Source organism: Platalea leucorodia, assembly GCF_965183815.1.
Source record: "Platalea leucorodia genome assembly, chromosome: 1".
Classification (NCBI taxonomy): domain Eukaryota; kingdom Metazoa; phylum Chordata; class Aves; order Pelecaniformes; family Threskiornithidae; genus Platalea; species Platalea leucorodia.
The window spans coordinates 52,677,757-52,789,184 of record NC_138823.1 but is presented as its reverse complement, the minus strand read 5'-3'; the positions used below and the strand labels follow the sequence as shown (position 1 = coordinate 52,789,184).

Here is a 111,428-nt window from a genome sequence, read left to right as displayed (position 1 = left end):
CGGCACAGCCCGGGCACTCCCGACCTGAAAGCCACTGCTACACGCGGTCCCTGTCTCACAGCAACTACGGGCTGAAAGGTGCGGTGTCAGTAAGGTGTGACTTCTGATAGTAGATGATATAGAAAATGTAATGGCAGGGTAAAGAAAAACAGCAATCCAGGAGATGTTTAAAGTAACCCGCTGTATTCCCCATTTCAGTGTTGGCTGTTCCATTTCAGTAGTTTTCAGGCTTTTTGCACTCTGGGTCACTATGAATGTACATCTGGGGAAGGAAAAAGAATAAAACTCTATTTGCGTTTTTTATGTTTGTAACTAGTACATGGATAATTCCCAGTGGAGTTCACCAGCTGAGGGGGAAGCTCAGCACCTGCTGCACGATTGCTGACTTGCTTCTGGCTCCAGCCTCCGTAGCTGCTGCTAATCCTGCTTGTGGGAGAGGCCGTATCCTTTCCTTATTACCCAGGCTGTTTTGCTACAGTTAGCTACTCTTATCACTTTCTTTTCCTGTTTCCTTCAGCAGGAATAGGGAGGCTTGAAGAGGGAATGAAAAAGAGCAGATTTGGCATTCTACTAATGTTAATGAGCTTTCAACCTAACACAGTAATAGAAAATTGAAAAAAGGTGGAGGCAAATCCACAAAAAACAATCAGGTAGGAATCTAGGCTTCCCCATTCCTCAAACTGTGTGTAAAACTACAGCTCCACTGACGGGAACGAAGCCAGGCCGATTTACGTTAGCTCTTCATAGCTTACACATTCACATCTCTTGATGACTCTGGCACTGTATTAGAGGAGTGCAGGCAAAATGTTCCTGTAAAAGGAATCATTAGTGACAAGGGTAAAAGCTAAGCAAAATAAGATGGCAGGAGCCAGAAAAAGTGGAGCTGTAGTGAACATAGTAGCACACTGATGATTTTTTTCTGGATGGTAAAGCTGATGCTTGCTAGAAGTTTAATAACATTTTTTTTTCCCCCCTGAAATGTCTGTTTGCACAGTTGAGATTGTAGGCGTTACTTTTCCTAGCAGGAGAAACCTTTGGCTGAATTTGTTATTCAAAGTACAGCCATTCCTGTAGATCGGCACCTTGCTTAGAGTAAACAAGTGCCAACATCAGTACACCGGAGCACACAAACTGTAATTTGCATGTCTAGACTTTATTATTACAGCATTTCAGTTGCAACTTACCCCGGACATACCAGTCAATGTAATTTTACACTTCATTATGTCTGCTGCTTCTTTCCCAAGCAAAATCAGCATTTAAAAAGAATTGCAGAATTTCAGCATTGCTAAAAAGCTATGGAGATGATAGTATGTGCCAATCTGTAGAGTAAACCCATTTTTTCCACAATCCTTCCCTCTTCCCACTAGTCATTATCTATTCATAACAGTTTTTATGCTATATTTCAGATTCATAAAATATGAACAAGATACAACTTTTTTTTTTTTATTAAGAAATTATTCAGGCAAGAGTTCTTGAGCCTGTAGAGGCAGCCAGTTACGGAAAGTGGAAAAGCAATCCAAAACCTAATCTGGGTCTGGAGAATGACCTGACCATAGGCCTTTTCTATGGCTCTATATTTCCTATAATAATGTATGCATTTAAGTAAGAAACATTTAATTGTTGTGCTCTATTATTTCCCCTCTCAGTATGTGATAGGAGATTAAAGCAGGTCATAATTATCCCTTGTATTGCTTTGCAAGCTAACAGTCAACGTGACTGGTGATCTGGAAGGTAGTCTTCAGCGCGCTCCATCCATTGCTGACATTTTAGTAGTTGGACTTGATGATCTTAAAGGTTTTTTCCAACCTAAACGATTCTATGATTCTGATGCAGCAAGCTCAACACAGAGGAATTTCCTGACATTACCAGATCACCTACTTCTATTTATCTGTTCTTCCCAGCTCTGGGACCTCGAAAGGACAACGATCATTCCCACGTAATTTGTCCTCACTACTCCATTGCTCCGCAGGCCTTGGTGGATTACCCAGGGAGATTTACAGACAGCTACCTTATGGGATACACAGGCTGTTCCCAAGAGGGGGAAAAAAAAAAACCAAAACAAAACCAAAAAATCCCACCAACAAAAAGCACCCCACATTTTTTGTCTTTTGAACAGGGTTCCCCCCCCCAGATAAGTGGGATTTCTGAAGGTCCAAACCTGCATCATGAAGGATGAAGCAATCACAAGGCAAGCTCAGAGTGGTGGTTGAATAATAAATATAAATTAGGCTACTACAGCAGGCCATGAGACTAAGGGAATGAAAAAAAATAAAATGCTATTTACTTATTCATGTAGAATAGTAAAAAAACGTTGCAGAGTCCCCTAGGCTTTATGTTGCAAATGCACCCTGTCCTAGAAGCTGTTGCAACATCTGAATGCTTAGAAAGATGTGTAAGCTGCAGTCAGGAGAAAACACCATGCCAGTCGTTTTCAAAAGGGTCTTTCCATAAATTACTTTATTTCTCATTAAATGAGCACAGAGTCATTACCATATTAATAACAGATATGTTTATTTTACATATCCATCAGTGCGGCTTTCAATACCACTTGAAACATGCAAACCGTCCTAAGGACGAATCAGTTTTCCAGTGCTTCTTATTTAATACACAACTGCAAAGCCATTATAAATTACTGAGGAGGTATTTGGTTAAGAAATAAAATAAAATAAAACCATACTGCCCATACCATGAATGTATTCCTGCTACAAAGCAAGAGTCTGACAGCATTCACTGAAATTCCTGAATTACCCGGAGCTTTTGTGGTACATGCTTTTTTTCTTTTTTTTTGCATTGCCTACACATCTCTTGGCTTATGAAGCAGAATCAGTCTTTCTTTGTAAGAGGAATTCTCATTCAAAGATTGTACTTAATTTAGAAAACGCATCTAGCATCTACAATACTTCAACCAATTAAAATTCAGTAAAAACCACTGATATGCAATAGTTTTTTAGAGGTTTCCTTTGTTTAGTTTTAGATTTCTACATTTATTGACATGGCAATAATACAATTATCTCAAATTAAGGCACTAAAAGGACAATGTAAAACCCAGTAAAAGTGTTCTAAGAATAATTTACGTTTCAAACAGTGCATATATTTCTTAAATGTTTGTTAACTTAATGTATGTTATCACTTAAAATCGTAAGGCAATACATTATACAGCTATAGAAATGATGTACCCCAAAATATGCTTCCAAACTTGGTGGTTCTTTTTACGGTTAGTTTCTAATGCCTCTAATAGTAAAATAATTCAGTATGGCTTGGCAAAAATGCATAGATTAAAGGCAATTACTTGTCTTCCCCTCTTTACAAACCTGCTGAATCAGTATTTTGTAAAGCATAACGCAAAATATTTAACACTTTGATCCATTCCATAGTGGGTGGTTAGCATTAAGGCTGTTAAGAACTCTGCAGTGAAGGCACTGAAGTTCAAGTGATAAGGCTTCATTTTTAAGCTAGTTCTGCAGTCTTCAAGAGCACAACTTTGAGTCTTGAAAGCAATCGCAGTCCTTCTCATTGAGAAACCTTCCTCCCCTACTCCGTTTCATATGCTCATCTTGACATAAATATCCCCTTCACAGGGTCAACAGTCCTTTTCTTTCACTGATACAAAGAAAGTTGGCTGCATTTCATCATGATTGACAGGCTTTTTTTTAAAAATCCAAAAAGGCAGCACCTTTTTTTATACACCTAGCTAAGCTTTATTTGCTTTAACTTGCATTACATAGTAATAATTAATCTAATCTACCTTTAGGCAAACCCGCAATTAAACACCCTCAGCGTGCTTTTGTGCCAAAGCAAGGAGGAGACAGTAATAGCAATCTTAACCCTGAAGCCTGTGATAGTTATGTTGAAAGGAACAACAGCCCGTCTGCACTGCTCTGTGTGGTTAAAAAAAGCCCTGTTTCTCAGACCGCATCCCATGAAATTCCATTAAGCACTGTACGTGTGGTTAGCTGGAACAAAGAAGAAAACAGACAATTAATAACAAATATAAAAATTAGCTTCATAACACTAGCACATGTTTGCCAAGAGCGTCAGTGAAGAAAATACTCGATTTTACATTAACAAAATATTTTTTCAATTGACATGGTACAATACTAAAACCATACCTACACAATCTTCCACAAACTGCTTTTCATTTCTAACAGCATTAAATGAACGCAGAGATCCGACAGATGATAATATAACTGCAGCTTTACAAGTAAACGATTAAGAGTAAATACTCATGGGTGTATTGATGGCAAATGCCATCATCAGAGGTGATGTCCTTTCACTTGCAGGACAAGAAAAGGCTTTCTATGGGGCTAAGAGCACGTGCATGCAGTTGCCAGAGCTCATCTGATGCACAGGAGTTTTGGTTGTTTGGGTTTTTTTTGTTGGTTGGTTTTTTTGTTTTTGTTTTTTTAAACATGCATTAACTTGATCAGGTGCCCAAGTCCAAATATATTAAAACAAAGCACCTCAACTGTGCTAAAACAATGTGTAGAAATTAGCATACTATAAACTGAAGTGTGGTTTCAGATCTAGAAGCAGTCCTGCAAATGGTAGCAAGTTCATCATGAAGTTCTCATTCATATTTACTAGTGCTAAGTTATTAAAATGAGGAACAGAACTTAAGATGAACTTATACATGAAGCTCCTTTTAATGGTCAGATACACCTCACCATGAAGTCAATGAAGTGCTGCCTACCAACTGCAAAGAACAGTGGATCAGATCATAAATGAAATGTACGAAAATGTCTTAAAGCATGTGCTAAAGTCTGTATCCATTCGACAAAACAGCAAATGCCTGCTTACATGTAGGACTCCATCACTGAGACCAAGCTCTGCTATACTGTCTGACAGGAGAACAATTTTCAGATACTTAGTAAAAGCTAAACACGCATCTCCCATAAAAATCATCACTGCTTCTCAGGATGAGAACCGCAGGGTGCAGTGTCTTGAGTTCAGAGAAGCTGATCTAACAACTCGCTGCCTCCTGAAAGGAAGAGGGCTGCTGTTACTCCACTGTATCACCTTCCTGACCCCAGGGGAGCACCCTCCTGCTTACCTGTCCTCAGATCTGGCAATCACCACGCTTCTCAGCGGGCTGATTCCACTCGCTAGCTCAGCAAAATAAGTCTGTATTTTTTTGACTGTCAGGTAACTGAATTGTGGACCTTCATGGAAGGGTCCAAAATGGATCATTTCAAGCATTGACCCAGGATCCAATAACAGAAGAGCAGGGAAGAAAGACAGAGAGGGAAAATCCTCCCCCTTAAGCAGCAACAGACTGTCAGATTAGCTCAGCTACTGCGCAATCACCAGTTAAGTGTTCAGTATATAAGATCCATTGTAGATTTATTTAATAATCTAAATCTAAACATCTGGTACATCAGAAGTGAATTTTCCTAAAATAAATGCCTCTTCCTTCTAAATATACAGGATGGAATAGGTAGTGAATATCAGGGCACAAGCTGGCCATACTACATCACAGCAGTGATTGTCTAGTTCATAGACACAACTAACATCAAATTTGTCTGAGAAAGTCACAAAAACAGCCACAGTAGAATAGCTTGAAAGAAAAGTTCCTATCTGACCTTTTTCTAATGCTTATTTGCTCAGTGTAACTCTGAATCTTTTCATTGTTCGCTCGTGCTGCTCTGCAGGTGCCACGCAAACCCCACTACATTCCAGTCAACCCAGTGGCAGCTGTCTGATGGGGACAGAGCGCGCCACAAAGCCGCCCGAGCAGCTCCTCAAGCATCAGCGAGGCGCAGGGGCTCCCTGCCTGCCCCCCGCACACGCCTCCACAGAGTTCGCTGTAAATTAATTATACATTCTAAGAAGCTATGTCAGTATTAAACATCATTAAGAAGCAAGATTTCTATGGTCAAATATCAATTATGTCATCAAACTCACTGACAGATTTGGGGTCAGTCTAGAACAGTAATATAAATATTAACTGTTTGATACACATCACAGTCTGTTAGAAAAATTCAAGAAGTGAAAGAGATAAGATACCACGTGAGTATTAACTTCTCAATTGCCAGAAAACTTAAGAGCTTTATTTCTTCCCAAGAACCAAAAGATCCCGTTGGGTGATGGAGAAAGGTGTGAACAGAGGCTGTACACTAGGGCGGATGGAGAAAATGCAAGGCTGCAGTATTCTGAACAGCTGATCTGACCCGATACGTCACTAGTGCAAGACAACCACCTTCACCCTTCCTCCTTCCATTCTTGAGACAGATCTGGTGCTTTCTGGACTCTTCCACAAACCATTGCAACTTCCTAACCCAACAGAAAACCACTCACTTTTCTTTTGTGGGGTTAGGGTTGGGGTTTTGCTGTTACGCTTTGGGTTTTTTGGCTTTTCTTTAGCGAAAACATTCCTGCATTAATTCTCTGCTGGAAAATAGACCGGCTCACTGTGGTAATCTGTGAAGCATGAGCTGACACAAGATAAAGCCCAGGAATGTGCAGCTCTCCTCCTTCTGGTGCTGGTGAGATATTAGGCTCATTGTATCTCTAGGATCTCAAAAAAAGAGTTCTAAAGATGATGTTTCTCTTTTTTAAAAAAAAGTTCCCCCTCACTACTTGCATATTTCTATGAGTCTCTAACACTCTCACACGACAAATGCCAATAGGATTAATAACAGAAATTGTTTGAAGAACTGATCTCCCCAGACCCATTCCTTTAAGAGCTACTGTAAATTTTCAAATATGTAAATCTCTTCATTCTATAAAGAGATTAGCTGCAAACTTGTCCTTGCTAAAGGCAACCCCAAACTAGCATTTCTATTAAGACAGAGTGAAAAAGAATCAATGAATTGATGTCAGAAAATGGATTTTCTCCTATAGAAGAGCATGGATGAAAGCTTCTGTGCTTTTCCAGTTAGCTCTAAAATGCCTGGAAAAAAGTTCTTAAAATGAAAAACTTGAGAAATCACATGGTTATGCTGGGGGGGGGGGGGGGGGGAATCTATTGAAAAGCTAACAGCTACGAGACATCTGAACACCAGAGCTGTTTTGCCTACAGTAGGTTTTTGATTTCCCCCCGCCTTTTTTTAATTCTGTGTGTGCATGCACATGCAAATTCAAATTCCCCCTTCACACCCTAGCATGAGGTATATTACAGTAACTGCAGTATAGCTCATCTGAAGACCCTCCTAAAAATTGGAGTCAAACATTGCAACAGAATTTTAAAAAAATCTGGTTATTACAGCTACCAGAGGACCTTGCAAGGACAAATGGAAAGGAAAGCATACTCAGAATAAAATTCAAACAGTCTTTTGGAAAAGAAGGTCTACAACTCTAAATAACTAAATGCGAAATAAAGAAGTATGCACTATCTTTACAAAGCGAACTCTACATAGGTAAGGTTTGGCAGGGGGGAGGGAAGAATCTGTATACTCCATAACAGAGGATGATTTCTAAAATGTACAATCAGGACTATGACCTTCCAAGTGTTGTTTTAGATTATTCCAATTAATAGAGCTTAAAGATGCATGCAAATGGTATGTTAAAATAATTCTTTCCAACTGTGTTGGCTGGTTGGTTTTGGGGGAGTTGGTTGCTTTGGTTTTTTTTTTACTGTCCAAGAATGCCACCTCATCAAAAGATTCTCAGTTAATTTGACATCTTTTTCGGTAAGCAACCTTGACTAGCATTATTTCAGTGTCACATTTTAAAATCTCTTTTAAAACTGTATTAATGAATTTTATGTTATCGGTTCTGGTTTTTTTTCCCCAGAATTTATGGTGGGATGACCATTCAGTATCAAAATCATTCCACCTAATCCTTTTAAGTGTCAACACAATACGCTTTTTCTTTCAGTCTTAGGTGGTTCAAGGCTCACTGAAAAATCTTACTAATCAGTAAGAGAGCTCTTTAACCAGTTCTAAGAACTTCTGTTATCTTTATCTGCCTGTTTAAAAGGCCTGCCTTTAGTAACTAGTTTCTAGAATCCTGACTATTGTTCAAATAAATGTATCATATGATACATAAAAGCACTTCATATTTTTCTCAACCACAGAACTGGAGTACTAAAAGCACTTCATATTTTTCTCAACCACAGAACTGGAGTACTTCTTCAACAGTCCTATTGTAAATAAAGTGATGTTAAACAGCAGCTATTAATGATGCATATTTTAAAATCAGCAGGTGTAATTTATATCCAAAAGTCTTAAAAGATCTGGCTAAAGCCTATGGAGTGGTCTAACATTTTTCAGTAAATCTTGGAAAATTGAGGACTGAAGGAAAAATAAGTTTGGAAACACCATGAAGCTTTATAAAAGCTTTTGGAGGTTGGGAGAAATGAACATTTTGTAGACAAGACAAACACGTTAACAAGATTCTGTTGTGCAAGTACACACCACGTAAGTACATAACAAATGTGACTGAAACCCCTTGAAATTAGCAATTACCGATTTGTCTTTATTTGGTACAATACTGAAGATGCTACTATTTAGTAAGCAAACTCCGATTTTACAGTCATTCTTATTAACTCAGGATTATCACTATGTGCTTTTCCACTGCACTCACCCTTGTTTTCAAGAGATTTTTACACTGAAGACTGTAACGAAAAACTGCCCACTTCCCAGGAAATCTCCCCACAAATCAGAAGTGTTTCTGTCTGTCACAACTTCGGCTTGCTTAAGCGCCAGTGTTGAAAAATGTAAAATCGCATCATGATTCAGTTATGTTCCTGCCATTTGAACTGTAACTGGCAAACCGAGACTTTGTTGAGCATCTGTGAATATGGCTTCTCCCCCAAATACTCTAGCACAGCAGCTACATGTTCTTAACTGCTGGTCACAGATTTCTTTTTATGTCTTTCTCCTCATGCTGTTGCATTGATTATTATCTCTAACACAATACTGCCGGCAACACCACTGTTTTTTATATTGACAGCTTTGTATTCAAGGCCTAAAGTAATTTTCCTGGATGAGATTATCTTGAGGGCCTTCACTGAATATACTAGTATCTCAAAACTATGATCGCTTATGTTTTAGTGTTAATTATGGGGACAAGAAAATCGGCATCCTTTGTATCTTTCAGATTTCTTCCCTACTTTCCTCTGCAGGAGGATGTTTCACAATATACCCAGTGTCTCTCTACATGCAAAAGTTTGCTTTTATTGCACTTGCATGCAAGGAATGTTTGCAGGACATTTATTTTGGTAGCACTGCCAATCTAGGAAGACTCTTTCCCTACTGAGACACTAGTTTCCACTTCATACTGTTGACCCAATTGGTTATTTTGGGGGAAGGAATGCGCATACTGTATGAAGAAGCTAACCCAGGTTGAAAATCAGCTTACAGTAACCTAACATTAAAAAAGTGCAGTTTAAATCTCGCCCCAGTCAAGACCCTGCCTTGCACATGGTCACAAATAGCTTACAAAAACAACTACTGGGATAGGAGAAGACAGGGAATAAGCAAGCAGGGAGAGAGAATGGAATTAATACTTAAGCTGCCTCACACCAAAAGAAATGGCATAACAACAGACTGAGAATCTGTAAGTTTCCCATTTCACCCCCATTTGCAGAAAACTTCTAGCTCACACAAGCTCGATGAGTCAATCCATGAATGACTATGCGGACCAACCTTGCAGGTAAATGGCATTACTGATGTACCTACTGAGCCTTGTCCTTAAACAGGAAAAAAACGCAACCCGCTCCCTCACATGCACTGGCAGGCCAGGCGCTGCCATCTCTACAGTACCCTTCCAAATCCAAAGAACTGATAAATTTACCACAACAGCAGGACAATTCTGTCCCTTCCTTCAGGATTTGAGCAAAGATTTAGATCAGCAGTTCAACAGTCACAACTATGGAATTATTTCACAATTTCACATTAAATAAGCTTTGTAAACAGAGATTTTTTTTTTTTTTTTTTTAGTTAAAAAGATCCGTAGCTTTTGTAGTTTCTCACCTAGTTTTTCCAGAAGTATTTTTAACAACTTTTCGGAATGACTGATTTGCTGAGGATCTTGTAGACATAGTTCTAGGAGAAGCACGAACGAAAGTAGATGGTGGTGTCTTAGGGATCTTCTTTACTAAATGAGTCACCCACTTCTTCTGTTCATCTTGACAGGATGCCAATAACAACATATCTCTTGCTGAAGTTACATCGTAACTCACTATAAGTAAAAGGAGGAAGATAATTCAGTGAAAACTAGGACTTGTTATCAGAAATAAGAATTATGACATACCAGCTGTGCCACTGGAAAGAACAATGGCACCTACACACATACTTGTACTGGAATTGTTTATATACTTTTGGAAGACAACAAGCAGTGGGGGAAATGATGAATATAGTTTCTTTCAATATTTGTCGCCCTGCATTAAGATTCTTGATTCTAGCATTGAATGTTCAAGAAATGAGAAAACTTACACTAATTGCAGTCTTAATAAGCTGGAAAGTTGTGTGGGTGCCTTATGGCTGATTTCCAGAGTACCCCAAATACTCCACTTCACAGGAGCACAGAGAGGAAACCTTTACTCCAATCCGTGAAGTGGTGGAAGAACCACTCTTCAAGGTCTTAGCACAGCCTGGTGATGCGGCCACTGCCTTGTCCCTAACGTGGGCCATGTATAAGAGAGAATGGTCTGGGAACCGAGGAGCTGCCCAGTACTTGGGCACAAACCTCTAGGGACTCTTGTGCTCTCAGGGCCCTCAGCAGAGCAACATCAGTTACACCACCAAAGGCCTCCATACAGAGACTCGCCACAGCTGCCTGTTCATAAGCAGTGTTAACAGCCTATTATTTTAATACCACCTTTCACATCTAAAATCATCAAACTAAAGAGCAGAAAACTTTTAAACTAAAGTGCTTTTATTTGTCTTCGATAGTTTAGCGGTCTGGCTGAACTCACAGAGAGAGCACACAGAACTCAAAAATCGACGAGTATACCTTTGCATGGTGCAATTAATTCCTCCTTTTTATCCAAGTGGTCTCTGTGGCACTTCACATGGCATCTTCGACATTCTAGGGCAGCAGGGGGTTTAAAGACATGCCAAAGGGGTTTGGCACAGGCCTCACAGTTGGCTGGGAAGTGGTATAACGTTGGAATAAATTCATGGCCTTTGTGATTTAGAAAATTTGTCTTCTCTGCTGGCTGTACTGGCTCTACCTCCAAATCCTTCCTGCATTCCCCCTCGTTAGCATAGAGAATCTGAAAAAGAATACTGCTGTGTTATTGTTGAAGCACTATGTATTTTTATATACTTTTCAAAGAAGCCACCAAACTTTTTCAGGAGAGTTAAATAGAAATGAGAATACACTGCTTTTTACCTGGAATATTTTAGGAATTTCTTCAGTTTCAGCTCTATATACATCTCCTTGAGTTACAGGCCGGACATGGAACAGCTTACTAGATTAGAAGAAACATGAATCAGAAAATGCTAAAAGGCTATGTCTATTTTTTCAACAGTTACCAAAGTGCCTTGAAGATCTTATAAATCTTGTTTATGCAAGCAATATGATATACTTCAAGGCCACAAACTGATTTTAGGAATTAATTCATAAACCATGTAGATCTTGTCTACCAAAGTAAGACCAAAACATTTCATAGCATGGAAAGAGGGTTATCTTACAATGGGTTCAAGATCCATCATGGCAAATCTACCTGTGAAAAAGGCTTTCAGATTCTTCCTCGGGACACTGGGAAGTCTAACTGATTATTGCTAGAAAAGCTTATTGATAACCCTGGATGGAAGTAACCATATGAAGTATAGTACTACTCACTAATTTTTTTTACTAAATCATGTTAGCAGTTGATAAACAATCAATGCCAGAACATCACAAAAGGCAATCTGGGGCACCAGCTGTTGAAAATGATATTAAAATTGGAACAAACATCATCTTATACTGGGTCAAGACTGTAAGTCCATAGATCCCAACATCCTGTTTTCAACAGTTGCCGTAACAGATGTTTATGAAAAGAGAATAAGAAACAGCTCAAAGAGAAAATAACTCTTTTCCTGGTTACGAGCAATTGGCAGCTTAAGCACTTCCTGAGTTTGAGATTCCTTCCAGACCACTGTATTTGTTAGTCACTGATAGACCTATTCATGAATTTTCAAACCTTTTTTCAATTACTGCTCTATAAGGTCCCATAATGTTGATCAGCTGTTCAAACATCACACTCATGTATCAGCGATGGGCTTCAGTGATATTTGACACAATTTTCCTCATGTAAAAGCAATGTAAAGGGATCACAATTCGTTTATTTTGTCACTCTAAACAGAAACCATCTGGAAAAGTTAGAAATGCTTTGGGCTTGATCAACACTCATCCTTTCTCAGACAGCAAGAAAAAGGTACAAAGCAAGGGGATGAGACCTAAAATCAGACAGCCAGTTCCCTATCAATCACACAAGCTGTTGAAGCAACTAGAAAAAACAGTCATTACACTGTATCATAAAGAGAGAAAGCATAGTATGTAGGTTCCACTGTCTCTGACCCTTCTCTGTCACAACGAGACGAGGCTCTTAATTTCTGTAAATTCAGACCAGTGACTACAGAGAGTGCCACACTATTGCGTATTTAACTTTTTCTCTAACTTTTAGCAATAGTATGACAAAGTACTATCTTCTGTTAACAGCACCCCAAAATACAGATAAACAGACATTTTCCAGCTAGTACAGGAAGTTAAAAATTATTTATGGAATCTTGATTCCAAGTGTCTAGATCTGTTGTCAGTTCTCTCACACACAATGCTCTTTTGCCAATTTGTATCCAAAACTAACAGTAACTTTACTTACTCTATATCTAGTACCATGGATGGATTAGACTGGTCCTTGTCCTTTTCATCATTGTAGAACAGTATCTTTTTACTGCTCACCACAACATACTGGGGAAAGAAAGGGAAAAAACAAGTTAAAATTGCATTTTAAAAAGCAACATTCATCCTACTGTACTCCCATATGCACACAAAAAGCCTGGGTAAATTAAGGTTTTTAAACTAATATCAGGAGATATTTAAATCATCGTGCAGGCAGCTATACTACTGACAGCTGTGCAATGCTACAAGCTGCAGCAACTGTGTATTGTCACTGCAGCACCCTAAAATTCTTGTGATGACTCTGGAAGTCTATCTGTAGACAAACTCACAAATTTCAGTTGCTACTGGCATGTTACTATGAAAATTACTGTATCACTGAGAAACTCCTGGAGTGCAGAATCTATCACTTACTGATAAAGTTATAAGCAACTTCTCTAGTTCTAGAGACCTGCAGGACTCACTGGTACTTCACACCAAACTACTGGTAGGCTAAAGGAGATTCTCACAGTTGCAGCTAACTATTTCTTACACTTTCAATTTAATGGACTGGTAAAATAAAGAGCCGAAATGAATCAGCAGAAACAGAGGTCTGGTTTACATTCCAAATCTAGGAATACACTGAGACAGTAAGCGAAAGGTTTGCAGAGGAGGAGAAAAGAAACGGACATTCTTTTGCTACGTGTCACTTTAAAGGTCAAACCACACACTTTTTTTCCAGAGTGGTAAAGATGTTAAAGAACAGAAACATTTGGCAATGTGTTGATAGTTTTTTTCCCCCGAGTGTTTTAAAAGTTCTTGCCCAAAATCTGCATATTAATTAATATGTTATACCTATGCCATGCCACTGAAAAAGTGGAGTACTCCAGAATGCATGGGATTATGGGGAATAAGCAAGAGCTATCAGGAAGGGTCTGTGAGTTTTAGAGCATGAATGGACTGCAGGCCTCACTTCCAAGAGAATTCCCAAATGCTGAGTATGCCTGCAGTGTCTGCCCCCCTGCCCCAAAAAGCCCAAGGATGTTGTCCTCAACTTAAAGTACACAGACACCTTTCCACTGCTGCTCACAATCACACAAAATTATAAACATTTGTTCATATGACAGGAAAAACAAAGTAAGCTGCTCAGAAAAAAGTTGTGTAACCCACAGGCCAGTTAAGATCAAACACCTCTGACTTAAGCACTTCCCAGTGAGTTCAAGCCTGTAGAATTCACTGCCTGCTGCTCTTCACTGGGAGCTGCCAGTCCAATGTCTGCTAAAACTGTCCATAAGCACAAGCTCAGTGACAGCTGTGGCAGTTCCCTCCCCTGCAGCTTCAAATGATTTAGAAACAACATATTAAAAGGTATGAGGTACTAAAGAAGATTCAAAAGAGGTAGACTGACTGCTCTGCCTATATTGAGCTCCAGATTCAGGTATAGTATGACCCAGGAGCAGGGGAAAGGACAGAAAAGCAAGAGCACGAATACACAAACAGTTCATCTTGAATTCCAATTATTAGTAGGTAATTGAATGGTTTTCTGCATGATGCAGATACTGACAGTTAAAGTAAATGCTGTTTACTGCTCCTACAAGAGGAGGTTGAACCCCCTCGTTACACAGGACTTTAAGTCTGACCTCAAAACCTGAATATGAAAGTTACAAGCTTATAGAACAGTGTTTCAAAAATGTGTTGCACAAGCTGCGTGCTAGTTGTACATCTCAATTACTGAAATGCATCTAAAAAAGCCACAAAGGCTGTCTTCTGCCCTGACTAAAAGGGCTTTCAGCCCCTCGGTCAGGATTCTTTAATAGAAAGCCTGATCAACTTGAATAGGTACTAAGTTGTAAGGGTGTGAGCCTCTTGTGATTTTCCCCGCTGAAGAGAGCCTGTGCTTGAATTCTTTTGATCTCCTTCAACAGGAAGCTAATGCTGTCTTTGAAGTATGCACCTCTGCCTATCACAGGCAAGAGCAAGGCCTTAAGATGACTACTGTAACAAATGCAAATTCTGACTGCAATGGAATTCAGTTATCACACTGTATACAATTCTTGATGAAAGAACAATTTAACCTCACAAAAGAGAAGTTACGTACAACAGCCTCAATATCCTGCTGTGAAAGTACAAAAAAAAAAAAAAAAATCTTCTGACAGTAGTGCTGTTCTACAGTGGTTTTTGAAAGATATTTTTATCGTCTCCACTTGGAATGAAATGAAGTTCCAGATAAAAATAGAGCTAACCCGTTTTAGTGTTAGCTTGAGGTATAACTCCACTGTTTCTTCTCAAATGAGTTTTCCATACTCACCCCTTTCTCACTTAAGCTAAATGACTTGGAGGGCATGGGGCAAAACCATCAGCACTACTGACATTTGAGTCAGAAATGCAGAAGCTCCAGTTATAACTCTGGCATCGATCCAATTGCACTGCTAATGCAACTTTGCTTTCCGTTTAATGCAAGTTAATCTGGGCATGCCTATATTTGAGGTTGCATACCTCCCACCAACCTCAAAACTGAAAGTGCAGGAGAATTTGGAACAGAAGCACCTGAGGAAGCTGACTACAAGCCAGTTTGTTTCAGATGCAGTACAGTTCAGCCAACAGAATACACATCTAAGTCAACATGGCCCCTCACTACTGTGTCTCGCTGGTTTGAACCTCAGCTCGTTTAAGGAATCTTATCAGCATGACTCATTTTATGACAAAGGCATCCATCCGTAGCTCAAATTCCTTCAAAGTGCAAGAATTATTATTCAAACTAGGAAAGCATGAATGGAGTAACCGCCTAAAATATCTTGAGGGAACTAAGTATGCCTATACTGGGCATGCCTAAAGAAGGTCAGATGCAGTCTTTCACTGGAGAAGCTGCATTTATCAGAAGTTTAAAATTTTAATCATCAGAGGATGCAAGGATAATCTCCATTTCTAGCAGACAACAAGAAAAGGCTGCTGGAGGTATTCTGACAGGAAAATGATGCAGTATTTTAGATAATCCGGAGCAGAATAAAGCTACATGACTTGTGCCTAGGCACAGTCACTTCTGTTCATGGATACTGCCAGAAGTCTGACAGCAACCTGGAGAATCAGTTCTGGAACGATGAGAGTCAAGCAGCCTTAGCTATCAAACAGAACGAGTTGTGGAATACATTTACAAATAGGTGTGTTCCGTGAGACACCTGAAGAACATCCAAACACTATCGGTGTTTGACTCAAATATGGCACCAAGAACATTCTTGACCTTGCCCTGTAGATTTCCTGCAGTTCTGCTAATAGGGAGACAAAGTGAAATGCAAAGAGACCAGAAACCAACTGAAAAGCACTTGAGATATCTGTAGCAAACCCCAGGTTCCAAACTGTGGTGAGCAAGCATTTTCAGTATGGCACTTGTTCGCATTGCCTCTCAGCCGAGGGTCTGGGAGAACACTCCACGCAGCCATTAGTTGAAATAGGGCAGAGCTTAACGCTCGCTCTCTGCAAGCTAGAATAGGTAGCACTTTTAACTTACAGACACATCACCAAGAAGGTCTGACGTTGATGTAAAAATAGGCAGGTCTGGAACTCAAAACACTTTGATTGTATAAAGAAGGTCATGTTAGCCAACTGAAAAATGGAGTACTTCAAAGAAGGAGTTCAGCAGCTAAAGGCCCAATACAAACACACAACCTCTGCAGAGGCAAAACAATACTGCTTTGTTTAGAGTGGGAATTCCAGCAGAGAGGTCCAGTTTCTGAGAGTAAACCAGTTCTTTTCAAGAGAGACGGACCGTTTTAAAAGTAAGAGAGACGGAAAGGTCCTTGGAAATCATGTGTGGCAAGTTATAGTATGATGCACTCTTCCATGGCCTTCAGAACATGTGTGGTATTCCCTACTCTCTGCTGTGAAGTTGCACAAAGAGCTTATTTTTCAGTAACAGGATTCTAAAGAAGCTTACTCCAAGGAGAAATGGGATTTTTAATGGTTCCAAGGAGCCCATTTCCTCACCCACCTGTCATAAATTTGCACAATGTTATTACTACAGGTTTCATACTGAACTTGAATTTTCTTATTGGATTTTTTTCTCTTCAATAAAGTAATGTATTCACACTAAATTACTCTGATTATTTTGTTTGTTTCTTAAATGTGAGCTGTAAAACCAATTCACTGTATGCCTAAAAAACTTTCCAAGGCAGCTGAGGAAGAAAAAAAAAACAACATTGGTACCTGTTTCTTCCAGCCATGCCGCTTTATATTTCCTTTGTTTGGTATTGAAAGCCAACCTTCAAGTCTTGATTCTGGTTTAAAAAAAAAGCATATTAAATAATTTTATGTATTTATAATAATAAAGCAGAATAGCACAAAAGCAAACTATTTCTAGAAAGGAAGATGTACTACATGCAGTAATAGGCAATTACCTACTCAGCAAAGCAGAATAAAAAGCACAGCTAAATAAAATGAAGATATAAGCATTTACTTCATGCTTCATCACAAGCTAACACTTGATGATACAGTTACTGCAAAATAAAGTGAAGCTGTTTTCCTTTATGCCAACATCTATCACCGTATGTAAATAGTTTGCAAAGAGCCAGGCAGGAAAGACTTTGCTTTGAAAACGTGTTACAGCTTAAATGGAGGACGATTAAGAGATTTTCAATATAAATATAATTTAACATTCAGAGGGGCTATATGAAAATACTCAGCAGGAAAATGCAGCAAGTAAAACAAACCAGATCCATATTTTCCAAAGGAAACAAAAAAAGGAGAGCGCACAAGAGCAAGCAAAGCTACACGGGTGTCCCATTACTCACAGAAGATAAGCATAGGAGATAAATAAATAAGGAATGCAGGAAGAATCAGCTAGATATAAAGAATAAGAGACAAGTGTTTTATTCAAAATTTCAGTGGACAATTTTCCAAAGAGTAGTGTAATAACATCGTTTCTTACCACAAAACTACTGACATAATTTAACAATGATACAAAGAAGCATCACAAGAAAATTAGCATTCTGCCTAATGTGAATCATAGATTTTAAAAACCCCTCCAGCTAACTGATACTGTTTTTTGATAGGTATTTTTTAAACTATGAAGCCAGGTAATAGCGGTGAGAAGATATTGTGATTCCATTAATCTGAAATGACACAGTAAAAAGTCTCACAATTTTGTAAATATGAGAATGAAGTAATCAAAATTTCACTCCATAATAATAAATCTATTTCACAATTGAGAAAAATTTTGTAAATATTTTTTAATGATCGTAAAAATGTGATTTGTAAAAAAAGTGTCAGAGTACAGAAATATAGCCGATAGCTAATGTATGCATTCTTTACAATAAACTTAACTGGCAGCACTGAAAACTTTGAAAACATTAAGTTAAAATTTGCTGTAACATTCTCCACAAATATTTCTATAAGAAGGAGCTACTGGTCCCTTTTATCCTTCAGGGATAACTCTGTGAGGTGTAGCCCAGCAAGCTCTGAAAATATATCCAAATACATAAAAGATACTGTCCATAGACTTTGTTATGTAAAATTACAATGAGACTGGCAGCCTAGCCTTCTACAAGGCATTAAAATTAGGCATAAAAAACCCTTTCCCACGTTAGCCTTACAGCATACAATATTTAGAAGTGGACTACGCTTAAAAATATAGAATCATTTCCTAACATTTCTCCACACAGAATAACTTCAAAATACTGGGGGGCCACTGAACTATTGAAATTCTAATTCGAAGACAGGCATGTTAGCAGAACTCATTCCAGTAAGAAACCTTCCTGGAAAAATGAAGGAAATTTGTATCTCCCTGCCTCTCATATCTCCATAAGAATGGGGGGGGTTGTCCCCCCAAACCCCTCCCCAATTATTGATATTCAGTAAGTTTGGAAAAGGAAACCTATTTCCTTCACATCTGCAGGCATCACAGATAATGCTTACCCTATTTTGAACACTTTGATTAATTTTTACATCAAGAGAAGATTCTTCCATTTCTAGAAATTTTGGAAATATCCTAAAACTCAAGTCCTCCATTGCAAAATAAAGTGATTAACTGCTAATAAACATAGTATGGATGACTGCGATTCAAAGGGAATATAGTATGGACAACTCTGATTCAAAAGAAGTACGCATGCATCTGTGGAAACTGTGGCATATGAAAATCTGGAAAGATCCAATAATGATAAATTTTAAAAGATGCACCACATACTATGCTGCTTATAGGGACAGTGTGAGTAGGAGTTTTTCTAAGTTCACTTCTATTTCAGCATGTTCTGAAAGAAATTTCAAAGGAAGTAGAAAGTGGACAAAAAAATGAATCGGTTGACATTCTTTTCTGTCTACTACAAATCTATTTTAGTAAGCAAATTCTATTTGCATGAGAGATGATTTCTGAGCTGTGAATAATGTCTTGCAGTTGAAAATAACAGTTTCTGAATGTACTCCTTTTCAACAAACCTAACATTCGTCTGGAACCAAATGTACTCTTGAAAGGGTAGATGAGCCCTTTCATTCCAACCTTGCCACAAAGGTTTGCCTCAAGTAATATTTATAGTGCATTTTAATTTCCCTTGACAGAGTTAGCTAGCACAACTGCAAATGGTCATCTGGCCATTTCACAAATATTTGATCCAGAAGAATAATATTTACAAGTGTTCTGATTAAGTAATTAAGAAAATATGGGCTATCTAGACTATGAAAAAGACTCTTCCATTCCTGTCTTTAAAAATAGGCTCAAAACTATTGCCTAACAACTTCCCTGTATTTTGGAAAGAATCCCAGAATTGATACTTCATATTTCCAATCCAGAAAATCCAAGACAGGCCCCAAAAATATCTGATGGCTAGCTGGACCTGAATAGAATATGAAGAAAGAATTCCATGAAGGCTACAGATCTTATAATTATCTCTGAATATATATTAAAATGCAGATTTGCATTCTGAACATGTTGACGGTTTGTATTCAAATTGCCAGGATTCATTGTGATTCAGTGTGATAAATGTAAGTTCTAACAATAAGTCTTCAATAAAATCACACAAGACAACCACGACTGTACTGATTTATGAGACTTTTTGTTGTTTTGGAGCAAGTAATACAGGCGCCTTCATGAGCAGTAGACCATCTCTTTCCAATGTTCAGGAATTCCTACTCCTCAGACTCTTCCATAGTAACAAAAAACCTGGAGATACTACCTTGCTGATTCTTTCCAGTCCACCCTTCCCATTTGATTCCTTCCTTCCTCAGACTGTCTTACTATAACTTCATGTGGGTCTCACCAAGGATTGCTGGCTGGGTCTTGCTTTGAGGCTTATTCAGGTGAAGGCTACTTGCAGGTATTTCAGAAAGTTGTATCTGTGTTTCATATTCCAAAAAAACTGTTGGCTTAAATGCTCCACATGTATTATTCCATCCTATCTTTTTATAAAACATGATTTATAACATACACTGTAAAATATTATGTGCTGCAGTTAAACTTGTAGGACAGCCCAATTGCTTAAATTATCTTGCCAATCAGATGAAAAGAATTAATTCACAACAGGTTAAGTGCCCTATAACAATTAGGAAAAAAACCCTTAAGTTCCTGATTATGTTTTGTCTTGACAAAGAAGAATTCTGTTTACAATCATGTAAGTATTAAGGCTTCCTAAGTCCAGCCAGGAGGAAGAGGCATTCCAAAGGCATCCTTAAAAAGCAAATATTTCAGCTGTTTCAGCAAGGACTCTATTAACATTGGAGACATCAACCGAGACGTGAGCTGCTATCTGAATCAATAATCAGGAGTGAGAGTTACAAAAAATGCCTAGAACTGAATACAAGGAAGACCTTCCTCCAAGTCATGATCTTTCCCATCTGGTGAAGCAAAAGCCTGAGAACAGCCTGGATTGTCTAAATGAGCCAAATCCTACCTTGGGAGCAGCGTAAGTTGCCCCTGGAGCTACGAGAACTTGAGGGGGTATTTATCTCAACGACAGACAGAAACCACCTCCAAGTAAGATGCAGCTGTAAGGTGTGTTACCATGTGATTTCTCTGTATCTACCTCCAAATACAGAAAATTTTTCCTTAAATTTTTCTGAGTATTAGGAATTCATTTTAGTATTACCTTGAGTTTATTCAATGAGTGCAAAGCCTTCTGACTCCAAAATTTTACAAGATGCTCCTCCTGTAAATTATGAATTCTACTCTTGTAAGCCTCTCTGGTGGCTGGTAACCTAAGCTCCCTGAGTAGACAAGACACTACCCCATAGCCTCAACCTCTCTGCCATGCAGGAGGACAGCGGAAAATGCCTGAGAGTCAGGGGTCTCTCTGGAATTCCGCCAACATTACTATCACACCGTGTCATACCAAGTTTTTTCTCAATTAAACCAGAGACTGCCCATCGCCAGAACTGAGACCATGGAATCATTTTCATATATGTTTACATTATTTTGTGTTTTCATTTCGCGGTGATGTTTTTACTGTGGCAGGAAACTGAATAAATCGTACTATAGTTACTTATTTAGTAATTCTACCGTTTATTTGCCTTAAATATTTTTTAAGGAATGTCTTTGCCTTAAGAACAGATGGATCAGCTAGAGAATCCTATTGACTACTAATCAGATCCACCTCTTAAACAAGAAGCTATTCAAGATGCTCTGAAGGAATGTCTGTGTTTGGGCTATAGAAGTGACAGGAACTTAGCACGCAGTTGAAGACAAACAACTTCATACAACTAAATTGTAGCAAATGAACTGCTGTGGTGTGCCACCTTCTGTTTTCAAGACTAATTACTTGGTTTGCAGAAAAATAACTATGCACTGGATAATTTCCTCCTTCTGTGGCTTGGAGTATTTCTACTTTGAAGACTGGCTTTTTTTTTTTTTTTCCTTCTTATAATGGTAGGGCACTCCTCCTCTGCCCTCTACTTGGCTCTTTGACAAATGTGTGAAATCTGACTATACTAATGTCACTTAATCTCTTTTCATTACCTAAATTGCTTCTTATTCAGATCCTGATCAACTCAGAGCCTCATTCAAAAAAAAAAAAAAAAAAAAAAAAAAAGGCAGCATGATCGAAATCTAGAGAAGTCCTAATAATAATTAGAGGTCCTACCTGTATGACACAGTAACACCAGCAGCACAACTGCAGTAAAAAAAAATCAAAGGCATGTGTAGAGAAAAGGGCAAAAAAGAAGACAAGAGAAATTAAAGGCTAGAAGAAAAAAATAGTTAGAGGGGTTATGAGTATGGAAGACGAAGACCACAAGAACTTCCAGTAATTGTGATGTTCTAATTAACAATGGAAAAGTTACAGCTGACTTGAAAAGATCTTGCACATACTGAAATTTCTGCCCCAAAACTGAAGTGGCAGGTCATACAGCCAGAAGCCTGACTACACATGTCTCCAGAAGTAAAATTGAAAATAACATACCTTAATGAGGCAGAAAAAGAAAGAGCTTACTCCTACAGTCTTTCCAAGATCTAAGAGACAACAGGGCCATAATGATGTGCTATTGCACTTAAAAAGAAAACAGGAAAGATGCCTATGCCCACATGGAGACACTGGGTGTTTCCAGTGTAATACACAACAGCCATTATGCTGAAAATGGCTGAGAAGGAAAGCGAGGAAGTTCAAAACTACCCTTTTATGTAGAATAAATCTAGTCTGTTTTCTTGTAGAAAAATTTAAGCTCTCAATTTACAGGAGTTCAGAAATTTTCAATAAAAAATTACAGACTACAGTGTTCTTCATTTAGCAGACACCTATCAAACATAAGGCTTGATTCCAAATAGTAATTTGAGGGGAGAAAAAAATACTTTAATAAGTAAAACCCCTCTGATTTTTTTTACCCCAATTAAATGGAATACACTGAGAATTAGTATCTAAGAGAAAAAGGCCTGAGAAGTACTGACAGTTCAGAAATACCAGAGTGAGTTCCTAGCAGGTGACAGCTAAGAAAGAAAAAAAAAAAAAAAAAAAAATCTTCCTTCACCAATCTAATAGCTCTAAGAATTCCCAATACTGAGTTTTGATGGAAATCTGGCCCAGAAGATGTTTTTAAAAGAAGTAAAATAGACATTTACTTTACAAGATGGCAATTGCTTGAGGGTTTTACAGATCAGAGTGCAAAAGGCTTCTTGGACAGAATGGAAGTTGTGAAGAAAACACTGTATCATTATCTAAATTAAAATCCATTCTAGAACAGAATTCATTTAAATACTAACTAAAAATGAGAATCTAAAAGTATACTAGGGGAAGACAGGCCACAAAAATACACACAGAAAGGAATAGCTACATAAAAACATATACTAAGTCTCATAACCTACCTGAAATTTCATTAACTATAAGAAAACTCTAGAATGTGGCAATCTGAGCATCATGAAGTGCATTAAGAGGAAAAGAGACACCTAAAATGATCCTGTTTACTTTTATCTGATGACTCATCCACTGAGGTCTTAAAATACCCAAAACAGTATTCTGTTTGAATATATTTTTCTATAATAAAAATCAGACTGTAAATCTGTAAGACAAGCATTTATTAATAATTTCATGATGAATTATAAAAATTACTTAACTATACAAAAAAATAAACCTAGCACCAAAATACGGAAATTGTTAAGCACAGCTTATTACCACTAAACGTTTTCTCCTGTATCTAGAGATACAGAAGTGGATCACGTGAAAGTACTAACTCATTACACTTTTCAAACGCTAGGGAGGGGGAGGTGGGAATCACTAACCAGTGTAACAGTGGGTCTCAAAATACAGTGCCTGGAACTGACACGACATGTTAATGGCTAACTACACTGTATTATTTGTTCTTATTTTAATCTGCTAAATCAGAGTACCATACAACCATAAATGCATTATGGGAATTCCTATGATTATTTTTCACATTGGCAATTACTGCCACTTGTCACAAAGGTGCTACATGACTGTGAGTAAGAACAGACAAGATCAAGGCAATTTTGCATTCAAGATATAAAATACAATCATGGTGTTATGGAAGTGCTGGCCCTGTATTCTATTCACTGGACACTGCACATTGTTTTCACTATATTCAAACAGCAGCAGATGTAAAGATACTCTTTCCACAAAAGTGGATAAAAATTATGCTAATGCCAAGCCATACAGTAGGAGGAGTGACATGAGAAGAAATTAAGACTTAAATATAAGCAGTTAAGCTATGAAATAAAAACTAAAAAAAAAAAAGGAAGTGGAGATGTGATATAGAAAGAGACAGCCAGAAGATCTTAAAAGGTAGTAACTTGTTTGAAACAAGACTTTCCAAAACTATGTGTATGCACAAAATCAAGTAGTTCAAATATGCTTTTCTGTTACCTGAAAGATTTCCATCTATTTCATCTGGCTGGAGACTAGCAACGCTGGTAGAATCCATTCCCTGCTGGAGGTCCAAAATTTTCCTTCGTAGTTGTTCTATGTCACTCTCTTTACTATCCAGCTGCATCTGGAGCTCATTCCTGTATGTAGATTCTTCTGCTAGTTGCTGTATTTATATACACATGCAGAGTTACTGTGATACCAAAAATATGGCAACAAAGTATTCTGAAAACAAAACTTATTACTATTTTTTTCAATATCTCTAGATACTTTTGATAGCATGAGCGTAAGTTATTATAGTAGAAATGTTCATTCAACCTGGGAAAAAAGTTAAATATCAAAGATCCAGCAATGCATTCAAGTACAAAACAGTTTGATTAATCTATTAAATTACCATTTGTTTTGAAAAGGATACCACCTACCAGTGAAATAAACTGCATAAATAGTATCCTACACAGTATTCAGTTTTTTAGTCTTTATAATATATCAGTAACTTCCACAGTTAAGAATTTAGAAAGAGGAAATGAATGAGGACAAGCACAGCTGCACACTTGTCAAGTTCTCTGCCTCACTAAAATTCTGTAGCCTAGAACATCTGAAACAGAACTAGTTATTTTTTCAAGTAGACTAAGAGCTACACATTTTTCCTGAGGAGAAAATTCCACAATGTGACAAAAAAATTAAGATTATTTTACCGCTTGCATTTCATTGACCTCCTTTTGGTATTTCACTACCATCTGATTGAATTTCTCTTTTTCTTGATTAAGCTCTAATTGGAGCTTTCGGTTTTCCTTCTCTTTCTTCCTCAAATCTTGCATGTTAGCTTTCTTTCTGTCTATTTTAAAATCTTTCCGATTCATTATCTCAGCCAGTTTGTTGACAGCCTGTTAAGAAAAAGGAAAACCAGTAAGAAAAATTTCTTATGCAAGCATGTTTCATATAAAACTTTTAAGTTCCTCTAGTTAGAGGATTCAATCAAAAAAAAAAAAAAATCTTCACCCGTGTAAATGGCCCTTACTAACGATAGAAGTAATACTGAAAAGTACACAGCATCAAAACTTACTCTTTCAGCTGTAAATATCAACAATGCATATTATACATCATGGTTAATATAAACTTAATCTCAAAGGAACTAAGAGTTAGTTGCACATAAAATCATAAACTGAAAATATATCTGATCTGCAAAGTAATCATTGTTATTAAATTGCATAAAAAGTTATACCTGTGTCTTCAGAGTTCTTTCAGTGTTAAGGCTCTTCTCATAATGCATTCTAACATTATTGATTTCCTCCTCTTTTTTCATTTTGTATTCTGTTAAAATAATATCCGAGTTTGAGATATTTTAGAAGGTAAATATTTCTAAGCTTAGTCACTTCTACAGTTGCATAATTTTTTTTCCTCCATCTTCCCATTGTGTCACTTAATGAGCAAAATACAGTTTGCAACAATAAAGGTTACCAGTTTAATGCTACTGTAAGGATATAACATTACCAGAAGGATATATCAGAAAGGCACCAAGATGAAATACTAAAAGCAACATAAGTATTTTTGTTTCCTGGGGATGACTAAGTTTGTTGCCCCACTTCCTTTGTGTTCGCACTAGCAAAAGTGTTTCTGCAGCACCAAAAATGATTAAGTCAGTACCCACACAGAGTAAGACTGATATGACTGGACTCACATTCAGTACAGATTCTCAAATCAGGCATAAAGAGAATACAGGGAAAAAGGCTTTCTTTAAACGAGGAATGATTCTGTTACATTCCTCCCACCCCTCTCACACACCAGTTACTGAATTTTACCAATCTTTCTATCACACCTCCAGTCTGCTGATTTGTTCCCAAAGTTTCTACAAGTATGCATTTCACTGATACGGATTTCTCCACCAAAACTACAAACAGTTAAAGAACATTTTTTCAAGTACTTAAAAGTAACAAACTCCATAAACTAAAAAATACTGAAAACTGCTTGCTCACCCAATCCCTGCTATTACAGAAATGCAGAACTAAGGGAAAATATTTTTGTATGCCTTCCTGCCTACATAGTGTTTGCAACAACACTGGCAACACAACCGATAAGGCCTTTGCTCTCATCGTCAACAGATATTAAAGCATGCATTCTGATTTTATAATGCCTGCTCAAATGCAAGTGCATGGGAGTAAACTGAATAACAAAGTAACTTCCCATATAGTCAGAATGCATGTCAATAGAATGCCAATCCACTCATATGCGTGAGATCACAACTTAGATTCTGAATCTAAGTTGAAATACTGATACTGCTTTACTGTAAATACTGGAGATAGAAGCAAAAACTTTAATAAATAAATAGTGTGCAATATGAAATGAGTAAAAGACCTTTCCTTAATAACTTCCATGGACACAAGGGCATGGCTGGCAGAAGGGGGTTAGACAGGCAATATTTGGATGAGCTGTACTGGACAGGCATTCCTGACTATGCCTACAGGAACTTAGTGCTAACTTGTTTTAAAGAGTGAGGATGGACTGTGAGCAGAGACTCCCTTTTTCCTACCTGCTACAGCTGAGGTTTTAATCAATTTCACCAATAAAGGCGGTGCATGGAAATAGAAGAAATACAGTAGAAAGAGTGGCAATTTACATGGAAGATGTATTTTCAAGATGAAAACAATGACATATTATTTTTTATCAAGCCCAAAATAATAGGGAAGATAAACAGCAATGTCTTCTCCCATTTCCCACTTCCATTTTGCCACATATGCTTCAGATTCAATTCTGCTTCATAACAGATGAATTAAAGCTCCGAACATGACATACCTTCCTCCTGTTTCTTAATTTTTTCGCTGATCTCTGAATTTTCCTTTGTTATTAAATCAACATCTTTGGTTAATGTGTTATTAGTTTCTTCCAGCTAAATGAAAACAAACACATTTTAAAATAAAGAACATGCCATAAATTCTAAAAATATTTATAATACTATTATTTTAAATACCCTTAAATCTATAACAGCCATTTACTTGGAATGCCTTCCTCAGATTATATTAAAAAATAATCTGTTTACTTTTCAAACCTAAATTTTTAAAAAATGATACTTTTCTTCTAAGCTGTCTTGATTTACCAGAAGGGTCAAAATATACCTGTCCCAGAAAGAACTCTTTTTTTTTTTTTTTTTTTTTTTTTTTTAAATTATCTTTGCAGAACTGACAACACTGTAGTATATAATTAAAAACTCAAGCAAAATCAGATTGTCAGGTATTGAATGTGGCAATTTTCAATTAATTTGTGGTACTTCAGAAGAAGTAGTACCTAGAGGCCTGATCCCCTGAATCCAGACAGAAAAGCAGCTGACAGATGATACAACTCCAACAGTCAAGGCTAGAGTAGATTCACGGCATCTGTTGCTAAATAATTGTCATATATCATGAAAACCAGGTATAAATCAGCATGAAAATAAAACTAACTTTGGTCTAAGTAAAAGCATACATAGGTAAATATGTACATAGGTTTGCAAAGAAAAATGGAAAGGAAAACCATTACACTTTGAATATGTTAGCTGCCAGAAGACACAGTCAGGATCACTTTGCTAACCAGTTAACAAATACATATTAAAAACCAGACATAATTGCATTTCTGAAAAAAGGTTTTGTTTGAAGCCTATAGAAATGACTGTGTATCGAACTGTCTGACAAAATTATCAGAATATTTGAAGCCAACAAACATATTGGCAAGAAGGTATTCATTTGATGCCATAGACAGACAGTCTTCTAAATGCTTCTTAAGAAATGGTGACATTCTGGAGATTTCAAGCTTATAAAAGAAAACGTGTAACAAACACTACTTCTGCTATCTTTACACAGAGATGCAATATCCATGGTTGGTAGCGTTAACAGAAAGCTTTGAGCAATTGATCCAAGTTCAGTTACGCCTAGAGTTTTGCTAAAGTTTTACACCCCCAGGATTCTTAAGAAAATCTGCATAGCTGATGCTAAATGGGAAAAACAATAATGATAAAATAACTATGCTGTATATGGCTTGCTATTTGAAACTCCTCAGTTAAGACATTCATCAACCTGATACTAATACTCAAGAGCTACACCATAAAGTATCTTCAAAAATTACAGTTTGGGGGTTGGGTTGTTTGTTTTTATTTTTTTTAAATAGTTTACCAGAGGGAAGAAACTCAAGACTTCCAAGGTTGTTTTTTTTTTAAAAGACTACGTAATTTTGCAATAAGAGTCTCTAATACACAGCTCCACAAATTTACAAGATTTTAAAAATACATTGGACCATGACAAGAAGTAATTACAAAAGGCTTAATAACTGAATTATAGACATTTTCTGGATTTTCAATCTGACTTCACTTCAGATTCATCAAGTATATGTTTCTTTGGGAGTTCACACGATGGGATTTAAATATTTAAGGTTCCAACTGAGTCCAAAACTCAGATACTTAAACAATTATCACTTATGACCACAACAAGACTTTCTAAGTTAAAATAAAAAGATAAATTTCTGTTTCCAGCTGCAGGATATATATAGGTATTAATTACAGTGGAATAATTTACCCTTCTTATGATGCTGTCCTTATCAGTCATTTCTTGCCTGTGTCTTGATGCTGCTTTTTTGCTTTCCTGACTCAGTTCAAAATACTGTTCTTCAAGGAGTGCTCGTGCCAACCGTTCTGACTCAGCTTTGGTTTCAGCTAAATCCAACTGGGTAGTGAGCGTTTCTCTGTAAAAAGAACATCAAGATTTTGTTCTCCTATGCAAAACATTCCAAATTTTCAGGAAGACTAACAAACCCTAATTATACCATTCAGCTAATTGTCATTATCTTAGTTTCTTAAGAAAAACAAGATTTACAAAACCACACTCTGTACACTTGCATCTTTTGATGGACCACACAAGCTACAGCAGCAAGCTTACTATAATTCAATTAAAATTTCACTCATCCATGAAACATCAACCCTTTGGAAACCAGGTATCAAATTCTCCTGCCTTTGAGGACTAAAATACAAAATTAAATTGCATGTACAGTGTGGTCCATCAAAAGATACTTAACCCTATCAGTATTAGCTACTTTTTCACACAAGATTACTGCTCATGAACATGTGTGCTCCCGATTCTTTGAATAATAAGGAAAATTGCATAAAGTTTCTGAAAACACACAGTGGTTCTATGCCTATGCAACCTTTTGCAGAAAGGCTTGCAAATTCTGTCTACAGCTTGAGAGGCAGCGGGCAGTAACTCAGGTACAATATCTCATTAACGTATACACAACTTCTAATTAGTTCAGCATACAAGCCGAACTTTCTTGCTCTTGCTTGGAGTATAGGCAGAGCTCCTATATATCTGCCTGCAAAGAAAGCCACATAAAGCACGGCAGCCAGTCTAGCACCCGCGAGCCAGATGTACCCCGCAACATGTGACAGAGCCCATGGCATGCTGAGATAGAAGTGGAAAGACATTACTGCAGTATGGGATCATGACAGATGCCCTCCCTGCACTGCAAAATAAAAAGAGATTTATGCAATGAAATACGTATTGCTATGGAGTCCACTGATTTGATACACCTGTAGTAGATACAGGCCTCGACTGTAAAAAGGTAACTGTTGAAGCATACTCAGAGTTTATCACAATTCCCATAGCTGTATACAGGTGAAAAGTGTTTATGATCAACACAAGATTGTGGAGAGCCATGAGGGAACAGAGTAAAAGGAAGCTATAAAAATAAGTAAGAAAAAAGACAAAAAAAACACAAGAGGACTAAACAAAGTCTCTCCTTCCTTCTCCTTCCCCTCCCCCTCCTCCCTTTTTTCTTCTTAAGTTGGATACTACTCCTGAACAACTCTGGATAGACAGGTATTTTCCTTCTACAACATATTCATTAGTCCAAAATCTTTTCTTTCTCTCTTTCTTAGCCCACCAAAACGCATCATGAACACTGTACATAACCTCCTCCATTTAGATTGTTTTACAATGCTGATGCTCAAGTAGAACAAGAGACTTAGACTTTAGAAGAGAGAAACTCTGCTTCATGCACAAGGCTACAGTCTCCTTCTCCAGAATAAATATATATTAAATAAACTAATAAATTGGAAAAAGAAGCTTAAAAAACTTCTTTCCTTATTTGCTAATTTAGAAAATAATACATCACAATTAATGGCTGTTGGATTGACTGGTTTTGCTGTAATCAGAAGTAAACTAAACTTAGAATCCAAAGTACCTTCATTATCTTTTTCTCAAATTATTTTATTGCCTATAAAAATATACCAAGTAATTATCAGGATAATATAATCAAATAAAAAAAGCTGTTACACAAGCAAGATGATTACCACAAATTGTAATGTTAGGGTTTTTTTGTTTGGTTGGGTTTTTTTCTTCAAAATTTTGCTGCTTCTTCAATTCTCAGAAGTCATCATTCTTCTTCCAGACATTACAAACAGAGTCCAAAGCAAATATGAATAACCATATTTGGCTTTGTGAGTCAGCATAGGTAACATCCTATGTATTTGCCATCTTACAAGGTGTTATGGAACACTTTTGAGACCTGTCTTTTTCTGAAGGAGTTAAACATTTTAAATCTGATTCAAAATCTTCAGGAGTGAGACCATACTATGCGGAAACAATTATGTCTATTTGAGAAACACAATAGGCATACTTTTCGTTTTGCAATTCCTGCATTTTTCTTTGAGTTTCTTTATTCTTTTCATCAATTTCCTCTTTCAGTTCCTTAACCTGAGTTTTGTAAAGTGTCTGTAAAAGAAAGCATAAAAAAAAGAATCATTATTCAAATTCCATAGTGAAATTCTTCATTGTTTTGGTACTGGTTGCTTTGAATCTGTCAAAGCCCAACACATGCCAATACCGTCTTTAATGGAATTTCCTCCTTCCTGCCTGTCCGAGATGCTTCAGTTTCCCTTTCCAGTGCAGGAAACCGATGTGACCAGGTTAGTTTTCAATTTTCTAGTCTAGTTTCCTACATAGTTGTACAAACGTACCTGCTGACAAAAGGGAAGGAAGGCACTAGGACACAGCTGAGCAGGTCTCTTGGAGACAACAGGACAAAACTGGGTCCACTTGTAGCATCACTATCTCAAAATGTTTGTTAGTCAAACAAGCCTAATACTGTCCTACGCTTCCACCTGTTGTATTGTTTGCATCCATGTATCTTTTCTCTTAGACTGGAAGTTTTTGTGTGCAGGCTGACTTTGTCTTAATAACTGATTCAACAGAGGTCTGATTTATGTGAATGACTTCTGTTCTTAATTACTATATTGTTATTAACACCACCAGTAATTCTGAAAGTTAAAATTTGATCTTCAACAGTAAAGTACTTTTGCTAAATATTCAAACTGAATTATGAATGTCTCATTTAAACTACATGCTAGTGAAAAAAGAGAAAACTGAGAATGAAACACAATACTCTGGATCTTCTTATTAGCAGTATGTTATGGAGAAATGCACAAAAATCCGTAACAAATAATGAAATTACAATCATATGCAGTTTAGTAAACACAAAAATTTTTATTGCCCCTCCAAGGAAGAACCGAATTTAAAAAGTACTTCCCAAAGTGAAATGAAATTGTCCACATTCACAAATATATTTGAAGTTCAGGCATTATAGAGCATCTCATGCTGTTGTTTCTTTTCACAGAAATGAAACAGATCAAACTAAATCTATGACATACACATTTTGGCTACCTGGAGTACCAAATAAGGCTCTTCAAGGACTCAGGTGCAGAGAGGGTATCTTTTTAGAAGGATGAGGAATATGTGCAGAATGCTACTGGATCTATGGTTCTTAAATATACTCATGGTAGATCAATAGCATGGAATATCTTCCAGTAAGTATGGAGATTTTGAACTCTCTACAAAGTTTGCAATTATGTCAGAAAAATACCTCTTTTCCAACCTCAAGAGAGGAACTACTCTGATGAATAATTCAGATAAGAGTTACTCAATGTAATATATAAGATTTGACAAACAACTACAAAGCAACATATTAGATAGACTATCTAATGTTCTCTAATTTTTTGTTGATTGTTTGTATTTCAAGTGGGATTTTGTGAATTGCTGATTTATGCCAGGTTGTTATTTACATTTAAAAAATTTTAGTATGTCAGACTATTCACTGTTCAATGATTTCATGTCAAAATGTAGCACTCAAAATTCTTTGCAAGTCTTACCGAAAAATACTGCTCAGCTTCAAGCTGATCCTGAAGCTCACGCATTTGACCTTCATTTCCTCTGTACTGTCTTTGAAGGAATAAAAAAGGAAAACATGTGAAAAGTCAGCTGCTAACAAATGACAAAGACTATTTCTAACAAGAACAGCATCCTATGAAGATCTCACATTTGCACACATACTGTTTCACAAAGACCAACAGTTTGCTGTATCCTAAAATTCTGATTTAATTACATTCCTTATCCTACCCTGATGATCATTGCAGTTTGTAATTTAGTAAACAAGAAGTACTCTAAATGGAGAAATGTTAAGTCAGCTGAAGGAAGATACGATAGAAGCCTAACTAATGAAATATGTCTTCAGTCAGCTTAAGAAATGTTAAGAAAAAGAATCAGGTAGTTAAAGCGGAAAAAAAGCTATTGGCTACCCATGTAGTAAAACTAAAAGTCCCATATGATTTAATAGGTAGTATCACAGTCAATCCATACAGAAGTCACTCAAATAAAATTAGCATATAGCATATTAGCCTTGACATAGAATGATGAGCCAAGAATTGTTCTGCATCATAGCTCATAACAAAAATTCCAACACTGAAGGCTACATGCAGAAATCATAACATGCAGCTAAAAATATTCTTTTAGTTTAGGAAAAAATGCCTATGCACCAGAGAACTTTTTTCACTAATAGGAACAGGCAAAATAGTACATGTATAATTAAGTAACTTTTTCCATTTTACTTCAGATTTTTACTTACTTAGCAAGCTGAGCCAACTCAAATTCCAGTAATCTCTTTGCTTCCAACAACGTATTGATTTCCTGTTTCAGCTGCTTCTCAGAACCCTTCAAGTTATCTGCTTCAAAAGCTTGCGCCTTTAATTCATTCTGTGCCATTATTCGCTTATTTGTCTCTTGCTCTAGCTGAAGTGTTAGATTCTTTACCTAAATGAAAAATATTTCAATTTAGGAGCGTTTGCTGAATAGCCAATTGCATGTGGTTGGAAGTCTTTCATATATGGATTATTTTATGTCAAACACCATTGCCTAGATGCTACACATTGTACAATACGTAAAAATATTCCTAAATTTCCAAACACTTCAGTGCAATCATCTTAGAGAAAGCTGCTGCCCTTACAGAACATACTGATATGACACTGCATGATGATAAAGCTTCCCCATACTTAGCTTATTTCAAAGTCCCAAATGTGTTTTATCTTATCTTAAAGGTAACAATGGAAGAAACCCAAATTGTCTGCTGAAAGGTCCTGCAAACCTCTCTGTGGATTTCAGATCTTAAAAACTTGCCACCCTAGAAAAAACTGCAGCCTACCAGCTATATAAAAACTAATTTACACAAGTCATGACCCCTAAGAAAGGTGTTATAACCTTCATTCCCAATGTCCTGCAACAAAAAAGTGAAGATGAAACTATTATTCTTAGTACCTAGTCTTCACACTCAGTATTCTAATTGCATTTCCTTGAACAAATACTTCTCTGGAGAATGCAAACTCAGAACTGCAACCATCCAAACCAATCAGACCACACAGTCAAATTCACAAGCAAGTTTTTCCTTTTAAAAAAGAAAACGAAACACAAAAATTTGCATTATATTAAATTAAGGGCTCAAATATGTAAGGCATCCAAGAGTTAAGAAACAAGCGGAAATTACCTTACACTATTTAGGCCAACAGCTGTCTTCAGTTCTACTGAGAGGTGTATTATACAAGGAATTCAGTGTAAGTGAATTTAATTTTCTACTTGTCAATGCAACTAGAATTTCTTATTTATACAGAAAATTGTTAGTGATGAACATTTTACTTACTTCATCTTCCAGTCTTTCCTTTTGCTCAAGAAGGTGTTCCAGTTTCTGCTGAGATTGCTTCAGGTCAAAGTCCAGCATGGAACACTGTTTTTCAGCTTGTACTATTCGATTTTCTGCCTTTTCTCTTGCTGCCCTTTCTTCTTTTACTTTTTTTTCCATTTCTAAACAAGATTAAGGAAAGAAAAAAGAATATGTAGCATCTGCAAGAATGCTTTTGTAAACACAGTCTTAAATATCCCGATATTTTTCAGACCCTTTTGTTCAGCTATTTAAGCTCTTCTGCTGTTAGATAAGGACTGATTCCTGAGTAAAAACTTCCTGGCATTATTACAAGAAACACTAAAAAAGAAATATAATTCTGATTTGCATTCAAAGCACTGGAATATTAATTATCATGACAACTGAAAGATAAATAGTGAAAGAAATAAAAAACACAGATTCTTGAAGTAATCATTATGAAATAAAGGCAAAGTTTCATTTCCATGAATGGATAGTAGAGGGAAAAAAAAGAAATGCTACCATTTGTGTCCGCTTTCTGAAAAGTTACAAACTACACATGCAGATACCGATGATCTTCACAAAGAAAACCTGATGGATTCAATTAAGATACCAAGCCGCATCTTTGATTCATGGATATGTATCTATAAAAGAAACTTCACCACTTCAGACAAGCCTAATACAACACTGGTATTTTTAATGCAGTTACACAGGAACGAATGCTCCAAGACATCTGTCTTGATAATGCATTCTTTCAATTCCGTTTAGCATTAGCCAGAATTTCAAGATTAAACAGCATTTTAGAAGCGAAAGAAGGCTTTGAATTGCAAATGCAGTAAGATATTTAAAACGTTAAGAAACAATGCAACTTTTATGGTACAAGTACCATGTTAGAGAAAATAATTTAAAACGTGTCGTTTTCATTACGTATGTTTTAGGATTTTGATATGCATTTTATTATACAAGGGATTAAACACTTGTATAAGTGTACTACATTATAAGACAATGTGTTTTAAGATATCATAATCAAAATACCTTTTATTATGTATTTACCTGAAACTTGCAAGAAACACTTACCACACATTGCAACTGATCTTGCCTCCTCTATTGACTGATATTTGTCAGTTAACCGAGCTTTAGTCACTTTGTGTTCATTTACTTCCTGTTCTAACCGGTCTTGTAATGATTTGAGTTTGTAGTTCAAATCTATCTCTAAATTATTCTTCTCCTAAAGATAAGAAAAAAAAGTTACCAGAGTTCTATAATATTTCTCTAATATCTGAGGGTATCGCATTTCCTTTCTATCCCTTTTGTAGTGTTAACTTTTTGTTATGAAGAAATTATCAATGTTATTTTCCATGCTTAATAAAGAATGGTAACAGACAAAAACCATACTCAGTGCTCAGGAGGAAACTTCATTAACCTTTTTAAGTAGTCTATAAATTCGTAAGATAATGGAAACTTCTCATTTTGAATAATTCCAATTCCTAAACTGGAAACATACAACTAAACCACCGACAACACTTGAGCACAGAGGAATTTGAATTATTGTTATCTGGATGCAATTCTGTTACTTCATTTTTGGGATTGCCAGCCATTAACAGTAACTGATGAAACAAGCACTGGAGATGAGCTTTGAGAGGCAGGGACTTGCCCTTGGATCACTGCTTCACATAACACCAAATAAGAACAGTAACTGCTTGCACCCTCCCTCCTAGGTAGTCATATCTCTCTGGTTTATTTGGATAAACCACATCACACGGCACGTCTTTACCTGACCTCAAAATATAGACCTAACTACGCAGCCTATCTGGAAAAAGGGTGCAGGATTTCCTTTTACTCTTCTTTACTTGTTTCTCCATCTTGGGGCAGGGATCAGAGATGTTAGGGGAACATGCTGCTACCATTCTTTAGGAAGGAAGGAAAGAAAAAAATTGAAATGGTTCAGCTCCAAAGTTGATCAAAAGGTCTGGCACTGATCGAGCCAAATTAAAATCCACTAAGAGCAGCAGAAATTTAATTTTCAGGTTTTTAAAAAGTTCAATTCGTAGATTTTCAGGAGGCAAGTCTCTGCAGCGATAGTTAGGCAGGCAGAACAAAAACTACTTGCTACTGGCAGAAGAGTTGGATCCTTGAATCAGTGACAATGAATAACAAACATGAATTTTATGCTCAAAGCTACAATAAGAACTACCTGAGGACTTGTGAGACTTACCATCCGGATGAGATTGTAAATTAGCACTATTTAGTTAATCATTTTAACACAAGACCGATTTAGAGCAAGCACACAGGACTTAGCAAAATCAATAAACACTATTCGAAAATATAGTCAAAAGCTGGCAAAGAACATTAAGCCTCAACATCATTTTACCGTACCTTTTCTGAATGATTAAGCATATCCTGTGCTTGTTTTCTTTCTGCTTCCACTCTTTCGAGATTGTTTTTAATGTGTTTTACTTCTTCTTGTAAAGTTGTAATCCGAACTGCCATAAGAAATGAAATATCATTCAATATTAGTTACTCGACTTAGATCGATAGGCTTTTCAACATTTATTGATTTCTGGGCCCCTAAACTCTTTACACCTTCAAAGTTTTCAGATATACAAAGGCTGTACATTATAAAGGAAACGGATCTTTTCAGCCACTCCTTATGCATGTCATTAGTAACAACTCACAAAAAACAATCACATGCAAAACTTGGTACCTGCCTTCCATCACTCCTAATATCTAATGTGCAAAATTTCTTCCATTAATCCAAGTTCTGCTGTGCTATGCAACAAGCACTTTTTCTGATGTTAACTCCACTAATATGTGGAGGTACATTACACAGAAAGTCAGTCTCAAATGGATCTACAGGTACTAACACAATATGTATTCACCTAACTGTGACTCAAGTGCTCTGCCATGGATAGAGGAACTATTCCCTGTCCCCCACAGCATCTACCACAAGACCCTGTGTGGCACTGGAAGTTTATACTAAATACTAAGTAGAATCACAGAATGGTTTGGGTTGGAAGGGACCTTTAAAGACCATCTAGTCCACTCCCCATCCAGCCTGACTTTGAACTCTTCCAGTGATGGGGGAACCACAATTTCTCTGGGCAACCTCTTCCAGTGTCTCACCACCCTCATCGTAAAAAATTTCTTCCTTGTATCTAATTTAAGTCTACTCTCTTTCAGCTTAAAACCGTTACGCCTTGTCCTGTCACTACAGGCCCTGGTAAAAAGTCTCTCTCCATCTTTCTTATAAGCCGCCTTTAAGTGTTGAAAAGCCACAATAAGGTATCCCCCAAAGCCGTAGTAGAGTGAGAGTGTGTGTGTGTGTGTGTGTGTGTACATATATGCACATGCCAAAGTAGTAGTGTGTGTGTATATATATATATATATATAAGCTGAAATAGTAGTATATATTTCTAGACTGAAGAATTTGCATTAGCTCCTTTAAAATAAATACATTAAAAATATTTTGGATTACTCTATATTACACTTAATACCTTAAATACAGTATACAAAAATATACCTATCAATTCAAATACATCTGTCTACAGTACAGTCCGCTTCGCTTAATTTTTAAGTATAAAGAGACATCCTGGCAATATGTAACAAACTATGAGATGGAAGAAGAGAAAGTCTTCCTAAATCTTATAATTTCCTCATTAATTTTAAATGTGCTTTTAAAAACAGCTGTATGAGTATTTGAATTACATAAAGGTACTTGGGTATATACCAGCAAAGCACCTTAACCCTACACCCTTCAGAAAAAGATCCTGTTCCTGCAAGCTGCTGAGTTGGATGTGGTCAAAAACACATTTTGAAGTGCACAGAATAGTCTTCTCATGCCATCTGCACCCAACGCTTGCAATTAACAACAGACTGGATCAAACTACACTCAGTCATTTCAGAGGAACTTTACAATCATTCAACTTAAACTGATCTACTATATTTGAAGCACAGAAAACAGGCAACTTGATTCTTGATAGTTCTTTCTTTGTGCTAGCAAAGTTTATCTTAAAAAAACAAAACCAAAACCACCCAAAAGTCCTCAACAAAAGATTGTGCCTCATAGAATTTTCAATACTGCAGACAGATGGTTTAAAATGACAAGTTAAGAGGCAGGACCCATGAGCACAGGCACGGTCACAACCTAATGTATCTAAATAGTTTCTACTATGAACAATCAGAAGTACAAAAGGTAAAAAATTCCAAGCATTCTCAAAAAAGAGATTCCACATCTGCACCCCTCACTACGCTCTCCATCTTGCTTATAAAGTAGAGTAGAAGCATCATAAAAGAAAATAAACGCAAACAACAAAATAGATTTCTCCACAAATGAAATAAGACAAAGTGCAGGGTACAACAACTTGGCTAGTGCACCAAGGCAGTAAGACAAGACTGTTGTGTCTTCTCTAGCATTGTATCAGCTTTTCGTATTTTTGTACCACTGGACTCCGACTTTTAGTCAGGGCAGCCCCATAGACTTACAATCAGTGGTTTCCCATTCTTTGATTTTGATACTCTCCCTCCCAAGAGCTGCTCAGACATGATCAGGAAGCAAGACGCAATCTTCAGAAATTGTTCCATTAAGTCACACTCGGTTTGCAGGTTGGCTTTCCTCCCTTTATGTAACTGTACTTTATTTAATAATGTCGGGTTATCACAACTTTTTTGGTAAAGTATAAATACAGAAGAATTACCCTGTAGTTCTCCAATCATTTCAGATCCATGACTTCTGTCCCTTCGTTCCGACTCCAAAGCTGCTTGCAGTTGGTAATAATCTTTCTCCACCTGCAGTTTCGTGCTTTCTAGAACTCTGCACCTTTCCTGCAGTTCTCTATTCAGTGATTCTACCTGACTTAATGACTTGCTCATTTCTGTGTTACCCTTTCTCAGTCTTGCTGCTGTATCCGATTCTGTCCTCAGCAAATCATTTGCTTCTTCTAGCTGTTAAAATAAAACAGACAAGATTCTCAAATATAAAAATGAATGGGACCAGTTTTGTTATATCTGAACACTCAATACTGCTTCTCAAATCTAAGAAATAATGAAGACAATAAACAGAAGAAACATACTTGTTTTTGTAATTGTGTTATCTTCTCATTTGTAATTTGTGAATGCTGGCTGATTTTTTTCAGGTCTTCCATCTGATCTTTTAGTGTGGACACTACAGAGAAATTACACCATTAATACATCAGATTAAAAAAATCCTTAGTGTTTTTTTTTTTTTACACAAACACACTCAAATAACTTCTTGGCATATAATAGGTCTTTCATTGACTTTTTTCTTCTTATATACATTTTTAGGTCAAATTCTGTGCTTGCAGAACAACAATGCACACTATAGAGAAGAGAATTTGAAATAAGACAAAAATATTGTTTTCCCGTTAAAACTCAAATAAACTCAAAATTTGTGTTCATTATTTGAAAAGATCCCTTTAAAGTTGCATAGCGCTTAAGATGCTAAAGTAGCAAATTATTCTCCAAAACACTTTATACACCTCATCGGTGTCAATATTTGGACAACATAGCATACCTTCATTTTCCACATTCCGTCTTTTTTCATTCTCTTGTTCAATTTTTCTTTGGTAGTCATTTATCTTATGTTGCAATACCATCTTTTCCTTCTCAATCTGAGACACTGTTGATTCCAAGTTCTTTCTTTGATTTCCCTAAAATTAAAAGCATTGATATTTTCTATTTACATTTTAAGGAATGATCCCTAAACCAGTATCTCTGCAACTAATTAATCAAGGAAACTGATGCATCATTTCCAGTGAATGAGTTTCTGGCTTCCTTGAAAAGGTTTTCAGAAAAGATGGCTTTTTTAACTTCTACATGATAAATTTATGGAATTACTAGAAAAGTTATCGTTAATGTGACTATATGTAAGTAGCTATTAGAATTATTATTAAAAGACAAGGACTCAATAGAAAATAACCTGTATATTAATTTTTAGACTCACTGATTTTGATAAACTCCAGAGAAATTGTGATGAGCAAGACTAAGCAAAACATTTAGCAGAGGAAACAGAATTCAGCGTGACTTGCAGAAAGAAAAAGTTTTTGAAAATGCATACAAATAAAAAGATATCTCCCAATGCTATGTGTTGAAATGTGATCGTTTGGTCTCAAGTTTAAACTCAGAACAATTTTTTTAGTCACAGAAGCAATATCTTAAATCATGAAAGTACTATCCACATTCTTTACCCAACTAAGAAGGCTTCAGTGAGGAAAAAAATTACCTCTTCATCCAGTTCTTTCATTATCTTGTCTAGCTTTATGTTTGAAGATCTGAAAATTAAAAAAAAATCATTTAAGGAATATTTGAGAAGGATATATTATACATCGTGTTTTTCTAGTGAAATAATTTGGGACCGTTACTAAAGTGAATATTTGAATTTTGGCTAATGCTATTTTGTAATAAACATTTGAAACTGAAGAAAACAATCAATCACTGGCAATAAATTGTAAAATATATTATTAAGTATTTATCAACTTTGCTGCAGATTATATATGCAAAACTTTAGGTGCTACATTTTCTTCCTTATTCTGCAAATGTAAAAACACTGTATGTACACGACAAGCTATCATTAAAGTTAGAATACCCTGGTGAACTGCTAAAACTTCCTCTTGTTGTGAAGTTTCCAAACACCTAAAATGGTTCATTAATTCAACAGCAGACAGCTCCCTACTATGGATAAAGATATTTGAATAATATTATTTAAAAGTCTCTCTGTTGAAGCAATGTATTAAAACATAGTACTATACAGAGAGTGAGGTTAAGTGCATAGTAAAACCTCAGTTAACTGGCAATAACATTGCATCTTTGTAGCTAGCTATCCTTTGTAGCTAGCTATTCTTTGAAGAGATAACAAAAAGGACCCAGACGATGTTACCTGGCCGGTACAATAAGGAGCAGTTACAGCAATGTATCCTATCTACTGACTCTGCAGTAAACAGTATGACGTATCAGAAGACACACCATTGTGCTCTGACAACTCGAGTAGTACTGCAGGAAGACAGTTACTGAATATCTTTCAAGCAACGTACGTCCTGCTTGTGGAAAGCAATCAGAACACGTAAACAGTGAAGTTGTGTGTAAGTAAGCAACAGCGTCACACAGTCTAAATTCCCACCGGACCATTTTGGCTACCAGCTCCCACGTAAGTAGCTTGTACAGCTACACACTATGGTCCTAATTCACAAGCCTAAATTCTTCCTATATCCTATACCTAGTGTTGCCTTCTGGCTTTATACAGGCCTTCAGGACAAGACTTCAAAAGGAGCAGCTAACTGAAGGGGAATTTAGTTTGCATGGATCTGAGTAAAAATTTCTGACTATCAGAAAAGAAGAATCCCAACTGTTTGTTCATGAGTGCAGCTGCAAGAAATAGGGAAATTCTCATGTAGCTACTTCTTCAACATGGTAGAAGCAAGACTTTAGAAGCAAATAGATGTTCTTATCTATCAGTAACAGGAAAAAAAAAAGGAATGTGGTTTTCCAACAAGTACCAGACAGTTAATTTTAATAATCCAATATATGTCATATACACAGCATTTCACGTTTTTTAAAAAATCAGCATGATCATTGTGAACCTCAGTCCAATAAAACATCTGAATTCACAGATATGGGGTAAACTCAAACACTCAAATGTTCAGAAAGAATGTGTGTTACACGGGCGCCAATGAAAACAATACATTTTCTTCATACTATGTTCAAGAAAACCATTTAAATATTGTTTTAGAATGACTTAAACCTGTGCCTGGAACTCCCTTGGAGAACTACAGTACCATTCTTAATGTTATTCTGGTAATCCCTAAAGCAGTAATACAGAAACGAAGTGTTAGATGTATTTAAATTATGTAAACAATTAAAGTTCAAAGTCTCACCTGCACTTTTGCTCCATTTCATCTTTCAACTGCATTTCATTATGTAGTTGTTCTTCCAACTCATAGATCATCTTCTGCATATTTTCCAGCTTTAAATATATATTTGTACATGAAAGAACATGCATTAAATTTAAAAACTTCAAAAAAGTTTTTCAGAATATTCAGTACTGCTTATGTTGCATCACAGCTTACTCACTTCTCTCTAAACACTAGATTTCTACCTTATTAAAATGTGATCCCCCCCCCCAAAATTCTAAAAAAGTTAATTACAAGAAACAACTTTAATATTACGCAGTTTTATCATTTGAACACACATAAAATTTTAGGGTTCTGAATAGTTCCATCAAAATTCATGGGGCTAAGCTAAGTCAAATCCTCCTTGTTTTAAGCATCTTCAGAATCAGACTAAAGATATTACTGCAAAGATGTAAGAAAGCATTTTAATTATTCTCAAAATTTCTTTTTCTAGCATGAACAACCACATGTATTTTGCAACACATCTTTAAGCTCTCAACAAGTTCAGGAAGCAGAGCCAGGCCTGTCAGTTATTAGCAAGGGGGGGGGGGAAATGCTCTATTTAGTCAGAGATAATTTTTATAGCTAGCACTGTAATAAGGTTTGAAAATAGTAACACACTTCAGATGTTAATACAGAACATTACTGTATAGCATGTACTGTTTGCCAGCAAGATAAATTCAGAAATTCACTCTTTTCATGTAGTCTCAAAATATCTACCTTCTACTGCATCTCTGGGCACGCTAATCCCACTTCAATGTCAGTAAAATCCTCAATTAACAAGATGGTGTCAACTTTGAGGAAGCTCATTAAGTCAAGCCCATGCTGATTCACTCTTTTAAGCCTTTTCGCTGCTCTTGTCAGGATTTCAGCCTTATTTAGGTTTCCCACATTTCCCTCAACACTCTTGGAACTGCATAGAGAACTACACTCCTAACCTAGACTCTCTTCAAAGCAACATATTCAAGTGGTTCTGACCCTTTGCTTTCTCGTTCCTTGTTCTGACGTCAAAAACTCTTGACAATTGCCTGACTCCTTTTGCACAGTCATCCCAGGAAAAGGAGCAACAGAACAGTTCCTCCTACGTCTGTCTCTTCCTTTTTTCCTTTTTGCACAAAATATGCTTAGAGAAACTAGAACTGCTCACTGAGATCATGAAAAGGAGACAAATTACATTTGTCTCCATTCTTTCTTGACAGCAACAGTAAGTGTTCTCAACAAGGACTGCCCTCTGTACAGTCCTGAACTCAGATTTCAGTTTAGAGACGTATTATAGCAAGCTTTATCCATATTAAATGACAAAGTTACAGGTGAGATTATTTTAATTCCAGCCAGGTGTTTTTCTTACTTCCTACTTTCAATCTGTTCTCCTTCCCATTGTAGTAGGAAATAAAGCATGGAGCACTCAGGTGCTCTCAAGAACTGGAGATTGTTTCTCGTTTCCTCCTTTTGCTTTCTTCCATGTACTTAAGCTGCTCTGAAGTTTTCAGAGGAAGAACACAGACATGGCGACTGAGGACTAAGCAGAAACTATGTATTTTATATATTCATCACTCTATTCTATATATTTACTGCTACCTATCACAAAGCCTTGAGAGAGCAAGGAAACACTGGAAGAAATAGACTTCTCAGCACTTACAGACCAGCTCTGGAAAACCAATTACTGGTGTGACACAGAACATAACACCATGTGGATGAGACAATACTTGTAGTCAAAAACCACAGAGATGGCCTCTAAATCTGAACTTTGAGGAAAAAGGAAGGAGGACCAGTACACAACACATCAATCTCCTTGGTATGAACCACTGAGAAATCAAGAAGCAAGACTATTTAAAAGCTTGCTCTCACTTTAGTAAAAAGGGACCACAACTAATGCACAAAAATAAAGGATAAAGAAGTTTCAACATAATTGCTCTTCCATTTCTTGGTTACTCATTTTACAGCCCTTCCAGACAGGCTGCATAACAGAACTAAATGGGATGGATGAGGAACAGGTCCAAAAAGACATTTGGCAACTGAGGCATTTCTGTACTGACTCTTACTAGTTTGGACCTCTGTTGCATCCTCTTGCTTCTTTCTGCTGTGGATGCTTTATAGTGCTGTACCCCAAGGGGCCTAAGCTTGCTGAGTAGCCTAATTACATTAGTACAAGACAACAGGCTTCCAGAGAAGTTTTGCACAATCTGATATCAATAGACTAAATAATACCTTAAGAAAATCCTGAGTTACAATGAACTCAGTATAAATGCATTCCTTTATGTTTTAGTTTGTTCTCAGTTTCCATTTTGAGTAGGAGGTGAGGGAGGAAAGGAATATGGAAAAGCCTGCCTACAGCAGAAAAGCAATGAAAAATCCGTCTGGAACTGCCATACTTTTTTTTTTTTTTTTTTAAATCACCACGGCATAGTGTGTCTGGTTTTGCACCCTGAACCATGAAGAAAACCAAAGATCCAGTGCAAAAGAATCTGTTAATCTCCTCTTTCTTAATATATGAATTGTTTACAGGTGGTTATGGTAGCACTAAACCAAAGTAAATAATCAGATCTTCAAAGAGGTTTGAAATTCAGCTAAAGGACATTGAATTCCATTTTTCTCCAACTTCATGGCCTTCTGTGAAGTTTTACACACTTGCTAAATGCAATGAATTTCTTGGAAATTTCTGGCACTCAGTCCCTCACAGAAAACACTCAATACCATGCCAAAATGCAGACAGACCAGGTAACATCTTGTGTTCTATTTCCAGAACTAATTAATTTGCTAACCATGTGTCAACATTACCGTTTTCATTGCAGCATGTAATGAAAGAAAAACAGCTGAGAAAGAACTGTGGGGTAAAAATACCTTGTAGTAAAGACTAACATTTATTTAAACCTCTCTATATCACTCATATCCTTCCAGAGCTTCACCTCCCAAAACTGTTAAAATCACAAGACATTCAAATACACCTGACAATATGGACAGGACTCTTGAGGGATCTTTGACTACATGCAGGTGCCTGTATCCCACTAATTATGCCAAGTCCATTCAGTAACTCTCTTCAGAGTCAACCAAAGGCCAGCACACAGCTTTAAGTGTCTGCAAATATTTGAAAGTCTGGCTCTGTTTTTAATTTTACCTTATCAACAGCCAAATGTTTATGAGGAAAACACAATTTATGGAACACATCAACATACATAAAGAAATCAAGACACTTCAATGGTTAATAAATTCAGTTAGCCCAATAAAGTACATAATCAGTTCTCCTGCCCTTTACAAATTTTCTCTGGGTAATACCATATATCATTAAAACCTTTATATTGAAAGTTTAAGAGAAAAGGGAACACGCATCGATACCTGCTTCTCTTATACTTTAAATAGAAAACAGAACAAAATACTAACAACATAAATCATAGTCAAAGCCAAGAAGATTTCTTTCAGAGTTACTTATCATCTTTTTGACAGTGTTTTCTGCTGGAAAGAATGTAATTTGTAAAATATCAGACCATTCTACGGGAATACTTTGAGTTACACCAGAACTTACACAGAATCCAAGCAGGCCTTGTTTCCAACACCTCAGCATACCTTCCTGGAAACCTGACTGCCAAGAAGCTTGAGAAGCAGTAACTGAATTCCCAAACATTTCTTGCTAGGTGAACTACTCTATAAATGCAGATCCTCCATGCCCCGATTCCCAATAGCTTGTGGGACACCCTTCGGAAGGAGCAGAATGCCCAAGCTTGGTACCTTATCTGCCACCTTCCACTTAGTTCACAGGTAGCCCAGCTCCAGAGTTAAACTGGCGGGTTGCTGGAAAGCCCAAGCTTCCCGTCACACTCATGTCCACACTCCATGATTGCCACAAAGCCAGCATACACCTGGGATCAATAAAGCACTCTAAAAATTCGTTTTTTCCAATAACTTTAATAGGCAGGCCTTACTAAACAGTTAAAATTTATGTGTTGGTTTCCCATATTTCAAGCACTAAAATAATTTGAGACATTTAGTTCTCTAAACTCTAGTTTATTCCATATATGCAACAGATTCTTTGCTAGGATCTAACAAAGCTGAAAATCAGTGAGACATACCACACTTTTATCCACACTGGAGCCTGTTCTGTTATCATTGGAATTTTCTGCAGAGACCGCTAAATACCTGTAACAAGATTTACAAAGTTTTATTTTAAGAATCGTTCAAAAGCAAGGTTATGAAAAAACAGAATACCATCATCCTAAAACATAACAGTCAGATTTTTTGCTCCAAAATGTGGAAAAACAAATAGTAACATAATCAGATTTTTCATTTCCATATTTATTATAAGATTTAAGCACATTTAATTGAAAACCTCACATAATTTATTGTAAAGGGTAAAGCAGAAAACTGTAGTTGAAGACCTCCAGAAAAAAAGGATTTCTGCCAAATACTAATGCAACCACTTTTCTTTTTTTTTTACTAACCATTAAAAAAAAAAAAAATCTTTGCTTTCCATGGTTACAACAGTCTCATTGGCTTCCATCCCATAAATATTTACTCAGGCACTTACACAGCAAGTAGCAGCAATGAAGCAAACTCTGCAGAGATTGTGTAACTTCCAACAAAGTTACTAAGAGTTCCATACACAAAAAGTTTGCCCTGAAGCCAGTATTCTTATTTTACGTAAGTGTTTTCTAAAAATACCACAAATTTCTATTTGTCATGATTCTGAAAAGTCAGGTAAATAAATACAAATTGTTATCTTCAAATTCCTTTGCTATTTGATGTGATATTCTTGGCCTGATAACTGATCTAGAGAGACATAAAACACTTCTAACTGCATCAGATTATGTGAGGAAAAACTCTCCAACACGTGAACTGAGGAAGATGGACACATCTTTTTTGTTTCACATGCATATTTTCACATATACAAAAACCTCTTCAAGAGATCAAGGAGGGTAAAACCAAAGACCTCTCCAAAGCCAAAGTCAAATTAAACATCAAGACTACTTTCAGACAAATCAAATGACAAAGAGGAAATGGAAGAGTTCCCTACAGAAAAGGACTTGCTGTCTTGAGTACAAGAAGCCACCATATTTTGCACACCAGGGCTGTTGAGCAGTAAGAATGTGATATTTAAACAGGCACAGCACCAGCTCCATCCGCATCCAGAAGGGAACACCACAAAGTGTTCTCAGCTAGTATTCCAAAATCTCTGTTATAGGTGAAGTTCAATAATAAACAACCATATTTCCCAGTTTACAAGCAATGAGATTGCAGCTGTAGGAAGTATTCCAATACTAAAAGACTACTACTTCCTTTAAGGACAGAAGTCACATCATTTTCCTAGATTTCCGTTTCTTTAAACTCTCCAGTGTACATGAATAAGATGAAATCGAAGGAGGGCGGAGATAAATGTGCAACTGTTTTCTAAATATGCAATTTTTTTAATGTTTGAACTATTTTTGATACGAAAAGGGAATAAAAATTAGGATTACAGATTTAGCAAGTATGAATGGTTGCTTCAGAATTTTCAAGGCTATCACATCAGCAGAGTATTATGGGACAAAATTCAATTCTAGGACAGCATTTTAGTTCTAGTAAGCCTACAAAGTTATGATAGTATTTAGTAGCAGAGTTCTTCAATGACAGCAAAACACAGCCACTTAGTTCTCTAAATTCCTGATACTGTCCCCCAAGAAGGAAGAGGGGGAGAGAAGAAATTTTGTTATTAACAAGCTTCTGTATGCTACTTCACCTTCTTGATAATATAATTCAAAAATCTTCCTGCAAGGCAAAAATTAAGACCTCTAAAATTCTAGACTAAAATCAGAACAGTAGGTGAAATTCCTGAATTGCTGAACTCACACAAACCCTATGCAAAGCTTGCAAGTCCTTCTACGCCTTACTATGCAAAAAGCAACAACAAATCCAACTCTTTGCAGAGATGGAAAGAATTTCACCACAGGCTTGGAAAAGTGGTTCCTCTTCCATCCAAGGACGAAAACCAGATTTATTTCCTTTAAGGCTTTCCTATCCAGAAATGCTATTAAAATGAATAGTCTCTCTCTGACATGGTCTACTAGAAGTTTCAGCCCATTTTAAGCCTGACTGACACCCACTACAACTAAAAGCAGCTTTCAAAGTAAGAAAAAGTTATCGATATTTTTGAATGTAGATATAGCTGTCCATAGTGCCTACAATAATAACGACTGTTGGAAGTATGAATTAATATAATTTTAACTGATGTAATTTAAAGTCTTCTAAGCAACAGTGAAAATTGTAAGACATCACAATCTTACTCTGCAGTGGATGAGTACTTCAGAAAAAAGAAAAAGAAAAATAAGTAGAAAATATTTTATTTCTCGTAAGCCAGGGTTTAATTTACCACATGCTAAAACACTGATGTAAAACTATGGAATCCTCATATACAGCTCAGGAACAGTAATTCGCAGTGAAACAAAGTGACATTCATATCCCTGATTCATGACTCTACATATATAATTCAGTGCTCTGCAGGCAGCTCTGCCTAGTAGCGGCAACAGTGGATTTTTCTTGCTTAGCTTCTGCCATACCACTATATAATATTCTTAATGCACAATAAGACATTCACAAATTCGATGTGATATTTTAAGATACTGATGACTAGCAGTACTGGTTATCATTACCAAAATATCAAAAGAGTATCATTTATTAGGATTCTGAATCATTAATAAGATTCTGAAAAGGCTTGTACCTAAATACTAGTTAAGAGTCAGAAACAGTGTTGACAAAAGAACACACCATTAGCTTGCTTCCTGCATACATACCGACGGTTGCTGTAGTACGTAAATCCTACAAAAGGAAGTTGGTTGCCCACAAATGCTTTTGGTATGGGAAATGTTTCTTCCTCTCCTTTGTCTTCTTCCAGGTCATCAAAATTACTAGTGTCAATGTCACTACTTAAGTCAGGCACAACTGGTGCGACAGCTAGAAAAAAAAGCAGGATAGTATGATAACGATCATTGTATTACTCAAGTGACAAATCAAGAATTTTTGGGAGGAATTTCTCTTTGATGTCTAAGAAAATCTCTTTCCCTGGTACAGAATAAATAAAACTTTAAATTCCATTAAAAAGAAATATGGCAGTCCTTTTGCTAACATAATACATAAGTAAGTCAGATCACTGTCTCTGAGAAAAGCATTATACTCACTGTCTCTGAGAGTTTCCCAAGCCCACTGATCGTTTTTGAAGAAAAGGTGCCGTTTAATTTCTTCTACGCCATTTCGTCCTAGCCTCACTTCCCTGTTAAAGAGTATCTTGGTTAAGCATGGAAGATTACATAAATTATTCTGAAGGAAAGACTCATTCTAAGGCATAATCTAACAACAAAGACAAAAAATTACCTCTCAAACTAAGGTAAGAAATAGACATTTCTCAAAGTTTTCATATGAAGATATCTATAACAGCACATCAGCTACATTTCAGAACACAGTCTGGTTTTAAGTCTGCTCCATAAGAAGTCCTCCTGCTGCTGTTTCCACCATCATGGACTGGCTAGGCAGCTGCCAAGCAGCAGCAAGGTTCCGCTCTTTCTAGTTCATGCTGTTGTTTGAATCCCATTGCAGCTCAGCAAATGCGGTAGCCCCCCTCCTTCGTAGCAACAGTTCTCAAGCAAAGCTTACGCTTATGTTAATAAGTAGCGTGGCCACATCAGGAGTGTACTCAACAAAGTGAAACAGACCTAACACCCACATTTCAGATGGGCTTCCTTTGGGCTGACTCCACCCTGATCCTGAATGTCCACTAAAAGCTAGGGGCATTCCTGAAATGCACCTTTTGCTTTAGCTTTATCCAAAAGGAATCTGTTTTGCATGCCCCTCAACACCGTGCAACACAGACCAAGGTAACAGTAGCTGTTGCTAAGAAGTAACACTTCATATTCAAACTAAATTTATAAGGTAGACATAGCCATAGTAGCAGCACTTCCCTTCCCCCAGTATACGTGCTACTACCATAAAGAGCAGCAACAACCATTGGTGACTCCTCTCCCAAATGCTCACTTTCGTTGAGCAGTTTAGAAACCCACACAAAACAAATACAGATATATGTGTTTTTTCAATATGAGAAGAAATTCTCTTAACGAAGGCTTACTTTCATTTTGACTAAAGTTTAAACCTTACCTATCAGTTAGAAAGGCACAAATAAGGTTTTTTGCTTCTTTAGAAATCTCATTGTCATCAGGGAAAGTAAGGGAGTTCTTATGGTTCATAATCTTACTGTATGTTCCAACCAAAGAATCTGCATAAAAAGGCGTATCACCTGAAAAAGCAATGACAAAATTAAAAAGCAGATCAAAAGTGTTGTAGATTCGATTTATAATATTTGAACTACATATGCAACAATGGAAGGAACTAAGTGAACAAGAGGCAAGGACAAATGTTTGAGAACTGTGCCAGAATATTTATAAAACATATTCTATAAGTACCATGATCAGTAAACCATAGCTTGTGTCAGAAGAGTAATAAATTAAACAGTTAAAAACAACAGTGATTTTAACATGGACTCTAGTTAAGTAGTGTAGTCAATTCTGATTATCCTACTACTCACCTACAAGCATCTCATACAAAAAGACTCCAACTGACCACCAGTCACATTCTCGCCCATAGTAACCATCACCGCCCTGGGACTTCAATACTTCAGGAGAGATATAGTCTGGTGTTCCCACAGCCGTATCGCATCGTACCATGCCTTCCTACGAAGAGGAGGAAAACAGTCACGCCCGAATATAAGATCCAAAATTGCAAGCCATTTCCAAGCATTTACGCAGTCTAAGCAACATCAACAGATCAACTTTTGTCAACAACTGTTCTTTTTTGAATGGGCATTTTAACATTTTTAAATTCTAAGCTACTAAATCCAGAACAAAGCACCAGATTTGTCAAATACACTGAAAGTTACTTTAAAAAACTCAGTTAATATCCAAGAAGTAATCAGAATTGCATCTAGGCCCTGTAAACACTGCATAGCCTCTCCTGCTCATGCCAGTATAAATGTGTCATATAGTGACGGGATGTACCGTAAACAGGGAAAGCTCCTCTGTTAGCACGAATGGGTCAACATCAGGGATTTTGCTGACATGATCAGCTAAAGTGCAAGTTTTTCCACATCCAACCAAATATACTTAATGCCAGGAAGACTAAATGTAGACAGGGCCTTGAAACACTAAGCAGACAGACTTCAAAACAGGTAACAGGTGAGAAGAACGTTTGACATTCCTCACCCCCCTGAGAAAGGGCTGGCAGAACAGAGATCAGTCACACTGGAGCTGGCACGTAGAATGCTGAAGCTGCAACCACATGCCCCTTTTTCCAGTGCCATTCAGGCACTTCTGAAATAATCCTATGCCATTTCTAGAAATGAATCAGTAGAAACACTTGCATAAAAATATATAACTAAGCAAAATATAACAAATATAAATCCAGTGTTGCACATGCAGCAAATCCAGAATGCACCTAAATTAAGCTCCAATGCTGAGCAGTTTCTCTCCCATAGAGTAACCTTTCTCTTTCAAAAGACTAGAGGAACCCAAGACTAGGCTCAAGACTACCCAGCTAGCTTTGTTTAGAACAGCACAAATGTAATGTGTTGTTGACACAAGTTTACTTCTGTAATGCTAATATACAGCAAAGTTTCGTAACATTTTTTCTTTTCTTTTTTGGCACTTACAGCTTAAACACTAGGATAATGTTTTTCTGTATGTCAAAATTCCTCATTGTTAAGAACACAATCAATCAAGGATAAATCTGTATTAAGTCAAAATAAAGCCAAATTTTGTGTCAGCTATTCCACTGAAGTGGACTGTTAGTGACTTGAGGCAACTCCTTGAATTTGTACACATGACCTGCACTTGGTTTTCACTGGTGCTTTTTACTTATGGCAAGGCAGCTAAATACAGTGATTTATTCAAAGCTCCTGGAATATGTTGAGAACACAATGTACATATTACACAGACTCTATTAAGTACCCCACGTATTTCAGACTGTTTTCCTCATATATACATGCAGGCTGACACAAACCAATCAGTTTTGTGTAGGGAAGAACAGTGCTTCACAGTATGTGAAATACTGTTGTAAATTTTTTTTTTTTAGTGACCTCAGGATATATTTTAAAATATAAATAATTCTGTGACATTCTTTAACCTGTTTCCTTCAGATTTGCCCTTTTGCTACATCACCATATGGCTAATAAGTACAATTGGGATTCAGTGACTTGTACATCAGTTTTGATTCTTTCATTACTGACACACTATATAAAAATAATCTCACTTCTTTGCATTAGCTTTTGATAACCAAAGACTTACATAATCCAGAGGATCTAGAGACAATCAAAGACTTGACTTCAGAAAGTTTCTCTAGGGAACAGTACAGAAGTTGATACAGTCTCTACTTCACGAACCATTTCCACATTGTACATTGTCATTGAATAGGATGTATAAAGAATAGTAATGGGAACAGAGTGGAACTTCCGACTCTTCTCAACTAGCTAAAAAGTTTTCAGTATATTTTCTTTTCACTGTTAAATATGTTTTCCTTTCACAAACAGAAAAGCTTAATTAAAAACATGTTTACCTTGTTCATCTTCATACAAGTACCAAAATCTGCTAGTTTTAAATGACCAGCTTTATCTAGCAGCATATTATCAGGCTTCACATCTCTGAAAGGAGAAAGATATTTGTTTAGAAGTACGTAAATCAATTTAATTTATGAAAACAATAATAGTCAACTATTTTTCAGATGCAATATTGCAAGGAAAAACACCAACATGAAAGCGCCACTATTTCCTCCATTTTTTTCTGCTTTCTCTAAGTATCTTGTCCAACACATAGACTGCTGAACTGCAACATTTAAAAAAATTATAATGGATGTAGGAATACAGTCTTAAGTCACCATATTTAACAAATCTGGACATTAATGTTGAACCTCAAGTTCCTAAAAAACACTCACTGGTTGAAGTACCTCTCCGCTAGGATCCAGCTACAGAAAAAAAAAAATCAATTCTGGTTCTGAGTTAGCTATCTCAAACAGACCTTGAAAACACAGCTTCTTCTCTGTACCACTTCTATTTTAAGGGAACAAATGGATGTCATTTTCAGAATTATATTAATGTGAACAAGTATTTTTCCATGGCTCAAAAGGGGTATTGCCTTACGCCCTTTTCCACAAAGTACCTCCATTATAGAAAAAGTTTTCATAAAGTAACTCATAATTATTATTAAATATACTGAGGCAGAATAATAGCAGGAAATAATTATCAAGAAAGCACTAACATGAATTTCAGGAGAAAATATATGTCTGGGACCTCAAAGGAGAACTCTGCCCATAACTGTGAAATGAACTTGCAGTGGAAATGTATCAGTATAATCACAGAATAATTTTGGTTGGGAGGGATTTAGTAAGACCCCTAGTTCAACTGCCTGATCAAATTACAGCTAATGAAGTTAGATTCAACTTCAAAGTTATATTAGGCTCCTCAGGGTCAAATCCAGTCAAGTTTTGAATTTTTTTCAAGGATGGAGATTCCACAATCTCTCTAGGACTCTCTTCCACTGTTTGACCACCCTCAGAGTGAAAAAATATTTCCTAATGAATAGCTAGATATTCCCTTGCTGCAACTTGTGTTATCCATGGCCTTTCATCTTTTCGGTGTGCAACTTCAAGTCTGGCTCCACCTTTTCATAAAGTCTTGCTGGGCAGCTGATGACCGATGCTTTCTGTCTCACCTGAACACTGTTCATGTTGTTAATGAAAACATAGTGCTGACCCCAGTATCAGCCCTCTGAGGAATTGCTGGTAGCTGACTGTTGGCTGGGCATTGTATTACTGAGCACAACCCTTCGTTCTACCTATTCAAACCGTATCTTTCAAACGTGGCTACATCAAAAACCTTGCTAAAGCCAAGAAAAACAACACACGCCAATCTCCCCTCATCAGTGGAGCCCATCATCTCATCACAGAAAGCAATTGGGTTGGTAAGGCATGCTTTACCCTTGGTAAATCCATGCAGGCTGTTCCCAATCACCTTCCCATTCACGCGCTTGGAAATGGTGTCCTTAGAATTTACTCCATAAGATTCCCAAAGACTGCCCTTAGGCTGATCAGCCTGCAGTTCCCCTGATCCTCCCCTCCTTGCCCTTCTCAGGGCAAGACGGGTGTGCCATTTGCTTCTTTCCAGTCATCAGGAATCTCTCAATTGCCACAACCTTTCAAAGGTAACAGACAGCAGTATCATAAGGATACTGGTCAGCTCCCTCACGACCCTTGATACATCCCACCTGGTGCCTTGGACATGTGTACGTCCAGTTTGTATAACTGGGCCTCAGCTTTATCTTCCTCTGCCACAGTAATGCTTCACTCTCCCAAGCTCTGCCACTAGGCACAGGGACCTGAGAGGCCTGAAAGCAGACCTTATCAACGAAGGCTGAGGCAAAGGCAGCAGCCTCAGCCTTTTCCATGTCCTTTGTCACTAGGTCTCCGATCCATTAAGCAGTAGGCCCACATTTTCATCAGTTTCCTTTCATACCTCAGATTTGAACAGACTCACTCCGGGGGAAAGCAAATTCCAAAAAATCTGCTGGTGTCAAAATAATCTAAATTTTCAGGAAAAAAATTTGCTGTGCTGCTGGCAGCTTCTAATGCCTGCTTTCTAAAGCTTGCAAGACACATATACAAATAGTCCATTCAGCCAGACAATTTATCCATTAGATGCAGCATAGCTACCTAATTAATGATGCTCTAGCTCCTACTCAAGCAACGGATTTTTTTTTGCTTTGCTTTTGCTTTTTTGCAAAAGCTTACGCATTAACACTCATCTTTTGGCCAAATTACAAATTGAGAATTTATATACTATGTCTTTCTCAAACTCTTCCTGTATTTTCTGTCGAAAAAATTATTCTTCTGCTCCTAGTTAACACAATTGAAAGCTAACAACAGATAAAAGTTCAAATATCAAAAAGAAAACTTCTCAACCTATCTGAGCAGTGACTATGTTTCACTTTAGGGCAAGCACATAATATGAAACTAAGCCAAGTCCCTTTGCTCTGCACCTCAATTTTCCATCTTGCCCCTTACAAGAAAACATGTGGCTGGGAGATTTTCCTCACATTGTTCACAGGTTCTTGTTTAATGGGTCACTGATGCTTCAGCTGAGGCTTCAAATGCAGAGCAGAGAATTAATACTACCTAACAGTGGATACTACTACTATCAAATTCCCAAAACAGATTTTTCTAATCCAAAGAAAAGAAACATTTTGGGGTCAACATGTTCATACCACTTAAGTTCTTGTACCTTTTGGTAAAGTGGGACAATTTTATTACTCCCAAACTGAGGAACATCAGCCTGCTGAAAACCTTTACTTTGACTGTATCACTTTAGATGTGTAGTTTCTGATGGCAATAACCTTTGAAGTTGTAAGATGGAATAATTATGTAATGATAATGAAGTAGTACCATCATAAATTTTAAAAGTGCCTAAACAATTACTGAAGTCATTCTGGCAGCACCAGAAATAAAACAACACTATGTAACAACACTTTTTTCTTTTTCACCTGTGTATAAAACCCATTGAGTGAATTGCATCTAATGCAAGTACAACTTCAGCAGTATAAAATCTTGCCCATTTCTCTGGAACATCATAGTTGCTCATTAAATTCACAAGGTCCCCACCAGGCATGTATTCCATCACCATGTAAAGGTAACGGTCATCTTGGAATGCGTAAAATAACTGTAAAAAGCAAATAAACAAAAAACAAGTCAGTGAACGTTGCAGTTATCTTTAATCTTTTGCCAGTTGGAAATCAAAGGAATTTCTGCACAAACTGATTTACAGAGTAACAGAATTGCTACAGCTACTGCAGTAACTTTGCATCATCCAGCACACCTCCTAAAAAGGAATTAATCTCTAGAGTAAATTTCAGCCAGATCTTCTGTCTCTTTATATTACAATGGAAGGAATAGGGTCCTGGTTACAAATTAAGAGTAGTTAATTTGGTGGAATAAATTTTGAGATCATTTCAAAGAATGGTCATTGCATAAGGGGACAAAATGCTTCCTTATTCACTGGAATGCCAGTTGACAAATATGTAAACATGAAACTACTGTATTACAAACATCTGCCCTATTCTCTTTGTGTTGTCACTAAATATTTATTATTCTATTGTCAATGTATTTATTATTTAGAAAGTGAGCCTAAATTTTAAACAATTCAGTAAAAATATTTCCCTTACAGTTGTCAATGCTCTGCTCAACATGAGTAGTGCAAGTAGATTTAAGTTTCCTAACTTAAAACTTTTTGAAAATTAGTAAAGTACTATTCTGGACAATCACTCCCAGACAGATAGTAATGTAGTTACCTATTTGATCTAGGTGAATCGTGAATGATTTTGTTTAATTCTAACCTAAGACAAGAATTTACATGCTTAAGGGTAAGAACAGTTTAAATGAACAAGTTAACATGTGCACACACAATGCATGATGATTGCTTCAGGCATGCTCCTTATAAACTTCAAAGGCAGCAATGCCTCCAAAAAAATTGTCAGTGATAACACTGAAATGAGGAAAAAATAACTAGAGCGGGCATAATTTGCAGTCAAATATACACACAGAAATCAGAATATACAGAAGCTGCGTCTTAAGTGTATCTTTCTGGTATGCTGGATGCCTCAAAGAAATACTACAGAGCAGGCTCACCAATATATATCTGGCTAAGAATTTTAATAACAAACAGAATAGCTTATCTCGTAAATGTTATGACAAAATACAGTTTTGAAGCAAGTGCAGTATCCGCTATCCTAATGTTAATAATGAATTTCCCTAACAGAGTGATACAACCAAAAAGGGAATTTGAAAAGCTAAAAATGAAAACATGTAATTCCAAGTCATGCAGTTGTAACAAAACTATTCTATAATGACAATATTTTAAAAAGAATATCACTATACCTGAACAACCCAGGGACTGTTGGCAAAAGCCATAATATCCCTTTCTTCCCAGAAGAATGCAGAATCTGATCTTTTTATCATCTCAAATTTGCTCAGAAGCTTCATAGCATACACTCTCCTTGAGGATTTATGCCTTACCTATGAAGACAAATGTAACATACAGAACACAGTAGTTTGCCACATTAACACATGAAGAACGCCACTGAATATATTACTTTTCCTGCTTCACTATTTAACAAGTTTTATAAGACTCTTCACATTTTTATAAAGAATTATGTACTGTAGGTCTACAGAATAATTACATTCTATTATCTGACATTATATGCATTGCTTTTAAAATACTTGCTAGAACTATTCAGCATAGAAGTCCACAGGCATAACAGTTGCTTTGTAATTTGTCGGTACGTGTCTTTAAAAGGACAAAGACTGGCACCTATTGAATACTATAAAGTTAAAACTATAAGCATTTTCCAGAGTTCATTAGCAGAAACGTATACTTGCTGCCATACTTCCAGTTTCTCCCACCAGTTCTCAATTCATTAAAGCAGGATGAACAAGCCTGGTTGCTAATCTATCACAAACAACACACATCATCTCTCATCTGTGAGAACTATGTCCACAAAAATCCGGTGTTGGTCCTGAGCTGGGAGAAATTCTTCTAGTCCTGAAGGTTTGTTCAAGTGTCCATGTATATAGTGGCAAAAGCTAATTTTCTTGATTATGAGGAATACACATTCCATTTTATTTTAAGCACGACTACAATGCAGAACAAGTACTTGTGTACTTTGAGAGTACTGAAATAGGAGTTTCTCCAAAAAATTTCCATGGAATAAAAAGAAATAAAATTTCACTGAGCTAAAGGCTATAATGTTATAAGACTGCATCTTCTGAACACTATTCAGAAGTAGACGCATGAGCAAATACTACAGGATACATTCAAATGTACAAATAGAAACACAACTTACCAACTGAACCTCCCCAAATGCCCCTCTACCGATCACCTTCACCACTTCATAATCTTCAGCTTTCATGCGCAGATCTCTCATTTTATTTACTGTGTCTTTATCTACGTAAAAGAAAATTCACATTTCATATATAATCTATTTAACTAAACCCATTCATCTCTTTTCAATTTTTCATAGTTATTAGAAGATGTGCTGCTTAAAGAGGGGTCTTCCTTTTGAACCTACCTTCTTATTGGAAACCTCTCTGCAGAATGCATGACCTCATTCTCATTACCATAGTAACCAAAACCTGACATAAACATAATGCAATGACTGTCCTGTACAATCAAATTAGTGGAGATCTTAATTTGGGAATTTCTTTTAAAATAGTTACCTGCAAAAAAAGCTATGAAAAAATTTCATATCCAGCATGATCTTGCTTGTAAGCTGATCAGTATAAAAAGATTATTTCTGGATAAAGATGTAACACATCTGAGAAAATATCATAAAATACACATACGAGACACTTGAAGAAACTATTTAAAAAAAAAAAGCTTTCACTTTTCTGCACTTTTATTATTTCTAATATTCAAAAAGTAGATTTTAATTTAAAACATGCAATGGGAATCATTGCAATTATTTATATAAACCTGTCATTCTATAAACTACAATAATTTACAAACTCCCAGTGGGCAGATATTCTAATTCCAAATTTGGTCAAAGATTAAAACAGTCTATTTTAATCCATGTGGGTCAACACAGGCATGAGATTACATGGAAAAGCTTCATGCTTCAGTATTTCTAAAAGCAAGGAACATCTACTAAAACAGATATGCTTCTAATAATTTATTCAATTATATTTGATTTTCAGAAATAATATTCTGGACCTAAAAGCAAAGTTTAGAAAGAAGTAAGGACAGGGGAAGAGAAAGGAAGAGAAATGTCTTTTTTTAAGTTCCTATTTTTAAAAAATTATTAGGCAGGCAACAGAAAATTACTATTAGATTTCTACCTACACTGACCATTATCTAAAACAAAAGCAGCATATGTACAATTAGAATTCAGTAAGATTTTATTACTGCAACAGGAACAAACATAGCTTTGTTTGAATAAATACTCCATGGCATTACTGTCTAATGTAAAGCCATCCCTTTACAATGCTGCATACCACTAGCTGATTTCAATAAATTATATTAAAATTGTAAATTCTGACAAATTATTTCACACAAGGATCAAAATATTCAGTAATTTAAAAAAATAATGCATTGCCTCATTTGCCCTGGTGAAAACTGATGCACAGTGGAGGATGAGTAAGACTGCACAGAAGTAAAATGCAGCAATTCTCATGGCAATTATTTTCTAGTTATTGTTAACTTACTGCTTAGTAATCTCGCAACAGGAAACCTCGCAAAAGAAAACTAGGCACAGTATGAATGCTTTAAATGGTTTTCAATCACAAGCCTCGCCTATGGCCAAAACAGAATTAAGGAAAATAGATCTGAAGAGCAATCTAAACTAAAGATTTTTAAATAATGTAAACTGGGTTTGAGCAGTTGCAAATTGCAATTTACTGCTTGAGAGACATACTAACACTCGATTATCTTCAGACAATATGTTACAGTAACAACAGTACTGGAAGTTTGACCTCCATATACCAAGATCTGTTAAACAAGGTTTATCAGGCTGCAACATATTTAAATAGGCAGTTTCTTTCTCTCACTAACAGTGGAGGACGCGGCCAGCTTACACTGTACGAACAGGTGGGGTAGCTCCCATGACAAAAGACCATGTTCTCCAACCTGCCCTGAAGTTTGATTATAATCTTAGATGCTGTCTTGAAACAAGCTGAGTCCCTGCTGCAAAGTAGGGCTCTCAACCATCTTTAATATTGATTTCTTTATTCTTTTAATTCTATATGGTAGAACATAAATAAGGTTCTACATTTGCAAAAATAACCCTCACAGCCTTAGGCAGTAGAAGCAGATTTTGGAGGCTCCACAAATATACAATATAAGCCAGAGAAAAATAAGAGGGATAAAGACTGGCTTATAGGGCAATCACTTTACAAAATGAAGAAAGCAAACTCCCACTTTATTTGCAATCTAGAAATTCTTTTTAAAGTTCTAGAATAATGGTGCAAACTGTTTGGACAGCTAATAATGCAAAAAGATATTTTAAACAGCTTTCTATTAGAACTAAAATAAACATGAAAATATTCCTATATGTCTATTTTTTTTAAATAGAAATTCGAGACAAACTAGACTTCACAGTTGCCTCTAAGGCCACTACTCGCACATCCACAGCTTGCCTTCATATTTCAGCAAACACAGCAAGATTAGTGTTCTAAAGGCAGTTTGCAATGTAATAATACGGTCTCTTCTCCACCTTCATATTACTTCAGGTCACATCTTACACAGTATAAAATTTATACCTACAAGATGTTCATTATCAGACTGTAAACGTAAGTTTTCTTTTCCTTCACTCAGCCCCAATTGCAAAAGTGAAGCTCTTTGAGACTCGCTAATGATTTCACTATTCATAAAAATTACATTCAAATTATCTGCTGCAACGAGTATTTCCTTTGCCTAACACAACTTCTCTTTTCTCCAAGAATTTCACCACACCTTCTCTGTAAATAACTGAGTATACAAAATGTGCATGTAACACTGTGTACGGTATCAAATATAATTTGAACTGTGAAAAGTTAAACAGAAGATTTGAACTTAGGCCTTTCAGCAACCAGCTTACGTGCACGTGAGCCATCAACTAGATCTAGTGGATTCATATATTCCCATAAATGGGGAATAATATAAAATAGAACCCACAAATTCACTATCACTGCTTACAGTTGCACCACGTAAACTATTTGAAAACACCTTGGAAACAGAAATGAAAACATAAATTTCTATGAAGCAAAGACAAAAATTTTTTTAATCAAATTACTTTACATTTGCCACAAAAGCCATTTATTACAACATTTAATTGAGATGCTTACGCCTGTAAAAATCTAATAACATTAGTTTAATTTTAAGGTTTGCTCATTCAGTCCACAGGCAGAAGCAAGTCTCGAATCAGCAAACGTGTCTGCCATGATTTCCAGAATTTGTCAGTTTGGCAGCCCTTAGAAAAGGCTTAACTCTTAAATGCATTTTTTTTTTTTTTAATAATTATGAAAATTATGAACTATGACTGCTACCAAAAAAAATCAACTTTATTCATTTAAAATGTTATTACAGAGTAGAATGTGCAGGAAATCTGGTAGCGGAAAAATCTAGTGTAAATACAGAGAAGAACTGCAGACACATCAGCTGCACGCACAAGTAAATACAGCAGCTATGCACTATAAGAATTTCATGGGATAATGAAAAGAGACCTTTTATAGCAAAAAAAAAGTCTACAAAACACATGCTCCAGTCTGTCAGTGAACAAATTTTTAATATGATTTCTTGACACTGTATACATGTCATGTCATTTTACTGTTAATTGCTTATGATATATTAGTACATGAAATTACAAAGCAAGTTATAGGAATCCAGAGGGTTATCAAGAACAAAGATAACAAGCCTTCCATTTAAAAGGCTTTGTGCCACTGAAAACAATGCCATTTACAGTGGCCACAAACTTGGACATTCAATTGCTGGGGATTAGATTTGTATAGGGGATATAAATAAATAACCAGACTCTTAAAACAACCTGCACCTAAAAACTGAACGCACCTCAAATCCCTAGATGCCTTTCAAAAAGCTAGAACCACTTTTATTTTTTATTTTTGCTGGTATTTATTATCTTTTGTTATTTAGTAACTGAAACATTAAATACTTACACCTGTTTAAGAAGTTATCAATGTTTTTGTTTTTTCTTAAGGCAGGAAAATCCAAGTCATATACCAAAGCATCTAATCCATCCTGGGGGAAGAAAAAAAAAAAAAAAAAAACAACACACAAGCAAAATTAAGTGTTTGGAAAAATAATTACACATTCTGCTAATTGAAGAGACAAGATAAAAACAGTTGTCCCTATCAATTTTCCATACAAAGGAAATCATTTGCATTTATTCAATGATTCAGTTAGCAGTTACATGAAACAGCTGTAACTCCTACACTTCCATTGGACTCTTCAAAACTTAATTTCCATCCATCCCTAAACAAATATAGTTCTATGAATTATTAATTATCTTAATTAGCACCACATTTACATGAAAAAAATTATTTTTTCCAAATATGAAAAGAACTTATAGCAGTTCTAATGAAGTTCAATAATGCTAAAAAGTCACAACATATCACACAGTAGGCACTTGAACATTAAGTGGCAAGTGGCAAATAGGATAGTAATGATAGTAATTTAATTCCAAGAGTCAACCCCCACATTTTATTCATTGAATTCAGAGGGAATTTTCAGGAACAAGATATTGGCTTTACACATTCTAACTTAAATCTAGGAATGAACAGCCACAAGCCCACCTGGCATTACTACCACAGAATACATCCCTATGAACAAAAACAAAACAAAACCCACAAAAAAAAAAACTACAGAAAAATACAACAACAACAACAACAACAAAGAAGATAGTTTTAAGGTCTTGTTAAGTGTCATAAACTTCCCAACTTAAAGTTTTAGTCTAACTTTTACAACAGGTATACATGATTCTTCAGTGGATTGTATCTTCTCAGAGAAAAACTGAACGAGATATTTTGGTTTAAAATCACAGATATGGTATCTAATGAAAAATGATCAAGTATTCTAGGGAATTATATAACAAAGAATCAAATAGCATTAGGGAGTCTTCTTTTTCAACTAGGTAGTGTTTAAGTGACAACTGCAAAAATAGAGAGGAAGGTCACAAAATACAAATTGATGGATGTTAACAAGCATGCCAGGGAAAAGTACTTCATTTACTTGTCCAATTCGTACCTATGTGTCTATGCTATCTGTTATTGACCTGTTGGGAGTGAGATATTAGACCAGACATATCTTTGATCTGATCAGTTCAGATCTGATTAGGCCTAATTTGACTGTTCTCAGCTTTTATAAAATTATGCAATACAGCATTGAAAGCTGATCTATCAGTCTTTGACCGCTACATCCATCAAGTAACTATGCCTGAAGAAAAGCTAGAGTACAAGCTTTTTGAAAGCTTATTTTCCAGGAATATATTTTAGAGAACACATCTGATCTAAATTAAAAAATTATTCTTTGATCCCTCACTTCAAATTCAAACCTATTTTCCCCCTCAGTCTATAGGAGACTTTAAGCTATAAAAAAAATCAAATGCTATCCAAATGAAAATTATTTATAGGCTTGCAGTCCTCACTTTTAAAGTATGCGAGATAGAAATTATTTACTTCAGATATAATGAGAATAAGCAGTAAAATCATGCTACAATTTGAAAACCAGGGTAGGGAAATAAAACTACAAGGATATTCAGAATCACTTTAAAGGCTGGATGTTTTTAAATTTGTTCATTTCATAAAAACATTCCTGTTTTAAGTTACCTCTCCATACAGTGGCTTAGTTTGCACGAAGAAATATTACAATGAAAATGGTAAGAATCAAGAAAATCATCACAATATTTTCACAGCATTTCAATAGTCAGGTTTTGCATCTTGAGTGTATTAAAGGATCATCTTTTTGGACTTACACTGATGACAAAAAAGGAAAGCAAACGGCAATGAAAAACATAATGGACTACCTACTTAATGGGTCAGTAATATAAAGAAGAGAGTAAGAGGCCAAGAACAACTTGGACTCAAGGCAGATGTAGGAATAAAGCTATGTAGGGTAAGTGCAACTTAGCGAGAAATACTTTGTAACCTACTAAAAGACACCTTTTCCAAAGATACATAGTAAATATCCAGGAAATCCACTAAAGAATTTAAATTCTTTGGTGAATTCAACAGAGAAACCATAACTGCTTGTACGGCAGCACAAAGTGCACTGGTAGCTCTATGCATTGGGCCCCATGCTGTGAGAAGCAGTAGGCAAAGAACATCTACGAGGCTGCTAGCTCACATCCAGGGATTTTTAAAAGCAGATGAGTGATGGTGATGAATTGCCAAAGTTCGGGGTCCACTCTGCCCTTAAGCCTTCCAATCTGTTGAGTCAATCAATTTGTCCAGGGTCACAGCTAACACAGAAAGCTTTTCCACACATCAAGCAGAAGCACAACAAAATTCTCAGAATCCTGGTTTGCTCTGGGGCAGTGCAATTACCTGGTTCATTTCAGGGTTTGCTTCGAAAGCTAAAATTCAGTCTTTTTGTTTAGAGGAGCAGAGATTTTAAACACTGAATACAACGATCTAGGACAAATGGGAATATTTACAAAATTTTAACATCAATCTTACTTTTGTATAATACTTTTTCTTTCAGAATATTAAAATACAAGCCTATGCAGAAAAAGGCAAGAAGTACAGAAAGTGTCATGGTTTCATTGGTCTGTCAGGCATGTTGGGTATTTTGTTGTGTTTCTTTTTAAAAGCCCTAAAATAAAGATGAAAAATAGTACACAAATTCAGTTTTAACAGGCAAAAGCAAATTTCAATATTGTTTAATTCAGAATTCACCCTGAAAACATCGCCTTTCAGATCTTAGATATGAACTCTTTCAAGTAAAACACTTAAGAAAAAACTTTGAAATACAGATTCAAGCTATCGATCTTGCATTCATTTCAAATCACACTTCAAAATCTGGGAAACAACATCTAAGGAAGCTGCATGACAAGAGTTTCTTATTTAAAAGGCTCTTCAATAATCAGCTCCCCTTTGCTACAGTATCCACAGAAGAAACTACCCTGGTTCAAAACTTACATTTAAAAAAAGGTAGGGGTGGGGTGGTGTCCCTACAGTAATTAAAACACTTGTAAATCCTTAACTCTCAAAATCGTTAATTTCTTCAACTGAAGTATGTTACTGAAGAAAAAATAGCATGGTACTATTTTAATGGTGCACTGCAAATAGAAGACTACGCTTAAGGTTATTTTAGAGAACTGTGAATAATGGAAGTTAAATATTTGGGATACCTAGCGTGTAACATAAAACATGGAACAGCCTTTTTATTTCACTTACATTAGCTAAACCAGAAGAACTTGCAAATGCTACAAGCTGCCCCAGTAAAAAGGGAAACATGGAAGCATGGCTATTTTAAGTGGTATCACTGGTGACCAAACAGGGAGGAGGAGCACACAATTCAACAGCGAGAAGGCAATGCTGGCTGAAAGTGGTGCAGGTCACAGAGATGGGAATATACTACAGAGTTTTAGCAACAATGGTGAGGAGAAAAAGGGTGAAGGCCAAATGAAAGGAGACATGATCATTATTGTTGATGGCTGCAGAGATAACTCATCTTTCGGCTTTCTTGTTACCATCTTGCTCAATCTGTCAATATGCCATCTGACTTGCTTCCTAGTACAGAAAGGAACATCTTTCCTTCAAGACCTATAGTAGCCATACCCTCCTCCTCTTAAAGAAAAAATATACTAAGACATCTTTATAATAGGCAACCATATATCCAATAGTTTAACATGCTTTATTAAAATAAGAAGTCCTCATTTTTATGATTGATTTTTACCCACTCGGATGGGTTCAATATATGTTTAGTATGTATCTTCTTTAAATACAGCACATCCTGTACTTCTTAGAAACATGTATTGTAGCTTAGAGGTATTTTCAGCTAACACTAAGTTCTACCCTATTCTGTCATTACAGAGCAATTTTCCTGTTTAGCTTTGAGGTCTACACAGACAGTTTCCTTTTATGTTAATAGTTAAATTAGATTACTAAAATAAATTGGTTTATAAAAGCAAACATACGACTTCCACTTACATCTTATATGGTAACAGTATTTCAGAGGTGATTAAAAAAGAATAGGGGAAAAAACTTCCTTTCTAGTATCTTTCACTCAAAGAGTTTCATGGTCTGATATAGTCTTTTCTATATCACATTCGTTTAATGAAATCATCAATAGTTTCATAATCTATTTAAAATACCTCATTTGTTCTGAAATTAAAGAGAGGCATACTAGGGAGCCATTACAATGTGCAGAGAGTTCTTCCATATGAAACCAATATTTCCACGTGTTCTGTTGGTTTTGTTTCATTCATTACTACACCACATTTACAAGTTTCAAAAGAATAGATATATGGAGTAAAATCAAAGGTCAGTCTGGACGTATATACTGCCTCTGGAGATGACAGTAAGGGTGTCTAGGAAAGAGGATATGAACAAGTCCAGCATATGGCAGTACTGCTCTGGTGTAATTGTGAGCCAGAAACGGCACTGTCACAGTTAACGGCTCTAGCCAGAATTTTCTTCAGTGATTTTGTCTAAACGTTTTCTGTATCTGTTTTAGTCTCTTGCATTTACAGCACCATACAGATATGAATTCCACCACCTACAGGCTGTGTGAAAGTGTACCTCATGCTGAGCCTGCCACTTTTCAGTCACAAAAGGAACAATGACTCGTTACCCACCTGCCCCAAGATACAGCTTTACACACTTCCATCATTTCTCCCTTGGTCATCTCTCTTCCGATTACCCTTGTATGAAAGCTATTCCAATTCCCACCACCACCACCATCCACTGCTTTTTTATTTCTACCATATACTTTTTGAATTGGGGAGGAAACTGCAAATAGTATTTAAGTTGTGAGCACACCGTAAGTACACAATGCAGTACAATGTTTCCTGTTCTGTTCTTCATTAAATTTTAAGTTATTAACTGAAATATCTGGTTAATTTTTATAGTCACTGTGTACTAAATTGATTCTTTCAGAAAAAATTGTACTATAAATCGAAGTTAGTTCAACATTCAACAACACAAGTACATAAAGATGAGAGTTTTTTCTCCCATGCACTCACTCCACATTCATCAGTGCTGAATTTCACCTACCACTTTTAATCACCCAGGCACCAACAAATATTAATTTCTTCTGTGATTTGCTATAGCTTTCATTTTTACTACTCTATCATCATTAATTAATCATTATTCACCATTTTAGATCACTTATGACTGTGAAATAGCACAGATCTGTTAAGACTCCATTACTGATCTCTCTGTTTTGAATAAACTGATCACCAGCTCTCCATTCATTCATTCATCCCTCCACAAAACAAGCCCAGCCCAAAGCAGTTTAGTTCTGATAAAAAGCTTAAATGAAGAGCCTCATCAAAAGCTTTTTGTTATCCTCACGCTCAGCAATTACTTCAAGGAACTCCACTGGGTTTGCAAGGCATGACTTTCTTCGACAATACATGCGTTAGCTCTTCCCCGTGATAACACCTGTGGGCTCACTTGTTCTGCTACTGCGCTGGGGGCTCCTGCGTTATCCAGAAGATATTTTTCTTCAATAGAAAAAATAATAAAAAAGCTATATATTCACCATCTTTCTTACCACTGTTGTCAAAACAGTTTTAAGCACCAATGTAGATAAACACTAAGGTTATACGTACACTTACATGCCTTAATGAGACACAATCAGGTACAAAAATGATGGATAAATATCAAGCAGTCTCAGTGTCTCACCAAAAACTTTTCTAGTACCGCTTTAGTTTGAGACAGATCCTCCAGCATGAACACTGTAAAGAAGGATTCCTATATGGAAACTCCTCTAAGCTTCTTCATGAAGAAATGTGCAGAAAGATTTCTGCAATAGCCTTTTCCTGCACTTTCCCTTCAGTTTTTCTAAAAACATAGAATGCAATAACATAAAAGTTACCATTAACATACACATTAACTACACAATCTATTAGCATTGAATTTCTCAGGCTGTTACGCTAACTTCTTTTCATTAGACTCCACTAAAATGCACTGGTTTTCTTTAGTTTGACTTAAGCAGTCCCATATTAATTGGATTTTTCCCCACGTTTTGGTCTATACCTACCTCCAAAGTTTTAATGCATCAAACTGGCAGTCCTACCATGACTATACTGGACTGCCTCACTCTGTAACTACATTCCTTAATCTCAAAACTCACTACAATTATGTAATGCTGGGTTTATTCAGATGCACGAATTAATATTAATGCAATTTTATAGCGAAATTTACTGTTAGGATATTTCAAAATATACTCCATCAAGCAACTTCAATCCAGCAAAACATCATCTCAGGATTCATAAGTGATACAAAGTAAAAAATAAAGTATATAATCTACATTATCAGGGTACAGTTATAGCATCTTTGTATTTTGAATTTTTTACTTCATACACATTTCATTATCACATAGTATTATCTAGTGGAAGCATATGATAAACAAAAGTGTATTAAATTCAGTCAAAACTTTGTTACTGAGACACTTTTTTATTTTACTATTTATCTAGCATTCAAAGAACTAAAAGAAAACTTAATGGGTATTACCAGCATACAAAATTTGCATTCCTTGGACCGACTGGCAGTTACCCAAGTTTAAAGTCTTTGCTACTTTTCCTTTTTTGGAGAGACCAAAGTAAGTCTTAAGATCTACAACTCTTAACTACCCATATTTTAGTTCCTTGTATTGTAGCCATTTTCCTCATTATTTCTATAGCACTAAAGCTTCCCTCTATACTACACATCAACAAACCCGACTGATCTTGATTTTCATGTGTTCGTCATAATTTGTCCTAATGCCCTGTTATACATAAGTGATCCCTGCAGTCAACTATCGGTACTGAGAGAGACTATTTAAGTGCTATAAGTGAGAAGCTAATCTTTATATCCTATTTTCAAACATGAATGAAAAGTAATATCTCAACTCAATCATAAAAAAAAAAAATAATAGAAGTTTCTTTGAATTTTTTGAATTATCAGATCATAGAATTGTCAGAGGGACCCGGAGAGGCTGGAGAAACTGGCAGAGAAGAATCTCCTGAAGTTCAACAAAAGGAAATACCAAGTCCTGCACCTGGGGAGGAACAGCCCCAGGCACCAGTAGATGCTGGGGGGGTGCTGACCAGCTGGAAAGCAGCTCTGCCAAGAAAGACCTTGGGTCCTGGTAGACAACAAAGCGACCGTGAGCCAGCAATGTGCCCTCACGGGAAAGACAGGCAACAGCATCTTGGGCTGCACTAGGCAGAGTATTGCCAGCAGGTCGAGGGAGGCGATCCTTCTCCTCTACTCAGCACTGGTGGGGCCACATCTGCAGTGCTGTGTCCAGTTCTGGGCTCTCCAGTACAAGATAGACATGGGCATACTGGAGCAAGTTCAGCAAAGGTCCACAAAGATGATTAAGGGACTAGAGCATCTCTCATACTACGAGGCTGAGGGAGCTGGGACTGTTCAGCCTGGGGAAGAGAAAGCTCAAGGGGGGAACCTTATTCATGTGCATAAAATGGGAGGGAATAAAGATGGAGCCAGATTCTTCTCAGTGGTGTCTACTGACAGGACAAGAGGCAGTGGGCACAAATTAAAAACAGGAGATTCCATCTGAACACAAGAAAACACTTAATTTACTGTGAAGGTGATCAAATATAGGTTGCCCAGAGAGGTTGTGGAGTCTCCACCTGTGGAGATATTCAAAACCTGACTGGACATGGTCCTGGGCAACCTGCTCTAGCTGACCCTGCTTGAGCAAAGGTGTTGGACTAGGCGATCTTAAGAGGTCACTTGCAATCTAAACAGTTCCATTTTGTCTACAACACCAAGCTATGCTTTTGGTTTGCATAAAGGTAGTTCCTGCAATGAATTATCCTATCAAAAATATCTTTTGGGGGAAGTGATAAACAAGACAACCTCATTACAAGGCTCAGCTTTGCATGATTCACGTTTTTCAGCCCTCCAAGTAAGTCCACAGCAGCCATTGCTCCTTTGTGACAAGGACAGACTTTTTCTGATGCTACTGACTGAATCAAGATAAAACCTTGAACCCCTCTTCAATACTTACTGTTTTGGGGAATACCCTACTGCCACTTCATTGGCAAGGAAAAACACACACACAGGACTTTCCTCTGGTGCCCAACATTAATACTTTTTTTTTTTTTTTTTAAATGAAATAAGCAAGTGTTAAGTTTACCTGAGAAACAAGTACTAAATAGATCCATACGACTCACTAGTTTCAGGCAAGAACCCTGTTTGAAAGCCAACTTTCAGGCCAATGCCGATAGTGCTACCTTTATCTATCTCTAATCAAGTACTCGAAAGAACGCTCTACCTAGTTTTAAGTTAATCACATTCATTTATTTTGCTGTCCAGAGTACAGAAAACTGCAATTTAGTACTTCATCTTTAAAGCAGACAAGTCAATGTAGACAGAGTTAAGACACTTCACATAAGAATTTTCATTACATTGTTAGGCTAGGCAAAGTATACAAACTGACATATGAGCCTGAGTACAAGGCACTTGATTCATCGCCTGTTCTTGTTGCCAGCATGATACAATTCTACAGAGCTCGTTACTGCTTTGTATCTTGCAGTACTCATAAAGAGCTTTTGCAAATTTGGGTTAAATACGTAGCCTTTCACAAAGAAATTTTTTTAACTCAGTAAAGAGCTAAGAGTTTAACCCAGTAAAGATTTAAAATCTCAGTAAGGAGATCTTGAAACCTCAGGGCAGGATTATTGAAAGCAGTACAGATTATTGCTTTCATTTCAGCCTTCTTAAAGAGTTACTCCATGTCGAGTTGCAAACTTCACCCATATCACATTCTGTGTAGTTACATATATAAGTACATGTACTTGCATTCTGTTCAAACATCAACTGTTCAACACTTTTAGTGACAAATTCCTAGAGTGTACACTTACTACATGACTCAGTAAACTATGAATTAATATGCTATCTCAATATATATTGAAATACACACACATATACATCAAAATACGCACTGTCACTAACACCAAAGCCCACAGACCTCTCAATATTGTTAACATCCATATTAGCACTGAAGGAAGCCTCAGGTGCAAGTCTACAGACAGGAATACATGCAAGTAGTAACGCTTTTTCACAGGCACATATTTTTTCTGGGTGTTGCTGTTTTTCCACTGCAGCAATGAATCTTACCACCTGAAACATCTCCTAAAATAAACTAAAATAAAATGCAGTGCAAATCTGTGAAATCAACTTATATACAGTAAGCATGCAAGAGTACTGTCAGTATCCAGTACACATATAATTCAGAGAACCTACAAGCCTCAGGCTTCTGCTAAAACTAAGGGCAAGTCATAGTTCCTTCACACGAGAGCCCCTGTCTGTCAACTGACTAGATGCAGGAACCTTGGATCCATAGATCTGTTCTGAATGACACCTATTCAAGGCACTATTTTATGCCTAAAATTAGGGAAAGTTCACATTGTCTGAAGATGCATTCCAGACAATGTATTTCAGTGGAGTTTTTCTTCCCCTCCAAACTCAAACTTCTAACACTATATTACAACACTAATTTCACTACACCGGGATATTTTATTGTGGTTAATAGTCTTTACATCCAAACTTCAATTTATGACATTAGTGTTTTATTATTTCAATTTAGCATCAGAATTAATTCCATTTAATATTACATCTTTAAGAACAACTATCAGATAAGAGAGCAGTGTCTTCAAGGAAGATGAAGAATATAGACCAAAATATCACCAAGAATATACTTCAGTAAAATTTATGCAGAAACAGGTACGATATATATTGTTTGAAAATAGTTCAGGCAGATGTGTAACAGCAGCAAAAGCTGATTGCTATTAAGTCAAATTATATTTCATTTCTCAGCAAGTGAGATCTCCAGATATTTGCAGCTTATTTTCCTTAAAAAAGGTTCACTTGCATGGGCTGATATGCTCTGTGGGCAAGTTTTATGAACTATAAAGCTGCTATACCAGATGCGGCACATTCTGCCATAAACAGAATACCTTATATAAAAAGACTAAAACAGTTGTATAACTATCTGGAGGGCTACATAGATTCTTGATATTTTAATGTGTAGAAAATAAGAAAATAGATGGTGTACTTTAGGTTTAAATATATTTGTAAATAAAGCATAAGCACAGCTTCTTAAAATTGCCCTTTTCAACAAAACTGTATTAAATATGTTGAACGCAAGTACATTTAAAGCATATATATTTAAATAGCATTAAAAAAGAGGAAGTACTGCTAGTTAAAGACCTAACTGATGTTTATCACCATGGAAGCAGCATTCCGCAGCGACTTCAGCACTTGGCATTAGGAAGCGCCTCATAGGTCTAGAGATCCCAGCTACTCTAACAACTGCAACTGGGGATGAGCAGCCAACCTGACACACAGCAGGGTAACGCTATCCACAGAAATACCTCGTGGGGGGCAAAAGTGACCTCACATCCTTTCAAATTCTCAAAGTTATCATATTTACCAAAAATACAAGGCAAGCTCTGTTCCCCCACCTAAAATGTGAAGTAACTACTTAAATTTTTTTTAAAAAGCACCAAATCTCACTTGTAAACTACATCAGCAAAAGTCCTTTGAGGTACCCACAGCTTTCTCGGTGATCCTGGGAGGACGGATTCTTCCACAGGCAGCACATATAGATCTACCACTTCTGGTTTAGAGGTCCTAACATTTTCAGATTAAACACACACACTTATAACTACCGATTTAGACCAACAGGAGTCAACACTCTAAGGAACACTCACTAGAAAGCAAAAGTAAGATGGATAAAAACTAACACTATGCATGCAAGTACTGGTACATAACTTCCCTTCAATAAAATGGTATAGAAGACAGACAGATCAGAGATATGAAAGAATAAAGAAAAACTGTTCCAGTCCCAGCTCAAAAGTCTTATGCTTCTTTGGGTAGCAGCCTGCAAGGAATCAGGTGAAGACTTCAATGAAAGGAAAGCAACTGCACAACTCCATTAAGAAATAGTGGTATTCAGCAAAGGAAACAGAAGCCCCTCCACATCTGTTGCTTGGGAAATTGCTGTCTGCCTCTCAGACTTTTTCCAGGCAGGTATCCACGAAGCCAGACTTCAGGAAGTAAGCTTTAGTCAGTTGGACAAGATGGGAATTAGCAAGATACCAACGTGTTCATAAGAAGAAACATAACACATTACTGCAAACAGCATAAATAAAAGTGCATTAGCTCTTGTAAAAGCTGTTTAATATGCAAAGCAACTTTAGATCTCTTAGCTTAACACATTATGGTAAAAGTAGAGTAAGTTCTCCCATCAATAGCTTAAATTGCTGCCTCTAGCTGCCCCACTATACCTTTGTCTGAAAAGTGTTATCTCTACTATGGAAAAAAACCAACCAAACAAACAAAACAAAACCAACAACAACAACAACACCCAAACCAACAAAAAAACATTACCAGCAAAGTTTGCAATATAATAAGTCAGTGGAAAGGTAAAATTTTTTATAAAGCAACAATACCTCATCAGCCATATAGTACCTGTTGTCACCTGACCTGGATTACGTTTGCTGCAAACAAAGCTGTGTGTTAGCTATAGATAGGAACAATAAGCTATAAAACAATAAAAAGGCAAGTTCTACCTTTAGTCTTGATAACTCGGTCTCTGAAGATTATATTAGTTCAATAACTGTGTTTTAGAAAAGACTCTCCAAAAAGCTGTATCAAAGGAAAAAACCCTCTATTACTAGTAATACCATCTAGCCCACAAAACAAGATGACAGTGACTGGAGACAGAGGCTAGACAAACTGAGAGAAAGACAAAAAAGGACTTAATTTTTTAAACAGAGGGCAGACAATTAATTGAATAACTTTCCAAGAAAGAGTGAGAACATCATAATTTTTCCAGCAGTCTGGAAACACTGCACAAAATCTCCCCTACTCCCCCACCAAAAGGGAAATTCTTCCCTAAAACTCTAGAACAAGTCAAAACACTTTTTCAATTAGACGTGAGTAGCCATGACAGAAGTCCAAAAATCATAGACTCATAGAATCATTAAGGTTGGAAAAGACCTCTGAGATCATCGAGTCCAACCGTTAACCTAACTGCCAGGTCTACCTCTAAACCATGTCACTAAGCACCACATCTGCACAGAATTATACTAAAAACACTTTGTAGAAACTAAAATAGTAATTTGTAAAGCTATACGCCTTTCTTTAGTGTCACATGCAACCCATAGTCCGCACAAAAAAATATGGGAAGTTGAGCACAACTCAAGCAGAGTATCAACTCTGAGAAGCTTCTCTGATTGTGCAATCTCCTGTCAGAGCTCTAGCTACATTTCTGCAATAAACATTCCATCACAAGCAATCACACGTCAAACAGATATTTGAAATATGCAACTAAACAAGAACTTAACGCTGCTTAAGAATTTGTGCATCATTATGCAGTTTCATAATGCAAACCCTAGCAAAGCCCATGGACTTCTTTTTCATGTGTTGATTAAAAGAAAGCCTTCACTTTCAATAAAACAGAAGATTTATGTATACATAAAACCGATGTTTTTCTATATTTATTCTTTTTTCCATAATGAATATACCCACAAGAATGATTTTAAAGTAATGTTTTTTGAAAAAGGTAATAAAAATTCCATTAGAATTCTTTTAGATATAGACAAGTTACTTCTACCACCAAGTACTAAGATTCTTCAGGACTGACAGAATTTTGTTACTAACAGGAACAAAATAGCAAGTTTTTCACATTTTGGGGGGATTTGCACTGCTAATATAGAACAAGGCACTTCTGCTAACAAATGTTTTCCAGATTCCAGAATCCAAAGCATTAAATTTATAAATTGACCTACAACAACATGCTTTTACCCACTACCTTTAAGCAATTAAAAAAACGGTGCGATCAAGAGACATGGTCTCTTTTTCAAAATCCACCTGAAGAAGAAATGGTAACATGTACAGACAATGCCATTAGTAACACAATTTTTAATTAATACTGGATGTTTAAGTGTATTTTCAAGCCACTAACAGTGACTACTTTCAGGTCAAGAAATACTTCAACAGTATTTAAAACCAATCTCTTCTAAGCACTCTTTTTACCCTTTCTGACACCATAGCACCGTCATGACTAAAATCTTGAATGCTTTGCACTGCATGTAAAAAAATAGAGGTGTAAATACAAAATCAAAAACCTACAACATGGTTCCATATTCAAGTACTGAAATGACAGAACAGAACCAAAGCCATCCATGGAAACTTAGGGTGGCTTTTTCCAATTGCAAGTTTCTCACATGATAATCAGTAAGGATTTTATCATATGTAACACTGCAACAATACCAGTCAGTTTACCTGGGCTTTTCAAGTACAGTATTTCAAGACTAGAGGAAGAGAGGAAGCATTATAAATCCATTAGTAGGATTCAACACTTTTAATTTTGAAAAGGCCCAGAGATGATGTGATTTATTAGGTTTGCAAGTTCATTTAGGGACATGCAAATAAGTCTGTCTGTGTTCCTTTCAAGCCTTGAGACTCGAGCTTGAGGAAAACTAAAGCCATTTACTTCATATACCAAGAAACAACGTATGTCCCAACATTTCCAATGCAGTTGCTCAAGTGTGAGACGCACATTTCTAATACAGTTGCTCAAGCATTAGACACAGACAGCAGAACTTCGTTAAACAGTAGTATTCAACTTTTAGAACGCTCCGTATTTTCACCAAGCTTATATACTGCTATCATAGGGATGAAAATACTAAAATGCTAAGAAACAGCTGAAAAACAACTCTTCCAGCAACTTTTCCAGCTACATTGATATGAAAGAATAAGTCAACTCTTCCCTCATACTATTTGTACATAACACTTCAGAACTTGGAAAAACATCCCCCTACCCCCCACCCAGAGAGGACGCAGTAGATTGATATATATCCTCCAAAGGCATGATTTTCTTTTGGATTCAGAAGAGGGGAGAAAACAAGTCTTAGCCCAAGAGGAAAGAGAGCCAGGGCTGTCTGGACCATTGCCACTGCCATGGAATCTTGTCAAAGTCTCTCCTGCCTGTCCTTACAAGGGAGCAAGGCTGAGCTTGGGCTGATTAACTTAATCTCTACAGGAGATGAGGGTGAGCAGTATTTTTGTCACACCATAAAAGCCTGCCATGAAACAAATCAGAGCACAGTAACATTACATTTTCTGTTCCTCTGTCCCACAGACCATTTTGAGGAGCTGTCATTTAGTTTCTCACTAAGCAGAGAGCAAAACTGATGAAAACATGTTTTCTAAAAAATAAAACAAAAGCTAATGAAAGGCTATGTTTGACTTGCATCCAACCTCTACATGATTTTTTCCCCAGCATTTGTTTTATGAAAGCATTTTTCCAGCATCCAATTAAAAAAAGGCACAGGAAAAGCACTACTTTCTTGGAAATCTACATGAACTAAGGGACTAGTGATACCTAGTATGTGTGTATTTATATATATATATATAAAAATATATATATATATAAAAATATATATATAAATATATATATAAAAATATATATATATAAAAATATATATATAAATATATATATATATAAAATATATATATTTATATATATATATATATATATAAAACCAGTGGTTCAAAAGCCATGTCCAGTCAGGTCAGGTAGTAGCTGCTACTCCCCATTAATATAAACTCTGTGTTTGTAAAACACCTAGTAAAGCAGGTTCCTAATTCCTAAATACCACAAAATATCAACAAGTGATATTCCAGAACATCATTAAAGAGCAGTAGTATCATCTCAAGAATTCAGAGTTATACGTTTGTCAGACATCCTGCACTTCACTTTTCTGAAGACCCTGCTGGACCACAGAGCCAATTCTGAAGGACTACATAAATACATGCATGTAAACAGTCATTTTGGAAACAGATGCTTGTGACCAACCATGGTCATTCTATAAATGAACATAGTTACCTAGCCTCAGAGACTTAAGAGGAAATTAAGAAAACAGTTACATCTTTTGTGGTATTCAAACAAAATGCACTGGCACTGAAGTAAATTCTGTTATTAAAGTTAACTAGACTCTGAATTACAGATAAGCAATTTGATTTAGAAAAGGAAAAAAACAACCACTTGGCATTAGGAAAGGTCTAACAGCAGGAAGAAGTGTGAGTGTGTGTGTACATTCTGTACACAGACATTGACACATCCCAAACAACCAACCCTTAAAAATAATCAAAAAAACCTGACCTATCACTTTCATTTTGATTCACATTTTAAAAATTGTTTACTTGGCAGGAGAAATAAGAAGGACCAAAAACTGCAAGAGAGACACACTCTTTTGCACTTGAAAAATTAAAAGTAGCTCATGATGCAAAGCTCCACACTTAAGACAAAGTCTTTGGAGAAGACAAGCAATGCAGCATTTCATCTAATACTGTAATGTAAAACACACTCAAAAGCCCCCTTACTTGCTTCAGTCAAGATACCACACTGTATGGCTTGGAGCAAATAAAAAAGAACTGAATTTCCTCTCTTCTTGAATCACTGTAGATAAACTTTAAGACCATATCACAGTCAAACATTTAGAGCTAGCTTTCTTGCTCCTTCCAATTTGCATTTAAGGGACAAGCACGTGAACTGGTCCTTTCTTAATAATTTTGTCCCTTTCTCTACCTATCGAACTATGACATGACAAATCTCAACTCTTATATAATCTTGCCTCATTCAAAAACTCCTAATCCATTTATTCTCTGGAAGTTAAGATAACACTTAGTCCAGTTCAACAGATGCATTTAAAAGCCAATTTTTATAAATGAGAATGCAGGTTGAAAGATGACTATATCATTTATGATATCATTGATTATACCTCTTTTTTGTACATATTGCTGTAAGGAAATAAGAACAGAGTAGAAGATTAACATTGAGTGAAACCAAACCCATTATGAATAGACACATTATTCCTTCTGAAAACCAAGAGAAGAGTTCATGGCTGTCCAGAAGACAAGAGCAAGAAAATTCAGAAAGAGAGCTGAGTAGAGTAGTTCTAAATTCTCACATGCTGTTTCTATATAAAAGTTAATCTTAACAACTGAAAATCTTCTGAAGATCCTACAACCTGACTCTCTGATTCCAAACACTGTTCAATATATATCGTGAGCATGTCAAAAACATTTTTTTGATTTTTAGTTACCAAAATGCCAAATCCATCAATAAGTATGGCAGAGCCAGTAGTAAGATCTTAAGAATGGCACAGCCAATAATAAGGTATTATACCTTACATTTCTTATCCCATCCTCAGAATAAATTTGCTGCTTTCTGTAAAAGAGGAAAGGCATATCTTTAAGTGTCTTAAAAGATAAATGTGGCTTACATCTTCAGTTCTGTCAAGAGTCAACTACCAACACACTGTATTCTGGACTAGATTAAATATAAACAGAAAGCTGATGGTAAAAGGATGACTAAAAGATATCCTGATTTAACCTCTTTTCCTTGCCACACCACAGTAACAGAGCTTGAATTTGCCCGTTTGGCACAGCAGATGTTGGAGCAGCTGCTTTCTTCAAAAGTGAATGGAGGATGCCAATAGCCTTACGTAACTGCAACTGAGAAAAGACCAAAAGCACTAGCTGGAATTTGATTTGTTCTTTCCACTGAGTTTTTCTGATGCATTTTTATTTCATCTAACACATCTCCTGCTATTAATCATGGTAGCTGCCCCCTCCCCGGCCCCAAAAAACCCGAAACATAAAAGGAAGGTAAATTTTAAAAGGCACATGTCTAAGTACTACAGCTACTGCAGGCAGCACAAGGGCAGTAGCTGTAGTAGATGCTGATTCACAAAATAGAGACAAGATGCTGTTGCAGCAAGACCGGGGCCTCGTTCTTGATGGACACTGACCTGGGGATTGTTGCTATAGATCACCCTAACACCTGTCTGATTGTAAAAGTGAAATTCTAAAATTAATCTCTGGTACTTTTTTATTACAGCTTTTATTATTATATATTATTTATTTAGCTTATATACTATTTATTTATATTTATTATTGTGTTGTTTATTATAGATACAGTTATTTATTAAAGTTTTATTACAGAATAATAATCTATTAAGAAAAAATACACTAGAAATTATAGTCTGGGCATTTTTTTTATTAATTCTTAGGGCTCCATCAGAAAGACACCAGATTCAACCAACTACTTCAGTTATGTTTTGAAAGCATATTGATATGCGTACTTGAAGTCATGATTTTATGCGCAAATAAACTGCATATCTTCATGTAGTAAAACTTAACTGTTCTTTGGCCACAGTTGACTGTATATGGTAACAATCTTTCATAATCCCAATTATCTGTATTACTGCCATGCTCATGAAAAAGAATTACATCCCATTTACTGAAAACTTTATTCTATGCTAATTCTTAATTTGGAGAGCTATATACTAATTGAGCAACTTCTCACCTGAAGCCTTCATGAGACAAAACCTGCTGAGTGTGTAAGAACTCCTACTAGCTCCTGATCATTTTGCAAGTTTCTCTTAGCTTAGTATAGATCTTTTCCCAACCTAGGCTGATAATTTGAACTTGCTGGTTTAAATCTTGGGAATATTTTTTTCCTCCTTCCAGACACGGTTCATCTTCACTTGAAAGGTATTAAATGTCACAAAGAGAAAAAATTAACTCTACAGAAGCTGCTTTCCCTATTGTTTTTCTTTTTTAAATTCAGATGCAATTGCAATTTATAGTTGCAATTTAGGATGAAAAAAATCTTTAAGAAAATATCTAACAGCCATTTATCTTTTGTCCATGTAGAAACTAGATTTCTTTTGCATGCATTCTGTGGTTGAGTTTCCTCCATCTCTTCATGCCACTAGATTTAAAGATTTTTCTCCTTAAGTCTGTTTCTTTTTTTTTTTTATTCTGACCAGATCTGATGTTACAAGACAAATGACACAAACATTGTGCTGCTCAGCACAGATATCATATCCTGTATAGTGTCACCTCAGAAAATGGGACCTTGATAGCTACGGCTGAGAAAGTAATTTGCACATATAGTATATACAATTACTGTGTGCTTAACTAGCCCTGCTGCAAACATATTGTTGCACCAATTCAAGAACTTCACTGATGCTTTGAAATCAAAGCTAGAAAAAGACAAAGGGAAAACCAACCAGTGAAACACTGTACAGGTATTTTCTCAAAAGCTTGAGAATCACAGAACCATAGAACAGCCCACATTGGAAGAGACCTCAAAAGGTCATCTGGTCCAACCTTTCATGGAAAAGGGAGCCTCAACGAGATTATCTAGCACCCTGTCCAGCCACATCTTGAAAACCTCCAATGATGGGGACTCTACCACATCCCTGCGGACGTTGTTACAGCAATTGATTGTTCTCACTGTAAAACATTTCTTTCTTATAGAGATATGAAACTTCTCCCAGTACAACTTGTACTCATTGCCCCTTGTCTTCTCCATGTGGCTCCTTGTGAAGAGAGAGCCTCCATCCTCTTTGTAGCTGCCCTTTAAGTACTGGAATACTGTGATGAGGTCCCCCCAAACCTTCTCCAAGGAGACTCCTTCAGTCTTCCCTTACAAGGCAGGTTTTCCAGCCCTTAGATCATCTTTGCAACCCTCCATTAGACCCTCTCCAGTCTGTCTGTGTCTTTCTTGAATTGTGGGAACCAGAACTGGACACAGCACTCCAGGTGGGGCCTGAGCAGCATGGAGTAGAATGATCACATCTCCACCTCTGCTAGTAAGGCACCTGGGGTTGCAGCCCAGGATCCAGTTTGTCTTTGTTGCTGCAACGGTGCTCTGCTGACTCATGTTCAGCTTGTTGTCCACCAGGACCCCCAGGTCAGCAAGGCTGCTCCCCAGCCACACAGATTCAAGCCTGTACTGGGCTCTTTGGTTATGTCGCCCCACATGCAAGACTTTGCACTTGCCTTTGTTAAACTTCATACTGTTCTTACTCGCCCACTGTTCCAGCCTGTCCATGTCTCCCTGTAAGATGGCTCTCCCTTCTGAAGTGTCCACCTCACCTCCCAGTTTAGTGTCATCAGGAAACCTTGTGAGGGCGCTTTCAATCCCATCATCCAGATCATTTATGAAGATGTTAAACAGCGTGAGGCCCAGTATCCATCCTTGGAAGACCCCGCTTGTGACAGGCTGCCAGCCTGAGTAAAAACCACTGACCACCAAGAGATCTTTTGAGATATTTTTAGAATACTATATTTGATGTCTCACCAAAATTAACTTTAATTCAACTACATATTAGCAAACTTTATGCAGATAATTCCTTGTGCCATTTTGGTGTCATCATACAGGATATAAAAATACTCTCATCATAGTTCCTTCTAACAAAATCTAGAGTAGGAAATTGTAATTTCACAGTATTGAAAACAAAAACTGCTATCCAATTATTCTGAAGCTTAGAGTGCTTCAGCTGAATTTGGAGGGGTTTTTATTTTAAAGCAAAACACATGTCAGGACTTTGTATTTTTCATCATATATGTGCACGTGTACATATACATATATATAAAAGTACCATGAATGTACTAAACATAAATCTTTTCTTCCTAGCCAACTCATTTATTTAATGATCTCAAGTGACTGATGAAGCTTTTCACAGAAAGGCTTTCCTGGAAACTTGTGAAGCACACCTTCAGAAGTAAAGTAAGAGGCAAGCAACAATTGCACATTAATTCATTAAGGTAGAAAAACACTACCTACTCAATATGTAAGGCTAACAAGAAGCAGAATTATTTCAGAGAACTAATGAACTTTATTTATTACAACCCTCAAACTATTTAGGTCAATGGAATATTTTCATGATCCTTCCCCCTTTCCTCCAGTGTTTACACTACTGGAAACTATGGCAAACAGGAACAGCCTCCCGTTATACAACTGAGCATTTTCAGCTGAGCATTGGACACTTGGTAGTTTAGAAGTTTAACTGCAGTTTAAAATGCATACATCTTCATCTTAACAGCTTCATATACATGTACAACAGAGCTCAAACAGTCAGGCAGTACTGAACTTTTTCCATAAAAAGCATCAATTTTCATGAAGCTCTTCTTAATTTGTCTCCAATCTTCCCCCTAGAAAATGTAATACCCTACTACACAGTTTATGCAAAGTTTGAGACCAACAAATGTTATGAATATTAAAGTTCCCATGCTACTAAAAAAGTTAAGGCATTGTAAAGATTTACCTATTATATTGAAGCAAAATAATATTTAGGCTCATGTACTAATATACACTAATACACAGAGAAACTAATTTTCTTTACTTAAAAACAGTATCTTGCAGTCATAAGCCTATGTTCAGATAAACTAGTTTCCCCTATTTATCATCTGTAAACTGATGATAAATTAGTTTCCCCTATTTAACATCTGCAACTAAAGAAAATACAACTCTAACTCAAAATACTTAAGAATCTGAAAGCAATGACTTGTATCAAAATAGCACAGTTTAACACCACATCTTCATTGGTATGTTATAAGCAGACTCACACTTTCCTTTTGACTTAGTTTAAAAAGTCTTCTTGCGGAGTTTTTTTTGGTCACTGATACTTGCCACATGCGTGTTTGAAGCTTGATGCCTTTTTCAAACACGCTATGGTAGTACCAGTGAAATTTCCCTACCTCTTAAAAAGAGTACAGACAGTAGCTTGCCACCACACCATCAAACCCACAAATCGGGGGCGGGGAAGCGCTTCCTTATTTTAGATGCAGGAAACAGAAATTCAAAACAGTCTCACCAAAAACCTGAAGAAATCAGGAAGCCCTGACTTAAGTCACCATAGGCCAAACAAACAATTCCAACCCCAAAATCATCTTTAATTATAATCTTCCTAATTTCTCTGCTTGTTTTCCAAACCTTGTATTTGTATTTATATCTTATGGATAGACAAGACTTCCTTCTATACAAAGAGCTTTTTTTTTGTTCTTGTCCCCTACCACCATCCTGTAAGTGAAATCTGTTTTGTGTTCTACAGTTAGAAATATTCAAAAGTATGAAATCACAGTCTGATATTGCACTGATGCCCCCTATTTGTTGATATTTCATTTACTGAGTAGGAGGAGAAAAGAAGATAATATGACACACCAACTTGGATTTCAACTTCTCTGTCTTTTCAGGTGAGATTTGATTGGTACTCAAACAAGAGAGAGTATTTCAACGGAATGATTGTCTTTCCACAATCTCAAAGTCTCAGATGGATAAACAGTTAATTTTTAAAATTGTTAAGTATTAAGTAATTTATGGTAGGCAAATATCCACTGCAGGAGTTTAAGAATTAACTCAAGAGGTTATGAATAGGCAGGATTGGCATTACTGACAAAACTATTTCTTTTGTCATCTGCCCAACTAGTTGCTCCTCCTCTTCCTATCAGAACTTGATTACTTCTTTACTGCTTCTGCAGTAGAAGTGAAACAGAGATTCACTGATCCGAACGGTGAAGAACATGAGACCTTGATAACAGACATCCCCCTTCTGTATTAAAAAATTAAGTGATTCTTGTGTTTTGTAGAGCTGAGGACAGAGGTATCTTGCTCAACTACTTAAGCATGAGCTCTTTTGCTTAACACTGCTTCCACTTTCTTCTAGATGAAGAAAGGAGGGTTAACAAATAAAACAGCTCATTTCTATAGCTCTAGGATGGATAAGCTACACTTCATTATACCTGAAAACCATTTGTTTATCTTGATGCAATTCCAAGGCAAGCAAGATCTACAGGAGACTGTTTAATCTTAAGTATGAGCTTTAGCTCAAATTTGCAAGTTACTTGTTAAAAAAAAAAAAGAAAAAAGATTATTGTGTCTTTTTCCATTGTTATGAAAAAGGTTAATTCCAACATTTTGTGAATACATCAGATTACTTCTGAAAGTAATTCTTCAAAAACTCAGCCATATTTCATTTTCTTCCACTTTTGCTAATCCATCACTTCCTAAGACAATTTTTTTCAGTTAAATATAAAGACTTGACTAATAACTCTTCTTGCAGAAGAAAGTTTACCATTTCATCAAATTGTTTCTAAAATACACCTTTGCTGGATACTGTTATTTCCTCCCACAAAATGTGAGTAATGCAACACCACTGGAAGGTAAGTTTGCTGATGTTGAAACGCACAAGAAAGATGGAAAATGAAAGATGTTCTGCTTTGGTACAGTTAGTCAATCTCTCACAAGACAGCCTGATTTGAAGGAAAATCTTCAGCTCCCTGTTCTGGTTGAATCTTAAATTGAAAAATTAAGTTTCTACTCCCAGGGCATTAGAAACTTGGGAAGAAACTTCCCAGCCTGCAAATACATGGTTTTAATCAATCTTTTCTGTTATTCCTGACCATGTCTATGAATTTGTCAAACTGCAAGGAAAAACAGTATATCAAAAAATTTCTTTTTTCCTTCCCCCAGAATTTGTGGTTCTTAGGTCCTTCTTTCCCATGAACTTACCAAGAACTATGATAGAAACAATTCTTTATACGAAGGTGAAGTTGATCTGACTCCTCTCTTTGCCACGAGTTCAAAGAGGATGTTGTCATGACCAAAAGAAAAGGTAAAGTCAAGAACAATGCACCCATCCCGACTCTTCCCTGATGCTAGCCAAAATCAATTACACTGTACAGAAGGCAGAAAGTTGCATAGGAGTCATTTACAGTTGCAGTTCCAGAACCGAAGCAGCTCCAGCATCATAACACTCCAATTTTTCCTCTAAATGGCATCTTTGATTACATCTCAAGTCCAAACTACTGATGAAAATAGTGTTATGTATACATCACATCAAGAAGGATAAAAGCGTTGTTATGAAAGCCTGAAGGCATTTTAGAACAGAAAAGAAATAATAGGAGAAAACTTCGAAGACTTCTCTGACCTTAACTCATCAAGAATTAAAAGCAAGAGAGACTTGTAGTCCTTTCCTTACTCCAATCTGCCAAGTGTAATCAATGAACAGCTCTGAGTGTACAAGTTACTTGGTACAAGACCTTCTTTGTGTTACAACTCTATTCTTTAGATAAATAACCCAGAATTTTCCTGAATATGGTCTTCCTAGCAAGAGTCTTCACAGCTTGTTTCAGAACCACAGTGTGATTAGTTCCAAAAATTTCTCCACCCATCTGATTTTATAAGCCAAAATTATCTCCAAACACTTTAAGGTCATGCTACATCCAGAAACCATATGCACAAACCAGTTTGTGGGGTATAAGAAAGGCTGAAAATAGCCATGAGCATTTTAGTAAAAGACAGAAGACAAAAGCTCTTCCAGGAAGCACACTAATCTATTCTCTATAGAGAGCGCCTAGCTTCTTAATGACATCTCCAATTCCAAATTCAGTGTACTTTAAAAACAAAAACAAAACCCAAAAAACCAACCCAACAAAACACACAATCACATCAATAGTTCAGCTTTCACTCCGTAGCCCTTAATGGGCATTTTGTTATTTCTGTCACTGTCTTTGCTCTGCTAGTGTTGGCAACAATAGCCCCTGTTTCAAAAGCCATGACAATTGTTGCCAATGCTAGCAGAGCAAAAACTTCAAGTCCTAATAAGTCTGCCATTTGGCTGGCACTATTTTTGGCCTTGTATTCCTACGAAAGACGATATATAGCATGTAATAGCAGGTTTGAATGGTCCCAAGACCACCACAAACCATATCATTGGTATGTTGGCAGTTGTTTAATTGCCAAAGAACTTAGTTGTAACTGGAGTTTAAGGAGGAGGACAGCAGCTCACAGAAGATGTCTTGGAGCCATAAACGAACTGCTAGGTAGATTGAAATGGCAGAACTTTTCCTCTTTGCAAGGAGAGAGTAAATTCTCTCAGCTTAAAACCGACAGGATTCTTCCCATGCCTACAGCTGCAGCTGCTTTCTAAGAAGAGATTAGTATAATAATATATTGGTATAACAAGATTTCATAACAAAGAAGGGCTCATGACGAAATTCTATAATTCCACCTCTAACACTGACAGCAGTGCATAGTATCAAGACAAAGTTGTGAGGCACCAGTATTACCTCTGTTTTCAACTACAGCTTCATGTCGTGCCTGGTACTGTTCTGTGCAACCTGGCATCTGTGAAAAGGCACAGGGCAAGTATAACCAGCACAAACTCACTGTCCCACCTTCAGTCTTGCTCCTCCCTGAAGGATCTTCCCCATCCACTCCTAGTCTATCAGTCTCCTGGCTGAAGAGGCTTCCTCCCCTCCCAAGTACCTAACAGAGTCACTCCACACTTGTAGTCAAAGGTGCTCCTAGATCTCCATGGTGGAATTAATATGCTGGACTCTGTCATCCATACTTCAGGAAGATGGTGCTTGTTGTACTGACACCTTGCACTTCAGCTTCTACCACAGGCAGTCTCTCCTCCCTCTTCACCCGTCTCCCAGGGACAGGTTCCTGCCCCATCAGTATCAAAAAGTCTTCCACGTTCCCATGCCATTAACAAAGTCCTACCCAGCCTCCCTCACTGCTTGTCAGAAGGAGAATGATGTACACACACAGATACAGAAAACACAATGCTACCAAGGTTCAGAATCATGAAAAACTGGCATGAAAAAAAATCACGAAAAAGTGGCACTCCTGGAGTGTAAACTGGACATCAGAGCAAGGCATTAACTCTTTTTTCCTCCAACAGAAAAATTCTACATCTAATCTGTTTCAACTGCAGCCATAAATTCAGTTTAATGAGCTTACCGATTCACAGCAACTTTCACCTCAGATAAGAACAAACCCTTATGCTTAAAATCGCCAAATCTACAATTGCCTCCATGCTGAAAGTTCCTTCCAGTCTTCTGTGGCAGATGCCTTTAGAAGAAAATTATTTGGGCTACAAAGAGGTTTACTGACCAAGTTAAGAAGGCCAAAACACTTAAGATAACTTTGCAAATAAATGCAAAATGAGTACTGATGACTTTTCTGTTTAGTTTTGGTGAATTTTATTCTCTGCTATGAAGCACCAACCAAATGTACTGCTGAGAACGGGAAAATTACAGGTTGCCCAGAGAGGTTGTAGAGTCTACCTCCTTTGAGATACTCAAAAGCCGTCCTGGGCAACCTGTCCTAGGTGGCCCTGCTAGAGCAGGGGGGCTAGACAAGATGACCTGCAGAGGTCCCTTCCAGCCTCAATCATTCTGTGAAATAATGATCACTGGTACTCAATGAAATACTACTTTCACTGTGCACATAGTATTAAATATTAAAAAGGCAGACTTCCAAATAGTCTTCCAAAGTAACTGATTTAGAGAGAAGAAATATATTTTTGAGTTTTCTTTAGAGGCTTCTAACCAAAATACGGACATAAAATAAATAACCTGGTTTTATCTCAAGATCTCCGTTTTGTTGGAATAGTAAGCATAGCATCACCTATCAGTGGCCAGTATAAGATGAATGCCTAACCATCCTTCCTTTATGTTTTCCCATTTAAAATAACCATTACAGCTATAATACAAGTCCTACTAACCATCTTCTGAAAAATGTAACCTCCCCAGCCACAAAACAGGGAAGAATTTCCTAGCTGAAATCTCCAGATGTCAGGAGAAGCTTCTGGCCTCATCTTCTTTGGAAAGTGCATTCTGTATGACATACTTAATTTTGTGCAGTCAGGGCATTTTTGGCCATTATTTATTTGCTAAAAAAGAAGCCCAGCCTCCACAGAAACTATATTTTCATAGCAGTCAGTGACTACATGGGAAAATAGCCATCTTGTATTAATGAATTTTATATGTGGATATCTAACATCCATAGACTTTATCAGGAAGTACCAGTTTTCCTCTGAATATATTCATACCTTAAAATTTAATACATCTGAATACAGTGCAGCACTGTTTGAATACTATGCAGCTTTTAAGAGAAAAAAGATAGACATATAAGAAATTTAAGAGGGAAAGCTAAAATAAAGAGATCAGCAATTGGATTTAAATTAGGACCTATTAATAAAAAAGTCTTGCTTACTGTCCCCATGACAGTTTGTATTGTATAAATATTGACAGGGAGTGGCAATCTTTCAGTTAGTTAAAGCCAATCCTTTACAAGATTTTGAGTATCGGAATAGACTTTGACCTGTGCTCCAGTTAGAAGCTGGTACCAATCCTGTGCTGGTTCTCCCGTCGCAACATCAGTAGCTAACCGGACCAAACACTTACGGCTTGTCTAGACAGTCTCTAGACTGCTGTAACCAAAGATGCACCACTGCGTGTTATACTCTACTGATGTTTTTTGGATATCCATCAATACTGAAAAGCCCAAGAAGAAACCTGACTAGAGATTACACTACAGGAGATCCAATCACCTCAGCAGAGCAAAACGCTGTGGACAAGAAGAGCTCCAAACTACTTTTTTTCTTCACAAAGATCAAGTTTCAGCTCTTGTTCAACCACTGTTAATCAGAGTGTTTATTTCAGCAGACTATGAGAAAGCTAAAAGATAGTATTATTTGCATTTGTTTTAAATGAGCTATAACTGGGTGTTGTCTGCATAGTGCTTACACTCTTACCAATATTGTCTCATCATCCTTCTGGCTTTATTGCTGTTTCAATGACTGGACAAATTAGGGCGAAGACAGAATAGTTTTCAACCATTCTCTAATTTTGTTCTCAAAGAAGGAAGTTCAGTTTTTGAGTATCTCCATTTGGAACTGCAATTTCTTGATGACAAAGGAGTTTCAATAAATAGCATCAAGCAACATCCACAAAAAAAAAAGTTTTTAATTACATGTTTTGGGACCTCTCAAATTCAAGATAAACATCCTGTATTGAGACAAACATCTCAGTATTCCTTGGTAAGAAACCTAAGAAAGCTTTTTATTTTTATTTAGTACTAAAGTATGTCCTAGGGAATTCTGCTAACAGCAACTGTGAGGCTACCAATATCATCTGCTCACAGTGTTTCAAAATATTAAGTTCTCAATGAGTGGCTCCTGAAGCTATCATTGTCCTCAAAGATTTACAGACCAACAGTTTGATTTTCAATTTGTCCAACAAACAAATTCCAGGTGTTTCCCTCTTCCTTCCCACCACCAACAAAAAACTAAAACACTCTGCAGTTGCCAGAGAAAATGACATTGTTTACAAATATTTTTACTTGAAAAGAGCATTTGTAATCTACTACAGGGTTGTGGCTGTTTTTTTTGTTGAAACGTGCCTTAACATCAACTTTCTATTATCATTCTTGATTAAAACATTTTATAGGAAAAATAAATAATTACGTTCCTACAGCATCTAGTTTTATAAGCAGAAGAACCGGCTAAGTTAACTGTTATTCCTGTACATAACCTACCATACACTGTGAATCAAATGCTAACATTTTCACAGTCCCACCGCCTCTACTGTTAACTTTCTAGAGGCTTACATAAAATTAAAAAAGTCTTCTAAGAGGTGCAACCTGAAATGAGAATCCACCAAGTTACTGCATTTCCAAAGCCAACTTACAGTTGCATTTTACCTTTGATTAACATACCAAGATATATATTTTATCATTAATTTCACATCAACCTATGTATTCGATAATTCTTAGCGATGAGCAGGTAATATTAACCTGCAATTACATTTTTGCAGCTAAAGCTTGGATATGGTAACTTGAAGACAGAATTATATTTCTAGGTCAGCCAGAAGTCTTATTTTAGATCTAACTACAGAATCACAGACTCGTTGGGGCTGGAAGGGACCTTTAAAGATCATCTGGTTCCAACTCCCATGGCCATGGGCAAGAACATCTTTCACTAGATTGGGTTGCTAAAAGCCCCACCCAATCTGACCTTGAACACTTCCAGGGATGGGGCATCTACCACCTCCCTGGGCAAGCTCTTCCAGTGTCTCACCACACTCATAGTAAAAGAACTTCCTCCTTATGTCCAATCTAAATCTACCCTCTCCCAGTTTAAAACCACTGCCCCTTGTCCTGTCACTACAGGCCCTGGTAAAAACTGTCAGAAGCGAGAAATATTCAGATATTCTCTCCAAACATCCCCACGTCCTTCTCCGCAGGGCAGCTCTCGATCCATTCAACACCCAGTCTCCACTAATCCTGATGATTGCCCCAACCCGAGTGCAGGCCCTTGCGCTTGAATCTAAAGAATAGTAGGAACATGTCCAAGGAGATTTAGTCAATCATGACATTTCCCCTCACTCTGAACTACCTCTGGACAACTTACAGCATTCTGAAGCTGACAACCTGCAAATGTTCAAACTCCGCTTTTTCTATGCATGAGCTTCATTAGCAAATGAGTGTCTCAGATACCAAGTTTCTTTAGCATTTTCTCACTCAGATTCTAGGAGCATAGTTAATGTGGTTCGAGTGAAGGAGACTTTTGACAGTTATTTTGATACATAAGAATTTCTGAAGTAAAGGTACTTGGAGTTATATTCTTTATTTTTTTTAATTATTATTTATTTACCAAATCCCTAACCACAAGGTCTTCAGAAGTGCTTCCTAACAAGTTAAGCAGAAGGGAAAAAAAAAGGTCTAGTGACAATAGAGATTTAGAATTCTAAATCCCAAAGATGATGAGATCATCTCGCCTTTTCCTATGCGAGACAAATGAACCTGAATTCACCTAGCTGAATATGAAACAGACCTAGGAAAAACAGGTGAATCATGCTCTGAACCTGTGTATTTTTGGTGCAACAAAAAAGGAAACCTCTTGAGACTAGATAAAACAAGTTTGTCATACACAATGTTTACTGTTGTCAGTTAATTTGAAGCCAAACTGCTGAACAAGTGAAACATTTGACATCTTTGGAGATTAAGACCATCCAGTCATCCGGGGAGGTCTCGGATGACTGCAAACTAGCAAACGTGACGCCCCTCTACAAGAAGGGTCGGAAGGAGGATCCCGGGAACTACAGGCCTGTCAGCCTGACCTCGGTGCCGGGGAAGGTCATAGAGCAGGTCATCTTGAGTGCCATTATGCAGCAAGTGCGGGACAACCAAGGGATCAGGCCCAGCCAGCATGGGTTTATGAAAGGGAGATCCTGTTTCACTAACCTGGTCTCCTTCTATGACAAGGTGACCCGCTTAGTGGATGAGGGGAAGGCTGTGGATGTTGTCTGCTTGGACTTTAGTAAGGCCTTTGACACAGTCTCCCACAGCATTCTCCTGGAGCAGCTGGCTGCTCACGGCCTGGATGGGCGCACTCTACGCTGGGTTAAAAACTGGCTGGATGGCCGAGTCCAGAGAGTGGTGGTGAATGGAGTCAAATCCAGTTGGCGGCCGGTCATGAGTAGTGTTCCCCAGGGCTCAGTGTTGGGGCCAGTCCTGTTCAATATCTTCACTGATGATCTGGATGAGGGGATCAAGTGCACTCTCAGTCAGTTTGCAGATGACACCAAGTTGGGTGGAAGTGTCGATCTGCTGGAGGGTAGGAAGGCCCTGCAGAGGGACCTGGACAGGCTGGATCGTTGGGCCGGGGCCAACTGCATGAGATTCAACAAAGCTCAGTGCCGGGTCCTGCACTTGGGTCACAACCACCCCATGCAACGCTACAGGCTGGGGGAGGAGTGGCTGGAGAGCTGCCTGGTGGAAAAGGACCTGGGGGTGTTGGTTGACAGCCACCTGAACATGAGCCAGCAGTGTGCCCAGGTGGCCAAGAAGGCCAATGGCATCCTGGCCTGTATCAAGAACAGTGTGGCCAGCAGGACCAGGGAGGTGATAGTGCCCCTGTTTTCGGCACTGGTGAGGCCGCACCTCGAGTACTGTGTTCAGTTTTGGGCCCCTCACTACAAGAAGGACATCGAGGTGCTGGAGCATGTCCAGAGGAGGGCAACGAAGCTGGTGAAGGGTCTGGAGCACAAATCTTATGAGGAGCAGCTGAGGGAACTGGGGTTGTTTAGCCTGGAGAAGAGGAGGCTGAGGGGAGACCTTATTGCTCTCTACAACTACCTGAAAGGAGGCTGTAGCGAGGTGGGGGTCAGTCTCTTCTCCCTAGTAACAAGTGATAGGACGAGAGGAAACGGCCTCAAGCTGTGCCAGGGGAGGTTTAGGTTGGATATTAGGAAAAACTTCTTCACTGAGAGGGTTGTCAAGCATTGGAACAGGCTGCCCAGGGAAGTGGTTGAGTCTCCATCCCTGGAGGTATTTAAAGAACGGATAGATACGGTGCTTGCAGACATGGTATAGATGGACTTGGCAGTGATAGGTTAACAGTTGGACTCGATGACCTTAAGGGTCTTTTCCAACCTTGACGATTCTATGATTCTATGAAAAGTCTGAAGTTTTAAAAAGCAACTACTCAAGTAATTGACTAAGAGCTTGATTAATTGAGTTACTCAAGTGTCTACATAAAACACGAAAAGATTCTTTGTGAGTTAGTATCAGAGCAGAGATAGCATCAAAAAGGATTTTCATGAACATATATTAGTTATTTTTGAATCAACAGCATAGGCAGCTTCAGGTCAAGATATCCCCCACCCTGTTACACCCCTCCCTCCCCACTCTCCAAAAACTGGAAGCCCATAAACCCCAAGAATTTAGTAAGAAACACAGGGGAATAAGAAATCTGGTTTTATTCCAAAATTGTTGTAGAAGTACGCTCATTGAATACTACTTTCCACTGCTTAATATCATTAATGAGACACTAAGCTCAAGTAATAGCTAGTTACTTAGATTGCCTTTGGCTCTACTTTGTACACCTCTGGTATTTACCAGTATCTGATCATTGCACACCCTAGAGTGTGACTACCTATCTAATGCAGCCTTCACAGTCTTATTAGATCTTTTTAGGACTGTAGGACCCCTAATACTTGATATTTTGAGAAAAAGCACTACGTTATGCTCTGGCACATGCTTTACACAGAACTTAGGCTTTGGCTTTCTCATGGCTCATCAGAAAGGACATCCTACCTACAATTTCCTAGCCTAGTACTGAATAAAGTGCACAGAAGCCCCAAAGAAACAAACAAATTTAGTTACACATTTGCAACTTAGTTTTCTTACTCTGTTTTCATTACAGTTCCATAAGAGAAAACAGGAAAAATAAACACATCTCTCTCCTGCACCTCAGCTTTATGAATTTCCTTCCTGCAGCATGTAAATTGAAGGTATATAGTCCTCTGTGTGTCTCTTCCGTCTGCTCTGTTGTCAGCACTCTTCTCCCACACCTTCCTGAAACAGTAACACGCCTTCCTTTGTATCAGCCCCCCCCATCTTCTTTTCTTAGTGTTCTCAGACTCCTTCACATGCAAATTTAGAATCTTTCTAGCATACAGAACCTAGCTTATGACATTTACAAAACCCAAAATGGTTACAAAACTGATTTAAAGGTTATTCCATGCCTGCCTTTTAGTCTACAGGGGCTACAAAATGATAGGGAAGAAGAGTAAGAATAGAAGCAAAATGAATTAAAGCTAAAGAGGGTGAAAACATAAGAAGAGAAGCTAAGGGCATTGCTGAGACTTTTCTTCGCACAGCCAAAAACATGTGTTTCCTGAAATTAAAGGAACTCCAGCATTTTAAGCCTACATGTATAGAATAATAGATGCTGAATTTAAACTGTCTGCGTATCAATTATTCATATATTACCACTCAGATACACACAGTTAGCTAACACCTTTGCTCAGGAAAAGTGAAAATTATAAATAACATCAATTCACAACTTTGATCAAAGGAAAAAAAGGGTTTAGATGTAAAAGGTTTTTATAAAAAAGGATTTTTTTTTTTTTGGTATGGAGTCTGATCACAAAAAAAACATTTTATTTCCTTTCTAAGTGTACCAGGCCTAGAAACTATCAAGTTTCCCTCTTTAACTGGGGGCTAGGGGGAGTGGAATGGGGTATTCATCTTGGAAGATATTTTAAGTGCAGATTAATTACACCTACACCTAAGCATTTCTTCCTTAAAAACATATCCACATAGATTATGATCAATGCCATATATCAATCTTTCTGCTGGCTGGACTTTTGATATAGTGACCGAACACATAAGAAGTTAACCTAACAGCTGATGTCTTCAGAAGCAGCACTTTTTTAATTGGCATTAGTTTAAAATAACAGTATCTGTAACTAGGGCTAGTGGGAAAAAAAAAAAAGACAACATAATTCTGATGAATATACCATAAGAAGCTGCCTTTAAAAGAATAAGCAAAGGTATGCCCAAAAAATCTCAGCCGATTCCTAAAAAAATTCTCATTTCAAATGACATTCTTATGATCTGAGATGCAAATACATGTTCTAAAACTTCACACAAGCATGATAGAAGTTCATTCCCAAAGTTCATTCGCAACAAGTTCATTCCCAAACTGACTACAGGTTAGCTCCAAATCACAATTAAGATAACTGAAAAGGGGCAAATCCTTAAACTGTGAAGGAATACAGTCAAAAATACTATCAGCTGCACGTTTGACACCTGCAACCTCCTTACTATCACTGCAGGAAGGTCTCCACAGTATGGGCAGCATTAAAGCAAATACTAGCAAACTGAGTCACGGTTAATGTAAAACTCTGAACTCTTAATTGGATCTATACTCTTGACATCTATCAATAGAAGCTGGATGTAAAAGTGTCAGATTTGACAGCAGTCTTATCAAAATTGACACAGTATACCCTAAGCATCAGAGCTCTTCTCATGAGCTGTGGTTCTAAGATGACAGATATGTAAACTAGATCAAAAGAAGCAAGTTAACTGGAAGATGCAGTGCTATTTTCCCTTGTAGCATCAACGTTCACAAGGCTCTGCTTTTATCCAGGGATGTAAGTTTGACCTGTCAACACTTCAGAAGCTCACAAATCAGTAATAAGCTAAACAGAGTACACAATATAATGAACTTGTACAGATTCTTTCATTAGATTCTTTTCACCTCTCCATCACCTTATGCTCAAGCGAGCTTTCTGGTAAGAGCCATGCACCAGAAGACGAAGAATGACTATTAAGAGCTATCTCCGCCCCCATGCCTCCCTCCCCCCCTCAACCCCAAATGTCAGAGTTCATACTAGGAACAAATTCAATTTACTTGTTCTCCTCTCTGACAACAGAAAGCCAAAAAAAAAAAATACACTCAAGAACTTCTATCACTTGCTACAAAGAAAAGAAATTCTCTACTTCAGCATAAAAGCACAAATCAAAACTTGCTACTATTTAAGGGCATCTCTAGGCATATTGAAGTACCCAGCTACATCCCAAACAAAATGATTGGATTTGGCATACACTTCGTTGAGGTACTTTCTATAATCAGAACTAAAATAGCATTCACTTTTGTCAAGCAACTACCAAATGATGTTTGGTTTATGTCAGGAAGTGTTATGGTTTGCCTTCTTACGCAATTATAACAGTGACACCACTGGAGAGATCCATTGAACCATCTGGTATGATCAAGTAGGGAAACAATAAGCAAGCAGCCCTCTAGCCCAGGCCTAGCACACCAACTAGTTTAAAATGCATTTTAAACCCTTGCCATGACTACTTTCCCACCTGTAAGGCCATATTAATCTCACAGCTGTGTTTTACACATCATTAGTTAGCATTTGCAAACGTCTACACTAAACAGGCTGAAGTCAGTGCTGCAGTGCTTAACCACAACATAAGAGGATCTCACAGTTAAAAAAAAAAGTTGTTGAAGAGGGAATTGGTACATCAAAGCTCTTTACAGCCTCCTGCTCACACAGAGGACGGGCACTTACGAGTTACACCTTCGTCCACCACCCCCTGTGACAGTCGGTGAAGAGGAGTAAGGTGCGTGAAGGGAGAGAGGTGACAAGCCCGAGGCATGGAAGCCGCTCTCCCTGCACAGAGACATTCCCGCACCCTCGGCTCAGTGCTGAGTAAACAAAACACCAGCAGTGCGGAGTTAAGGAGGGCGGTGACTCAGCCGGGAGTGCGAGATTCGGTCCCACAGGGTAAGAAATTCGGGGAGACGGGACCGGGGGCCCACCGGCGCTCCCTACTCACCAGCAAACAGTCCACGTTCACTTCGGATTTGGGGTCCTTTAAAGTCACGTCGATTTTTTCAAACCGAGATTCAAAACTTTCTCCCGTCGACATGTTTCCAGAGATAAAAAGTTTCCCTTATTCCAGAGCAAAGTAAAGTTAAAAATGATGAAAAGGTAAAAAAAAAAAAAAAAAAAAAATTAAAAAAAAAGGCAAAAAACAGGAACAAGCGAGCACAAAAGAGAAACCACACAGCCTACACCAGGCTGAGGAGCGCTTCCTGCAAAATCCCTTCAATCACAGAAGTCTCTGAGGCAAGTCCCCCACGCTGCCCCGCCAAGGGGAGAGAAGACCGACGGGGAGCGCCTCGGAGTCCGCGGCGGGGGGGACGAGGCTGCTGCTTCTTCTCCCCCCTCCTCCACGCACGCACGCACTTTCCTGGGCTGCTCACAGCTCCGCAGCAGCAGGTTTCCTCTCCCTCCCTCCTCTGCTCGGGCCCCAGCGTCTCAGCAACCTCATTTTCCCAGCCGGGGAAGCCGCCCTGGGAGCCAGCGTAGCGGTTCCTCCTCCTCCTCACCCTGCGGGAGCGGCGGCGGGTCGGCGGCAGGTTCCCAAGTGCAGCTTTCTTTCCGGACAACCAGAAGAAAAAGCAACAACGACAGAAAAACAATAACAAAAAAAAGCAAAAGCCTGCAGGCACACCAACAAGGCAAAAATCAGAGGGAAAAAAAAAAAACACCAAACCAAAGCCACAACCGTAGGAAAATCCTCTCGGCGGCGTGTCTCAGCGCCGTGGGGTTGGTCCTTCCATGGGCACAGGGCGAGGGAGCCCGGGGCGGGCCGGGGGGAGAGGCTGCCCCTCTGCTCGGCTGTGCCCTGCCTGCTCCGGGCGGGCGGGCGGGCAGCGCCGGGCTGCCAGCGGCGCGCACAGGCCGCCCCGGCCCCCGCTGCGACCGCCCCCCGCGGGCAGGGGACGAGTCACTTCAACGGCGGAGCGACGGCAACAGCATCTTTCTTCCTCTCTCCTCCTCCTCCTCGCTGCCTCCCGCCGCTGCCAACGCCGGCTCCGCTCCCCCCCCCCGCTCCCCCGCCTCACGTACGGGACGGCAGCCCGGAGCGCTTCAGGACCGACCCGAGGTTGCAGCCTGAGAGGGAGGAGGGGAAGGAGGTGGCTTAAGGGGAGGGGAGAGCGCAAGGTCCGGCGGCGGCGGCAGCTCTGAGGAAACCTGCGAAAGACACCAACATGTCCGCCTTCCTGTTTGAACAGGCGGAGCGGGGGGGCGGCCGGGACGGGGGCGCGGCCGGGACGGGGGCGCAGGGCGCATGCGCGCAGGGAACGGCTGCGGCACGGGCGGGGCGAGGAGGCCGGAGGTACGCGCGCGAGGCGGGGGCGCGCGCCCGCCGCCGCCGCTGCTCCTCTCCTCCCGGCCGCCCGCCGCTCAACGGTCGGAGGGGGCGCGCGCGCGCCCTGCCCGCCAGACCCTCCCCTGCGCGCGGCGGGAGCGAGTGGGCGGCGCGCGCCGCGGGGCCGCGGCGGGAAGCGGGGGGGGAGGGGGCGCCGCTGCGGCGGGCGCGGGGCGGGTTTGACAGCGCGGCGGCGGCGGCGGGGCCCCTCCTGCCCTCGGTCCCTGCCCGCCCCCCGCCCCTCACGGCGGGCGTTGCGCGCAGGCGGAGCTGCGCCCGGAGCCGAGGGGCCGGCGCCCGGCCGGGGAAAGCGGCCGTTGCGGTCAGGGGTCGGTCGGCGGGGCGGGGGGGAAGGACGCTGCCCGCCGCACGGCCGCTCCCTGAGGGCGCCGCGGAGCTGCCCGCTCCTTCCTCTGCGGGGAGCTGGGCGGGCGGCCGCGGGCCCGGCCCTGCCGTCAGGCGGGCGAGCCTTGCGGGGCACGGGCCCGCGCTCGCTGCTGGCAGGGCGCAGGTGCCCGCTAGCCGCGGAGGGTCGCCCAGCTCCGGGAGCTGCTGGGGTCGCCGTCCTCGGAGGTCTTCGGAAGCCTGGGCAGCCGGCCCGACCCTCGGTGGCCCTGCTTGAGCAGGGGGGCCGGAGGAGTTGACCTCCAGAGGGCCCTTCCCGCCGCAGCCGCTCCGCGATGGTGTGTGCCTGGGGAAGGAGAGGCCGCCTTCCCCAACACCAGAAGGCCAGAGCATTCCCGTTTTATGTCCTGACGAGAGCCCCGTGCAAGGTAGCACGCCTCACTCGGGAAGAATAGAGAGAGACAGCATTGAACATGTAACCCGTGCAGCGTGTCTTGGGTGTTTTCGGTTTAAACCTTACTCTCAGGCTCCAGCAGGGACCGTTTCTTCAAATAAGGAAACTCCAGTAAAGTAACGATTTCAAATAATATCGGACAGAGGCCGCTGTACTGGTTCAGTTCTCTGACTTCCACTGCAGTTCCAGAAATGGCAATGGCATTTTTACAAAGATCACTAAAAATTACGTACAGAATGTCAAGTCATTAATCTCTGGCCACTGAACAGTTGCCAGTAGCAAACCTGTATCACTAGCACTGTGAGTTATCTTCAAAGTCACGGTTAAGAAATGATCTATAGCCAAGCGCTACGGCATCTGAGCTTTTCGATCGTGGATATTCACTACTTGCTAGCTTGCTTTATTCAGAGAAAAAAAGAAATGGCATTCTGCATTTTGCTTTTTCTTGTCCACAGCTGCTTGCATCTTTGTTTTTGTTTTCTAATGAGAAGTATGTACAGTTAAAGCAAAAATACATGCTGCAACAACGTTACACTCATGTTTACTTTCACTCATTTTGTGCTGGCTATTACCACAGCCCTTTGATTCGGAGGGTTTGGTCGCTCTGGGAAATGCAGATGTTCCATTTCAACCACCACCGTCCAAAGCGAACATCTCGCGTACTCCGCAAGCTACAGGGTGTAGGCTTGGGATCATTTCAGATGTGATGCAGCAAGTAATGCCTAAAATACAAAGAAAATGCTTCTCACAGCCCTCATATTAAACAAGATGATAACCATCATTAGAGACACAGAGCAGCGCTCTTGGGCACCTGGTGTAGGCATTAAAGCGTACACAGGGATGATGCCAGGCCTCAGCAGGGTGATTCAAAGCACCTAGCTGTGAAGAACGCAAAATTCATGAGGCCTGTGATAGAGCGAGGAAGAGGAAGCCTGAAGTGACGCAGTCCTGAGCCGATGCTGCTTACGCGTTTTATCCAATGTTTATGGGAAAAGTCTTGGAAATGCAAAACTTTTTCCATCCTCTCCAGGCCTCCCTGCAACAAAGCGACATGGGTGTTACTCTCACTTGCTCTTTGCATCTTTGCGTTACCTTTTTTTTTACAGCGGCCCAGCTTCAGCACAGTAAGCGGAGAGAAGCACCACCCCGTCGGCGGCTTGGCAGCTTGGAGAATTCACAGGAGCTGGGCATCGGACAGGCCCGGACTCACACGTTTATTTGCTAGTGAAGGTTCTTGCCGCTAGACCAGTACACCCGAGTACCTCTTCCAGCGTTTGTGGTCAGGGAAGCTGCGGGGTTTGTGTTGAGCTGCATGCAAGCTCGGCGTGTTTCAAACACGTCTGTGAGACTGGGCTTTTCTCACGACTGTGGTGGGGTAAAAGTGCTTGTCTCTCTGTCGCAAATAGAACAGAATTTGTGTGGGAGGTACTTCACCCAGCTGTCTAGGAAACTCTGAGCACTGCTCTGAACATGTGAAAGAGAGGCTTTGGCTACAAAGAGCAAAAAAAATAAATTCTGATTTTAAAAGCAGATATGGGTTAAGTGTCTGGTGTGATAGAGTGCTCACGTTGTAACTTGAGAGTGTAACGTAATAGCCTCTAATCCAGTGAATGCTCATTCACCTGCTGATCTTGAAGCACGTTTTCATGAACTTCAGTCAGATTATTGTATCTATGTGATTAGGAACTTGCATATTTCTAGCATGGGCCACTTAGAAATGATACGCAGTTCCATCCTACGTAACCAATCATAGTGCATTGAACACAATATTGTAGTTTGTTTTTTCCTTCCTGATAACAAAGAAACTAAAAACAGGTAATTTCTTCTTCCTGCATTTGTTGTGTCACATAGTTTTGAATTTAGCGAGCTTTTGTTGAGTGAAATGGAAATTAATCAACATACGTATGACCTGATGCCATTGAGCCGATCAAGCATGCAAGCCTGAAGGATAATTTTTTCTCTCTTCAAAAGCACGTAGTCTCTAATTCTTGAAGGTGTCCCTACGTAAACTCATGTCCATGCTTAGTAAACAAGCGAACTTGCTTATCCTTAATGAAACAGCAATTGTAGTCCTCGTACCCATGTTGCCTTGCTTATTTTGTAAGCTATTTAAATGCTCTTGCTTTTAGTGTGATACAAATACGACAAATCGACACTGACAAGAGCGGATTGTCAGAGATTCCAATTTTCCTATTAAATACAGAAAATCAGTAAACTATCAAATTTCTACATTGGCTTCCTTTAAAACATTATACCCTGCTTATAAAAAGCACACGTGATAGCCTTTATCACGTAGACAGTATTCTTGTACGTCAGACTAGTAAGATGGTACGTCCCGAGAGGTTTCGGGAGTGCCCGCTTCAGGAGACGAGCGAAGAGCAGGAACGCAAGAGCGGAGGAATACTCGGCGAGTATCGCCGAGCCCTCGCTGAGCAGCTACTGCTACCCCCACCCCCTCGTGAAAAAGCTAAGACAGACTAAGTGAAAGAGCTTGTAATGAAGTCAAAGGCCATCTGGATTTTTGAGGTCACTGAGCGTGCAGCTTTAACAGGCGTACACTCTCCGAATGAGAGAAGAGGCTGGGGTACGCGAGTTTCTGATGTAACTACTGACTTCAGCAGAGTTACACAAGGCAGAAATGAGACTATATCCTGTTCACCATATTAGGCCAAGTTACTAACGCGTGATTTACCTTCACATTCAACTTCCTATTTAGTCAACATGAAACCTACAGCAGTTAAATCACGTTACGTTACGCCTGCCTTTGGTCCACCGCCCTCTCTCCTTGTTTGCCGTACAAAACCGGCTCAGGTTTGCCTCAGCTCTAGTCCTCCGGGCACGTCATAGCACAGGCCAGTATTGCTCGCAGCTCTGAGATGAAGACTGCGGTCAACGAATCCAGTCCTTGGGTAGGACGTTTTACCACTGCTACGGCTCATCGGTGCAACAGAAAGGCCTTTTGCAGGAGCTCCCTACTTCAGGCAAGGAATGATGGCTGCTCATGCAGATGTGTGAGGGGAGACCTTATTGCTCCCTACAACTCCCTGAAAGGAGGCTGTAGCGAGGTGGGGGTCGGTCTCTTCTCCCTAATACCAAGCGATAGGACGAGAGGAAACGGCCTCAAGTTGCACAAGGGGAGGTTTAGGTTGGATATTAGGAAAAACTTCTTCACTGAAAGGGTTGTCAAGCATTGGAACAGGCTGCCCAGGGAAGTGGTTGAGTCCCCATCCCTGGAGGTATTTAAAAGAAGGGCAGACGTGGTGCTCGAGGACATGGCTTAGTGGTGGACTTGGCAGTGCTAGGTTAACGGTTGGACTCGATGATCTTAAGGGTCTTTTCCACCCTTAACGATTCTATGATTCTATGATCTGAACTGACTTTAGGTGATGACGAAGTCACACCAACATTGATCTCAGTGTGCTTGCAAAATCTGCAAAAAAAAAAAAAAAAGGGCTGCGTTAGGTGGTGAATGCTGGGGGCTGTAGGTGGCTGATTTAAAGCCACAGTCACACTGTTGACTGCGGTGCAGCAACCTCACCTCCCTTGGGGGCTCAGCTACGCGCTGAAAAAACTCCTCAAGGAATTACAGACTGTACGCTTGAGGTGCAAAGTGCTCTGAGTAGTGGACACGTTAAAATGCTCTACCAATAGGAGAGAGAAAGCAAAGCAACGTGACAGATGCTAGTCATATTTAGTACACTGAGAAAAGGCATGTTGATTCTCCCAGGAAGAGGCAAATGTAGGAAATAGAATAGAATAGAATAGAATAGAATAGAATAGAATAGAATAGAATAGAATAGAAATGACCTAGGGAATAAATAATTGCTAGCAAGAGAAGACAAATTTAGATATAATTGATCAAAAGAGAATTTGGCATGGGTATACTCAACAAAAGTACTATCTTTCGAACATCTGTAGGTGCTGAAACAGTGCAACATATATATATACATATATAAATATGTATGTTTTTCCTTCTTGTCACTAGCTTTAATAAAGATGTGAGGCTCCTGGCATATGACCTTGCATATTCCAGTGTATCCCAGCTTCTGGACAAAGGGCAGCGCTGGAACTCCGGGGAGAAACTGCTCCCGCTCTCTGCACGGGGTAACTGATGAATAAGAAACGGGGCACCCGGATCTTTGTTTCATTTTCTTGAACGAGTTAGAAATAGGCAAAAAAATGACCTTTTGGAACTTTTGCAACGGCCTGGTTTGATGGACAGGGTCGGGTCTGAAAACAAACCGTTGCAAGGGAGGAAGTAAACTGGAGGGGATTGTCTGCTCCAGTGCAAACACAGATGCGTTTGCTGCCAGCAGACAAGGGCATGGTTGTATAAACAGCGCAGTGTAGGCACTCCCAGAGTAACTTTTGCTGCATCTGGAAAGGAGGGGAGCTGTGAGCCCAGAGATAGATAGCAATCCACAGGATAAATATCTGGTCACCATATGGCTCAGGCCAATGTCAGCCGCGATTGCATGTACAGTGCAGGCTCCCTTTGCTTTTATGCTTTAAAAGTGCAGAAAAAGAGCCTGTGACCGATGTATGGCAAAAGCTCACAAAGTGATTTTAAATAAAATCAAAACAAAATTCCCCTGGAATGCTGAAAGCTTTATACCTCAGTAAGGACAATTTCCGTGGCAAATACTATTTTCCCACTGCAGCCACTTGGTGGGTACAGAAAATGTTAAGATGCCAGAAATTCTTCTTTTACCCTGGGAAAAAGCTTTTTATTTTCACTATCCCGGAGCTTAAAAATGGCCCGAGTACTTCTTGCTTGAAATCTTCAAAAACCCAAACAAACTCAGCTCTAAGTCAAAGAAAAAACATGGAAAAATTTAGCCTGGAAAAATGAAGGTTTCAGAAAGTTAGGAGTATGTTAAAGCAGAAGCTGAAAATTAATCTCCTGATAGTATCGTCTATCAGGATATAAAACAGCAGGGAATTATTTGTGTCCTTTTATTTCCATTATAAGTAGAGTGATTACCATCATTATAGACCTCTTTGTAGATTAAAAGTGATCATGAATCTGACTTTCTGCTCTGCTATTGATTTGTTAGCTATGAATCACCTACAAGAGTCAGAATTTTTCTTCTTATTTCTCCAGCTCTTAACCTTAAGCGCTCTGTCCCAGACCAAATTTCTCCCACCCCACCTTATTCCTACTTCCCCCACATACACATATCACATTTCCTGTGGCTGGATTAGTTTTGCAGTCCTTGCTCAAATAGTTGTTCTTCGGAAGACAGAAGTTAAAAGTAAACTGGGCTGAGTTTAAAAGTAAACTAGCTTTGATTCTCCCGGCTTTCGTTTTATGTATGTTGTCCTAAATATCTATGCTCCCTGTAAATGCTTTGCTCTGCTGAAGACTATGTCAAATCCATAGAAAGCCATGTTTTTATCTTGGGCCTGGGAAATATTTAACGGTTTCAGGCTTTAACAGATAATTAACTTCTAAATGACGCATTTCATAACTTTGCTGGAATAAACAGAGTGGGCTTCATATGATCCTCCTCTGGGCAGAACGGCGGAAGTTGCAGTTCTTGACACTCACAGCGTAAATTTTTGCAACACAAGTTGTAGATAACTTCTTTTATATCATGAAGCTTCATAGGATTCTATATAGCTTGTGTCTTAAATTTAAGGCACTCAAATGGCACTAAATATGCAGGTTTTAAAAACCCATGTGTTTCATATGACTGTCTTCCAGATATTTTAAAAAAATATTTTAAAATGTTTAGTCACCAACAAAGCATTAAAATTTATTGCAACGGCAGGAATTATAAATGAGTCAACTTAGTCATTTTTGGTGGCTTTCAATAACTAAATCACAGAAGCTGAATTACTGATTTTGTTCATACTCAGGGTATTTTCAAATTCTTCTATTAATCTCATGCTACTAGACAATCGACTAACGGTTATTTTACACCAAGACCACCACTGTTGTTGTGTTTGTAGAGCTCTGCTACTCTTAGAGCACACCTGTAAGCTTTGAGAGAATCTAGTTTTAGAGGACAGAGAGGATTTCAATTTGATTTTTATTATAATTCTGTTTTCATTTGGCCATAACGACCCAAAACCCACAAATGGAAGTTTTATAGCTGTGATCACAGGCAGAAAACTACATGTATGAAAGTGTGAGAAAGCTCCTTCTCAGGTCTAGAATCAAAGGGTTAATCTCTTTCTTCTTCTCTCCTTCCCCTCCTCAAAGATAAAAGACACTAAACTTCCTACTTCTTGTTGCAAAATGCCATGCAGGTCTGTTGGGTAATTCAACTCTTAATACTCGGAAGGTGGCAATTTTATACCAGTTTTACCCCATTATTATGCTGATTACTTCAAGTCAGTGATACTGCCTTGAACTGGTTCGAAATGAAGAAGTGGGCCCATAGACTCCTAATTTGATGAGAGCAAAAATAACCTGACAAAGGGACAAACTAAAGGCCAGGAACGGGCCTCTTGCTGAGATCCATTTCAAAAGTGTGTTAGACCCAAAGCGACACCTTCTTGATGGTGGGGTTTTTAGGCAGAGGGGAAAAAAGAGCCAACTCAGCCTACTTGTCCACAGAGTCAAACAGAGCCCATCCACCAGCACTGGAGAATGGCAGGATCGTCCTAAGCTGGCTCTGAGCAAGCACTGGTGCCTGGCACAGGTTAGGAGAGCTTCCAGCGTAGCTGACGGCGTTAAGAAACTCTTTCTACAGCACGGAGCAGGATTTCAGCCCAGCAGAGAATCCGGCCCTGCAAACCCCGCACAGGCTGCGCATGATGCAAAATCCACAGCAAACTCTGTTAGGGCTGTTACTAGACCGGATGATGAATTGTGGGGTTTCCGTCTAGGTGTAACTGCGCGTGGAGTACGTGAGGTGGATGAGTGTGTGGATAAAAGGCATTATTATGAGCTTGGAAATACGGAGGAAGCAAGTAGAAAGAAAAAAAAAATTGCTTAGAAACACTCTAAAATATTTAGATGAGCTTGTTTTTATGTGTCTTACATTTCATCTGTAATCTCTTCTTCTTTCTGGAGTGAGTGTGTCAGAGAGAATTTTGTTTTTGAAGGGCAGAATTACATTTAAAACCCTCTATCCAAACCTTGTGCTGCAATCTCCTGAAAATTCGTGTTTGCCCTTTTCTTCACAGTAGATTTGCAATGACACTCTTAACATATCTTAGTGCGCCATAAGAATAGATGAGGCTGCTCTGTAAAGCACCGGATTAAAAAAGTACAATGTGATTGACTCATTCATGGCCCGTGGCCGTATGAATGCTGGCAAAATTGCTTCCCGCCGATGTTCTCGCACCTTTACCATCGAAACAAGAGGTAGTGTGGCAAGCAGAGCCGTCCTTCAAGAGTCTCATAAAATGAAAACATAGCTGCAAAAATGCATATGCAAAAGCAGTGTTTGTGAAGAGTTACGTTATTACACCTCTGCAATCACTTACTCCTCTTTGTGTGCCAAACTTTGGTGAAACTATGGAATAATTCAGAACTAGAGTAAGTGCTTTTAAACAAATTATTGAAACTACAAGTCCTATGTCCAAATTGTTATGGAGTTTGGGTTTGCTTTAATGAAAACGTCTTTTGTTTACCTGATTTTACGTAGTTCCCAGCACTCCTTTGCGGTGGCCATGCCATCGTTTCATACTCCTGTGCAGGTAGGAACATTATACTGCCTGCACTGTAACATGCCCACAGCAACTCAGACCATGTCCACACCGCGCTGGCAGACGCGATGGTGTAACCCAGCTGGCTGAAGTCACAGCGGTTGCATCCTCTTACCCCAAGCCTGAGTTGCCTGCCAGCCCCAGGCCATAAGACCAGAAGTTTGTCCTTTTGCCTGCAAATGTGCCTGCAGAAACGGGATGTACAACTCCGCACCTGCAGACTTACCCGAGCTAGTTTCTAGACAGCCAGCTGAGGTGCCCACAGTGGTGAAATCAGCCTCCACTAACCGTCGTGTTACTTGCCCGGGCCCCGCAGTCCGTGTTGCCGCAGCTTCGTGCAGCTGTTCTTCAGCCAGCTGGATTACGCCGCCACATCTGCTGAGCGCGGTGCGGACGTGGTCGGAATTGCTGTGGGCATTTTACGGCGCAGGCAGCATAGCGTTGCTACCTTCCTATGCGTATAAAATGATGGCCACCACAAAGGAGTGCTGGGAACTACTTCAGAGTGGATAAACACAAGACTTTTTTCACTGAAACAAACCGGGACTCTGTAATAGTTTGGATATGGTACTTGTAGTTTCAGTAATTTGAATATAGGAATTGCAAATAGAAGTCCATCCAATTATAAAAAATCATGCAATTATAACACTCAGTGGCCACTGATGTTATCTGCACTGTGGGTAAATATGGCGAGAATGTCTTGTGGCCAATATTTCTACTATTTGATGACCACATGATTATTTTTGGTTAGCTGTTACGATTTCCTTCTTGACTCATTCCTAAAAGGCACTGAAACATCACAGTCTTATCACCCAGACTGCAGTTACTGCAGCCGTCTTTAAATCAGTTTTGCAAACCTGCATCCAGAGCATCTCCTACCAGAAGGGTGTGCGCTCTGCGTCCTGTCAACTTGTAATTCCCCCCTCTTCGCTTGACATGATCCACGCGATCCAGCCTGTCATTCGGGCTCGTTGAGACCTGGAGCGAGTCCGAGGGAGAGCCGTCTGCACTGGAGGCAACACCGCACCACGGGAAAATGAGGATAGAAACATTGGTCTGGTGCAGTGGGGGAGATGACCAGCTCCTAGCCCTCGTTCTTCTCAGCTGGGTGGAGGTTTTAATCCCTCCACCCCCGGCAGCCGGCAGATCATTTCACAGCAGTCATCTTTATAGCGTCTGCGTGAACGTGGTGGGGTGCCTTGTACTTCTGAGCACACGTTTTGTTACTGTCTTTGTCATGTCCTGATCAGACTATTGCAAAACCCCCATACGCAGACTCCCCAAAATGAGTCATGTCTGCCGGCAGGGATGTCTGCAAGCTGCCTCTCTCTGCACGGAGGTGCGGAGCTGTGCGGGAAGCGTGGGAGAAGACCACCCTGGCACAGCACAACAGCGTATTTATTGAAGAGAACACCTTAGTGGAACAGAGAGGGGCTAGCAGGTTGTCGATGAGCTTCCAGGTAAAATTTAGTGGGCTCATTGTGACCCCCAAAGCCCTACATGCCAGCCTGGCTGCCACAGGGGCTGCTCCCCTTTGAAATACATCCCCCCTTGCATCTGCAGAGAGTTTGAAGCTGTGCCCTGAAGCGCAATCCCCCAGAGGGACTCAGGGCGCTGGAACGTGATCCGCTCTGCACCTCCAGGTCCCCAGCCTTTCTTCACTTGTGGCATAGTCTGATTTGTCTGGTTTTACACCCCGTCGTCTGCGAGACTTTTCCTGTACGTCGAACCCTACAGCGGGAGAAGGAGCTGCATTACTCACACATCGTTTCAAAACTGTGGGTAAACTGAAAGGTTTCTTGCTCCCATAGACATATGACTTCATCCTCTCTGTCTTCCCAACTTCATGCACTAGCACAGCTAGATTTATAAGATGATCCTCTTTGCTTCAGAGGCAGATCCACGCTGCCTTATCACCAGCTGAACAAGAATTCCTTCCTTATCACCTGCTAAGTGGAAGGATCAGTGCGTGTTGAAGTGGAGCGGCTATGTGGTATATCTCTTGGTTTCTACCTCTCAGTAAATTAACTGCATTCAGTTTCAATAACTTGCCTTTTCTTAACATGTTATTTCATTTCTTGCTATTTAAACAGGAAAAAAAATTTGTTGGTACAGCAAAATTGAAACCCTCTAAAGCATAGGAGCCTAATACAACAATGTCTCGATATTGAACAAGTGAAAAATATTTTCCACTCAATGACTCCTGAGTCCTCCACAGCACGGGTAACTGGGCAATTTACTCGGGTTATTCGTGAGGAAGTTGTGATTAGCAGTGTGCTATTAATCGCTGAAACCCTCCGGTTTGCTGCTATTGTCCATAAAGGATAAAAAAATCTTAGGCAGCCCAGTGCATTTCAAGCCCTACAATTTACACTCGCTGAATTACTAGGACCAAATCTATATTCAGAAATTGTTCCATCCTACTCCATGGTCTTCCTCTGTTTCCTAGCACCTCTTTCCAAGCCTGTATTGGACAATTACCTTACGTGCAGAAAGTAACATCTGTAAGACTTATCTTGATTTTTTAAATGTTTATTCTCCCGTCATTCCTCAAAAAAAACAAATTACAAAGCTATGTACAAACTGATATTGAGAAATGGTAATGCAAATTTACACATCTTTCACACTCAATAGCTGTTTCTAGTACACTGCCTTTGTCCTTAGGATTTAATTAAATCTCTCACAGAAAACAGAATTTGCTAGTACTTGACCTTTGTTTTCAGAGCCCCAAAACACAAAAGGCATTTAGAATCAATGACAATGCACAAAACACAACGCACTCCACTTAGTGCTCAGGGCAACACAATACTCATCCTTTATATGGAGAGACCCTGGGTTAAAAAAGGATTAAAATAAAGCCACAGTATTCTTTTCTAGGTCATCTCCTGAAGAATCACGACCGCTGCTTCAAGCTGATTCTGCATTATGCAGTCCGCCAGCACATGATGCCCAACGCTACCCCTCAAGTAATCTCTTTTTCTCACTACATAAACTATATCACCCTCCACTCTTTATTTGCCTTCACTGGCTTCCTTCCTGTCTCTTAACTCCTCACTCCAGGCTCCTCATCCTCTGCTTAAAGACCAAACATAATCTCCCCACTCCCATTTCTGCTCCCGCTTCCCCTTCCTCCCAGCACGGCCGCCCACAGCCCGCTTTGCTCCAGCAGCCTCTCCGCTTTTGTTTCCCAGCTGCTCTCTCCTGCGTCCTTTTAGCTTCTCTTTTCACCACTTATATCCCTTTCCTACCTGGCTTTTGGCAGAGATACTTCACACTTTTTCTTTCTTTTCTCACACCGACTTCTTGCTGCTTTTTTTTCTTGTTCTTCACTTTGGCGTTAATGGCAGAGATTAGGCGGATTTGTGATGAATAGTCACTAAAGAAAAAGTGAATAAAAGCTTAATTCTTGCAAAACTCATTGAAACACATGTGAAAATTAACACTCTCAGCTAAAATGAAAACTGGTGGAAAGCTAATTAAGGGAAAGCATGATGTTCAGTGGCCTTGAACTGTGTAGAAAAAGGTCACTGAATGAGAAGTTACGGAGAAAAATTTTGCTTCTAGTCACATTAACAAGGGACAGTAAGCCACACATTAAATATACTCCTTGAATTAGGAGCACTTTCAAGTCTGAAACTCTTCTTAGCCCTCGCAGGGAGGCCCGTAGTAGGAGAAAGGTGTGCTCTTCCTATCGTTCCAGCCAGCCAGGCCCCTAAAATTTCCTCCTGTTACTCTTAGTCATTTACCATCCCACGAGCCGCAAGGAAGCCCAGTCACAGCTTCTTTCCCACCCAGCGGCGGGCTACACCTCTCCCTGCTATTCATGCAGCTGGGAAAAGCTCGTCTGCTTCCCTGAGCAAAAAAGTGTCTTCCTTGTGTCTTCTTAGAGCAGTGTTGCTCAGCACAGCTCGCAGCCCCAGGGTTCACAGCCTGGCTTTTAGCTTCACGAGAATGTGGGCATTACATTGTTGGTTTTTTTTTTTAATTTGCTGTGGGAGCGAAGAAGCAACAAATACAAGCTAATATATTTGAGGGAGATACTTGAAATAATTTAAATTATATTGTAACGGATGTTTTTGTCACCAGTATCCTGCAGAAGGATCATCAGGTTTGCTTTGGCATTTTCAGAACCCCTGTAATATTGCTGGCGATTTAGACTGCCGAGGGGCCTCCTACATTTATGGCTTCTGGGATCCCTGGTTCTGGCCCGTATGGTACAAATCACATATTTTGAAGCCTTCTGAAGGAAAAGCAGGTGTCCACAACTTATGAAAGCGAGGAAGAGTGGAGGAGATGCACTCCACACAAAGGGTGGCACTGGTCCCATTTCCATCCTCCCTGTTGGTTAAACTGGAAAAGACTATTTTTTTTCGGAACAGATGATGCTTGTAGGTAATTTACACAAATTCCCATAATATCTGCACTAAATCTAAGGACTCGCTGTGGCCTTATGTATATCTATATAGGGTGGAATCCACCTCTGCCTCTGCTGGGGCCTCTCCAGCGGCTCTGCTGGCAGGAGCTGCAGCGAGGATGTGTGAATCACTGAGGTGTTCCCAATTTCTGCGGGCTGTTTTACCAGCTGCCAGGCAAGTTGCAGTGCTACAACCCCCTGCCTCGGGGACTCTCTCTTGCTCGTGGCCTTCTGCCGGGCTCTGCACAAGCAGGGGCCTGATTCCGCAGACGGATGAAGGAGGGAAAGGCAGATGTTCTCCCGAAGGAAAAAAAAAAAAAGAAGCGCAAACTCGAGACACATCCTGTACCATGACTGCACATGCCTACAGAAAATGCTCCACATCATTACTCTGCTACAGAAGCTGCCTCTCCAGGGCTTGCTTTTCCTTTGATTTTCCTATGACCAGAAATAGCAAATAACAAATTGGGAATCAAGACCCATACCCAGTCCTGAAGCCCTCTGCATTCAACAGAAACCAGTAAAAGGCTTTTTTCTCCAGCATTTTTACGGTAATCTATTAAGCTATTTCCAGATTGCTTGGACCAAGAATAGCCAGAGAATGTCAAGTCCTCCAGTACATGGCTGTATCCTTCATTTCTCTGTGAGATGCATTTCCAGGCAAGCATACAGGCCTCGACAACTACATCAAATGTGCAGATCAAGAAATGTTATGTCCAACAGGTAGATAATTTCCCCCCCGCCGTGTCCAGAAACAGGCAACATTCTGCAACCCAGCTCCTCTGCTTCTTCCCATCACATACGCCACTCACCCTTGTTTTCGTTTTCTGTCTTCGTCCAGAGTTTTGACCTCTGATTGACTTTGAAGTTTACATACGAGGAAAAGCAGTCAGGCAGCTGCTAAAACAAGAGAGGAGAGATCAAACGGTTCTGAAAGAATTAAAAACAAACAACTTTTATCTTTTTCTTTTGTGTTTACCAATACATTAACAGATTCAGATAGATGGAGAGATACACAAACGTGCATACATATATTTAAATGATAACATTAAAAAATTACATTAAAAGAATATTGTTTAGATTAGCGCAGCCGAACATTGAAGGATAAGGAAATTAGGAAAATTAGGAAATACCAGATGAAGATTGCTATGCTAATTTATTTCTGCCACTGGGTGTGATTATCCTGTGTTGTACAGAATGAGGCATGCATCCTGTGGGAAAGTCTAAAATATGACTGTGTCATGGAAGGGTTTGTAAGAAAACATATGCGCATGGGGAGGGACAAAAAAAGATTACCCAGAGAGTCTTAAATCTGCCGTTTTCTAATGTATCAGGAACTGATGCTGTAGCTTAAATGACACTATTTTAATGACTGGGGCACAGGGAATCGGACGTCCTAGCTTGTTTTTTCGGGAGAAAAAAGCTAGAGGCGGGCAGACTCCTGCAACATGGATGGAGAAACACAGATTCTTGCCATTTACTCAGTAACACAAGCTGTCATTGCAGGCATTTATTTCGTCAGCTTTGGAGCAGAGGTAAGATGTCAGGCATAAGTAGGAGTTATTTGGTCCAGATCCTGGAGCTGCAAGACTGATTAGCAGAAATCAGGTTTTGCGTCTTCTACCTTACTAAACCTTCTTAACCCTCTTTGTTAAATCCAGTCCAGAAATTTCATCCTGCTTTTGCTGTACAGTTTCTCCTAATGCTTCATTGCATATTACTGTTTCAGTGTCAGTGAGAACTCGGGTCTTTAAAAAGG

The 111,428-nt window shown here is 38.4% G+C and overlaps 1 protein-coding gene across 2 annotated transcripts; it reads right to left on the bottom strand.

The window, feature by feature from the left end:
• Nucleotides 1–2,486: 2,486 nt before the first annotated feature.
• Nucleotides 2,487–96,665, bottom strand: ROCK1 (Rho associated coiled-coil containing protein kinase 1). Of its 2 annotated transcripts, XM_082316707.1 has the most exons (34): nucleotides 95,412–95,481; nucleotides 95,144–95,280; nucleotides 61,598–61,679; nucleotides 57,796–57,896; nucleotides 56,831–56,968; nucleotides 55,441–55,616; nucleotides 52,466–52,550; nucleotides 50,445–50,589; nucleotides 50,018–50,156; nucleotides 49,048–49,139; nucleotides 48,664–48,823; nucleotides 45,970–46,036; nucleotides 41,891–41,979; nucleotides 40,243–40,291; nucleotides 39,535–39,670; nucleotides 39,074–39,165; nucleotides 38,699–38,945; nucleotides 36,381–36,487; nucleotides 35,082–35,232; nucleotides 34,008–34,168; nucleotides 32,943–33,127; nucleotides 32,191–32,260; nucleotides 30,663–30,757; nucleotides 28,568–28,733; nucleotides 26,820–26,913; nucleotides 25,252–25,340; nucleotides 24,725–24,913; nucleotides 24,030–24,195; nucleotides 16,945–17,015; nucleotides 12,749–12,837; nucleotides 11,278–11,356; nucleotides 10,897–11,158; nucleotides 9,915–10,122; nucleotides 2,487–3,953 (listed from the first exon to the last, which is right to left on the bottom strand). In XM_082316707.1, the coding sequence occupies exons 4-34, from the start codon at nucleotides 57,874–57,876 to the stop codon at nucleotides 3,950–3,952; spliced, it is 3,882 nt and encodes a 1,293-aa protein (XP_082172833.1). In that variant the 5' UTR covers nucleotides 57,877–57,896; nucleotides 61,598–61,679; nucleotides 95,144–95,280; nucleotides 95,412–95,481; the 3' UTR covers nucleotides 2,487–3,949. The 2 variants fall into 2 exon arrangements, with proteins under 2 accessions (XP_082172833.1, XP_082172832.1); XM_082316706.1 differs by lacking the exon at nucleotides 95,144–95,280 and having other exon boundaries at nucleotides 95,412–96,665.
• Nucleotides 96,666–111,428: the final 14,763 nt, after the last annotated feature.

What these genes read in the sequence shown, in the direction of transcription:
- ROCK1 (XM_082316706.1), bottom strand. Translation starts at nt 95,504, where the DNA reads ATGTCGACGGGAGAAAGTTTTGAATCTCGGTTTGAAAAAATCGACGTG. An exon ending in TGAAAGAACTGGATGAAGAG is followed by an intron (nt 39,671 to 40,242) that starts GTAATTTTTTTC and finishes TTTTAATTTTAG; the next exon opens with GGAAATCAAAGAAAGAACTT. An exon ending in AAGCTGAGCAGTATTTTTCG is followed by an intron (nt 30,758 to 32,190) that starts GTAAGACTTGCA and finishes TTTCTTTTACAG; the next exon opens with ACACTTTACAAAACTCAGGT.